The sequence below is a fragment of the Odocoileus virginianus genome, chromosome 13 (genome assembly GCF_023699985.2).
Source record: "Odocoileus virginianus isolate 20LAN1187 ecotype Illinois chromosome 13, Ovbor_1.2, whole genome shotgun sequence".
Taxonomy (NCBI): domain Eukaryota; kingdom Metazoa; phylum Chordata; class Mammalia; order Artiodactyla; family Cervidae; genus Odocoileus; species Odocoileus virginianus.
The window spans coordinates 20,665,900-20,802,378 of record NC_069686.1 but is presented as its reverse complement, the minus strand read 5'-3'; the positions used below and the strand labels follow the sequence as shown (position 1 = coordinate 20,802,378).

At 39.4% G+C, this 136,479-nt stretch overlaps 2 protein-coding genes and 1 long non-coding RNA gene across 8 annotated transcripts; 2 read left to right on the top strand and 1 right to left on the bottom strand.

The window, feature by feature from the left end:
- The first annotated feature begins 7,632 nt into the window (after positions 1 to 7,632).
- On the top strand, positions 7,633 to 13,990 carry G6PC2 (glucose-6-phosphatase catalytic subunit 2). The gene is made up of 5 exons (XM_020912618.2): positions 7,633 to 7,850; positions 8,421 to 8,530; positions 10,452 to 10,563; positions 12,560 to 12,675; positions 13,479 to 13,990. Exons 1-5 carry the CDS (start codon positions 7,633 to 7,635, stop codon positions 13,988 to 13,990), a joined length of 1,068 nt encoding a protein of 355 aa, XP_020768277.2.
- Positions 13,991 to 25,222: 11,232 nt separating this feature from the next.
- Positions 25,223 to 134,749, bottom strand: ABCB11 (ATP binding cassette subfamily B member 11). Of its 6 annotated transcripts, none has more exons than XM_070476083.1 (28): positions 134,635 to 134,749; positions 117,088 to 117,137; positions 115,605 to 115,626; positions 114,700 to 114,751; positions 113,689 to 113,927; positions 103,596 to 103,683; positions 102,202 to 102,335; positions 99,076 to 99,247; positions 95,318 to 95,442; positions 92,597 to 92,771; positions 84,892 to 85,005; positions 82,297 to 82,407; positions 70,481 to 70,606; positions 68,549 to 68,752; positions 66,527 to 66,697; positions 65,804 to 66,005; positions 64,511 to 64,586; positions 59,790 to 59,892; positions 51,903 to 52,067; positions 44,977 to 45,081; positions 44,728 to 44,889; positions 41,354 to 41,557; positions 39,371 to 39,612; positions 35,397 to 35,553; positions 34,065 to 34,262; positions 30,420 to 30,626; positions 28,504 to 28,650; positions 25,223 to 27,672 (listed from the first exon to the last, which is right to left on the bottom strand). In XM_070476083.1, the coding sequence occupies exons 5-28, from the start codon at positions 113,892 to 113,894 to the stop codon at positions 27,472 to 27,474; spliced, it is 3,795 nt and encodes a 1,264-aa protein (XP_070332184.1). In that variant the 5' UTR covers positions 113,895 to 113,927; positions 114,700 to 114,751; positions 115,605 to 115,626; positions 117,088 to 117,137; positions 134,635 to 134,749; the 3' UTR covers positions 25,223 to 27,471. The 6 variants fall into 6 exon arrangements, with proteins under 6 accessions (XP_070332184.1, XP_070332182.1, XP_070332180.1 ...); XM_070476081.1 differs by having other exon boundaries at positions 113,689 to 113,955; positions 134,635 to 134,732; XM_070476079.1 differs by lacking the exon at positions 115,605 to 115,626 and having other exon boundaries at positions 134,635 to 134,732.
- On the top strand, positions 94,454 to 101,711 carry LOC110149900 (uncharacterized). The gene is made up of 3 exons (XR_002317567.2): positions 94,454 to 95,488; positions 98,459 to 98,513; positions 99,033 to 101,711. It is a non-coding gene; the product is annotated as an uncharacterized lncRNA (long non-coding RNA).
- Positions 134,750 to 136,479: the final 1,730 nt, after the last annotated feature.

Here is a 136,479-nt window from a genome sequence, read left to right as displayed (position 1 = left end):
AACCTCCTCATCTCCCTCCTGCAATGACCCACACATGGTAAGTTCTGGGGAGCATCTCCACCCCAAGCAACTGGTGGAAGATGGAAAACTGAGGAAGACTAAGGAAATGCTTGAAAAGAGATTTCCCATAGGAACAAAATCATAAACACATGTAAGTGCTGTAAAGCTGGAAGCAAATACTTTTCAGGTATAATGGGTCAAGTAAGCCTTGTTTTCCTTCTCATCATTTGTCCAATTTGAAATTTTTTTTGCAAGAACTGGTTTTAAAATTCAATTAAATTTTATAATTATGTAAACTATTTACATGATTTCAAATTCAAATCTAAAAAATAAGAGTATTTAAAGAAATCAAGAATCAGTTCTAATGAGATGGATGAAACTGGAGCCCATTATACAGAGTGAAGTAAGCCAGAAAGATCAAGACCAATACAGTATACTAACACATATATATGGAATTTAGAAAGATGGTAACGATAACCCTATATGCAAAACAGAAAAAGAGACACAGATGTACAGAACAGACTTTTGGACTCTGTGGGAGAAGGCGAGGGAGGGATGTTTTGAGAGAACAGCATCGAAACATGTATATTATCAAAGGTGAAACAGATCACCAGCCCAGGTTGGATGCATGAGACAAGTGCTCCGGGCTGGTGCACTGGGAAGACCCAGAGGGATCGGGTGGAGAGGGGGGCGGGAGGGGGGATCAGGATGGGGAATACATGTAAATCCATGGCTGATTCATGTCAATGTATGACAAAAACCACTACAATATTGTAAAGTAATTAGCCTCCAACTAATAAAAATAAATGGAAAAAAAAAAGAAATCAAGTGTTTCCCACTCCCTATACTGTATTCCCTTCATTTCTTTATAGATAAACTTAAAACATTTTAAACTGCTTATTTTCCTATTATCTTTAAGAATAAGCAGATGCATACATATATTGCTTTTTTCGTAGATAAACATTATCTATAAGTTTCTTTACCTTAAAGAAGCTTTCTTAATCTAGCCACTTTATAATATCATCTCTGGAAGAAAAAGTATTTGAGTTTAGATTAACTGCCTCTTTATAAGTTAGCAGTCACATCAAGTTTGTTTAAATAACCTATTCATTTAAGAAACGTTTGCATGCATGCTCAGCCACTCAATTGTGTCTCTTTGCAACCCTATGGACTGGAGCCCACTAGTTTCCTCTGTCCATGGGATTTTCCAGGCAAGAATACTGAGGTGCGTTGCCCTTTCCTCCTCAAAGGGATCTTCCTGAGTCAGGGATCGAATCTTCATCTCCTTCATCTCCTGAATCGGCAGGCAGGTTCTTTACCACTGAGTCACCTGAGAAGCCCCAAGAAATATTTACTAAATAACAATAATAGACCTAGGGTTAGTTCCAGATTTTGTGGGCTTTAAAACTCCTGTAATATTGGATCCTCTCTTTGAGAAAAAGAATAAAAAATTGGTATTATTACAACTTGCATCATCACTCAGCAATAAACTGCCATGGCGGGACCCATGCAAGCTTCTCTAACATCATGGAAAATCAGATCCTGCATGGGTTTGTGCTAGGGACTATACTGGTGGTTCATACACACAGAAAACATGATCCCTTATTTTATGGAACTTGTACTGTGGTGCAGGAGAGAGAGATTAAACACAGACACTCAAGATGAATATACAATCACAAGTTGTAATCATGTCTTTGTTAATGGGCTGAATTGCACCCCCAACCCCCTCTCTGAATTTATATGTTGAAGTCCTAAACCACTGTACTAGCAAATGTGATTGTTTTGGAACTAGGGCCTTTAAAGTGGTAACTAAGTTAAAATGAGGACATTAGAGTTGGGCATTAATACAATGTGACTCATGTCCTTACAAAAAGAGATTAAGACACAGTTTCACAGCAGGACCACCATGTGAGGACACAAGGAGAAGATGCCACCTGCAAGCCTAGGATGGAGGCCACTGAAGAAACCAACCCTGCTGGCACCTTTATCTTGGACATGTGGGCTCCAGTTTCTGTTATCTAAACCTCACAGTCTGGTACTGCATATACTGGCCCTCAGTTCAATTCAGTTCAGTCGCTCAGTCATGTCTAACTCTTTGTGACCCCATGAATCACAGCACGCCAGGCCTCCCTGTCCATCACCAACTCTCAGAGTTTACTCAAACCCATGTCCATCGAGTCGGTGATGCCATCCAGCCACCTCATCCTCTGTCTCCCCCTTCTCCTCCTGCTCCCAATCCCTCCCAGCATCAGGGTCTTTTCCAATGAGTCAACTCTTCTCATCAGGTGGCCAAAGTATTGGAGTTTCAGCTTCAGCATCAGTCCTTCCAATGAGCACTCAAGACTGATCTCCTTTAGGATGGACTGGTTGGATTTCCTTGCAGTCCAAGGGACTCTCAAGAGTCTTCTCCAACACCACAGTTCAAAAGCATCAATTCTTTGGTGCTCAGCTTTCTTCACAGTCCAACTCTTACATCCATACATGACCACTGGAAAACCATAGTCTTGACTAGACAGACCTTTGTTGGCAAAGTATTATCTCTGCTTTTTAATATGCTATCTAAGTTGGTCATAACTTTCCTTCCAAGGAGTAAGCGCCTTTTAATTTCATGGCTGCAATCACCATCTGCAGTGATTTTGGAGCCCCCAAAAATAAAGTCTGACACTGTTTCCACTGTTTCCCTATCTATCTCCCATGAAGTGATGGGACCAGATGCCATGATCTTAGTTTTCTGAATGTTGAGCTTTAAGCCAACTTTTTCACTCTCCTCTTTCACTTTCATCAAGAGGCCCTTTAGTTCTTCTTCACTCTCTGCCATGAGGGTGGTGTCATCTGCATATCTGAGGTTATTGATATTTCTCCCGACAATCTTGATTCCAGCTTGTGCTTCTTCCAGCCCAGCGTTTCTCATGATGTACTCTGCATATAAGTTAAATAAGCAGGATGACAATATACAGACTTGACATACTCCTTTCCCTAGCAGAGGAATAAAATCCCTAAAAGAAAAGAGTGTTGGAGACAAAGCACTATTACAGGAATGGTGAGGGAGCTGATTGGAGGAGGCAATGCCGAGAACGTATATACAAGCTAAAATAGGGAAAGATGAAAAATGATAAACTATGGGAAAGAAACAGATTTAGCAGTTCCCGTTAAGAGGCAAAAGATATCAAGGTGCTTTGCTGTGGTTAATTATCCCACAGTCTACAGAAGCAGAGAGTCCTCTGGAGACAGTCTTTCTAAATTATCCACCTAAGATGAAAAGCTAATGTGCCACCAGCTTCCTCACAGTTCACAGACACTGAAGTACTGAATGAGTAAGAAGTTAAATTTTTAATTGTAAGACAAAATGTATTTGATATCATTCACATTATAATTTAGGGAAGTTTCTGAAGAAAGAATATGATAAAATATATGGCTCAAACACATCTTAGAAAAAGAATAAAGCAAAGTAATGTCTTTCTTCATGGTTCATTAAAGAGATTATGGAAATTATAGAACCTGATTTTGCAAAAACAAAAAGGCCAAGAGTACAGACTCTGATTAGTTAAGGCTGATGCCTCACAGAGTCATGATATACCTGAATAAATTGATTTGTCCTTGGCAAGCAAGCATATATCCCCATTTTAACTCAATTAATAATAAGAATTATAGGGACTTCCCTGGTGGTCCAGTGGCTAGAACTTTGCACTCTCAATGCAGGGGGCCCAGGTTCCATCCATGGTCAAGGAACTAGATCCCACATGCTGTAACTAAGTTTGCAACTAAGAATTTCACATATCACAACTAATGATCCTCCAAACTGCAACAAAGATAGAAGATCCCAAGTACCGCAACTGAGACCCAGCGCAGACAAATAAATAAATATTAATAAATAAGAATTATAGACTCAGAATCACAGGGAGTCCCTTATTTCCTGGTGGGATGCTGCATAAATTACTCCTGGCATATGCTTATTCAATTTGTCTTGTGAAAGACAGGGTATACAAATGGACAATAGCCAGACCAAATATAACAACAAACTCTGATCCACAGCACCTGAAGCAAAATGCCCAGGGTGCTCAGAACTTGGTCAATGACTGCCAGTTTTCTTGCCCCTGCTTTCAACTCAGGACCAACCAGAGACAGCCAAATGGTTTCCCAAACCAATCACCTAAGATGCTCTACTTCTAGAAGCTTATCTCCAGATTACACACGCCACCAACCACCTTTTATCAGAGCAACCCTGAGGCCTCCCTTCCTTTTTTTTTTATATAGTGTTTCCAATCCTCTGTCCACTTTTGTGTTTTTGTCAGATGCATGAGATGGTGGCTGGCCCTTGCTATAGCAAGCAGAATAAATAATTTACGTTTGCTCTCATCTGAGTAAATTTAATTTATTTGGTGGTGCTAGTCTTAAAGGACCTGCCTGGCAATGCAGGAGACATAAGAGATACGGGTCAGAAAGATCCCCTGGAGATGGAAATGGCAACCCACTCCAGAATTCTTGCCTGGAGAATCCCATGGACAGTGGAGCCTGGCAGGCTGTGGTCCACAGGGTCACAAAGAGTCAGACACGACTGAAGCAACTTAGCACAGCACAATTTATTTCCATACATGACTATTCCCAGAGAAGAAAACATATGCTGGGTCCCAAGGCCATCAGCAGCAGATGGGCATCAGAGCTCTGCATAAGCTCTGGAGGGACCCGTATTTGTGCCACTTTATATTTCCTCCAGGGAAGTTGTCAGCAACTGGGAAGTTAACAGTAGTCCCTGCATACCCACAACAACTGTGTCCTTGTTGTCAAATGATGGGATGAGCCATCCAACAATTCCAAGTGGTGACTGTATCTGTGAAGTCCTCTTAGTGATCAAGCAGCTGAACAGATGTGGTTCAGTGTCAACCAATCATGATACAGGGAAACTGGAGGTCTGGGTGGTTGAAAACATTTGAAACAAGCTGGTTATAGCATTAGCTATTATTCATTTTGCAGCTGTTTAAAAATCTCATCAATATTGGCCTTAAGCAACCAAGACAAGGCTTAGATTGAGAAAAATCATTGCTCTGGAAACAAAATTTCATTTCCAAGCAGGCCTCCCATACTAAAAAATAACCTGGGCAGTTACTTGTTCATTTCCTCATCCCTAAAATAAAGATCTCTGTGAAGTTAAAATTGGATAATAAGATGGAGTGGTTTTTTTTTTTTTGTCTTTTTTTAAAATTAATTTGGGTATGCCAGGTGTTAGTTGCATCATGTGGGATCTAGTTCACTGACCAGAGACTGAACCCAGGCCCCCTGCATCAGGAGTGCAGAGTCTTAGTCACTGGACCACCAGCAAAGTCCCAAGATGGAGTATTTTTAAAGGTAAATAACTGGCAGACCATAAATGCAAGACATTCTAAAGCACAACTGAGCTTTCAGCACAATTAATTTTATCCTAAACATCCCTCAGATCAGATTAGCACAGTAGTGGGAGAATGAGAGTGAATATAATTCATAGTCTGTAGTCTGCCCAAGGGGAGAGCAAAACCTGGGGAGAGCCAGTGCTGGCTGACTGCTTCCTGGCTCTTCTCCCACCGCAGTAAGAATAATAAAAGAGACTGTGAGGTTCTCACCATGGACAGAGATTAAAATTCATTTCCTGGAAGACATTTAAAGACCCTTTCTGAAAAACGATCTGATGCCATTTGCCTACTTAGTGACTGTCAGACCCAAGTTCTTATCCATAGAAGCCAGGCTGTATTTTAAGTTCTTTTTGGGAGAGAAGCACAGAAACCTCAGTGAGCAAATTTGCCACCACTATGCCCTATTTTATGACAAGTGCACTTCAGTTACCTCCATTGCTTCACCTCTTCTGGAGATTAGGGTTTTCTTTCATTCTAGAGATAGAGTCTCCAAAGACTTGACAACAAGATACATCACTTAGTGCAAAAATCGAATGTAATGGGAAATCCAATTAAGCCCAATAGTTGACATATTAAATGTCAGTGAAGCTTCTTTCAAGTAGACTTTTGGCAGAGGGAGGGGTTTAAGGCCAAAAGGAGAACAAGCTATGCTATGAATTGCTTTATATCAATGATTTTCAACCCTAACTGTACATTGCAATCATTTGGAAAGTATTTTTAAAATGCTAATGCCTAACTTCCATAACCAGAAATTCCATTTATCTGGGAAAGGCATGGCATTTTTTAAAAAGCACCCCAAAAGACTGGTCAGTCAAAACATTTCCTTCAAGAGAAGCAAAGAGTCTGGGGAGGTACCTGTAGACACTGGATCCGCATAATAAGGTGCCATTAAATGATGGAGCCAGCCCTGTGGCCACGGCTGAGTTTTCTAAATTTATTGGCATACTGAGTGCTTATTTAACTTATATGCAGAGTACATCATGCGAAATGCTGGGCTGGATGAAACACAAGCTGAAATCAAGATTGCCAGGAGAGATATCAATTACCTCAGATATGCAGGGCTTCCCCGACAGCTCAGTTGGTAAAGAATCCACCTGCAGTGCAGGAGACCTGGGTTTGATCCCTGGGTTGGGAAGATCCCCTGGAGAAAGGAAAGGCTAACTACTCCAGTATTCTGGCCTGGAGAATTCCATGGACTATATAGTCCATGGGGTTGTAAAGAGTCGGACACGACTGAGCAACTTTCACTTTCACTTTTCAGATATGCAGATGACACCTCCCTTATGGCAGAAAAGTGAAGAGGAACTAAAGAGCCTCTTCATGAAGGCAAAAGAGGGGAGTGAAAAAACTGGCTTAAAACTCAGCATTCAAAAAACTAAAGTTATGGCATCCAGTTCCGTCACTTCATGGCAAATAGATGGGGAAACAATGGAAACAGTGACAGACTTTATTTTCTTGGGCTTTTTCACATGAGCAACTCTCCCACGCTCTCAATTGTTTTCACTAGCCAATAAAAATATGCCTCATTCCTAACAGTTCTACCATCTAGTAGACCTACTACTCAGTAATCTCCATATCTGCTTTCTGAACTCACAGTTGAAAAGTAACACATTTCCTTGCAGATTTCATATACTCCATGTATTTTCTTCTCTATTCCACATCTCTCATATTATTCTCTTTGCTAATAAGGAAATGTCAAAATATTTTTATTTAAATGCAATCAGAAAATACTGTCACACCATATAAATTTTTCATGCCTAGATACTTACTCATCCGTTTTCCTGAAAGACCCAATATAATAGTCAAAGAGCCACAGTCTATTTTAAATTAAAATGCATTGCTTTAAGGGCTATTTGACATGCAGTAATTATTTACATAGTCTTCTAGTGAAGCACAGAAATTGCTAATGTCTCTTCCCTGGAAGGAAATGAACTGTGCAAAAATTTCAAGCAAACATGATCCAACTGTTCACACAAAAGACAGACTGCGTAAGAAATGCATTGTGTCTCTACCCAAATTTCCCCTCAACTTGCCACAGATCAGCATGTACTTCACCTCTTTGGCATCAATTAAAATCATAAAGCAGATGAACTTTTCAGCAGAGGAGGATAGACATGCCCTCTCCACAGATGGTCAGTATCACATGTCACAGTAAAAAAAAACGCCAAGAGCGTATCGTATAAAAATGGTAGAACTCAGAGCGCTTCAGCTCCACTCACTCTATGTTTAGAACTGCCTCTCTTTCAAGATGGATTTCCTTCATAGGAATGGAGTGCTCGTTATTCAGCATTTGCAGAAGGACTACCGAGCTTACTACAGTTTTCTAAATTTTATGTCCAATGTTGGAGATCCCCGGAATATCTTTTCTATTTATTTTCCACTTTGGTTTCAACTTAATCAGACAGTTGGAACTAAGATGATATGGGTAGCAGTCATTGGGGATTGGTTCAATCTTATTTTTAAATGGTAAGCCTTCTGTTTTGTTTCATTCTTCATAAAGCTTCTAAAATTTGTAGCTTTGGCTTAGTGATCACATTTCAGATGTGTGTAGTTTTACTTGGAAAATCTTTCCAACATACTGGTTAACTAGAAACACCTATTTGTAAACAGAACTTACAAAAGAGCATAGAAGTCTATACTTTATCTGACTTCGAAGTAAATTCCAAAAGCCTATAACATATATGGTGTGATTAACCAAGAAGTGGGTTAAACAAATTGCACCATAATGAACAGATTAATAATTCCAAGGACCACTTTGGTATTTTCAGTCTAAATATCCAAAGCACTGAAAGACTTCCCTTGCAAGGAAAAAAGTCCCTGTTTTTATTGGAAACTAGGATGTCCAAACTCCATATGACTCATCCTCTATAATGAGAGACAGACCAGAACTCAAGTTCTTTCAAAGTCTCTCAATAATGAGCTTTCCTCATCAACAGTCTGCTTGAGTCATTTTAATAGGGGAGAATAGTTAGTCTCCAATTAAGTAATAACTGTGTGTTTAAACATATATGCATATTTATATTTCTTTAAATACAGGATATTATTTGGTCATCGGCCTTACTGGTGGGTCCAAGAAACTCAGATCTACCCAAATCACTCAAGTCCATGCCTTGAACAGTTCCCTACTACATGTGAAACAGGTCCAGGTAAGCTATTAAAGCAGCCTCAGGTTACTAAAGATATTCCAACAGATAGCCATTGTACGTAATTATAACCTAATAACTGCACAGTATCATAGAGGGTTTTAAAGAAAACTGCATGCGTGAGGATGCTAAAAGTTCATAAACAAAAATTGCTAGTGAAAAGGGTAAAACTTTTATGAGTAGGAAAATTTCATTTTTTAAAAATTTGTAAAAGGATAAGTTAAGAGAATATTCCCCAAATGATTTTATTCTTGGCATTTTTTTTTTTTTTTGGAAGAAGTTCATGGTTTGATATAGAAACAAACTAAATTCAATTAACTAGAACAAATTTTTAAAAAACTATATTAAAATACCAGAAATGCTGATTTATCTGATGCTGTGCAACTTTCAATGTTATTATAGATCTTCTGAGAATCACATAAATGAGACAATAGACAGGGTTTCTGTAAGAAAGGTAAGGACTTCCTGGTATTACTATTGCCTGCCGAAATTCTCTCTAATCTTAGAGTTATTTCTTTCCACTTTGTTTTTTCTCTTGTATATATATAAGTAGACTTCTTGGTCCACTCCCTCATAAGTAAGATTTTGTATGAGTATAAAATCTTTACTATGAGAGTTGAGTTTAAGATTATAAAAAGTTTTAAATATATATACATAAGGTAAATTGCATATTATTTTAATTTGTAAGATTGTGTTATATTGTACCTCCACGCAATTTGTTACATAGCCTAAAATTCTTGGCATTTGATATCCTGAGACTAACCTTGAATACAGTGAATGTGTAAGTTCCTAATAAGTTCTTGGAATATCTTTTTTTTTTTTTTGCTACAAAAAAAGTAGGCATCCATCTGTTATAGTACTTATCACACTATACTATTATTAGTTATTTAAAATCTAACTCCTCCAATAGACTGTGCATTCCATCATGTCAGGGGTGGTATGTATTTTATCTTTGTTAAAACAATGCAGGATGGATGGATGGATAGCATTTGGGACAATTGAAATGCTACTTTGGTTTATCCCAGAACTTCCCAGCACATGCTCCGTCTTATGAGACATTTTCTGGAAAAGAAAAAAAGAAATACTATATTTTACATTCACTCCTTGAAGTTTTCCAACTCATGAAACATATAAAAAGCCGTGAAAATTTCTGTTTAAAAAATTGATTTGAAAGAAACAGATGCATAAGTAGTAGATTTGTCTTTATTTAACTTGGTGTTTTTCAAAAAGAGACTGATGTTTAAGCTCAATGCATCTCCACTTGGTAAAAACTCAAGGAGTACATCAAAATAAAGTGATTTTTTTAAAAAAAGATCTAGCAACATGGGAAAGACATTCTGGGAGTAGAAAGGCTTCCTGTCTGCAGATTTATTCTGCCAGGATTGATGCCACTTTGTAGCTTCCCTTTTCCATTTAATGACAAAGGCTCCTAGTGCAGCAACCAGTCACAAGATGGGCATAGGGGTAGCTAGTACATAGCAGTCAGTTGGTAAATGAGACATAGCAGTGATAGCTTTAAGATGTTTGACTTTTCAGCCCAAGGAAAATAAGCTGATTCAAGATTCAATCCAAGTATTTCAATTTTATCATCAGTTGAAAACAATTAGATATGAAGACTGACTAAGGATGTGGCAGATTTTTTGATGCAACAGCCTGAGTTCTGAATTAGACTTGAACATTTTGATTTCTGGACTTCAATGAACTTGAGTAACCCGGGGAAATTTTTTGAAATAGTATTTGACTCAATTTTGACTCAATTTTCTTTATTTCTACCCATTACTAAGTGTTACAAATAGCCTATGTCCTATGGCTTTTTCCGGAGTTATTTGCAATATTCATGGCTAATATGCTATTCTATTGTCCATTTCCGATAGTTGTACTCTACTTACCACCTTCCAAATGCATTGCCACTGTCTTGTTGCAGGAAGTCCGTCTGGCCATGCAATGGGTTCATCATGTGTCTGGTATGTCATGGTGACAGCGGCCCTGAGCCATACCATCAGTCAGATGGATAAGTCTCTTATCACTCTGCACAGGTCAGCTTTGCTCCAATCTCTGTAGCACTGGAACGTGACAGTTTTAAACACAGAAAGTCTTTTTACAAATTCAGTTTAGTGTATTTTTAATTATTGAAATGTGCTTATTCAATTCTATCATAGCCAGTATAGCAAAATGAATAGAAGATTAATATTTTGCTTTAAGATAATATCCTAATTAACTCACAGTGATTACCACATTACAGGGTTGGAAATGTTTAATTGATTAATGACTTTTTAAATGTGCCTTTGGGGTTTCCATAATACTATACTCACTTTGGTAGTTCATAAATAAGTCATCTAAAATTATATAAGGAAGTATTTTTGCATGCATATTCCCTTAGTTTAAGGTTAAACAGAAATTTTTGAGAAGCCTCATTCCCCTAGAATGCATTGGTTACTTTAGTATAATTATGCTTTCTTTGACTAACTAATGATTTTGACATAAATAACATATATTCTAGCTTTAAATATTATGCAATCTTTTAATCTAAAACATCCAGAAGCAAACTTAAATTCTAATGTTAGTAGATTTAATGTTAGTAGATTCATAACATTCTGAAAGGCCTAGACCTTTAAATTATTCAAAATTTTTATACTTTTCCCTTCTTTTCTTTCCTGATATACTTTAACTATCATTAAAACAACTTTGAGCATCACTTTAATCATAAATTATTAGGCAGTCTGAAATAAGGTTCTTCAGTTAATTGCATAAAAGATACTATAAGATACACCATTACATGGAAGTTCTTTATAATAAAGAATTTCCAAGGTTCTTCTCATACTCCACTTTTTAGAGTAATACTGGGTAATATACAAAACAAATAACCAAAGGAATTTGGGCATCTTTAAAGTTTATCCTAATGAGACTGTGACCTGTATGCCTTAAGGTATTCATTATCCAATCCAAAACAACAATGGTAAAAACGTGTTGTAATTTTTTAACATTAGCATTTTCTATCCATAGACAATTTTTCAAAGTAGGAATATAGATAAGCCTTGCCTTTTTTCTGTAGTTAATTTTCTCCTCCAGTTCTCAAACCTGGAAAATTGTTTCTTCTAAAAAAGAAATTCTCGACTCTTCTTTAATTCTTATAACTGCATCATTTCGTTGATCCATCAAAATGTACTGAGTGCCCACAACTTATCTAAATATTACCACACCCTTATTGATTCTTCTTCTATATGGATAACCCCTGCTTACTTTCTCTTTGAATGTCTTGTTTCTCTCTATTCCTTAACTTTTCAATATCCAAAAGTTAGTCCAATTATCAGGGACAAATCATTCAGAACCATCAAGGATTCCTAGAACTCATTATTGCTAATATTTTTTATTAAAATGATGAACAGTGCTTGGACTTAAATATTTTTATAAGATTTCTGCATACTACAGCTTCTAATTCAACATATATAACCCATAGGTCACTTTCTGTTTCTTATTTTCTACGTGTCAAAAACCAAGGAACCAGGACTCTTGAGAGCTTGAGAGTCTTGAAATTAAACCCAGTGAAAACTTGCCCTTGTTGGAATGCCTGTATGCTTTTCATCAGATTGGCAGCTGCCTCTTCTGTGAGTTTTCTTCAAGCAAAGAGATGTTGAGAGAGGAAAGAGGAAGCACATATGACAGGGAGTAAAAATATATATAATTTATTCTAGATCACTGTAGATATTAATAATTCCCCTAAACTTGAATTTCCCTTCATTAGAATAATTATCAGGATGCCAAGTTGGTTTCTTTTTACAGCATTTATTAAAATTTCACAATATAGCCTAGCACTTGTTCAGTTGAATGCATCGATAAATATAGAAACATCTGTTAAAACATTTGAAATCCTATGGAGTGCAAAAAAAATGGAAAGACCCTCTAGAATTATGATATTACATCACAGCTAGAAGATACCTCTATCAAAGATCATCTGGTTTCAACCCCCCGCCCATTTTTATTAGTGATACAATTTCTTTGCTTTTTATGCTTGTCTCTATTTTTCCATCGTAGACTGACTTGGTCATTTCTTTGGAGTCTTTTTTGGTTGATTCAAATCAGTGTCTGCATCTCCAGAGTATTCATAGCAACACATTTTCCTCATCAAGTTATTCTTGGAGTAATTGGTGGTAAATATGATCACTTACCTTTTGTTGTATCATTGAAAGCGTTAGTGTCCTTTATGTTGTCAGATTCTCCCTGCTAATTGGCTCCCCAAACTCGGGTAATTCTATCAAGCCACTGATATTTACTGCTGCCCTAGGAGCTTAAGTGGTTCTTCATATCTCTCAAATCCTCCATACAGACAATGGCACATTCTCACTCAAAAGTGTAAGCGCATAACCTCTTAGCGACACGGTTGGGCTTCTCTAAGGTGTGATTAGTGCTGAGTCCAACTCCCGGACCACCACGAAGGACAGTGTGCTTGTGTCTTGGTTTGGGAGACTTAATGATGGCCTTCCAACCTGCGCACCATGCCACTCTCTTGGAAGCACCTGCAGTGATTATCACCTAACTGTGGGCCTCATTCAGCAGTTGCTTTGCATTTCTACCAGCATTCACAATGATCGAGTTTCCGCTCTTCAACTCCACATATCTTTCAAAGGCTCTCTACATTAACTGGCTGTGGCAATTGAAATATTAATTGCAAGCACCTAGATCAGTGCTTTGCCTATAAAGTGGGTTGTTACGCAGTGCCCTGGACTCCTGAAAGATCCCCCCCTGTGCTAATGTGGATGGGTAAAAGACCATGGGAAAAGTGAGGTTTCAGTTACTGCCTTTAAAAAACAGGCTTTGGAAAATGGATAGAACCTAGGTTTCTACAGCCCTTTATCACTGAAAACTATGGCTAAATTCTTTAATTCGGAGAGGAATGATTCCTGAGAATCTCAAAGGCACACAGTTCTGTTCACTGTCGCTTTCCAATCCCCAGGCGTCCTGGTAGCGGCGGTCTTTGAATACACTCCAGGTATCCAAGCAGCCAGCCTGAGCGCATACCTGAAGACCAATCTGTTCCTCTTCCTGTTTGCCCTTGGCTTTTACCTGCTTCTCAGACTTCTTGACATCGACCTGCTGTGGTCCGTGCCCGTAGCCAAGAAATGGTGCGCCAACCCCGACTGGATCCACATTGACACCACGCCTTTTGCCGGACTTGTGAGAAACCTCGGGGTCCTCTTCGGCTTGGGCTTTGCGATTCACTCAGAGATGTTCCTCAAAAGCTGTAGAGGAGAAAACGGCTGCAGGCTGAGCTTCCGGCTGCTCTGTGCCCTGGCCTCGTTGACCACCCTGCAGCTCTACCATTTCATCAAGATCCCCACTGACACCGAGTATTTGTTTTATGTGCTGTCTTTCTGTAAAAGTGCGTCCATCCCACTGACTGTGGTTGCCCTGATTCCCTACTGTATTCATATGCTAATGAAACCAAGTGCCAAAAAGCTTAATTAGAATTGTGTGGAGGGTTAGTCCCTGTGGCCCCAGGATGACGCTACCCCATCCTCACAGAGGACCAACAGGGCAGAGAGAAACTGGAGGCTGCCAGTTGGAGGTCACAAATGGCAGCCATAAGACCCAGTCCATTCACATATATGTTTAGTTTGGCCTTCAGAGTTGCCTGTGTTCCTCGCTCCTTTAGAGTGTATGTTAGTCAACCATTCCTGTTTGACTTTTTGTGGCCCCCAGGGATGGTAGCCTGCTAGGCTCCTCTGTCCGGTGGAATTCTTCAGGCAAGAGTACTGGAGTGGGTAGCCATTCCCTTCTCCAGGGGATCTTCCCCACCTAGGGTTTGAACCCTGGAACTCCTGCATTGCAGGCAGATTCTTTACCCCTGGGCCCCCAGAGAAGCCCTAATTTTAGATTAGTTGCCAATATTTCAAAACTAGGATACTTGACATAAAAGTTTGAATTTCTGTATTTTCCTGAATAATCTGACTGGATGGTAACACAGGGCCTGCATTCCCACCTGGAGACAATCCACTGTAGCCGCTGTCACCAGTAGGAGACATGCACTCCGCATGCTGCCGCTGTTTTCCGTACCTCACAGAACCACCAGTATCAGAAAACTTTATCATCTGAAAGTCAGGGTGCTTCTGGCTCCTGTGGGCATTTTAATGGCAGTCAGATCTGATCAGTGTTTAGATAAGGAAATGGAGGTTTATTCAGGTGAAAAAACTCACTGTTATCACACCACCATCAGAACATTAGAACCCAATCTTCTGACACGTTATTTACATGACACTGTATTTTGTTTCTTCAAGAGGGAGAAATTGATAGAGATGAATGCTTTTACATAGGTTCTATGATGGTTGCCATGTAAGTCAGTAATTTTTCCAGAAATGACCTTAAAATGTCATATCCTGTTTAACTTATACCAAGTATGCTGGGTACAGATGGGGCCAGCAGTAGCTCTAGCTTTGGTTACATATCCACAGGGGAGGAAATAGGTTGCGTTACTTTCTGGACCTGAATCTCTTCTTAACTCTTGGTCTCTGTTTTATGGTGGTGCTTTCCAACATTTTAATAAACTCTTCTGAAGACTCTCTGCTTAGAACATTATTTACTCCACCCCAAAGGTTTATCTCTTCATTATGTCATCCTTATATGTTATTTGTAGGAGCTAATCTTTCAAAACCAGGGAAATCGAGTGCCTTCCTGTAGGTCATGCTCTAACCCAGGAAAATTATGAAATGCTTATATTTATTAGTTGAATTCTGCGTATATTAAACTGTGATGAAAATATACAGCTTTACTTTAGAAAGTTATTATTGATGGAATGCTAACATACTAAAAGTTTTTCAGTAAATTTCTTTCCCCTTTATTGGACCTAGTAACTCTAAACTTTAAGTTGATAACTATTTCATTTCAATCAAGTACATTCTGAGTCAGATTTTGCTACATATTGTAGTGACCTGTGATCTACCACAATGCTTTATGTAACTTTTCTGAAGAATACCAATATATGAATTATTTTAGATATTATATTAAATAATCCATAAATATGTATGAAAACACCAGTTCTAGCAAGTGCTATTTGACAAAATATTAGTTGACACTAACAAAACCTCTCAAAATCAAAGTAATTATTTGTTCCTTTCTAAGTGTACTTACTAAGTATAAGCTGTTACTTTTACAAAACACAATTTGTAATAGCTTTTGTTAAAAAAGGTAACCGAACTTGGTTTCCGAGGTTGAGTGATTACTAAGCAAGAAAGCGAGGATGATGAATGATTATGTTAAGAAGGAAATTTGCCTCATGTCAGTGGGGCCTTTGGGTGAAAGAGAGTAGGATGATACTGAAGATGTTGCCCCTTGTTCACTAGTTCAATCCCTCCCACCGCACCCCGCTCTTGGTCAGTAGAAAGTCACACCAATCCTTTAGTCCTTTATGAAGCATAGGTTCAATCCCTGGGTCAGTAAGATTCCCTGGAGAAAGAATTGGCAACCAACTCCAGTATTCTTGCCTGGAGAATCTCATGGACAGAGGAGCCGGGCAGACTGCAGTCCATGGGTAGCACAGAGTCAGACGTGACTGAAGTGACTAAGCACATATGCCTCATTACATACGCCACTGCACTTGTCAGAGATCTCATTCCTGTCTGAGAGCCCTTTATCAAAGTTTCGTTTGAAATTAGTAATGTTTGTTTTGAAGAATCACCCATCCCAACACAGCATCAGCCTGCTGTCACCAAGGCCTGAGGAAAGTGGGGTACTGATACCCAGTGGGAATCTGCTACAATGTTTGACTGCACCATAAATCCCTTCTTGATTCTCACAGAGAAGTTCTCTTCAGCCACCACATTGCAAGTCCTGTGTGTGGGGTGATGCATGATCCTCAGAAGGGGAATAGGATGAGGTATGGGCTCATTTTCTATAATTAATCCCCAACAACTCAAACCCCATCTGCCATAAAGTCCTAAAGTCCCCATGTGATGAAATTCCCCTCTTTGCTCTAGTTGAAGTCTCCTGGAGGGATTCATATGGTGGTGAGCTGCTTTTGCAAATTGAAACTGCTTAGACAGCTAGAGGAAGAGCTTCTCACTGCCTTGGAGAAAATGCCTGCCTTTAATATTGATGGAAATGACTCTACTGGTTCCAAATTATTTGCCAAAAGTAAGGGAAATTGAGTTCATTTGACTTACTGTAACTTAACCATATATTCAAAATGTCTACATAGCTACATATTCAGAAGAAAATTGTCAATATGAGTTTTCAAGATGAGAAATCTAGACAGGGGACTTGAGAAACTGTCCAATCAAGCATACATTTGAAAGGAATGCAAATTAATTTATTATTGCTGAAACTAGCTACCAAGAAGAGTGTTGAATCTCTTTCCTTTGACAACCTATTTAAAGGATGTCTGCCTCTTATGGTTAAGTTGGTGCATTCTCTATGCCTATTTCAGTGTAACAGAAGGATGATTTTAAAAATTCTTATAAGGTGCCCTTGAAGCTCAAAGTTGTACCTCTCAATGCTTTATATTTATTCACACCTTGTAAATAAATTTGGTGCATACAAAAAAAAACATAAAAAACCAAACGTTGGTATAAGAGAAAGTCAAAAGACTTGTTTTTTAAGACACTATTTGTTTCTTAAGGATATGAAGCCTGTATATTCCATATTCCAGCACTTCAATTGAATTTTATACAGTAATGGAAATGTTCTATGTCTGTGCTGTCCATTGTGGTGGCCACTAGCCATGTATGGCTATTAAAATGCATTTCATTACTTTCTTGAAATACAGCTAACACATCTGAGGAATTGCATTTTAAAATTTTATTTATTTTTAGTTAAAGTTAAATAGTTGTGTACATCTGTGCCTACTGAATTTGATAACACAGATCAAATCACATAGTGCTTTTCCCTGAAAAATAATAATTGTTTTTTCTTTTTAATTTCTTTTTTAATTGAAGGATAGCTGCTTTACAGAATTTTGTTGTTTTCTGTCAAAGCTCAACATGAATCAGCCATAGGTATGCATATATAGAGAGCCCCTGTTTGAGTTTCCTGAGCCACACAGCAAATTCCCATTGGCTATCTATTTTATATGTGGTGATATAAGTTTCCATGTTACTCTCCCCATACATCTCACCCTCTCCTCCCCTCTCCCCATGTCCATAAGTCTATTCTCTATGTCTGTTTGTCCATTGCTGCCCTGAAAATAAGTTCTTCAGCACCATTCTTCTAGATTCCATATATATGTGTTAGAATATGATATTTATCTTTCTCTTTCTGACTCACTTCATTCTGTATAATAGGTTCTAGGTTCATCCACCTCATCAGAACTGACTAAAAGGCATTCCTTTTTTTGGCCGAGTAATATTTCCCTGTGTATATGTACCACCACTTCTTTATACATTCATCTGTCGATGGACATCTAGGTTGCTTCCATGTTCTAGTTATTGTAAATAGTGCTGCAATGAACAATGGGATACATGTGTCTTTTTCAGCCCTGGTTTCCTCAGGGTATATGGCTAGGAGTGGGATTGCTGGGTCATATGGTGGTTTTATTCCTAGTTTTTTAAGGAATCTCCATACCATCTTCCATAGTGGCTGTCTCAATTTACATTCCCACCAACAGTTCAAGAGCATTCCCTTTTCTCCACACCCTCTCCAGCATTTATCGTCTGTAGACTTTTTGATGAGGGCCATTCTGACCGGTGTGAGGTGATCTCTCATTGTGGTTTTGATTTGCATTTCTCTAATAATGAGCGATGTTGAGCATCTCTACACATTTAAAAGGAAATTTTAAAAAGCTAATAGTACATTGCTGTGATTTTGAGGGAAATCCTCTGCAGATCTGGGAGTCTCTCTGTGGAGCTCTCTTGTCTTACTCTGTCCTATGGACTGGAACCACCTTGGTCTCCCAGGACTCTTAGCTGTTTCCTCAGACCAGAGAGTCTGGATTTTTCCTCCCTCTTTGCCCCAGAAACCCTTAAAGGGTCACAAAACTGAGTGGAGCTTTATCCAATATTCCTATGGATGGATGACTTCCTGACCAAGTTTTCCTGCTTGGCTGGTCTGTCATACCTATACTCTGGATACCAGTACTTCTGAAGATATTCAGAAACTGTTTAAAAAGAATCGCTGATGTCTAGTTGCACCTGAGGATTTGGCCCTCGTTGACTGACTGTCCAAGCCTCTCTGGAAATTGCAAACAGCCTCCTGGAAAAATGGACCTCAAAGTTTCCAAGGAACTAAGGTAGTGTGCCTAATTTTTCCTTCCCCTTACCTTTAATGCTTTCTGAGGCTGATTCCATACTGAAGGTAAAGCAGTGGTACTTATTTTTTTGAATCTTCATTTTGTTTTTCTTTTAAAAAATGCTAATGGCAAGAAAGGTCTGTAAGAAGCAATATTTCAGAAACTTCTGCCAAATGACAGCAACTCATTAGAAAACTAGGAAATATAAGTGCTTCCTTTAAGCTCTGCAGAGGACAAATGCAATTTATGTCAAATCTCAGGCTGATTTGGTGTGGAGTACTAATTACTGTCTTTGCTATTCTTTGATGGTGATCACAGTGATGACCCGGAAGAAATCACATCTTGTTTCTTTGGGCAGCACAGATGTGATTGCACTCAAAAGAGGAAGGAAATTCAAAGATTGAGGTTATAAAGGTTAATGTAAGACTGATTAATTATTTTCTGTTTGAATTTTTAAATGTCTTCGAATTTTTCTTTGAAGATTTTGCCACAAGATTTCTGAACTTGTCTTCAGCTCAAAACCTGTGATTATTTTCCCCGAAGACCACTATGCTCTAAGGAAGCTGCTGGGGACCAGACTGGGTAAGGAGGGAAGGGTGGCAGCTGTGTTCCCGCCTAGCGGGGTTTGCGGCACAGACCAGGGGCTGCCCCCAGGAGCGATCACGGCCACCCACCTCGGCCCATCTCCAGCGCTGGTGCAAGTGGGAGCAGCAGCCTCTGCCCTGGGACAGTCTGGGCACTCTTCAGGAGGAGCAGGCTCATGTGTGTCTGGGAAAGAAACCCAGATCTGGTTAAGATGAAGAGCTTCCTTTCTCCTCTCGCTAGCCCCTGCCTTTTGTATCAAGTGGGCCAATCACACCCCAACTTCTGGCCAAGCACTTGACTTCACCCTGGATTTGGTCTGCATCTTAGGAACAATACCGGCCAGACTGTGATGTCTCCTCACATACCCTGCCATTGACGGAAGAGGTTTTCTAAAGGTGGACATTGCATTCATCCATCACTGCCTTTCTTAGACACCGCCCTTGCCCTCAAGCTCAACAACTGTGCATTGAAAGCATCTGATCCTTGAGATCTCCTTTTCTTCAGAATCATTACGAACTCTGCCTTTTTATAATTTCTTTTTGAGTGAAAGAAATCATAGAGGCCTTGCTGCCTTTGTATTTGAAGACTGCATTGACTTAACAAGGGGGAAGTAAATATTCCTGTCTGAGTTTGTGAAATTTTTGTGTGAGTCTAATTCTTTTAGCATTGAGATGTTGATGCCCTGCTCATGCTGGCCAGTCAAAAAGCGGTACCACATGTCCCTGTTCAGATCCCCAAAGGTGTCGGAACTCAAGGGGGCAGGTGTTAGCAGATTCACAGACAGATAGATGTACGAAAGACTTTGTGGAGCTTGGCAGCAAGTACCATGGATTGAGTCCTTTGACTGGGGTCTAACATGTCTCTGTGTTTAACTCCTGGGATGCTGGGAGTCCTTTTAATATTGGTGGATTCAGTTGACCAGTTTCTCAAATGAGAGACTTAAAATGGACTTAGAATGAAAGGTTCCTTCTAGCTCTGAAATTCTGCAACTCTGAGGATCTCATTCCATAAAACTGGAAGAAGAGCCAATTACATTAAATGTCGTGTGGGCAGTCGCTCAGTCGTGTCTGACTTTTTGTGGCCCCACGGTAGTCCATCAGTCTCCTCTGTCTGTGGAATTTTCCAGCCAAGAGTACTGGAGTAGGTTGCCCTTTCCTGCTTCAGGACATCTTCCCAATCCAGGGATCACTCACATCTCCTGCATTACAGGCAGATTCTTTACCACTGAGCCACCTGGGAAGCCCTCACATTAAATTTTACTTACTTGCAATGAACAAGGCTGTAAATTTGAAAGTGTGCTCCATTTTATAATATGATACTTTAATAAACAGGTTTAGATTTATATAATACATTTTGGTCTTTAAAACATCCTATTCCAATTAGAATCTGAATTACATCACTATGAAAAGAGATGCACAGAGATGTGAAATAATGTAACTGATGTTTGAGGCCAAAAATAGTCAAATGAAAATATTCACAGACTTCCTACTTGCTTATCTTGCATAAGAAAGACAGTATTAGTCTCTTAGTCGTGTCTGACTCTTTGTGACCCCATGGACTGCAACCTACCAGGCTCCTCTTGTCCGTGGAATTCTCTAGGCATGAATACTGGAATGGGTAGCCATTCCCTTCTCCAGGGGATCTTCCCAACCCAGGGATCAAACCAAGGTCTCCTTCATTGTAGGCAGATTTTTTTTTTTTTTTTTTTTTTACCATCTGAGCCACCAGGAAAGCCCCTCTCTCTCTGTATCAACCTACCTAGTGGGGTAGGATGGGGAGGGAGATGGGAAGGAGGGCCAAAATGGAGGGGATATATGTACACCTATGGCTGATTCATGTTGAGGTTTGACAGGAAACAACAAAATTCTGCAAAGAAATTATCCTTCAATAAAAAATACATTAATTAACAAAAAAGAAAAAAAAAAAGAAAGAAAGCCCCTATCTTTTTTTTTTTTTTTTTAATTTTTATTAGTTGGAGGCTAATTACTTTACATCATTACAGTAGTTTTTGTTATACATTGATATGAATTAGCCCTGGATTTACATGTATTCCCCATCCCAGTCCCCCCTCCCACCTCCCTCTCCACCCGATCCCTCTGGGTCTTCCCAGTGCACCAGGCCCAAGCACTTGTCTCATGTACCCAACCTGAGCTGGTTATCCGTTTCACCCTAGATAATATACATGTTTCAATGCTGTTCTCCTGAAACATCCCACCCTCTCCTTCTCCCAGAGTCCACAAGTCTGTTCCATACATTTTGAGTCTCTTTTTCTGTTTTGCATATAGGGTTATCGTTACCATCTTTCTAAAGTCCATATATATGTGTTAGTATATTGTAATGGTCTTTATCTTTCTGGCTTACTTCACTCTGTATAATGGGCTCCAGTTTCACCCATCTCATTAGAACTGATTCAAATGAATTCTTTTTAATGGCTGAGTAGTATTCCATGGTGTATATGTACCACAGCTTCCTCATCCATTCGTCTGCTGATGGGCATCTGGGTTGCTTCCATGTCCTGGCTATTATAAACAGTGCTGCGATGAACATTGGGGTGCACGTGTCTCTTTCAGATCTGGTTTCCTTGGTGTGTATGCCCAGAAGTGGGATTGCTGGGTCATATGGCAGTTCTATTTCCAGGAAAGCCCCTATCTTACAAAAGGGATTCTGTAATAAGTCACCAGCTCCCTTTACCTTTCCTTAATATCTTAAAGAGGATCTTCTTCTTGCTGGGAGAAATACTAGTGGTATATGTATAGTAACAGGCTGACTGAGAAGAAGGGGAAGGACAAGAAAAGTTTCTTTGCGTGAAGAAGGCTTGGAGGTACTTAACCAACTCTGCTATATGAGGAAAGTGATTAGAACTTTGAAACAGCATTTTAGTAAGTTTGTTGTGAACTAATTACAGATCTCTCAGAGACATAAGGGGCTTCCCAGGTAACTCAGCTGGTGAAGAATCCACATGTAATGCAGGAGACCCTGGTTTGATTCCTGGGTCAGAAAGTTTCCCTGAAGAAGGGATAGGCTGCCCACTCCAGTATTCTTGGGATTCCCTGGTGGCTCAGATGGTAAAGAATCCAGCCTGCAATGCAGGAGGCCTGGGTTCGATCCCTGGGTTGGAAAGATCCCCTGGAGGAGGGCATGGCAACCCACCCCAGTATTTTTGCCTGGAGAATCCCCATGGACAGAGGAGCCTGGTAGGCTACAGTCCATAGGGTCACAAAGAGTCAGATGGCTGAGCGACTAAGCACAGCACAGCACAAACACATAATGTTTACTTAATAATTCTTTACGGCTATTGAAATGTACTTATTGACTACAACTCAACTCTAACATCGAATTATATGATGCCAAGACTTTTGAGGATGGCCATGCTAAATTAAATTAGAGGTTCAGTTCCACATAGCTTCAAAAATCTTCTCAGGCTCAAACAGGGCCCCTTCTGTCTTTTTTTTCCCCTAACTTCTCCACCCTCCCCCAACACCTGACAAACACTTATTAAATTCCATTTGGTGACAGAGATACAAGGTTGATTCAATATAGGCCTTTCCTGGGGGAGTTTTCCCAGGGGGTCCAGGCTCTGGATAGCCTGGTGTATCTCCAGCCTGTGGGCTTGAAAGAATTGGGTTGAGACTGTCTCCAGCTACAAAGTAGCTGGTGACTTGATTTCCCATCTATTCTAGTCCATTCTGTTTCAAATTCATCCTCTTCTTGAATCACTTTCTTTTCAAGTCTGGCTATATCCCACCCGTGGAAGCCAGGCCATTCCCAGTCTGGCACCAATTTTATATTAATAATATGAGAGGATGAGAAAGCTTAGTCACAAAGAACCAAGTGTTTAAGTAAATGTCTCCTTTGCTTAAAGCAAAATGAAGCAGGGTACGTGAAATGTTTCTAGAAAACAACTAGAATGAGCTGCAAAGGACATCCATCCACTGACATTTCCTTCTCATAGCAGTGACATTAGCAAAAAGACATATTAATTCTTTCTTTCACTTAATGTTTGTGGAACACCTCTGGATTTAAAGGTCATATTTTGAGGTCATCTGTGAATACATCAATATTTCAACATTGCTTTGTTATCTTTAAATGTATGTTTCAACATTTTTTATTCTATCTACTGAGTATGTTCATCTATAATTAACAGCAACAATTACAACTACAACAAACCACTTCAGTGCTTAAACAAGTGAGAGGTGTTTTGTCTGTGTTTAACAGGATGGCTGGGGATAAGCAGTCCAGGCTGCAATAGCTGCTCAACGAGGTCCAAGGATCAGGCTCAGGCTGGCCTCCTGCTCTGCCATCCACAGTGTACGGCTTCTGTCCAAGTGGCCACAGCATGGTCACTGTGCATCCAGGAAAGAAGGAAGGGGGAGAGCAAATGTGGTTTCTTCAACCCAGGCTTTATTCCAGAAGGAAAAGCCTCCACAGAGACTTGTGCCTGTATTTAGTTGACCACAGTAGTCACATGGCCTCCTCTAGCTGCAAGAGTCTGGGAAGGTAAGTATTTTGCTTTCTGACCTCTGAAACAGAAGCATGCAAGGGGAAAGGGTGTAGGACTGGGTGTCAACTTAACTCCTTATGTATATAACAATGAATGCAACTTAGAGCTGCCTTCCTCCTCTGCAACCTATGAAATGGTTTCACAATAACAAGAATTATGAAGGCAAAGTGGCTTCTAAATTATGAAATGCTTTGTGAATGTTATTACAGGGTATATTTAAATGATCCATTGAATTTTCAACTTCTAAGGAATTTTATGAAAACACTGTTCATCTGTTAGTTTGATTCCATACTTGGTCTATCAGAAATATATACTCTCATACCTATGCCTGATTCATGTTGATGTTTGGCAGAAATCAACAAAATTCCATAAAGCAATAATCCTTCAATTAAAAAATAAATTTTATAAGAAGAAAAAAAAAGAAATATACACTCTCAACCAATAAGATAGTACAATTTTCTTTCTTGCCTATTCTTAATTATTATAGATACTCATTTTGGATCACCTTGAGTGAACATTTCCCTTTCTATTCCCAGCTGTTCTGTTGTCTTCACATTTATCTCTTTGTATCTGAGTAGGAGCTATACCTGTATTATAGGAAGAAAGAAATTGCCAACTCACTGTCTGGCTGTGTATTCTTCTTCCTTTTTCTTTTTTGTTCTTCTTCCTTTTTCTACTGCACATTCTATCTTAGTGCTGGTTTATTGAGTTTAGTAGCTGCATCCAGACAGCTACATGCCAGTCATGTGTACCCTGATTACTCATTATGAGCCTTAGGATCCCATACAACTCACTAATGAGCACATTATAATGCTGGCCAGTGCTAATTAGATGATAATCATGTGCATTGCTTTATTTACAGTCTATCCATTTAAATTAATTGGGTATTTCACTGAACACAGTGTGAAAGAAATTGGAATTGGATTTCAGTTAATTTCACCTGCCATCTCTTATAGGCAGGTGAGATTGTTCACTTGACCTGGAAATTTATAGCAATACAAGTGGACATAATACTTATTTTATAATAGTACACACGTATATGTAAATTTATCTCAAAACGTGTTTGGAAAGAGCAGCCAAATTTGCAATTTTTTATCTCCACTAATATCCTTATTGATCTGATTGCAGAGAGATTCTACATGCATAAGACATATTAATAAATCCAACTCATTAGTTGGAAATATAATGTGGGATCCTAAAACAGACTGATGAGAATATTCTGATATTTTCTTCAGATAGGAAACTTACCTTTAATGCGTTAAAAAATATGTGGTGAACTATACCTAATTATGATCCTATGTATTTTCCTCTTTAAGGACATAACATCCAAATATTACTGGATTTACATTTTTAAATGAACGTACGATTGCCAAAAATTGTATGCATGACTGCATCATTAAATTCAAAATGCCTTTTTATTGAAATAATTTCCCAAGAGCACAGGTAGAATAGAGCTAGAGTAACAACATGAAAAAGTGCTTCTAGATAAAAAGTTGGAGGCCAACTCTTCTATTTTTTTCTCAAATATTAACATTTCTGGTTTATAGGCACCTGCTTCCATACAATTTTGAAACTCATAAACGGTAGAATTTCTTTAGGCATCTCTCATTCTTGAGAATAGTTTGCTGGGAATAAAATTCCAGAACAAAAATAATTTTTCCCTCAGAATTCTCAAGGCAAATCTTTAGGTCTTCTGACTTTCAGTGTCACAGTCAAGAGGTCCTATGTCATTATGCTTCTTTATTATATGTTCCCCTTCTCTTGGAAGCTTTTAGTATCTTTTCCTTTGCCTCAGCCTTCCAAAATTGCATAATGGTGTGCCCAGGTAAGATCTTTGTTTATTTATTATATTTGACATGTTGTGAACTCTTTCAAGTTGAAAATTCATATCCTTCAACTATAAGACATATTCTTGGACTATTTAATCATGTTTCCCCGCAGTTTTCTCTGAACTTTCTTTCCAGAGCTGCTGTTAGCTAATTATTGCATCTCCTGGATTGTTCCTCTATGTCTTTTTCTACTTCTCAGGTCTTTTTGTCCTACCCTCAGAGAAATTTTCCCAACTTTATCTTCTAATCCTTGTATTTTTTTCTTCCATAAAGTTTTATTCACTGGGGTTATGGAAAGAGTTTGAACACAGCAGAACCCATCCTGAAAACATTAGAAATTACAGAAAGACTTAAGATAGTGTCGGTCACAACAGATTAAGCAAGTCTTTCCATCACTGAGAAACAATAATGTAAAATTGTAGAAACCACATCTTCATGAGTGGTACAGGATACATGACAAAAATGAAGACACTGGCAATCCCTGACATTGTAAAATAAACTTGCAACTTTATTTACTTCTGTATTTTTGAAGTTGTAATTCAAGTGTTTTCCCAAATCATTTCAAACCATCTCCAGTCAAGCTCTTTCCTCTCATCAATAACTTCCAAGTATCTTATTTCAAAAATAATTTAATCATCCATTCTATTCCAGGAAACTGGCAGCCTCCCAGCACATAGCTTATGTTCTTCCTCTGAAACAAAAACTTAAAACAAATGGATGTTGGTCTTTTTTCTTCAGTGTTACAGGATAAGCACATGCTTCCTACAAAGCATAATTCCTTCTGGAAGATATCTTTATTCTGCAATTTACTTATCACTGCCACTTGTCACAAGGAGAATGCTGCCCTCTACCCTCTCCGTTTCTAACTTCACAACGATCAGTGCTTCTGTCCTAACTAGTTAACCTGTTAAACCACCTGCGTGGTTATTCACCAGGAAACACTGGACCAGAGACATAAATAATATACCACGATATGATAGCTCAGGCTTAATTTGCAGAATTTCATTTGTTGGCCATGGGAAGAAAACACTTACACAAGGTAAAATCCACTGTTTTCACTTCATGCTGGGATTTGGAGAAACAAAGGACAGTAACCAACGTGAACGGGGTGAAGAGGAGGACAGGACCCAGGATAGAGCCCCCTGCTCCAGCCGTACAGCAGAATCTAGTCCAGTAAATGAGGACTTCACAACCCCCGCACTACACCTTGAATCTATAAATCAACATCCCTGACTGGTAACCCTTCTTTAATACCTGTCCTTTTCTGCCCCTTTCAGTCTGAGAGTGCCCAAAGTATAAGTCCTGCTTTCTCTCCTCATCCTTAGAGATGGATGAATCTGCTTTCACATGCAAGAAAACTTAAATCAAAAAACAGCCAGTCTTCCGTCCTTCTGTTCTTCTCCATGTGCCCTTGGTCCAGCTCAGTAGATATTTGTCAAGTGCCTAGTCTAGACCAGGCTCTGTGTACCGCAAGTGTTCAAAATGCAAGGGATGGTTCTCTACCCCTGGGGAATTCCAAGTCTTATTTCCTCCACATCACGATGTCTCGCTAATTCCCATGGAGTAACTGGGACCGGTGAAAGCACTGGATGATGGCTGCTTGACATTGGATTCTTACTGCCAATGACCCTGGTTTCTTTCATTTTCTATATACAGACATTTAAAACTAAATTATTATTGAAGGTAAACTAGCTCAGGTCCAATGTATATCTGTAAAAGTAAAATATCATTATTTCTACTTAAAGGAAAAAAAAAAACAGTCCATGGCACTCCTGTAATTGGTATACCATCTGTGCATAGAATCTCACAAGTGAGGTCAGCTGATGGGGGCTCCTGTGGTAACAAGTTTGTAATAGGCCCCTTTCTGAGCCATCAGTTCTTCGTGGGTCCCCTTTTCAACCACTATCCCCTGTGACATGACAGCAATGATATCTGAGTTCCGGATGGTGGACAAACGATGGGCAATGACAATGCAGGTTCGACCTTCTCTGGCTTTGTCCAGGGCGACTTGCACCGTCTACAAAGAGAAGATGGAAAGTTGGTACAAAGACATATATTTGTTCCCTAGTCCACTATTGCCTGAGTTCTGCTTCACACCACCTGAGTAACATCACTATATTCAGGGCTTGATATGAGAGAGAGGTTTAAAGAAATACTTGCTGAATGCAACGCATCAATGACTTAAATTGCAGTCTATAGGCTGAAAAATTTCACTGAACCTGTAATGAACCAAACTATGAGACCATGAAGTAATTTTACGATACTCAATGGGCTAGTTTACTATTAATGAAATGAAACCAGGGAAACAATGTAAGGTACTAGGTAGGTGGTCATTCCCTACCATTCTTCACTGAGGACAATTTAGCTGTCTCCAAAACGGAATCCTAATTTTTAAGGAGTTAATTATAAATGGTAAATTTCATATTTGTGTTTTGCCCAATTGCATTTACTTTCATGCAAAATGCACGTCAGAAACCACCTCTTACTTTGTTTTGTATGCTTCCCATCTGTTCTGTCACAGAACTTTAGAACTATAAAATATGAAATGCCTAACAGATGGCCAGGATTATTTTATTTTACTTAAGATAGCTAATCATTTGCCCTTGAAAAAAATGTCACCTAACCTAAACAATTTTAAAAACAATTCTTATCTTAAAGTTAAATTTTTTTTTAATTTGAAGCAATTTTAAATTCTTTTTCTAAACTAATGTCTTTTGGTTCTGCAAAGGAGTAGCCATTTCTACTGTTAATGAATCAGAAAATTAACAACACTACCATTTTATAAGGACAAATATTACAGCAAGAGACTCATTTACAATGGTCTAAGGCTTAGAAAATCAACACCTACCTTTTCACTTTCTGTGTCTAAGGCAGAAGTAGCTTCATCTAGTAGCAAGATTTTCGGATCCCGTATGATGGCCCGAGCAATAGCAATGCGCTGTTTCTCTCCTCGAGAGAGTTGAGACCCCTGGGACCCAACATTAGTTTCATATTTCTGGAAAACATATGGTAAATTTGAGAACCAGAAGCATGCTCCTGCGCTTTATGGAGCCCCCATCAATGACTCCTCAGGATTTAAACAATTTGTTGTTTTGTGAAATTGTGAATCCTTTCTATAAAGGACTTCAACTCCATCTAGGATCTAAAAAAAATATGACATTTGTGACCTTTCATGCTGGAAAACAAGGGGACTTTGTATCCTTTTCTCTGTATTTATTTTTTAATCTCTTTCTCCTTGTGTATGAGATCCTCCCTGATGTAAGATTCCCTGATTTCCAATCTCCTGTCTGGAATATCTTTCCAAGACAGAATGGTCCTAGGATGTCAGGACCTTTGGGAGATCTTCTCATCCATTCCCTTGTTGAGGTGGCATTGTTCTGGAATGCAAGCCTTGCTTTGAATTTCACTCTTGCTGTATACTAGCTCTGTGATCATGAACAAATTATTTAAATTTCTGTGAGCTGCAAACTCACCTGAAAATGCAGATATTGATAACTAGTTCACATATTTGTCATTTTTATGAAATTATGGAAGAGAATCCCTTGCTGAATGCTTGCGTAAAAAAAGTTATATTCACAGAGTATTTACTGATTCACAGAGCATCAGGTATGGTACTAACTACTCTAGCCAGATTATCATTTAATGTTCACAGAAATAATTTTCTCCCTATCACCTATTTTTCAGTTTCTTTTTTGAAAAATTTTCAGTTTCCATGTTTTCATTTTCTTTGTGATTGAACACCAAGAAAGACCATTGTTGAATGGAAAAATTTAGGGTCAATGTTACACTGCATTCAGACTTGGCTCTGGGAAAGTGAGGCTTACTCCAAACCAAGTGCAACTTACTCTACATGTATAGTAGTTGCTGCCAAGTAATGGAATGACAATGACAGTAATAACAGAAGCAGCTTTCTTTGTGTGGCTGTTTTATATACTCTTTCATTCTAAGTTATCTTTTACCTTTTTGTAGAATGACTGTCTCAGAAAAGAAAAGTAGTTATCCCAAAGTTACAGAAATAACTTTCCACTAGAAAGTGACATCACTTGGATTCAAATCAACGTCTGCTCCAAATCTCAGGATTTTTTTTTTTCATTATGCTAAGCTGATACTCAGGGCTTCCCTAGTGGTTCAGACTGTAAACAATCTTCCTGCAATGCAGGAGATCTGGGTTTGATCCCTGGGTGAGAAAGATCCCCTGGAGAAGGGAACAGCCACCCACTCCAGTATTCTTGCCTGAAGAATCCCATGAACAGAGCCTGGAAGTCTACAGTCCATGGAGTCGCAAAGAGCTGGACACAACCAAGTGACTGAGCACACACACGTAAGCTGCTGCTCAATGTGGTATTACTTTTTGTACAACAAGTTCTATAACATACCTTGCATTGGATAATATAATACTGTTCAAAACTAAAGACTAGGGACTTTCCTGGCAATTCAGTGTTAAGACTTCACTTTCCAATACAGAGATTGTGGGTTCGGTCAAGGTCAAACAACCAGAACTCAAACAACAGAGGCAATATTGTAACAAATTCAATGAAGACTTTAAAAATGGTCCACATCAAAAAAAATTTTATAAAGCCCTAAATATTATGTTGATGAAGGACATTTATTTTGCATAAAAGGCTGAGACAATCCCAGGGCACTGGGGAATAAGATGTGGTGCCTTTGACCTTCTCCTTGAGCCACAGTCATAATGCCTTTCTGGTCATTCTACCTCTCTCCCTCCCTGTCTCCCATCAGGAATGACTCAGACTGGGTACCTACCTCTGGGAGGGACATGACAAAGTCATGCAGCTGAGCCTGCTTCGCAGCTTCTATAACCTTTTCCATGGGGATTTCTTTGGTGTTGTCTCCATACTTGATGTTGTCCATTATGCTACAGGCAAACAACACGGGTTCCTGGGAAACGATTCCAATGTTTGAGCGGAGGAACTGGACGTTTACATTTTTGCTGTCATGCCCATCTATCATCTGCCAACAGAGGTGACAACCAGGGCACTGAATTTTAGAATTCCAGCAGTGAGGAAAGTTCATATCCTAGAGTTAATGTTATGCAAGATGCATGCTTTGCTCAAGAGACAACAAACTCAGGATTCTTGGAAATAAATTATGCTGCCTTTGACCTCTGGAGGTGGTGTCTGCCAGAAGCAGTGTCAAAGTTGTGATCAGACGTGGTTTTGTTTGTTTGCTTCCCAAACTCTAGCTCTGCAGGTGGTATTAAACAAGAAAGGCACTCAAGACAGACCTAGTTTAAAATACAAAAACTTCCCTTATCTTCTGGTGTAGCACATCCTCTCCAAGTACACATAATTGCTCAATTTTGAGACTCCATGGGTTATGAAGTGGGGTTTCCTATGTAAAGCTATTGGACAATATAAGAATCAAACCTGTTGATTTCAATGATACTAACCTCTGAATGATTAAAGATAATGAAGAAGTAAGTAAGAAAGGAGTACATTTATTCACTTGGTCAACCAACAGACATATACAGAATAATCTGCTACAAAGGCACCATGCTAGGTAGTCTTTGGTATGACATAGGAAAAAAAGTCTCTATTTTCTAGGAACTCATGATATATTTTAATGATTGAATAGCATCATGGACTCAATGGACATGAACTTGGGCAAACTCCAGGAGATAATGAGGGGCAGGGAGGCCTGGTGAGCTGCAGTTCATGTGGTTGCAAAGAGTAGGACACAACCTAGTGACTGAACATCAATGACAACAACATGATTTATTTAGGCAGTTGAGTACAGGAATTCAAACATCTACCATTTGAGCCCTTTCACTTAAAAGACCTAGAACAGTAAAAGGACAGTATGTCTAACATACTACTATAAAGTATTTAGCCCCATGATTTCAGAAAAAGATTACATTAAGTGGTATGAATATACAATATTTTAGATAATTTTTTGGCAGCATAAAACACAAACACTACTAGAAAAAGTATATGGCATTCCTCAACAATTAACCCTTGCTCCCCTTCCTTTATACATTTTCCATAGTACTTATACACTGCAAAGCACTAATAATTAAGTACTGGAACTGTTTGCTAATTGTTGTCTATGTGTGAGTATTGCAAGCTCCCAGAAGACAGAAGACATGCTTCATGCTCCTTAGAATTTCCCACAGGAACTAATCTGGGCACATCACAGGCACCCAATTAAACGCTAAAAACGTTGAATGCCTGCATTTGTTAGCTTCCTTAAAAGCAAAGAGGATTTTTTAAAATTGCATTAAAGGTGTTATTTTTCTAATTGAAATATGTCTGTAATAACATTTTACAATGATATAATAAAATAAATTGTGTCTATAAAATGCAAGGAAACATTTTTCTCATGGGCATTGCTTTCTACCTGTGGCAAGAACATTCACTGAGTACATTCAGAGAAATATGCTTAATATACATGTTAATATTAAAGAAGTTGAACATGAAGGATTCGAATTCCTGCATGTCATGTAGTTCACAGTCTACCCAGGTGATGGTCATGAAAGATCTGACATTTGGTTAAATTGGATCCTCTCCTTTGCAGAGATCAGACCCCCAGTGCCATGTACTTTCTAGAGTCATCAACCACCAAATAATTTCAAACAAATAAAATCCCTATACCTAAAATTAATAAGAGAAGTGATTATAATCTTCAGATAATCAACTGTTACTCCTTATTTTCATAATTTCCTGGATTTTACCATCATTGGTTTGCTTGTTTCCCTGTTTTGCTTTATGCAAAGGAGACTTTAGTTACCTCTTTCAAATTTCCCTCAGCATTTCTTCTCATCATGCTATCTATCCTCATTGCAAAGACAATTACATTATTTAGGGATATCAAAAAGTCTTTTTTCAAACTATGTGGATTAAATCAGACCCACACCTCTGAATCATTTCTTAGAAAACTACTTACAGATGCACTCCAACAAAATAAGAGGGGAAGCTAAAGAGGAAAACACATGAACTAGGAAATAATGGATCTAATCCAAAAGATACTGTGGGAAACTCATAGATTGACAATTGTTTAACATATATAGGATGTAATTAGTCCAGGTTGTGGCAGAAAGAAAGGAAAGAACCAGGTTCCTCAGAGTAAGTGTCAGTATAGAACATGGGAAGAACCTAAAGATTTTATAAAGGCAGAGAATACAAGAAAAAAAGAAATTCTTTCAGAAAAGCAAGAAAGGAAACTGTGATGCTAATGTACCTCACTACTTAGCTATGTGATGAACAATATTTCCATAGCCATAATAAAAGTTAATATATTTTCAACTTTTAGAATCAGCCTAGAGGAAAAGCATGAAAGACAGTAAATAGTAAAATAAAAAGCAAGCATTTTATATTCTTGATAAAATAAAAGTGTAGCTATTAGGGATTGAGTGGCAAAAAAGAGGGCAGGGAGGAAGAAGTAAAAATAGAGGTAGAATTGCTAATCTCATCTTAGAAAATGAGAATTCAAGAGATGTTATCTACAGGTGATGGAAAAGCAACAGAACTGTATTAATTAACTTTACAAAAACAGGAGCTTTTAAAAGTAATATAACCATATTTGGAGGAGGTGGTCAAAGGAGGGGAAAGGAGGAGGGTAAGCTTAATTTCCATCTCTTGTGAATAAATCAACAGAGAGTCTAAATTTGTTAAATCATGAAATAGCAACACGTGCATATTATTTAGGGACACTGAGGTAATTGTTGGGAGATCTAAAAACATCAAGTGATTAAAAATAGTTGCCTTTGAGCAGAAAAAGGGGGATGGGGTGGAAATGGTGGAATAAAGGTTGATTTTGTTTTGTTTTGCTGTGTTTTTTACAAATATTTCTTATTTTACTTTGTAATCCTCTGCATATATTATTTGGAAAGATGGAAAGGAAAAAGAAAAGAAGAGAAAGAAATTCTGTGGAAAATAAGCAACAAAGCAAGCCACCAATTTTTCAAATATCTTTACCAAAGATTTAAGGCACATGACTACCAATTTGAGACCCTTTAATATTTAGACTTTAGCTTCTTGAACCAGGATTGTCTCAGATTTTTCATATTAAATTCCATTTCTTACTCATTTATCATTATGTTTCTCATCACCCCCACTTTTTCTGTTCCCAGTCATTAGTTTCCTGATTAGTCTGCACTTTCTGCCCCATTTACAGGTAAGTGAATGCTTCTATTAAGTGCACTCATCTCCAGCTTTGCAGTTTTCTTTGCCTATCTGGTCAGGAGACCATCTGGAACTGGGAAGAATGAATCTAACATTAGAAATTGTGAGGTAGAATCAGGTCAAGCAGCAAATGACCGGACCTGGAGAATACTGCCCAAGGCAAGCACTTCAGAATGAGTCTGGTAAGGCACAACCTTGAAGACCCCCTTTTAGAAGGTAGAGATTCTCTGCAGAAAGCTAAATTCTCAAATGCATTTGCATTGCTTACCACCTTCCCTTGGTCAGGGTCATAGAAACGTTCCAACAGCTGAATGCTGGTGCTTTTACCACATCCACTGCTCCCAACAAATGCCAGGGTTTTCCCTGGACCAACAGACACTGAAAGACCATTCAGAACTTGTACATCTGGTCGGGAAGGATATGTAAATTTACAGTCAACAAAGTCAATCTGTCCCCGGAAGTTGTCCTGTAAATGGAAAGATCAGAATTATATATTCTCCTACTAGAATCTAGACTGTTGACAATGCACCTAAGTCTGAGTTTTAAATCCTTTCTTAAGATACCTTCAACACCAAACTGCCAAAATGCAAAGTATAAGGACAGCAACTTAATGAAACAGCATTCTATTCCCTACTTTAACAGATGTAGAATAAAGGGAGGATGGGGCATTAAATTTAAAGATATTTGATCAGGAGATCAAATATTCCCCACTCTAACCTAAAGGGATTTCCTTGTAAGTCTTTGACATTCTGCATGGAAGAGAAGAGATGATTACATTACAGAAGCCAGTAACTATGCAAACTCCTACAGTTCTGTTCCCCCAAAGATTTAAAATAATAACTTAACACTTGAAATGACCTCCACAGAAAGTTACTTGAACCCTGAATTGCAAAGGTGAAAACCTCCAGTTGTTCTATCTGACATGTGATCTCTAGAAATGGATAGACATTTAATAAACCACACAGAGACTTGCCTTTTACTGAGCTGAAGGAGAAATTGGGCATTTGACCAATTTTAAGATTTCTGAATTTAGTTAACTTTATCGCGGTTTAGGTTGTTTTGCTCTCTTGAACATATTGGAATATTAAAAATCAAGTAAGGAAGATCTAAAAAGACACCTATAGGGACTATTAATTAGAAAAATTGATATTTCATTGAGATCAAATGGATTTTCTGAGTGTCCACATGAAGGCTTGTGGAACCCAGATAAACATGAAATAAGTCAGTACTACTGGACAGGAGAAACTGGTTTTTCTACATTCCATAGCAGAACATCAGTAAAATCATGGTGATTGCACAAGTCTCAAAGACTTATAGCTTCATTCATTCTGGAACTAAGTGTGTTTTATAGTAACTGTGTATTATAAACAAGTATTCACTGGATAGAATTGCCTTATTCAAATGTCAGCTTTATGAATAATTTTGATGCTAATATACTTCATTCCTTTACATTGATAAATCTACTATCTGCTCATTCTAAGTGCATATGAATGCACCCATATACTGCAGAATTTCGAAGCTAAGTGGTCTTAAATAACCAGCCCCAATGGCTGTTCAGGAGACACACACTGCACTCCTTACCCCCACCTCCAGTACTTACCCATCTTTCACCTGCACTGCTGTAGACCTTGATTGCGGGTCGTCGGTCCAGCAGTTGGAAAAAGCGAGCAGCTGAGATTTTAGCTTTGGCATAACTTGGTGTGTAAGAGGAGGCTCTCCCAAGAGCTGTCGCACTCAGGACAACTGAAGAGATCACTCTGCAATCAGACAGACACCCAGCTAGGAAGGGCGCACTGTGGTTGGTGTGGTGGCCTAAGAGGCCAGAGTTCGGGGGGGCCTAGTCTTGGAAAGGACTGAGCAGCCTTGAACAGGTCTCTTTAGACTTATCTGGGAATGGGAAGTTGGGGAGATGAACACTGTTTAAGTTGTGTTCTAACAAGAAAGGGCGAGGTGAGGATGGCACAAATGGGGTTCAAACCTCCAAACCCAGCTTCAAGTAGAGCAGCCTTTAAAAAAAAATTGAGAAAAGGAGTTCTTGGGGAAATAAAGAGAGTGGTTGAAAGATCACCAGATTGCTTTGGACTTTTTTATTGGGGCTGGTGAAAAAGTTCATTGGAACTTCTTCAAAGTTGTTATGGAAAAACCCAAATGAACTTTATGGTCAATCCAATACAATGTGAACATTCTATGAATTTATGATCAGTGTGTGAAAGACAATGATTGGTGATATAAGCATCAATTCTGTACCAAGCAGGCATGTAATTCATGCTTCAGACTGCATGAGAAAGATGTGATCGCCTGAATCCTTCTACTCATCCCAGCTTATGCACATTGTGTGTGCTTGTGCTGAGCTGCTTAGTCGCTCAGTTGTGCCCAATTCTTTGTATGTTTTACTGCTGAGTTTATAAGCAGAAATGGTTTTAGGGCAGACCTGCAAACCCAAACATTTCCAGGATCCCAGTCTAAAGCTTAAAGCAATGACAAGCACCTGGAATAAAACAGGAAGTGATGGAAGGTCATCTTTCAGTTTTTAAAGAGAAGCCAGAAATCGGGAGTTTTCTATAATCTCTGATTTTTACATGTTGGCAAATAATTCTTCAAAAATCTTATCTAAACTAAATAAGTCAACAGTTTGTGATTTCCAATTTGGGGTTAGTAGCTCTAAATATGCAAAAATTTAGAAAAGAGACTTTCTAGCGGGTAGGGGGTGTTGTGGGGCAGAAGAAAAATTTTCCTTTATTTCTAGGAGAAGATAGAAGGCAAGAGGACAGAACTGGTTCATGACTTGAAAACAGACTTTAACTAGGGCTGATTTTCCTAATGTTCTCCAGGGTTTTCTCAGACCATCTCCCCCTCATCTTTCCAAGGTCCTCCACCCCATCACACCACACTCATATGCATGTACACCCAGTTCCTTGGTACCCTGACACCCTCAAGCTCTGGAAATGTGAGAAACTGGACTCAAAGCTAATCTTCTTAGAAGAGCTTATAGAAGAGCTATAAGAAAGGAACATGATTCCTCTGACTGGGTCTTTGCTATCTCCACCTAGGAAGAGTCAGCTGGAGACTTGCCTTCTTAAGCAAGAAGTAGCGTTCAAATAAAGTAGATCTATGAACCATCTTATTTTAGACTTCTAGGTTTTCTCAGCATTAACCAATATGGTAGATTGTGAAAATGCTTAATTAATCTTATTACGCTTACTCCTTGGAAGGAAAGTTATGACCAACCTAGACAGCATATTACAAAGCAGAGACGTTACTTTGTCAACAAAGGTCCACCTAGTCAAGGCTATGGTTTTTCCAGCGGTCATGTATGAATGTAAGAGTTGGACTATAAAGAAAGTTGAGCACCAAAGAATTAATGCTTTTGAACTGTGGTGTTGGAGAAGACCCTTGAGAGTCCCTTGGACTGCAAGGAGATCCAACCAGTCCATCCTAAAGGAAATCAGTCCTGATTGTTCATTGGAAGGACTGATGTTGAAGCTGAAACTCCAACACTTTGGTCACCTGATGCGAAGAGCTGAGTCATTTGAAAAAGACCCTGATGCTGGGAAAGATTGAGGGCAGGAGAAGGGGATGACAGAGAATGAAATGGTTGGATGGCATCATCAACTCGATGGACATGGGTTTGGGTGGGCTCCAGGAGTTGGTGATGGACAGGGAGGCCTGGCGTGCTGTGGTTCATGGGGTCACAAAGAGTCAGACATGACTGAGTAACTGAACTGAACTGAACTGAACTCGATACATCCCTGTGCAATATGACTTTTTACTCCTCTGTGATATTGGGACTTATAGTAAGAAATACATATTTGGTCTTCTGTCAGTTTCTGGCTTGGAGCTCCTAAAACTGTGGATTTTCCCAAATTTTGAGAGGATCAATGTGTTTTGTGTTATGTTAAGGAACTGGCTTTTCTAAAAAGTCTGGATAACCTAAGGAGGGGCTTCCCAGGTGGCACAGTGGAAAAGAATCCACCTGCCAATGCAGGAGGTGCAAAAGATGTGGGCAAGAGATTCAGGTTCGATCCCTGGGTTGGGAAAATCCCCTGGAGTAGGAAATGGCAATACATTCCAGTGTTCTTTCCATGTAAATTCCATGGACAGAGGCATGTGACAGGATACAGCCCATGGGGTCCCAAAGAGTCAGACATGACTGAGCGACTAAGCGTGCACACACAACCTAAGGATGGGGCCTGGTTGCCAGGAGAGTCAACCATGTGATTAGAGAGATGGAACTTCAGTCGCTTCTCAGACCTCAGGGAAAGGAAGAGGCTGGATATTGACTTTGATTGATGGTCAATGATTTAATTAATCAGGTCTCACAAGATGGAGCCTCCATAAAAATCCCAATGACAGAGTTCATAGAGCCCCTGGTTTGGAGAACATGTGGAGATTTGGGGAGAGTGGCATTCCTGGAGAGAGCAGGAAAGCTCCAAGCCCTTCCCACACAGCACAGCCTCTGGGTCTCTCCCATCTGGCTGGTTCTGAGCTGTGCTATGCTGTATGCGCTCAGTCATGTCCAACTCTTTGTGGCCCTGTGAGCTGTAGCCTGCCAGACTCCTCTGTCCATGGAATTTTCCAGGCAACTCCCAACTGGAGTTGGGTGCCATTTCCTCCTCCAGTGGATCTTCCCACCTAGGTATTGAACCCACATCTCTTGCATCTTCCTGCATTGGCAGGCAGATTCTTTATAACTACACCACCTGGGAAGCCCAATGAACTGGTAAAGTGAAAGTGAAGTCGCTCAGTTGTATCCGACTCTTTGCGACCCTGTGGACGGTAGCCCACCAGGCTCCACCGTTCATGGGATTCTCCAGGCAAGAATACTGGAGGGGGTTGCCATTTCCTTCTCGAGGAAGTAAAATGTTCCTCTGAGTTCTATGAAACACTTTAGCATATAAATCAAAGCTGAAGACAATGTCATGGGGACCTTGAGTCTCTGGCTGGTTGGTGAGAAGCACAGGTGATGACCTAGACTTGCACTGGTATGGAGGATTGAGGGAGAGGCAGTCCTGTAGGACTGAGTCCTTAACCTGTGAGAGGATACAATGCTACCTCCAGGTAAATAGTGTCAGTATAAACTGAACTTCAGGGCATCCATCCAGTGTCAGTGCTGTGTGATAGCAGTGTGGGCATAAAGCAGAAACATTTATCAGATCCTCTCATCAAAAGATCGGTTACATTCCTCTTTTCTTTGAATCTGGGCTTTGTCGTATATGACTTTCTTTGGCTAAAGAGATATTAGAAAATGTGAGGCATGCAGAGACTTGGCAAGCATGTGCACGTTGGGGCTGGCAATTTCCTGTTGAACTTGTAATTCCAAGAGCACAAAACAAAGAAAACAGGCTGCTAACAGGCCACATGGAGACAGAAGGCCACTCGGAAGCATAACTGAATCAGCGCAGTCCAGAACTATCTGCAACCCTGAAAACCAACAGAATCTTTAAGGAATGATAAATTTCAGCTGTTTAAGATGCCAAGTTTGGGAAGCTTTAAATGGCAGCCACTAACAAATCAGACCAGACTATTCTTCCCTAGAATGTTGATCTTTTATGATTTTAGCCAGATATTCCTCACCTGAACACATAACTGAAATGGAGCCCTTCATTGGGAATTAAGTAACCTCCATATCTGTAGGAAGCAGAATTAGCAACAAACACGATGCACTGGGAAAAACCAAAGCAGAGTCCGTAAATATTCGCTTTTCGGAGGGCTGTCTTGTATGGCTTCTTCAGTTCTGCCTCAAACGCTTCTATAAACTGCCTCTCCTTTCCAATCCCAGCCACAGTACGGATATTACTGAGGGCTTCGTTTGTAATCTGAAGAAGGAAAAAGAGCATTAGAAATAAAAGAGCAGAGGTAACTACTTTCATGACATTTTCAGTGGTTACATGGATTAGATCTAGTGCAAATGGCAGAAGGCGATACATATCACATCTTCTGGGAACACAAAGAAGTTGCTGGAAATCAACTTGACTAGACCCTGAGACGTCCTATCAGTTCAAGTTCTACTCACTACTAACATGGGTCCGTATAGTCAAGGCTATGGTTTTTCCAGTAGTCATGTATGGATGTGAGAGTTGGACTATAAAGAAAGCTGAGTACTGAAGAATTGATGCTTTTGAACTGTGGTGCTGGAGAAGACTCTTGAGAGTCCCTTGGACTGCAAGGAGATCCAATCAGTCCATCCTAAAGCAGATCAGTCCTGGGTGTTCATTGGAAGGACTGATGTTGAAGCAGAAACTCCAACACTTGGCCATCTGATGCGAAGAGCTGATTCATTTGAAAAGACCCTGATGCTGCGAAAGATTGAGAGCAGAAGGGGATGACAGAGGGTGAGATGGTTGGATGGCATCACCGACTCAATGGACATGGGTTTGGGTAGACTGCAGCAGTTGGTGATGGATAAGGAGGCCTGGCATGCTGCGGTTCACGGGTCGCAAAGAGTCAGACATGACTGAGTGACTGAACTGAACTGAATTGAACATGGCTTCATTGCCTCTAATTGTTGAGGAAGAGAGGAGAGGGAGAAAATTGGTACAGAAGGCTCTCTTTATGAATTCATTTGAAACGTCCAAAACGTTTAGATGTGTCCGAGATGTTTAGATGTTCTTTAGATGTGTCCGAGACAGAAGATTTTTTTCATAATATAAATTAAAAATACTAGATTCTATTTCTTAAAAATTATTCTGACAAAATATTATATAAGAAAAATTAAGTATAAAGCTTATTTTTTAGTCTATACTATGAATTTGTATTTGTTTCAATCCCTACTCTAGGGTAAATAATTACTATTTCTGAATTAGGGTCCTATCCTAAAAAAGGTACAAAAGTGGGCTACTTTCTACCATTGGCATACAAAATCCTTTTGGCTTCTGCCTACTTGGCTATGTTAACTTTTACTCTTCAAAGAGACAAACCTTAGTTGATAGTAAATTTATTAAAAGGGGAGGGTGTATATATGTGTGTGTGGATGATTTATTGTCCCTGATAAACGTCTATGCCATCATCTCTTCACTTATCTCTGATAACCAGATTTAATTAGAACAGTCTTAAAAGTGCATAGCTGCAGCCTAAATGTCTTCAAGATCTAAACTGTATGTATCTCATGGTTCTCTTTGGGAAAGATATTTGCCACAAATCTAGCAGACATTGAAGTGTGAAAGTTAAAAGTGTGTGCCAAAAAGATGGTTAATTCCTTTCTATGTTGGTAGTATGACCTGGAGAAACCATTAAGCTAAAAAAAGAAGAAAAAAAAAGAACAGACAATAAATGTAACTATCCACTCCTGCAAAGGAGGATACTATGCCAAATTGGGATGTGAAAAAGATAACTGTCTAGGAGTAAACTGAACATGTGACCTCTGTGTTTGCCCCATTATTTCTCCACATCTGCTCAACCTCAGCATCAGAGGCATATATGAAAAAGGCTAATGGGAAGTTTGTAACCATGAATGATTGCAGGCTGACAGCTTTCTTAGGCTTGTTTGCACTACTCCTTCTTAGCAGTTTGATAGCCACTCAGCCATAAGCAGCCTGAAAAGTGGGTGTGGGAGATTACCTGTCCCGCAATCTCCAGAGACTCCTTGTCATGAGTGGCAAATCCCATCAACATTCTGGTCTGTATGGCTCCCGATAAAGCCAAGAAAGGGAAGAAGCACACGATGACCAGGCTTAGCTTCCAGCTAAAGAGGAAGGCAATGATCATGGCCACAGCGATGTTAGTGAAGGCATTTACCATCATCCCGATCTGAGAGCCGGTAGCCTGCAAGCCAAATGCAATCAATCTCAGATATGCAGTCTCTGACTAAACATCATGAGAAGGTTGTTTTATAGCAAAAAGATAGCTTAAATTATTATGATAAAATCATAATATACAATATATATATAAAACATAATGTTTATCATGTTAGCCGTTTCTAAAAGTATAAGCCAGTGGTATTAAATACCTTCACAATGCCATGCAACCATCACCATATTTATTCCCAAAGCTTTTTCATCATCCCTAACAAAAACTCTATACCCAATCAATATTAACACCCCTTCCTCCCTCTCCCCAGCTCCTGCTAACCTCTATTCTATTTTCTGTCTTTGTGACTTTGTCAGTTCAAGGTACCACATACAAGTGAAACCATACAACATTTATCCCTCTATGTCTAGCTGATTTCACTAAGCATAATGTTTCCAAGGTTCATCCATGTTAAAGCAGGTATCAGAATTTTATTTATTTTAAAGCTGAACAATATTCCATAGTGAGTATATACCATATTTTGTTTATTCATTGATGTTGATAAACACTTGAGTTGCTTTCAGCTTTTGGCCATAATGAACAATGGTGACATGAACATGGGTATACAAGTATTTGTTTGTGTCCCTGCTTTCAATTCTTTAGGGTTTATATAACTAGGAATGAAATCACTGATCATATAGTAGTTCTGTATTTAAAAAAGGGAGACTCTTCTACATAATGAGACCCCCGTAGAGCATTTGAACCCTAGATTAATAAAAGTATTACATCTTATTCACAGCTTCTTGGGAGCTCATCTATTGACTAATCTCATTTCATGGATTTCAGAGCTAGAGCAGTCAGTGAGAGATTAATTCTAGTGATAATGAATAACCTATAAAACTCCTTGAAGATTGAAGGTTGCAAAAACAGTAAAAATGAGCTTATGGCTTATTTATTTAGTCTAACGTCAAGAATAAGGTGAACTAGACACTAGAAAACTCAGATGATAAAAGTAAAATTGGTATAAACTCTTTAAGCAGCAAGATAATGCATATTAAAACCTTTCAAAATGATTATACATTTTGATCCAATGATTATATTTTAAGAACCAAAAAATAATCAAGAATATGCCAAGCCTGATGTAAAATGATATAAATTACTTACAAGGAGGAGACCTAAATGGGAAATTCTTTAAGAAATTGCGATATATAAAAATAATGAACTATATAGTCATTAAAAATATATCATAGAAGAATATATAAGGGCAAAAATATGCTCACATCAGGTTTCTTGACAGAAAAAAAGAAAGATTACAAAATAATATGCAGAGTGCAACCCAAAGACTGTGAGAAACACATTTCCACAGAAAAAAACCTATGTAAACATGTGTTAGTCGTTCAGTCATGTCCAACTCTTTGCAATCCCATGGACTGTAGCCTGCCAGTCTCCTCTGTCCATGGAAATTTCCAAGCGAGAATACTGCAGTGGGTAACCATCCCCTTCTCCAGGGAATCTTCCTGACCCAGGGATCAAACCTGGGTCTCCTGCATTTCAGGCAGATTCTTTATTGTCTGAGCCACAGGGAAGCCCCAGAGAAAAAGCCTAGAATGATCAATGTGAAAAATTTACAGGGACTTTCCTCGCAGTAAAAGGATTCTATATTCCTTTGAAATTCTCCATGTCATAGTCCATATCGTTGGTTGAACTGGTAGGAGTTGAGATATACATACAATAAGGCACCAGGAATCCAGCAAGATTTTTCTTCCAGGAAGAGCCTCACAGACAAACCATGACTTTTTCTCCTCTTTGCCTTTTTATCACGGAAAGTGAGTAGATGTGTTGGGAGGCAAGCTGAGCTCTCATCACTTTAATCCAAATGCTTGATTTTATAAGGGTGTAGCCTCACCTTGTACATATGGGTAAGTGTCCTGAACAAAGCAACAGATTCTGGGGTTTAGAAACCACAGCTTAGTCTCTATTATTCAGATACACAGACTTTGGAATGTGTCAAGATTCTAGATAGCAATCATTTCCATCTTTCCCTTGGTTTCCTGGGCTGCTCAGAACAACTTCTCTTTTCCTAAGACTAATTTATAACCCCGGACACCTGTGGAAGAAGGCTTTCATCCACATGCCCCCTGGAGGACGCTATTAAGTCCCATGGAATAATAATCTGAGAAAGGAGACTTGGAAAAGTTCCCAATTACTAAACTTGCAGGAAATCCGAAACCCGACAGATTTTGATTCATACTGTAACACTGATTCTCGGCACTGCCGAGGAGACAGTTTGCTTTCACTGCTGTTTGTCAGCTTTGGAAATGAGAGAAAATGTGGCTCTGGGATACCCTAGTCCCATGAGTTCCCATTTCATAGGAAATACCTACGTAATTCTAAAAGAACCTCTTGATGAAAGTGAAAGAGGAGAGTGAAAAAGCTGTCTTAAAACTCAACATTCAAAAAACTAAAATCATGGCATCCAGTCCCATCACTTCATGGCAAATAGATGGGGAAATGATGGAAACAGTGACAGACTTTATTTTCTTGGGCTCCAAAATCACTGCAGATGGTGACTACAGTCATGAAATTAAAAGACGCTTGCTCCTTGGAAGAAAAGCTATGACAAATCTAGACAGTGTATTAAAAAAACAGAGACATTACTTTGCCAGCAAAGGTTCATATAGTCAAAGCTATGGTTTTTCCAGTAGTCATATATGAATGTGAGAGTTGGACTATATAGAAGGCTGAGCACCAAAGAACTGATGCTTTTGAACTCTGGTGTTGAAGAATACTCTTAAGAGTCCCTTGGACTGCAAGAAGATCAAACCAGTCAATCCTAAGGGAAATCAATCCTGAATATTCATTGGAAGGACTGATGCTGAAGCTGAAACTCCAATACTTTGGCCATTTGATCCAAACAGCTGACTCATTAGAAAAGACCCTATGCTGGGAAAGACTGAAGGTGGGAGGAGAAGGGGACCACAGAGGACGAGATGGTTGAATGGCATTACCAACTCAATGGACATGAGTTTGAGCAAGGTCTGGGAGATGGTGAAGGACAGGGAAGTCTGGTGTGCTGCTGCCCATGGGGTCACAACGAGTTCAGACATGACTGAGTGACTGAACAACAACGTGTGTAATTATCAGAATACGCAAAGGAAAGAAAGTCTACTTCAGTTGCTGCATCCCTGGTTTCCCCCATGGCTTACCCCTTGAACTTGGGAAGCATCTGTAGCAAGCCGTGTTGTCAGGGCTCCGGGGCTATTTCTGAGGTCATCGAACCAGCCGATGTCTTGCCCTAACATTGCTCTGAAACCCAATTTACGTAGCCTTTTTGTCAGAAGTTCCCCGGATTTGGCAAAAGCATATCCCTAAAACATAAAGGAATCTTTAGTGATATTTTAACTTGAAATGGCAGAAAATAGCTAAATTGCTTACTGAAAAATAAAATTCCTTACCTGCAGAAACTGAGTGCAAAGAGAGAGACAGCCTACTGCTACAAAGAGCAGGCACACACCATGGATCTGTGATCTTTGTTCTTCTTTATCAGGAATTGAAAAAGTCTTTGCAAGACAGTAAGCAAGGAGGTCACTTTATTATTACAAACAACAGCAAAAGAAATAAATTCAAATATGTTTAAAAGGAATTTATCTTAGGCATTGGGTTAAAAACAAGTTCACTATAAACATACTAGTATTAAACCAAAGTTAACTACGAATATGTGTACTTTATCTGTGAAGAAGGAAGGCTGGTGAATGGAAACCAGTAGTTACGATTTAAAGAATTTTTACCTTGCTTCTTTGCCTGCTGTAGGCAATTTTATTGACTTTTCTTTGATACAGATGAAAAATATGATGAGATGCTTCAAATTCTTTACATAATAAGGTAAGGGGAAAAGGAAAGAAGTGGGGAAGTTACTTGAGAATCTAAGAATATTATTCTCTCCTAGTATTAGTTTTATAGTATATATATATATATATATATATACACACAAATAATGGCATCATTAAAAAAGCAGCTGGCATATACACAAAAGCAACTAGCTATCAAGGCATTGACTGGGACTGGCTTAGGACAGAAAAGTCTTCATCCATCAGAGGCTGAAGTTGCTGCTTCTAAATCATCAGAAGTTGAAAACATTCCCCTCAAATAAAACTATGGAAATTATGAGTGGGTTTTTTTTTCAGGCTATAATAAGTGGCAAACTTAGAGGAACGTGTTCAAGTAACTGACAACAGCCCAAGCTGTTGCAACAAGAAAATGTAAAGAACAGCTGCATACTCTTAATAACATCACCTTACAGTAGGTTTTAGGTACAACAAAACCTTCTTAATTCAGACTATGTGACGGAGCTGCGAGAGTTCAGAAAGACTATTCATTAGAGAACCGCACAATAAATCTCTATTGATTGCTCTGCATTAGTTTGAATAATTACAACAACGTCAGCAAGCAGTTGCTCAAAAGAAACCATTTATTCAATAAATATTCGAATGACTGCTGTATGCCAAACAAATCTCCTGAAAGCAATGTTTACTTCTCTATTAACAAGTCCTTTTTTGTAAAACAGAAGTAACCCATTGAAATCATCACAAATTTTGAAGTGGGAGGAGGTGTTCTAAATTAATGAGGTGTATTGTTTTCAGGACAGAGTTTCTGGGGCCTTTATAGCTCTTAGTAATAAAAGATATATTCATTCCTAATGAATGAAGTGGGTTCAGAAGATGTCATAGTCATTCATCCCAGTATGGAATAACTCATGTAAGTTAATTTTACAGTTTATAAATAAAAGGACTTATATTTAAGTTTGGTTTTAAAAAAAAAATTATAAAAATCCCCCCAAACCCCAAACTGTGATGCCATAATTCTCATTCCTCCATATGGTTCTCTATTGTAATCATGGACTATAGCACTACAGATTAACCAGTTTAACTTTTATTTTACACATGGGAAACTAAAGCCCACGAGCTCAAGTCCTCTGTCTAGGCTCGTTTAGCTGGTGGTCATTGCTCTGTTCTGTTCTGTTCAGTAGCTCAGTCGTGTCTGACTCTTTGCAACCACATGGACTGCAGCACGCCAGGCTTCCCTGACCATCACCAACTCCTGGAGTTTGCTCAAACTCATGTCCATTGAGTCAGTGATGCCACCCAACCATCTCATCCTTTGTCGTCACCATCTCCTCCCACCTTCAATCTTTCCCAGCATCAGGGTCTTTTCAAATGAGTCAGCCGTTTGCATCTGGTGGCCAAAGTATTGGAGTTTCAGCTGCAGCATCAGTCCTTTCAAAGAATATTTAGGACTGATCTCCTTTAGGATGGACTGGTTGGATCTCCTTGCTGTCCAAGAGACTCTCAAGAGTCTTCTCCAGCACCACAGTTCAAAAGCATCAACTCTTCAGCACTCAGCCTTCTTTATAGTCCAACTCTCATATCCATACATAACTACTGGAAAAACCATAGCTTTGACTAGATGGACCTTTGTGGGCAAAGTAATGTCTCTGCTTTTTAATATGCTATCTAGGTTGGTCATAACTTTACTTCCAAGGAGCAAGTGTCTTTTAATTTCATGGCTGTAGTCACCATCTGCAGTAATTTTGGAGCCCCCAAAAATAAAGTCTCTCACTGTTTACATCGTTTCCCCATCTATTTGCCATGAAGTGATGGGACCAGATGCCATGATTTTAGATTCTTGAATGTTGAGTTTTAAGCCAGCTTTTCACTCTCCTCTTTCACTTTCATCAAGAGGCTCTTTAGTTCCTCTTTGCTTTCTGCCATAAGGGTGGTGTGATCTGCATATCTGAGGTTACTGACACTTCTCCTGGCAATCTGGATTCCAGCTTGTGCTTCATCCAGTCCAACATTTCACATGATTTACTTTGCATATTAAGTTAAATAAGCAGGGTGACAACATACAGCCTTGACATACTCCTTTCCTAATTTGGAACCAGTCTGCTGTTCCATATCCATTTCTAACTGTTCCTTCTTGACCTGCATACAGATTTCTCAGAAGGCAGGTCAGGTGGTCTGGTATTCCCATCTCTGTAAGAATTTTCCACAGTTTGTTGTGATCCACACAGTCAAAGGCTTTGGCATCGTTAACAAAGCAGAAATAGATGCTTTTCTGGAACTCTCCTGCTTTTCTGATGATCCAACGGATGTTGGCAATTTGATTTTTGGTTTCTCTGCCTTTTCTAAATCCAACTTGAACATCTGGAAGTTCACGGTTCTGTTGTAGCCTGGCTTGCAGAATTTTGAGCATAACTTTGCTAGCATGTGAGATGAGTGCCATTATGTGGTAGCTTGAACACTCTTTGGAATTGGACTGAAAACTGACCTTTTCCAGTCCTGTGGCCACTGCTGAGTTTTCCAAATTTGCTGGCATATTGAGTGCAGTATTTTCACAGCATCATCTTTTAAGATTTGAAATAGCTCAACTGGAATTTCATCACCTCCACTAGCTTTGTAGTGATGATTCCTAAGACCCACTTGACTTCACATTCTAGGATGTCTGACTCTTGGTGAGTAATCACACCATCGTGGTTATCTGGGTCATGAAGACCTTTTTTGTATAGTTCTTCTGTGTATTCCTGCCACCTCTTCTTAATATCTTCTGCTTCTGTTAGGTCCATACCATTTCTGCCCTTTATTGTGCCCATCTTTACATGAAATGTTCCCTTGGTATCTCTAATTTTCTTGAAGAGATCTCTAGTCTTTCCCATTCTGTTGTTTTCCTCTATTTCTTTTCATTGATCACTGAGGAAGACTTTCTTATCTCTCCTTGCTATTCTTTGGAACTCTGCATTCAGATGGATATATCTTTCCTTTACTCCTTTGCCTTTCACTTCTTTTCTTTTCTCAGCTATTTGTAAGGTCTCCTCAGATAACAATTTTGTCTTTTTGCATTTCTTTATCTTGGGGATAGTCTTGATCACTACCTCCTGTACAATGTTACGAACCTCCATCCATAATTCTTCAAGGCACTCTGAAGGAAATGCCTATTTTCCAGATTCCAGTGCAATGGTTTTTTTTTTCTGGGCACAACCCTGTTGGTTCTGGGTTAATACCCATCTTCTCAGTATTAAAAAGAAGAATGTTTGTCTAATATTAAATTTCAAGATTGGGCATCATCTATCTGTAATCTTTACCCCTAAACTCTGCTGCATGAGTCCTTTGTACATTCTTACTGAAATGCACCCCAAAGGGCTGCCCATCCATAGGTTTCTCTGTTTTTAGACCAGCTATAGTTTGCGCACACATCTACACCATCTTGTAAAGGTGAGTTTAGGGAGAAAATGAAATTTCATTAGATTCTTGCTATTTACTAGATACAAATGAATTACTTAATCTACTTTAATTTAAATGAGGATTTCCTTAAAATTGGAATTCTTAAAACAGCCCGGTGAGGTAGATTTTCTTGTCCCATAATACAGATAAAGAAACTAAGACTCATCAAAAAGAAGCCACTTGCCTAAACACACACAAACAGTATGGAGCAGAGAACGCAGCAAATCCAAGGCTGGCTGATTCCAACATTCATGCTTTTCCCCAGCACGGGTGTGTGCTGCATGCTAAGTCGCTTCAGTTGTGTCTGACCCTTTGTGACCTTATGGAACCTGCCAGGTTCCTCTGTCCATGGGATTCTCTAGGCAAGAATACTGGGGTGGGTTGCCATGCCCTTCTCCAGGGGATCTTCCCAACCCAGGGATCAAACCCACATCTCTTACATCTCCTACATTGGTAGGGAGATTCTTTAACATTAGCGCTATCTGGGAATCCCTTTCCCCAGCGTGCTACATCCAAACTACTGTTCCAGGTCAAGCAGACCCAGTGAAAGTGAACAAGAGAAAGTAAGCCTTACGTGTACATTGAGGCTTCACTAGATTAGCAACCAGGCTCCTAATGCCCAATTTTTTGCTGTGTCCTTGTTCCAAACTATGGTCTCAATACCAAATGTGAATATCATGCCCTTTAGAAATGTCAGAATGACAATAGCACAATTAAGACCAGACTATTATCTGACTCATGATTATACCCTATGAGATGAAAGCATCATGAACCCACTGATGAATCTGTGATAATTACGCTAAGAGACAAAAACAACCTTCTTTATCAAAGAAAAATAGTAAAGCTTTATTCTCTTAGCAAACTTAACCCTGTAAGAACATCAATGATGAACAGATTTTGGATTTCATCCTGCTACTCTGATCCTTTGGTCCTTAGGTTAAAACTTAAATTGCTTAGGCTAGGATTTTCTGGTTGTGACCAGAAGAGCCACAGAGAATATTCTCACCATCAGTAACCAAGTGGGTGCTGTTGGAGGGCAGGTGTTATAATTTGAATCATCACATTTTTTCTGACTTGGCCACTCGATAGCCCACAGGAGCTGGAAGGTATCTTACAGAGCCTCTTTGTCAATCCTTCCTTTTATAGTTAAGGAAACTGAGATATCACGAAAGAAGTAGCATGGTGTGACTCCAGGGCAGTAAAGAAGTCTCCTGGTGGGTAATCCAGGACTCTTCCCAAAGCAGTGCATATACAGGGTTTGAGGCTGAGTGAACGCATTCCTTACTCTGCATTCATGAGAAAAAGAGATGATCAGCAAAGGAGCTGAATCCTGGCTTTAATTTAAAAGCAAACATCTAGGGCCTTGGGTCTTAACAGATTCAGCGCCATCCCCTACACCCTCTGCATCTGCATCACTGCTTAGTGAATGCATTTCCAGGGCCTCTCCCTAGTAGAATGTTAGCTTTCTGAGAGCAGGGAGGGCTCTGGTTTTCTTATTCCTCACTGTACTCTTAATACCAGTAACAATACCTGGGAAACAGTAAGTGATCAATAACTATTTTGTGAATGTGAGTGGATTTTTCATTTCAACATCTGTCTTCCTCATAGACTGGAAACTCCATTAGGGAAGGCACCCTCACTAACATGCCAGTCCCTAGTCGAGGGGAGATAATCAACAAGTATCTGTTAAGTGAATAAAAGGACATTGCTATTATATTTAGGATACTGTACTTCCTAGATATTAAGGAATATAAATTAATTATCAAGATGTTTTCAGCATAAGCAGAAATTTCCTTTACCAGAGCTGGTCTCTGCGTTTCCTATTTCCTAGCTTTTTGATAATTTCCTCACTTACCACAAGGGGGCAGTGTGAAGACTGAAGCAAGGGCCGGGGTGCTCCCTATAGGATTGATTTGATTCGGTTTGTGGACTCTGCTGGTCTTTCTATATAACTCATGCCTGCTGGGGCAATTTTCTGGTCAGGATCTCTGCCAGACAGACCATAAAAGTGAAAGAAAAGTAGAGGGGGAAACTGAAACGTGGGACTTTTACACATCCTTTAGGCTAGGCTTCAGAAAAGCTGGTTCTAGGGCTGGTCCCACCACCTTCTGTGACCCTGTGTCGCCTTAAACAAGTTCATAAGTTCTCCCAGCTTCTAGGTTTTCCTCCTTGCTGATCTCATAGGAATCGTGTGTGTGTGAATTTCAACTAAGAAAATATGACAACATTTTGAGAACTGACTTCGCAATGATAAGATTTTATTGGAACTCAGCTCTGCGGTCACATTGCCTGGATTTGAATCCCAGATCCACCACTTACGCCTCTAAGCACTTTAGTTTGCTCCTTTGTCAAATAGGGACAATAAGAATACCTACCACAGCTGGTTATTAGGAAAGTTTAGTGAACTATTATATATAAAGTTCTCAGGGCCTAATTAATGTTTGTAATTATTATCATCAAATTATTATTTTATAGCAATAATATCAGATGGAGAATATTAAAACTCCTAGGAGATGAAAAACTGAAATAAGCTTATTCTTTATACATGCCTTATTTTACTTCTCTCTTCCTTTTCCTGTTTTCTTCCCCAACTTCCCATTTCAATGGTGCAATGAACAGAAGAGCAGAAGAGCAGAGTATTATACAACATGCATGAACACTTGCTATTACAAATCAAACTTTGTACCTCAGCTGATCAGCAAGATCGAAATGGCCCCCCAAATCCTTTTATATCATTCAATGAACTTGCTTTGCATTCTTACTTGGTTTGCATATGGGTAAACTGCCCTCTTTGACACTAAGTTTGCAGCCATAGTGTCTTTTTCTTTTTTTTAACAGACACAATGACTGTCAGAGTGTGCTGCCAGCCCAAATGAGAGTCTCAGCTTTGTCTTCTCACCTCCTGTTTGATGGAGACTTGAGACATTTTTAATTCTTTAGAGATGAGAGGGGGAAAAAACAACTAAAAGAACAACAACAAAAAAACTTAAAAAAAAAAGTTCAATACCTTACAACAAGGAACTAACCTAGCAAAAGTGACAATATCCACTGATAGACAAACAAAAGGCAGGAGGAGAATAAAGCTGGTCCAGCTGCTTGCTTACCCCAAGAATCTGGCTGAACAAAAAGGCATACATGGGTGTGACTGTCCCATTGACAGCCGCACCCACAGACCCTACCAGCATGTAGGGCCATTCTCGAGCATTGAGTTTCAGAATCCTCCTCACTGGGGCTGGTTCAATTTCTTCTTCCATAGGAATGTTCTTGTCCTTGAGGGGAGAGGAGGTTACATTAATCATTTAAGTGTTTACATATACTCTTTTTTTTTTTTATTAGTTGGAGGCTAATTACTTTACAGTATTGTAGTGGGTTTTGTCATACATTGACATGAATCAGCCATGTATCTACATGTATTTCCCATCCCGATCCCCCCTCCCACCTCCCTCTCCACCCGATCCCTCTGGGTCTTCCCAGTGCACCAGGCCCGAGCACTTGTCTCATGCATCCAGCCTGGGCTAGTGATCTGTTTCATCCTAGATAATATACATGTTTCGATGCTGTTCTCTTGAAACATCCCACCCTCGCCTTCTCCCACAGAGTCCAAAAGTCTGTTCTGTACATCTGTGTCTCTTTTTCTGTTTTGCATATAGGGTTATCGTTACCATCTTTCTAAATTCCATATATATGTGTTAGTATACTGTAGTGGTCTTTATCTTTCTGGCTTACTTCACTCTGTATAATGGGCTCCAGTTTCATCCATCTCATTAGAACTGATTCAAATGAATTCTTTTTAATGGCTGAGTAATATTCCATGGTGTATATGTACCACAGCTTCCTTACATATACTCTTTTATTACACAGTTGACCCTTTGGCATTCACAGATTTGAGTCATGGTTTGATCGGTTATGCATGACCTCAAAGATCTATAAGACAGGGTGATACGATATTTTGTGAGAGATGGTTCTAAACTGCTTGCCACCATGCTATGACTTGGGGGTCCCTGGTAGCTCAGTGGTAAAGAATCTGCCTGCCAGTGCAACAGACCCAGGAGACACAGGTTCAACACCTGGGCTGAGAAGAACCCCTGGAGTAGGGAATGGCAACCCACTCCAGTATTCTTGCTGGGCTAGTCCCATGGACAGAGGAGCCTGGTGGGCTGTTACAGTCCATGGGGTCACAGAAGAGTCAAGACATGATTTAGGGACTAAACAACATGCTATGACTTGGGTGGGATTGATTTTAGAGTGTCTGCTCATCTGAAGGTGAGCTGGTAGTTCTCTTTTCACAATTGCATAGGTATTAACACTTGGGGAGTAGTAAATAAGGTGGATCTATAAGAAAAATAACTCCCAGTTTAAAAACATGTTTGTGCTATAGTGAGTAAGTTGAGTGCTATGTTGCTTCAGTTGTGTCCGACTCTTTGCAACCCTTTGTGCTATGGTGAGTGGTATTTACATATTCGAGGATTTGTGAAATTTTCAAGATACGTCCTTCATAAATGTCAAAGTCTAGTGACTGCCTCAAGCCCTAAGGCAGGCCAGTGGATCTAAACAATGCAAAATAATTTTTAAAATGTATTAACTGGTGACAATGGTTATCAATTGCATATTTCTGTGAAGGTTTTCTTTAATTAGTGCCCAGAAGTAAATGGTAATCAATTTGGATTTCTAAATTCTGCATGTTCTTTACAAGGAGTACAAATTATTTTAAAATTTCCCCATTCCAATTTCTTTAATTGCCATTAAAGTGTCAGAGCTAGCAAATTTTTAGACTCTTGAAGGCAAAAATTATATTCAGAACTTCATCATTTTTACCATCATTTTTCCTTGTTAATGGTATTCTTCAGTGCTTGGTCGTTAGGCCCATTCTTCAATAATTTGCTAAATTTATTGTCCACTTTGTTTGAGAAAAGACTTTAGGTGGCTTATAAAGATCTGTATTGATTTTTTTTTTTACTTTTTCTATTAAAATATACTAAAAATGTCTACAGCAAATTGAATAAAAAACTGTTAGTGTTCTATTTCATTAACACACAGTTATTTGCCCCTTCAGGAGCTGACCATCAGGAACAGATAACAGTAAGGAACTTCAGATACTATCCTTTTGCTTCCAAAGTCAAAGATTTCATTACCAATTCAATTGAAATAAAAGCCTGGTGTCCATATTCTAGTTGCAAGCCAAATAGGGTGGAGGGAGAGCTTGCTTGGATCTGTCAATGCCTCCATTTCAGGTTCTCTCTTGGTCGGCCCTCAATAGTTGCTACTCACTCATGCAGCAAATCCTTCAATGATTTCATCTCTGATGTCTTACTCGACTCTAGGAAATCAATGCAGAGAGGAAGAAAGGTGCCTGTGAAAGCGTGAGGGAAACGGGCATGTGGAAAGAACGTGGTTCTTGGATGAGCCCCACGTGGCCACTAGTGGAATATATCATGGAGCACTTCAGCTCTCTGGGGCTCAGTTGCCTCCTCCTCCTCAAAAGGGAAGAGCTAGACAAAGTTCTCTGTGGCTCTCTCGTGTTTCTGCACATCTTGTGAACAGAGGCACTGACCACCTTTGTTGAGGCTGTTTTCTCAAGCAAATAGCCTTGGAGGAGAGGGGTAGGGTTTCCATACTAAGAAAAGGGCTTATTGCCCATTATAAAAACACCAGGTTTCTCAAGCCCAGGTTTCCTCTTCCCCTTCATTGGCTGGAATCGCCTGCTTCTCTCTCATCAGCTGAGAAGTGGGGGCAGGCTGGGGGATCAGTGGAAATGTGTGCGCTGGCTCCTGCTTGTGCTTTGAGTAAAAAGTCTTTCAGCTCTGACACAGCTCTTATGTACCCTCCAGCATCCATAAAATCGTGTCAAGCTAACTTGATAGCTTCTTGGAATGTTTGCTACGACCACTGCATTCTCTTGGCAAAACTCTGGTAGCCTTTGCCCTTATGGATGTGAGAGTTGGGCCACAAAGAAGGCTAAGCACTGAAAAATTGATGCTTTCGAACTGTGGTGTTGGAGAAGACTCTTGAAAGTCCCTCAGACAGCAAGGAGATCAAACCAGTCAATCCTAAAGGAAATCAACTCTGAATAGTCATTGGAAGGACTAATGTTGAAGCTGAAACTCCAATACTTTGGCCACCGGATGCGAAGAGCTGACTCATTTGAAAAGACCCTGATGCTGGGAAAGATTGAAGGCAGGAGGAGAAGGGGGTGACAGAGGATGAGATGGTTGGATGGCATCACTGACTCAGTGGACATGAGTTTGAGTAAACTCCAGGAGTTGGTGATGGACAGGGAGGCCTGGCGTGCTGCAGTCCATGGGGCTGCAAAGAGTTGGACACGACTGAGCAACTGAACTGAACTAAAAGTAGTATAAGAACAAGAGAAAATGCAAGTCATTATGTAAAGAAATGTTTTTTTCCTCTGGGATTTTGCAAAGCTAAAGACAAATTAACTCAACTAAAAAAAGATAAAAAGCTAAAAATATGTATTAAAGCAAAAGTCGCTCAGTCGTGTCTGACTCTTTGCAACCCCATGGACTATACAGTCAATGGAATTCTCCAGGCCAGAAGACTGGAGTGGGTAGCCTTCCCCTTCTCCAGGGGATCTTCCCAACCCAGGGATCGAACCCAGGTCTCCCTCACTGCAGGCGGATTCTTTACCAGCTGAGCCACAAGGGAAGCCCAAGAATACTGGAGTGGGTAGCCTATCCCTTCTCCAGCAGATCTTCCCAACCCACAAATCAAACTGAGGTCTCCTGTATTGCAGGTGGATTCTTTACCAGCTGAACTATCAGGGAAGCCCCAAACCATATGTGTGTGTGTGTATATATATATAATACTATAATTAATATATTATATATTAATTAATATAATATAATAAATATAAATATGTGTATATATATATAAAAGATCAGTATATATACATAGATATAATAAATTCACAGCAAACCAGTAACTCACAGAGAGACAAAATAATAAAAGTTTATATACGCTTCCTCACTGCAATTCCTGCCTCTATTGTGTCAATGGTAAGTTGCATAGTGCTCACTTATTTATCATACTTAAAGAAGTATCCTGCCAGCAGCTCCAGTGAAGGAAGAAGAACAGTGCTCTTGCTCATCTTTGCATCCCTAAGACAATATCTGGCACTTGTTAGGTGTGCAATCAATACTTATTGGATGAAAGAATGAATGAAGCTTTTACACTCATGGTGCATAAATGTAAAAAGACATTTATTTAAAAAATACTGATCACACTTTCAAGGTAGATAATTCAATGCTAAACAAAGGGCTTTCCCCAGCTTCCTTCCATCCATATCCTGTGTAGCTCAGGTGAAAATATAACTTCCTACTTAAATCTCATGTCCAGATTTCTATATTTTGTTACATCGAATTCTTCATGCCAACTCATAGGCGGTCTCCTGCCTTGGTGACAACTTTAAGATATGATGATAGGAAATGGTAAATATGACCAAGAAGCAGGTACCTTCCAAATGATTAAACACTAGTAGTCGTTTTTACAGATCTTCTGTCCTATCTCCTATGTGTGTGTGTGAGCAGCCACTCAGTCGTGTCCGACTCTTTGCAACCCAATGGACCTTGCCCACCAGGCTCCTCTGTCCATGAGATTTTCCAGGCAAGAATTCTTGAGTGGGTTGTCATTTCCTTCTCCTGGGGATCTTCCCAACCCAGGGACTGAACTCACATCTCCTGCATTGGCAGGTGGATTCTTTACCACTGAGCTACCTGGGAAACCCTGTCCTATCTCCTAACCAATGCCTAAACCCTACTATAAGTTAGCTGTGATGAAGTGATGGGTTTTTAATATTTGACCTTGACACAATCTCATACATATTCTACCTTTAAGTTCCTCTGAAAAGGTGCCTAGATATCAGAGACTGGAAGCTTTAGCCTGCAGTTTTCCCCTAATCCTAGTCTCAATTTTATTAGCATTATAACTGTGATCTGATTTATGAAAGCCAAGAGTATAGCTTGGAGACCAAGAGAAAACAGGCTATATATAGTCTTAGTTCTGTCACCAGCTAACCATGAAACGTTGGGTCAGACAGCCCACTTACACTTTGGAAGCACAAACTTGAAACCATCTCCTCCTCTAAGCTTTCAGAGTCAAAACGCGAAGAGACCACAAGGTGGAGATAATGCCTTTATATAAGTAAAACTTTTTGCCTTGCCACACAAAATAGAACATCCCCCAAACAACAGGTCAGGTTAGAGCCTCTTCATCAAAATATGAAAAAATTTTTTTTACCAGTGCTTGATCTTAAAGAATTTAGTTAACTATCAAAATACTTTAAAATTTACTTGGGATTAGAATAACCTAAATATCTAAAATATTTTAAAATTTACTCTGATTAGGAAGTCCTTATATTAAATTCCATCAATGCTGATTCCACTGTTTCCTTTTTTAAAATATTTAATTTTTAAATCAAAAAAGTTCTAAGATAATTATCATACAAATGAACAGTATTAATATAAGCACAAGGCCTGTTTCATTTCTACCTTTAGCAGAATCGCATTGGCTCTGTCACTTTTTTTTCCTTTTCCTCCCTAACTAAAGAAAGAAATCAAAGTGTTCTCTTTTTAAAATTACACTCTCTCTGCTCAGATGCTCAGTCACGTCCAGTTCTTTGAGACCCCATGGACTGTAGCCCACCAGGCTCCTCTGTCCATGGATTTTCTAGGCAGAATATTGCAGTGGGTTGCCATTCCCTTCTCCAAGGGATCGTTCCCCCACCTAGGAACTGAACCTGGGTCTCCATTGCAGGCAGATTCTTGGTTTCCATTTAATTGAGTTATTTATTATATTCTAATCGGCAATGCTGATGAGTAGAATACTTAGGGAGTAGTTCTGTTTTCTCTGGAACTACTCTCTGTATTTTATTTAGATTTCCTTTTATTTAAATAACTCCCTTCTGAGTTTTCCCTGCATCAGAAGTCTGGGAACCTGATCTTCAGATCTTCAGGAAATCTGATTGCTCTCTGCAACAGTGCTGAGTCATCTACCAGCTTCAACAATAACAAAATTGGATTTTCTGTTCCTTCCTAACTCTCTTGTTTTTATTGTCAAACATTTTCCCAGAAACTAGGGGAAAAAATAAAAATGCAAAAAATTGAATACAGTTGGTGCTGTTACATTTGAAATGCCACTGTAGTGTTTGGTTCTTTCTTCCTTGAATCTTATTAAACTCCTTGTATAATGCATCTTGTACTTACGGGTGGCAGCACCATAGACATAAATGAAGAAACTATTTCTAGAATGAGAAGAGGTGCTGAGTCCTTAATGGCAAGATGCAGTAAGCAACCACGCTTGCTAAACATTTTCTCTCCTTGGATCCACCCTGCTGTTCCTGAGACAAAGTGTTCCTCTATGAAGTTTATTTAAACCAGCTGTATTAGATACTGAGAACACTATCTATTCAGAGTCGAATACCACTTAGCGACTGAACAACAACAATAACAACATTAGATAATTAAGAATGCTATTTATTATTAATATCTTAAAACCAAAAGAGAGCCTTAATAATCCTTCCATCATAGTCATAAAATCGTACGTAGTACTTTATTACAAATTTGGCATTGCGAATCAGTGTTTATAATTACTCCCCCAAAGGATTCTCATACTGAAATGTTTTAAAGATAATTTGAAATTACATCATACATAATGGATGTGCTTGTAATTAAAATATTCTCTGACTCATTTTCTTTGATAAATCTTGTGGTTTGGACTTTATTTTACTATAAAAAGTTAATTTTTCATCCTAGTTTTAAAAATCACTTGATGTCCTACCATGTGCAGCTCTGTAACTAAACAGAAAGATGAAAGAGTCTGTAGATTATGAGCAGGTTGGAACAGGACTCAGCTGGTTCTAGGTGTACATGTGTCAAATAAACAGAAATGTTTGCTAGGTCTCATGGTAAAGGATAAAGGAGTTTCCAGGCAAAGCAAGATGCCCACATTGATACAAACACAAATAACAGTCACTAACTTTAAGAAGCTTGTAATTTAGTAGCAGGATAAGAAAACATGATCTGAAATAAGACTCAATAAGAAAATTGCCATGAAAAGACTGAAATGAAGAGTAATGGGGGATTGCAAATGAGAGGATCAGGGCTGAAGAATAAAGTTCAGTGATTAAGAAAGGCTCTGAGTAGGAAGGATGGTCACCTTATGTGAAAGTTAGACTGTGCCCACCACAGAAGTGGATATCCTGATGAACAAAGTTGACTATTGCTATACGTGTTGATTCTTCTCGTATCTATTTCATTTTTATGTTGCTTGGAATAGTGTTAAAATTAATAGTGTTAATTTTAAATATACCCTAAAACAATTATTATAAAATTGTATTAAGTAAACAAATGTCCATAAAACCTAATCAGTCCCCATTAATTTAAAATTTGCAATAACTTGTATCTAACACTTTATTATAATCATTTAAGAAGGAGATTTAAAGTTTTACAAAGAAAGGTTTTCGTATAGTCTTAAGAACTTGAAAGGGATTCCTACATAATCAAATAGTCTGCTAAGTACATGTAATTATGTTTATTAGAATGGTTCACAAAAGAATTATCAGTGATGGGATGGGGAGGGAGGTGGGAGCGGGGTTCAGGATGGGGAACACATGTACACCCGTGGCGGATTCATGTCAACATATGGCAAAACCAATACAATATTATAAAGTAATTAGCCTCCAATTAAAATAAATAAATTTATATTAAAAAAGAGAATTATCAGGGAACTTTTAATGGTTCAGCTTAGTTACCATGTGTTCTTAAAATATTTTATTATTTATGCATCTCTGAAAATATTATGTAAAGTATTATATAAAATTTAGAGTTTCATTCAGGTCTTAATGGAGCCTCCCATTTAGTTTGACTTAGAGAAACATTACTAGATAAAGGCCTTGAAAACTCATATTCTAAGCTTAAAGGGCATATGATAGTCCCCAGGAGAGACTTCTTCCATCCCCCCATGAGCCACTGGTATCTGACCTTTCTGTCTTGTTCATGAGTAGACTTATGATCTACAAGTGCTAATGACGATTCATGTCCCAGGTAAGAAAGCTGAGACTTGGACCGTTGTCGGATGGACGCTCTGTAAGTAAAAAGAAAGATGAATTAGTCTGTGGATTGTTGGAACAGGACTCAACTGGTTCCAAGTTTACATCACCTGTGTCAAATGAACAGAACTGTTTTACACGGTAACTGGATACGGGAGCTTCCTGAGTGGGTTTGATAGAACTATCAGTCTGGTTGCTATGGTGCCAAGCTAAACCCTGATTCAGAGTACACACACAGAGGCAGGAAGAGAAGAGGCCAAAGTTGTTTCACTAGTCCACCACCAAAAAAGCATCCAAGACTCAAATCTATCCCAAACCCACATGGTTCTGCTATTGCTATAACGGCAATGGCCCATCACTATTACCTCCCTTAGGAGTGTACGATAAGTTTTGATATCTCTCTCTCTCCCTGATGTTTGCTTTAGCATAATTCTACCTGGACACAAATAGACTAGTAGGAGGAAACAGGGACCCTAGTGGAAATTTCTCCAGGCTATGTACTGCCTTTAGGAATGGATTTAATTAACAAATATATTATTGAAATATAATTTAGCTTGATGTGTTCACTGATTCATTCAACAGAAGAAGATTGTGCGCCTACAACGTACAAATCAATGTTAGGTGCTGTGAGGGGACACAAAGACTGGACAATTACAGTCTTCTCCCCTAAGGCGCTTAAAGTTTTATAGAAGAACCATGCATGTAACCAACCCTAATATAAGGAAGAATTGATAAGTGCTATAAAGCAGGTTTAAATAAACAGTATGGAAATTTAAAGGATAAAAGAACATATGTCAGGTGCTACCATGACAGGCTTCATGGAGAAGGTGGCTAAGGTAGGCTGTGGGTATCTGTAGGCTAGAGGAAAGAGCATTGCTGATTGACAGAACAGTATAAAGACAAGTATGGAGATAAGGTTACTAGTTACAGAAACTTAGTATAGGGCAGATATAGGAAGTGATTCGAGCTGTTTTGTTTTCCCCTGAGGTTTCCGGGAAGGAGACTTCTACTTTCTTCTAGGTTAAATTTGAAAGTATGTGACACTGGAATCTGTTGGCAATTATGTCAAGAAAAGAAGCTTCCTAAAAAACAAATACTGAAAAAAAGTAGAGCTGAGAAGGGAAGAAAAAGAAACTGTATGTATCTTGACCAAGTCATTGAAGCCCCAGCCTTGCCTGAAGCCAAAGCCCTTTTGAACTATTTAGTGATGTTTTTATTCTTTCTCTTTAAAGGTTAAACCAGGTTGGCTGAGGTTTTTTAGCCATTTGCAAATAGACTGCTAAGTGATAAAGGTAATCCTGAAGACTTGAAAGGATGGAAGTTACAATCTCAAAGCACTTGGTCTGAAGAAACACAGTGTAAAGAAGGAGATTGTAGTGATGAGGAGATCTGTGTCAGCTGTGGTAGAGCGATCCACATGGTGTTATTCATAAGTCTCCTGTCATCTGTTTTCAGGTTAGGCTAGACAAAAACAAACACCAAGGTGGCGCCTGCCTATTGCAGATGCTCATCTATCCTTCCTGAGAAGGCAGCAATGCATCAACTTCATGACCCTCACTTATCCCACGTTCATTTGACGGCATCTTTTCCCTTCGTCACCAGGTTCAACAGGTGCATTTATGTCAAGTCCTCCCTCTTGCTCTTGCTCAAACTCTCATTGTGATCAGGCATGAAACCACACCCCACTCTGACTTCCTGCTACCAAACTGGCTTCTGCGACACCCCAAGCCCATCCCATTTGGCCTGAAACTCTGCAGCAATAGAGTCATTTCTTTCAGTTAGGTAACTGAGGTCAAGAGCTCAACTCCCAAAGGTGTGAGGGATAGGTCTGTGTCAGCTAGAGAGAGCTGAGTGCAAGAGAGGGCTGAGACTGAAGTTTAGGGGCCTGAAAAAGAAACTCAGAGCGCTGCCAGACAAGGAAGAGTATGTGGAGAAGAAGAGGGCCCCAGAACATAGTTGACCACCTCCCAGTTCTGAGCAGGGAAGACACCAATCCTTACTCCCTCAAATGTCTACTACTTTAATCTTATGTTTCTTAAATCTCTCGTTCTCTCGTTCCCTGTTGCCCATTCATCCAGCATTCTACCAGTCTAGCATAAGCTGCCCGAAGGAGACCACGAACAGTAAGGGTGTGAGGCAGGGGCCTGACCTGCCGCTCTGGTCTTCCACAAACAGCAGCATGAGGATTCTGTCACTCCCCTTTTCAGAAACCTACAACAGCTCCCCCTCCCTTCCTCAGAAGCTGTGTACCACTTCTCATCCGAAACAAAAACAGCTAATTTGGGAATATATGCTCTCTCTCAACATGATCATTTAGGAAATTATTGTCATCCATGGAAATTGTTCTTGAATCTAAAATATATTACTAAAGAGAGACTTAGGCATCAGAGGGAGGAAATAAGATACAAATTAACATTTCAATTAGCCCTCTTAAAACACAATCTGTCAGCATACACAATAAGATATTTTTAACAGACCTTCTTACTCAAACCTATAAATCTTTCTCTGTAGGAGGTTAATAGCTACTTTTGGTGTACAGGTTGTATTTCTGGGCTTCTCTCCTTAGTCACCAAAATGTAGAATTTGTAAGAGCTAATAGCCAAATAAGAAATGTTCATATTAAAACTGTTATCTGGGCCTAATAGTAAACTGTAAGTAAACTACTTAGAATGGGAAAAATTCTTTTCATTTGAAAAATTAAGAAAATATTTATTTTCTTTTGACCTCACCATGAGATACATTGCCTCTTTGCAAGCTTTAATTTAGTGGTCAAAAGAGATGCCTAGTCATTTTCTGGGTTTAAGAAGTTAGTTGATACCTTCAGACCATGATTCTGATGACCTTTATAATCTTTTTCTTCCACTCAGAAAAAAACATGGTGAAATAATTAATGCCAGATGTCTTTAAAAATTACCTAACAATTTAGGCAATTTTTATAGCTTTTACATTTGAACTATTGCTTTATTACTTTCCAAATTGAAAAAATTCAATGAAACTAGCATTTCTTGAAATTTTCTGAATAGACCTGTCCTTAAAAGGAAAAATAACACCCCTAAGCATAAAACCCAGTGAACTAGTCTTTGAATATTAAAAGTAAATAAATCTATGTTTGAATTACTTGGAGTTATTTCTAGAATATTATATTTTAAGCCTCTTTAACCATTTTTCAATAAACAATTAGCTATCTTGAATAAGCAAGTCATAAATTGAGCCTTTGTTTAGAGCACAGTCTTGAATCAAATATCCTAGAAATGATAAAGGGTCACGGTAGAGAAATGTCAGTCTATTGCCTACAAATAGTCTCTGAACTTAAGAAAAAAAGATCTTGAATAACATTTTCACAAATACACACAAATACTCCTGGGTAGAATTTTTCTTAATATACAGACCTTTAACATTAAAGGGACTATTTTTTTAAACTTTTAAACCATAATGAAAGATTAAATTTATAAACTTGCTATAGCATGATCCAAAAATATGCTTTGGAAATCAATACCCACAGAATGATGCCCCCCCCCACAAAAGTTCATGTTTAGGAAAATATGCTTTGAGTGTTAGATGACACATCTCATATTTCATCTAGTTAAAGAATGATTTGACCTTGGATGGGGAACTCTGGGAGCAGAAATATTTGTAATTCAATTGCAGCTCAGTAGGTTAAAGAATGGAGCTGAAGACATGAATCTGACTTCCATTTAAGAGAGTGCTTCACTGTTTATAATTGCCAGGACATGGAAGCAACTTAGATGCCCATCAGCAGATGAATGGATAAGGAAGCTGTGGTACATATACACCATGAAATATTACTCAGCCATTAAAAAGAATTCATTTGAATCAGTTCTAATGAGACGGATGAAACTGGAGCCCATTATACAGAGTGAAGCAAGCCAGAAAGATAAAGACCAATACAGTATACTAACACATATATATGGAATTTTAAAAGATGGTAATGATAACCCTATATGCAAAACAGAAAAAGAGACACAGATGTATAGAACAGACTTTTGGACTCGGTGGGAGAAGGTGAAGGTGGGATGTTCTGAGAGAATAGCATTGAAACAAGTATACTATCAAGGGTGAAACAGATCACTAGCCCAGGTTGGATGCATGAGACAAGTGCTCGGGGCTGGTGCACTGGGAAGACCCAGAGGGATGGGATGGGGAGGGAGGTGGGAGGGGGGATCGGGATGGGGAACACATGTAAATCCATGGCTGATTCATGTCAATGTATGGCAAAAACCACTACAATATTGTAAAGTAATTAGCCTCCAACTAATAAAAATAAATGAGAAAAAAAAAAAAAAAGACAGTGCTTCATACCACAGTTAATTCTGGGAGACAAGTCTAAACACAGATTTTTTAAAAATCCCCTTTCTAAGCTCAATAAACAACATTTTAACTACAGAGCATCTTTATCATGACCCCCTACCCTCAGTAAAATGAGAAGCCAAATTTAAGAAAGCTCTATGGATTGGAGACAGAAATGTCAACATGGCAACCAACGATTCACTTGCATGTTCATATAACACAAGACCTGGGGCTGTATTTAAGGGCCTTCCAAGTGTACCTGAGATATTGCCAGAAGATCTTAGCTGCAGAGGGTTGCTGAAAACATCTGAAAACTTTAAAATCTGCCCCGTTGCCTGAGCTTACCTTAAGCTAGCCTGGTAGCTCCCTCTGCTAAAGGTCTGTTTTCTCTCAAGTAAGGCATCTTCGGTTTCATCTTTTCCTATTCAATACAACACGAGTGATCCCTTAGTGTATGCAATAAGCAGAATCAGAGCAAAATCAGATTATTTACTATATTTGCATAGCATATTGTTACCATATCTGATCTCAAACAACCTGTTAACTTTATTGCAATAACTAAAAGCTAACACTTGTCCAGCACATTCTAACAATAAAAAAATTAAAAATACTCATCAAGTTTGAATCTTTTGAATCAAATGATAGCCTATGTGATATTACCACAGAAATAGATACCTATAGCTATAGCTGATATGAATGACCAAAAAATCTTGTGAGAAACCCACTGAAAAGAAAAGTGAAAGCATTAGTTGCTCAATTGTGTCCAACTCTTTTTGACGCCATGGACTGTAGCCATGGAATTCTCCAGCAAGAATTCTGGAGTGGGTTGCCATTTCCTTCTTCAGGGGATCTTCCCAACCCAGGGATCAAACCCAGGACTCTTGCATTGCAGGCAGATTCTTTACTGTCTGAGCTACCAGGGGAGCCTGAGAAATCCACTAGAGGTGGCAAAAAAAAAAGAAAATAAATAGTAGATGAACCAACTTTAAAAAAAAAATCTTTTCAGAATAAATCACATGTTCAATGTATACAGTCATTTTACCCGATAGTGTTAACAAATCCAGATTTGATATGGGAGAGAAAGTTTGTAATGGATGCTTAACATAGGTTTAGGTAAACCACCAAATCCTGAGGTTAAGACTCCTGCTTCCACTGCAGGGGGCATGGGTTCTTGTCAGAGAATTGGATCCCACATGCCACATGATGCGGCCAAAAAAAAAAAAAAGAAAATTCAGATTGAAAAGGAGAAAGTACATTAGGACCTGAAGTATCTACCTACATTAAAGAAAATATGCATAAAACTTTTTAGTCCTTGTTTAATTCACTCAACCAACAAGAAGAGAGCTCATACTGAGTGCAGGACATTCTAGGAAGACTCTCTTATTTGCAAAGTATGAGGGGAAAAAAGGGGATGGAGTTGAAGTTTCTTCCACAGGAGACCTGGGTTTTAGCCCTATGACTTGATCAATAACTAAACCTCCTGAACATCTGTTCTTTCCTTTATTATCTATGTAATGTCCCCCAGGGCTTTAAGGAGAACAACTAAGACACTATATATTGAAATGCATAGAAATCCAAAAACATCATATATGCTAATTATTTAACACAATGTATAAGCATAACTGAAAAGGCACTTGCCTTTTATGTCTTTTTCATTAAAGGCTTGGTCTCCTTGACTTTGCAAAGTTATTAGAGTGAAGTAAACGCCTTTCCTTTCTAACAGTTCTTCATGGGTGCCTCTTTCCACTGCTGTACCGTGTTCAAAACCAATAATGACATCTGCAGCTCTAATTGTAGATAGGCGGTGAGCGACAGAAATGATTGTGTGCCCATGCTGAACCTGTGAGGATGTACGGTGCACTGAGTCAGACTGTAAGACAAAGCTGACGGTGACGTTTGGACTGTCTCAGAATCCACAAGTAAGGCAGAGGCTCGCTCCCCAAGAAGATTCGTAAATAGGCTAAACAGACATTAGAAAATGCCAGCATACTTTCTTAGTGGCTAGTAAACACATCACACGTTGCTCCAGTTGCTGCTATTAATCAACATCTTAAAACCAAAATGTAAAGTTTTAAAATTACATCTTGTGAGTTAGACTTAACAAGACTTAAAATTTTGCATGTGCAGCCTTTAGAAGCAAATCATATGTCTTCTGTTCAACTGTGAGGAACATTGTGGTGAGCCAATATTTTCCAAAGAGATACAATGACCCACAAAAAAAAAAAAAAAAGAGATACAATGACCCCTGTAGTCCGTCTCTCTCTGTCTCTCTTTCTCTTTGTCCTCTCTTCACAGAAGCCTTTGCTACAACACAAGGATTTCCACACGGACTTATAAAAGGAACTCAGACTTTCAACAAACCTTACTCAGTGCCTCTTGCACCATGGCTTCACTCTCATTGTCCAGTGCCGAGGTGGCCATGTCCAAAAGCAGGATCTTTGGGTTTCGGACAAGGGCTCTGGCAATGGCTATTCTTTGTTTCTGGCCACCACTCATCTGGCCTCCTCCTTCTCCAACAAGAGTGTCAAATTGCTAGGAAGAAAGCCACATCAGTGATGAAGAGCAAGAATCTGATGGATCCTGACAGTGATCCATTCATTACAAAAGTCCTTTCTAGCTTCCTCCTCAAGCATGAGTTTTCACACATCCATCTTTCACTTAAAAAAAAACAAAACAAAAACCCTTTCCTGAAACAGGTTATTATTTAATCAATATTTGTGTGTAAAATAAAGATATTGATTTATTCTTTCATTCTGGATGATAAAAATGTTTCTTTTTAGCTCAACTTCAAGTAAAATGTTTCCACCACAATAAAAGTTAATCAACATCCTGAAAATCCATTTTAGAGGATTAAAGCATATGTCAATTCCTTGTCTCTATCTTTTAGTTGAACACAGAAAAACACAACACTAAAGTTGTCTATATATTATGAATGAAAGATCAAAGTAGCTTTATAATCACTACCATGAACAGCAAACAGTTACTATCTTGCATGCCCAGGATTACACTGGAATCTCACAAGGGAGTGATGTGGTCAGTCTCTTATCTCACTTATATTAGCAACATGAGTTGAACATCTACCATGCAGAAAGCGTGGATCTGAACTCTTTACACATATCATCTCATTTAGTCCTGACTGATGTGCCATGAGGCAGGTACTACTATTTTCCTTAACGGATGGATAAAGTAATGCTGCAGTCTGAGGGGGTAACTTGCCCAAGTTCATGAATCTTACAAGTGCAGAAGCTGGGATTTGTCCAGAGGCGGTCTGATTCTGAATCTTTGTATTGTTTAACTACTAGACTATATCATACACACATCTGCGATCCTATCCATACAGGCATTTTGGAAGGCTGAGAAGGATGTATTCTAGAGCACAGACTGTGGAACCAGACTACTTTGGATGAGAACCTTGCCTTAAGCAAGTGATTTGACCTCTTGGAACCTCAATTCTCCTTCTGTAGATGGGGATAATAATATAGCTGCCTGACAGGATGATTGGGAGAATTAAATGAACTAATAGATGTGAAGTGCTTAGAAAAGTGCCTGATATGTAGTAAGCACTGCTGCTGCTGCTGAGTCGCATCAGTTGTGTCTGACTCTTGCGACCCCATAGATGGCAGCCCACCAGAGCTCCCCTGTCCCTAGGATTCTCCAGGTAAGAACACTGGAGTGGGTTGTCATTTCCTCCTCCAGTGCATGAAAGTGAAAAGTGAAAGTGAAGTCGCTCAGTCGTGTCTGACTCAGAGACCCCATGCACCGCAGCCTACCAGGCTCCTCCGTCCATGGGATTTCCCAGGCAAGAGTACTAGAGTGGGTTGCCATTGCCTTCTCCGGTAGTAAGCACTATATTTGTGTTAAATAGTAATAATAATTCTTCTTTGATTTAGCAGACCATTGGCCAAGAAATCCATACAAGTATAACACTGAGTTGATTTTGTCATTGCTATAATATAAAATGAAGATAAATGAGGAAATTTTGAATATGTGAGACATAGTACTGAAGACACAGTATTAGCAGCCCAAACACAAGAAAATTTGAGAACAGTAACAACTGCAGACATCAAAAGAGAATTGTGAAAGTTACCACTACATGACATATTTATCATCTGCTTAGACAAATGTTTAAATAGATGGAATAAGGAAATTGTAGGTATGTTAAAGCAAGCTTCTAAAAGAGGGTGCTGCAGTTTGGTAGATTTTAATGTATTAACCACACATATTTTCAGACAAAGAGGGGAACTCAAAATACATTTCCAGGCACAAAATGAAAACATGACATTGATAATTTAGAATTCAAATGAAAAGCAATGCATATTACTATGTAATTTTTTTCCCTCTATGAATTCTGGGTTTCCCTCTGGAATGAGAGGCTAGGGGTACCTGTGGCAGGTCCATGATGAAGTTGTAGGCATTGGCTTCCTTGGCTGCTCGGACTATATCTTCCATTGTTGCATCTGTTCTGCCATAGCGAATGTTCTCTGCAATGGTGGTGGAAAACAGAACAGGCTCTTGCTCCACTATCCCAATCTGAGATCTGAGCCACTGGATGTTAAGAGAGCGAATGTCATGGCCATCCAAGGTCACCTAGAGAACAAAAACCACAACATCACTTCTCTTGGAATCCTTCAAGATTCTGAATACTACTACTGTGCTGTACTTGATCCATGAGGAGAAAAAATGAGACCTACAAGATTGTATAAAATAGTCCCTCTTATAATGTGGTTGTTAATATAAGGATGACAATATAAGTTGAAATCAAGTATAGCTGTAGGACAATTCATTGTAGAAACACAACTGATATACAGGTCACTTAGTTTAGCTCAATTGGCCCAAGAATAGAAAAAGCTTTAATTTCTCAATAAAGAGTACAGTCAGTTATTCATCATACTTTAAATATTTCTATCTTTTGACTTGAAGCCAAAATGAACTTCAAAAGATACAAAGAAAATGACCAATGGTCTCTATCTTGCATATATGTGTGTGTGTTAGAATAAAATATTACTTTCTAGCCTGATTCATCAAATGACACTCAAGTGTTCAAATACAATTGAAACTATAAATGGGATAAATAAATAAACATTACTATTAGCAAAAATATAAACATTTTATATAAAAAACATGATTTCTATATATTCAGAGTATAATTATAGTGGTGTGTAGCAAAGAATACCCAATCAGAGAATAAAGTGTCTGTGAAAAAAGAAAACCTTATTACATTTGCCATGTCACTCTGACAGTACCTGCATTATATAGAGCTCATTGCATGGAAAAAGTCATTTAATATACAGTGTAATGATTCTATCTCAAGGCATCAAGGAGATGTTAACAAGAATGATTATGAGGCAGAGTGAAAAGAGCATAGTCTTTGACATCCAATAGATCTGGGTTCAAATCTGGGGCAACTCTCAATTTCTCTGCTTCCTCATTTGTAAAATGGGAATATTTATCTTTGGAAGTTCTGTGAAAATAAGTAATGATCTCTATAAAGTACTTGACATACAATATGTGATAAATAGCAATTATTAATTTTTTTTAGTTTCAGTCTATATTTACAGTCAGACAAACACAAGGAGAAAGAGACTAAGTAGTTTGAAAAAATAATGTAATTATTTTTAGACCTATTTTTTACTCTGAGATGTAACAATCAAGAACTGTTCTCTCTTAATTCTGGCCATGTAAGCTTTCTTATACTTAGTGTTTGGAGAACTTTAAGGAATAATAACAATTTTGTTATAATACAAAGAAAGAAATGGAAATTTTCCCTCACTGAAAAGGCAGCAATACCATTTTGAATGTATCTGTACATTCAGTTACATCACTGAGCAGATGGACTGATTATTCATTGAACACAACTACTATGGAGAGAATTAGTCCATTTGGTTTATTAAAAAAAAATCATTAAGTCAGACTTTGATCCGTGGTCAGGGAAGATCCCACCTGCGGCAGGTTACAGCCAAAAAACAAAACCAAACAAATCATTAACTGAACTATGCAGATGTCAAAGTGCTGTCAGTGTTTGCTAGGTGTTTGTATTTGACAAATATATCACCCTTTTCAACCTACTATCCCCAAGTGGCTCACTGATAAAGAATCTGTCTGCCAACGCAGGACAGGCAGAAGACACAGGTTCCATCCCTGGGTCAGAAAGATCCTCTGGAGTAGGAAATGGCACCCCACTCCAATATTCTTGCCTGGAAAATTCCATGGACAGAGGAGCCTGGTGGGCTAGTCCATGGGGTTGCAAAGAGTTGGGCATGACTGAGCATCCATGCACACATTCCCATGTATAAGAAGTTTCTGGAAGATACACACCATGCCTTCAGTGGGGTCATAGAACCGCTGAATGAGCTGCAGCGCTGTGCTTTTCCCAGCTCCACTGGATCCCACCACAGCTGTCACTTCCCCTGGTTTAATGACTGTGCTAAGTTTATTTAAAATCTGCAGAGCAAAGAAAAGAACAATGTTCAGGTTGTCATCAGTTAGGCTACAAGTTAGAACACTTTGTTAGGACACTGTGTATGTGTCCTACTCATGCCCTCATAGCAACATCCATTGATTTCTATTAATAACCAGAAAAATTAGTAAACAGTGCTAGGATGTGTTTTTAGCATTTAGCATATTACTTAGTCATAAATTAATAGCCATAGCCAACAAATAAAATGATGTGTGGTAACACTGTTGAAGTAAATAAGCCAGGCCCACCTCGAAAACTATGTTCCAAAATCTAATTTAAAATTTTCTGACATGCCAGGATACCTCAAGGAGACTGCCCCAATTACCCTTAGGGGAGAAAGTCACTTAGCAGTAGAAGACTTTGTTAAAGCAAACTACTGGCATTGAGAATAGAAGATAAAACAGAAATGAAATAAATGTATTTCAGTTCAACTGGTATTTGTTGAACAGCTGTCTTTGAACAGATATTATAAAGTAAATTTTTAGCCATTTATTTAAAAATGTTTACTAAGTACTACCTTATTATTTATATTTCACAAGGCACTTTTACATTTAATGTTTATATATGTATGTGTGTTATAATCAAGAATATACTTCAGAAATATCAGAATATACATGTACCTATATTATATACATATATAAGTATGTATGTATAATGTATATTTGTATGTGTATATATGTAAATTTACTTATGTTACAACTATGTAGTATTAGAATTAAGTTGCATTTCCATGACCTCTGTGGGGATAATAGAAATATTAAGGAAGGGTAGCTAACTATGGAAAACAGTCAAAGTTTCCTCAAAATATTAAAAATGGAACTGCCAAATGATCCAGAAATTTCACTCTGTATATTTATCAGAAAAAAACAGAAACATTAATTTAAAAAGATACGTGCAGGGGAGGAGCCAAGATGGCGGAGGAATAGGACGGGGAGACCACTTTCTCCCCTACAAATTCATTGAAAGAACAATTGAACGCAGAGCAAACTTCACAAAACAACTTCTGATCGCTAGCTGAGGTCATCAGGCGCCCAGAAAAGCAGCCCATTGTCTTCGAAAGGAGGTAGGACAAAATATAAAAGAAAAAAGAGAGACAAAAGAGCTAAGGATGGAGATCTGTCCCGGGAAGGGAGTCTTAATAGAGGAAGTTTCCAATCACCAGGAAACCCTCGCACTGGCGGGTCTGGGGGAAGTTTTTGAATCTCGGAGGGCAACCTAACTGGGAGGGGAACAATAAACAAAACCCACAGATTACGTGCCTAAAAGCAACTCCCAGCAGAAAAGTACCCCAGACACCTGCATCCGCCACCAGCAAGTGGGGGCGGAACGGAGAGGAGCAGGTGGCATTGCTTAGGGTAAGGACCGGCCCGAAGGCCCTGAGAGCAATTGGAGGGAGCTTTTGTGAGTTACCAACTTAAACTGTGGGATAGCAAGAGAGAGAAAATTAACCTGCCCGAACACACTGCCAGCTGTTTGCAGAACAAAGGGTATGAGCAAGTCCAGAGAAGAGCTCGCAGGCAGGCTGCGGACCGGCCCAGCCCCGCCGGAGGCTGGAGGCGGGGGGGGGGGGGGGTAGAGGAAAGGGGCAGGCTCGGCCCCAAGGACCGAATCCCCTACGGCACTGCAAACAGGCCTCCAGTTTCTAACCAAAGACTTCCTGAGATTCCAAATGGTCGACATCCGCTGGGAGGGTCGCGGCGAGACACAGGGCGCACGCACCCGACCGGCGCAGGCAGGGACTGGGGCTGGGGACGGGGATGGGAGAAGGCGCACGCATCCGACTGGCGCGGGCGGAAACTGAGGCTGGGACCACGGAGGAGAGAAGGCGCGCCGCACGAGGGGAGAAGGCGCGCCGCACCCGGGGAGAGTGCGCCTGTCAAGCTCCTGGCTGCCTGAGCCGCTCGGGCGGGGAAGGCACAAAACGCAGGCGCAGCCGAGTCCGCGCTTTTGTGGAACACCTGAGGGCTGGAACTGCGCACAGCACAGGGCACGCTCCATATAGAATAGCCTGAGCAGCATAGAGGGGAAAGCAGCACCAGCCCCTCCCCGCAGCCCAACGGAACTAGCAACCTGAATAAGAGTCCACCTCCACCCGCCTGTGTCAGGGCGGAAATTAGGCACTGAAGAGACTGGCAAGCAGAAGCCAAATAAACAAAGGGAACCGCTTCAGAAGGGACCGGTGCAACAGATTAAAATTCCTGTAGATAACACCGACTACACCAGAAGGGGCCTGTAGATATCGAGAAGTGTAAGCTGGAACAAGGAGCTATCTGAAACTGAACCAAACCCACACTGATCGCAACAGCTCCAGAGAAATTCCTAGATATATTTTTACCTTTTTTTCTTTTTTCTCTTTTATTTTCTTTTAAAATTCCCTATTACTCCCCCATTACTCCTTAACTTTCATTTTCATAGATTTTTATGAATTTTTTAATTAGGAAAAATTTTTTTCTTGTTTTTTTTTTCTTTTTTATCTTCTTTTTTCTATTTTTCTTTTTCTCTTACTTCCTTTTAAAGTCGTCTATTACTCCTCTACTACTCCTTAATTTTCATTTTCATTACACTATAACCTTGCAAAAAAAAGAGAGAGAAGCCCTATTTTTAAACTGAACTTCATATATATTTTTAAATTTTTTGTGTTTTGGTTTTTGTTTTTAATATTGTATTTTTAAGAGTCTAACCTCTACTCTAGATTTTTAATCTTTGTTTTTCAGTATATGATATAAATTGTGGACATTTAAGAATCCAATATTCAGTTCCCATTTTTATTCAGGAGTGTGTTCATTACTCTCTCCCACTTTTGACTCTCCGTTTTCTACCTCAGAACACCTCTATTTCCTCCCTCCCCCTTCTCTTCCCAATCCAATTCTGTAAATCTCTGTGGGTGTCTGGGCTACGGAGAACACTTTGGGAACAGATAACTGCGTAGATCTGTCTCTCTCCTCTTGAGTCCCCCTTTTTCTCCTCCTGCTCATCTCTATCTCCCTCCTCCCTCTCCTCTTCTTCATGTAACTCTGTGAACCTCTCTGGGTGTCCCTCATGGGGGAGAATCTTTTCACCATTAACCTAGAAGTTTTATTATCAGTGCTGTATAGTTGGAGAAGTCTTGAGACTACTGGAAGAATAAAACTGAAATCCAGAGGCAGGACACTTAAGCCCAAAACCTGAGAACACCAGAAAACTCCTGACTACACGGAATATTAAGAAATAAGAGACCGTCCAAAAGCCTCCATACCTACACTGATACCAACCACCACCCAAGAGCCAGTAAAGTTTCAGAGCGAGACATACCATGCAAATTCTTTAACAATGCAGGAACATAGACCTGAGTGTCAACATACAGGCTGCCCAAGGTCACACCTAACACATAGACCCATCTCAAAACCCATTACTGGGCACTCCATTGCATTCCAGAGAGAAGAAATCTAGTTCCACACACCAGAACACCGACGCAAGCTTCCCTAACCAGGAAACCTTGACAAACCAATCGTCCAACCCCACCACTGGGTAAAACCTCCACAATAAAAAGCAGCCACAGACCACCAGAATACAGAAAGCCCACTCCAGACACAGCAATCTAAACAAGATGAAAAGGCAGAGAAATACCCAACAGGTAAAGGAACATGAAAAATGCCCACCAAGTCAAACAAAAGAGGAGGAGATAGGGAATCTACCTGAAAAAGAATTTAGAATAATGATAATAAAAATGATCCAAAATCTTGAAAACAAAATGGAGTTACAAATAAATAGCCTGGAGACAAAGATTGAAAAGATGCAAGAAATGTTTAATAAAGACCTCGAAGAAATAAAAAAGTCAATTAAAAATGAATAATGCAATAAATGAGATCAAAAACACTCTGGAGGGAACCAAGAGTAGAATAACGGAGACAGAAGATAGGATAAGTGAGATAGAAGATAAAATGGTGGAAATAAATGAAGCAGAGAGGAAAAAAGAAAAAAGAATCAAAAGAAATGAGGACAACCTCAGGGACCTCTGGGGCAATGTGAAACGCCCCAACATTCGAATCATAGGAGTCCCAGAAGAAGAAGACAAAAAGAAAGGCCATGAGAAGTTACTCGAGGAGATAATAGCTGAAAACTTCCCTAAAATGGGGAAGGAAACAGCCACCCAAGTCCAAGAAAACCAGAGAGTCCCAAACAGGATAAACCCAAGGCGAAACACCCCAAGACACATATTAATCAAATTAACAAAGATCAAACACAAAGAACAAATATTAAAAGCAGCAAGGGAGAAACAACAAATAACACACAAAGGGATTCCCATAAGGATAACAGCTGATCTATCAATAGAAACCCTCCAGGCCAGAAGGGAATGGCAGGACATACTTAAAGTAATGAAAGAGAATAACCTACAACCTAGATTACTGTACCCAGCAAGGATCTCATTCAGATATGAAGGAGAATTCAAAAGTTTTACAGACAAGCAAAAGCTGAGAGAATTCAGCACCACCAAACCAGCTCTTCAACAAATGCTAAAGGATCTTCTCTAGACAGGAAATGCAAAAAGGTTGTATAAACGTGAACCCCAAACAACAAAGTAAATGGCAACGGGACCATACCTATCAATAATTACCTTAAATGTAAATGGGTTGAATGCCCCAACCAAAAGACAAAGACTGGCTGAATGGATACAAAACAAGACCCCTATATATGCTGTCTACAAGAGACCCACCTCAAAACAAGAGACACATACAGAGTAAAAGTGAAGGGCTGGAAAAAAATATTTCACGCAAACGGAGAACAAAAGAAAGCAGGAGTCGCAATACTCATATCAGATAAAATAGACTTTCAAATAAAGGATGTGAAAAGAGACAAAGAAGGACACTACATAATGATCAAAGGATCAATCCAAGAAGAAGATATAACAATTATAAATATATATGCCCCCAACATAGGAGCACCACAATATGTAAGGCAAACGCTAATGAGTATGAAAGAGGAAATTAATAGTAACACAATAATAGTGGGAGACTTTAATACCCCATTCACAACAAACAGAAAATTAACAAGGAAACACAAACTTTAAAGGACACAATGGACCAGCTAGACCTAATTGATATCTATAGGACATTTCACCCCAAAACAATCAACTTCACCTTTTTCTCAAGTGCACACGGAACCTTCTCCAGAATAGATCACATCCTGGGCCATAAATCTAGTCTTGGTAAACTAAAAAAAATTGAAATCATTCCAGTCATCTTTTCTGACCACAGTGCAGTAAGATTAGATCTCAATTACAGGGAAAAAAATTGTTAAAAATTCAAACATATGGAGGCTAAATAACATGCTTCTGAATAACCAACAAATCATAGAAGAAATCAAAAAAGAAATCAAAATATGCATAGAAATGAATGAAAATGAAAACACAACAACCCAAAACCTATGGGACACTGTAAAAGGAGTGCTAAGGGGAAGATTCATAGCATTACAGGCTTACCTCAAGAAACAAGAAAAAAGTCAAATAAATAACCTAACTCTACACCTAAAGCAATTAGAGAAGGAAGAAATGAAGAACCCCAGGGTTAGTAGAAGGAAAGAAATCTTAAAAATTAGGGCAGAAATAAATGCAAAAGAAACCAAAGAGACCATAGCAAAAATCAACAAAGCTAAAAGCTGTTTTTTTGAAAAAATAAACAAAATTGACAAACCATTAGCAAGACTCATTAAGAAACAAAGGGAGAAGAACCAAATTAACAAAATTAGAAATGAAAATGGAGAGATCACAACAGACAACACTGAAATACAAAGGATCATAAGAGACTACTACCAGCAGCTCTATGCCAATAAAATGGACAACTTGGAAGAAATGGACAAATTCTTAGAAAAGTATAACTTTCCAAAACTGAACCAGGAAGAAATAGAAGATCTTAACAGAGCCATCACAAGCAAGGAAATCGAAACTGTAATCAGAAATCTTCCAGCAATAACTTTCCAAAACTGAACCAGGAAGAAATAGAAGATCTTAACAGAGCCATCACAAGCAAGGAAATCGAAACGGTAATCAGAAATCTTCCAGCAAACAAAAGCCCAGGACAGGATGGCTTCACAGTTGAAAGCTGAAAGCTAAATTTTTCTACCAAAAATTTAGAGAAGAGCTAACACCTATCTTACTCAAACTCTTCCAGAAAATTGCAGAAGAAGGGAAACTTCCAAACTCATTCTATGAGGCCACCATCACCCTAATTCCAAAACCAGACAAAGATGCCACAAAAAAAGAAAACTACAGGCCAATATCACTGATGAACATAGATGCAAAAATCCTTAACAAAATTCTAGCAAACAGAATCCAACAACATATTAAAAAAATCATACACCATGACCAAGTGGGCTTTATCCTAGGAATGCACGGATTCTTTAATATCCGCAAATCAATCAGTGTAATACACCACATTAACAAATTGAAAGATAAAAACCATATGATTATCTCAAAAGATGCAGAGAAAGCCTTTGACAAAATTCAACACCCATTTATAATTAAAACTCTCCAGAAAGCAGGAATAGAAGGAACATACCTCAACATAATAAAAGCTATATATGACAAACCCACAGCAAGCATCACCCTCAATGGTGAAAAATTGAAAGCATTTCCCCTGAAATCAGGAACAAGACAAGGATGCCCACTCTCACCACTACTATTCAACATAGTTTTGGAAGTTTTGGCCACAGCAATCAGAGTGAAAGCATTTCCCCTGAAATCAGGAACAAGACAAGGGTGCCCACTCTCACTACTACTATTCAACATAGTTTTGGAAGTTTTGGCCACAGCAATCAGAGCAGAAAAAGAAGTAAAAGGAATCCAGATAGGAAAAGAAGAAGTGAAATTCTCACTGTTTGCAGATGACATGATCCTCTACATAGAAAACCCTAAAGACTCTACCAGAAAATTACTAGAGCTAATCAACGAAGATAGTAAAGTTTCAGGATATAAAATTAACACACAGAAATCCCTTGCATTCCTATACACTAACAATGAGAAAACAGAAAGAGAAATTAAGGAAACAATACCATTCACCATTGCAACAAAAGGAATAAAATACTTAGGAGTATATCTACCTAAAGAAACAAAAGACCTATACATAGAAAACTATAAAACACTGATGAAAGAAATCAAAGAGGACACAAACAGATGGAGAAACACCGTGTTTATGGATTGGAAGAATCAATATTGTCAAAATGGCTATACTACCCAAAGCAATCTATAGATTCAATTCAATCCCTATCAAGCTACCAACAGTATTTTTCACAGAACTAGAACAAATAATTTCACAATTTGTATGGAAATACAAAAAAAAACCTTGAATAGTCAAAGTAATCTTGAGAAAGAAGAATGGAACTGGAGGAATCAACCTGCCTGACTTCAGACTCTACTACAAAGCCACAGTCATCAAGACAGTATGGTACTGGCACAAAGACAGAAATATAGATCAATGGAACAGAATAGAAAGCCCAGAGATAAATCCACGAACCTATGGACACCTTATCTTCGACAAAGGAGGCAAGAATATACAATGGAAAAAAGACAACCTGTTTAACAAGTGGTGCTGGGAAAACTGGTCAACCACCTGTAAAAGAATGAAACTAGAACACTTTCTAACACCATACACAAAAATAAACTCAAAATGGATTAAAGATCTAAATGTAAGACCAGAAACTATCAAACTCCTAGAGGAGAACATAGGCAAAACACTCTCCGACATAAATCACAGCAGGATCCTCTATGACCCACATCCCAGAATTTTAGAAACAAAAGCAAAAATAAACAAATGGGACCTAATGAAACTGAAAAGCTTTTGCACAACAAAGGAAACTATAAGCAAGGTGAAAAGACAGCCCTCAGATTGGGAGAAAATAATAGCAAATGAAGCAACAGACAAAGGATTAATCTCAAAAATATACAAGCAACTCCTGAAGCTCAACTCCAGAAAAATAAATGACCCAATCAAAAAATGGGCCAAAGAACTAAACAGACATTTCTCCAGAGAAGACATACAGATGGCTGACAAACACATGAAAAGATGCTCAACATCACTCACTATCAGAGAAATACAAATCAAAACTACAATGAGGTACCATTACACGCCAGTCAGGATGGCTGCTATCCAAAAGTCTACAAGCAATAAATGCTGGAGAGGGTGTGGAGAAAAGGGAAGCCCTCTTACACTGTTGGTGGGAAAGCAAACTAGTACAGCCACTATGGAGAACAGTGTGGAGATTTCTTAGAAAACTGGAAATAGAACTGCCATATGACCCAGCAATCCCACTTCTGGGCATACACACTGAGGAAACCAGATCTGAAAGAGACACGTGCACCCCAATGTTCATTGCAGCACTGTTTATAATAGCCAGGACATGGAAGCAACCTAGATGCCCATCAGCAGACGAATGGATAAGGAAGCTGTGGTACATATACACCATGGAATATTACTCAGCCATTAAAAAGAATTCATTTGAATCAGTTCTAAAGAGATGGATGAAACTGGAGCCCATTATACAGAGTGAAGTAAGCCAGAAAGATAAAGAACATTACAGCATACTAACACATATATATGGAATTTAGAAAGATGGTAATGATAACCGCATATGCAAAACAGAAAAAGAGACACAGATGTACAGAACAGACTTTTGGACTCTGTGGGAGAAGGCGAGGGTGGGATGTTCAGAGAGAACAGAATGTATATTATCTATAGTGAAACAGATCACCAGCCCAGGTGGGATGCATGAGACAAGGACTCGGGGCTGGTGCACTGGGAAGACCCAGAGGAATCGGGTGGAGAGAGAGGTGGGAGGGGGGATCGGGATGGGGAATACATGTAACTCCATGGCTGATTCATGTCAATGTATGACAAAACCCACTGCAATGTTGTGAAGTAATTAGCCTCCAACTAATAAAAATAAATGAAAAAAAAAAGATACATGCATACCAGTGTTCATTGCAGTATTATTTACAATAGCCAAGATATGGAAGCAATCTAAATAGATCAATAGATGAGTAAGTAAAATGTGGTATGTATATATATATATATGTCTTCTTTTTTTTTTGTGGCTATAGTGAAATGAAAATGAAAGTTAAGGAATAATAGAGGAGTATTAGAGGACTCTAAAAGGAAATAGGAGAGAAAAACAAGAAAAAGAGAAAAAAAAAAAAAGAAAAGAAAAGAAAAAAAAAATTTTTTTTTTCCCCCAAATAAAAAAATCGTAAAAATATATGAAAATGAAAGTTGAGGAGTAATGGGGGAGTAATAGGGAATTATAAAAGAAAATGAAAGAGAAAAAATAAAAAATTTTTAAAAAAAAAAAAGGGAAAGAAAAAAAAATTTTTTTTTAAATTAAAAAAGAAAAATGTACATATATATCTAGGAATTTCTCTGAGGTTGTTGCGGTCAGCGTAGGTTCAGTTCAATTTCAGATAGCTCCTCTTTCCAGCTTACACTTCTCGATATCTGTAGGCCCCTTCCCGTGTAGCCGATGTTACCTTCAGGGATTTTAATCTGTTGCACCGGTCCTTTCTGAAGCGGTTCCCTTTGTTTATTTGGCTTCTGTTTGCTGTCTCTTTGGTGTCTAATTTCCGCCCTGACACAGGCGGGCGGAGGTGATCTCTTATTTAGGTTCTCTAGTTCAGTTCAGTCCTGCTACAGGGAGGGCGGGGCGCTGCAGACAGATACAGCTCTGTGTGGATAGCGCTCACCGTGTTCCGGCCACACTGGGTTTGCCCCGCTCACGGGTGTCTGTGCTTTCCCCGTCTACACTGCTCAGGCTCCCGGCTGCTCTATATGGAGCGGGCCCTGCGTTGAGTGTGGTTCCAGTTTTCGGGTACTCCACAAAAGCGCAGATTCGGTTGCTCCTGCGTTTTGTGCCTTCCCCGGCCTGAGCGGTTCAGGCAGCCAGAGGCTTGGGCGCACTCTCCCGGGTGCAGTACGCCTTATCCCTCCGCGGCGAGCGGCCCAGGCAGCCAGAGGTTTGGGCGCCCTCTCTCCCCGGGTACGGCGCGCTTTTTCCCTCCGCGGCCCCAGCACGTACCGCCAGTCGGGTCTCAGGAAGTCTTTAGCTAGAACCCGGAGGCCTGTTTGCAGTGTGGGAGGGGGTGGCTTCTCAGGGGCTGCGTTTGCCCTTTTCCCCTCCCCCCTGCCTCCTACCTCCAGCGGGGATGGGCCGGCTCTTCTCTGGAGATTCTCAGTCCCTTTGTTTTGCGAACAGCCGGCAGTGTGTTCGGGCCGGTTAGTTTTGTCCCTTGCTATCCCACAGTTTAAAAAAAAAGCTCCCTCCGATTGCTCTCAGGGTCTTCGGGCCGGACCTCACCCCAAGCAATGCCGCCCGCTCCTCTCCGTTCCGCCCCGCTTGTTGCTGGCGGGTACGGGCGTCTGGGGTACTTTTCTGCTGGGAGTTGCTTTTAGGCACGTAATCTGTGGGCCTTGTTTAATTTTTCCTCCCAGTTACAGTGCCGAAAACTTCCCCCAGTCCTATATATATGTCTTCTATACTCATTTATCTATTGATGAATATATATATATGTATATATATACATATGTATACACACATAAAGGAATTTACTAAGATGTAAAAAATTAAATGTTGCTGTTTGTGACAACATGGATGAATCTAGAAAGCATTATGCTAAGTGAAATATCAGACAGAGAAGGACAGATACTGTATGATCTCACATGTATGTAGAATCTAAAAATTAAAATAAGCGAACAAGCAAAACAAAATGAAAACCGACTCAGAGATACAGAGAACAAATGAGTGATTGCCAGAGGGGAAAATATGTGAAGGGGTTAAGGAGGTAGAAGCCTGAAGTTATAAAATAAATAAGGCACGTGGACATAATATACAGCATATGGAATACGGTCAATAATATTGTAATGATTTTGGATAGGGGCATATGATAACTAAACCTACCACAGCGATCATTTCATAATGCATGCAAATATCTAATTGCTATTTAGCACACCTGAAAGTAGTACAATATTGTGCATTAACTATTTTTCAATTAAAAGTAAATAAATGAAAAGAAAGGGTGGCTAAAGATACTCTGTTAAAAATGAGGAATAAGTCTCCTCTCCTTCCAAAGCCAGTTCTTTTAGAGAAGTAGATTCTAAGTTTCCTGTAGGGTAAATTGCCTTTAAAGACACTTGCTCAGTAGGTGTGGGAATAGTGTAAATTTTCTTCACCTTGTGCCCAGAACAGTTGAATAGTACAAGACAGTGATTATAAGATTACAAAATACCTTTCCTCTAAGGACTGATCTAATGAACCTTGCAAACATGGATATGAAGTAAAAAATTTCAGATAGCAGCTTTCCTTTGCCACTTCATACCCCACCCAGGCAGTGTTCTACCTTCTGCAGCCTCTATGCCTTGCAGTTTGTTTAGCTTGCGCTCACAGTGACAGGACCTGCCGCTCATTTCAACAGAGTGTCACTCAGCTAACTTAACCGGAATGTGCTACCAAACTGTTCCTACCAAAGAGACTTGTATATTATTATTATTAGCACAAGGAATGTGGTTAGTGGCCTAAGGAACAAGACCTGAGGACACTTCCAGAGAAACATGGCTCTGTGCTCCTGGAAAATGAGTCATGCTTCAGAGAAACAAATAATCTGTGGCTCTGGAAATGAATCATCAAAGAAGAAAATTGGAAAAAGACTGGCACGTACCTTCACCTCTGGTCTGGAAGGATAGTGGAAGGTCACATTATGGAATTCAATTTCACCCTTAATTCGATCCAGCTTGTAACCATCTTCTGACATGCAGTCAATGAGGGGTTTCTGAAATGGAATGTAAAAGGGATAGAGCAATAGCATGTGTAACATGCATTTACTGTCCATCTCAGTTTAAATTTACTCATAACACAGAACAGCAATCAGGCTAAACATTGCCAAAGATAAGCTGCTTCTACATGAAATTGTATTAGTAATGATGTTCACTAACACTTATTGGGAAATTAATGTTGAGATTACTACTGTGTAATTACTATTGCTATATAATTGTATTAAAATATATATTATATATATATGTAGATTTATATATAACCAAACTTACATAAATAATTAATGTATAATTAATCATAATTAAAACTGTCAATGATCACATAATTTGTGTAAAACATTATCACATTAATTTAATTTGATTAGTATTTATTTTATATTACTGTGATATATTTTATATAGTGAAAATATCACAATATATATATGGTATTAATCTGTAATTAATATATTAGTATATAATATATTGATATTATTATGGAGTATTATAATATTGAGATACCCAAGAAGACAAACTACAGGTGTTTTAACGTTTTTTTCTTTTATGTGATCATCACCATAACCTAACTTGACAGATGATACACATTTGTTCATTGAGGAAGTAGAGGAGTCTCAAGTGGTCAAGGTCCAATAGCACCCTACATTTGACTATTGTAGATGATGATTGACACTAACTGAATGTCCTCAAGTGATGTCTTCAAATGCCACCAACTTTTAATTGACATGCTGAATTTCACCTCCATGGCTGTTAGTAGTGAGCCTAATTCAGAACTTAACCATGGTGGATAATCAGATCAGAGTGATGGTTATCTCCTGCTACCAGAACACTCAGGGTCAACTTCTTCCTTCTCTTACCCTAGTGAGAGAAATTCATCATCCTACCTCTTTTGGGGGCTACAATGTCATCTATTTCCTTCTTTATTCTCTAGTAAAAATAATAATTTTTAAATGCCTTAATTTTTTGTAATAGTTTCAAGGAACTTTTAGACACATCTTATTTGAGCATACAACAATGCCAAGAATGAGGTAGAATTTGGATAGCTCTACCTGGTTTTCAACTATCTTTCTATAGCCCAATAAATGAAACCCCAGAATATAAAACAGATAAAGTGATGGACAGTTTCCTCAGGCAGGTTCTGTATCTCACCAGCACTTACAATGTAGGGACCCACAATGTACGTGTGGATTTCCAGGGCTTCTGACTCAGTCCTTGGCATCTTCTCAGAGAAGATGCTCTTGGAATTTGACCTTTCTATCCATCCTAAAGGAGATCAGTCCTGCGTGTTCACTGGATGGACTGATGCTGAAGCTGAAACTCCAATACTTTGGCCACCTCATGCGAAGAGTTGACTCATTGGAAAACACCCTGATGCTGGGAGGGATTGGGGGCAGGAGGAGAAGGGGACGACAGAGGATGAGATGGCTGGATGGCATCACTGACTCGATGGACATGAGTTTGGGTAGACTCCGGGAGTTGGTGATGGACAGGGAGGCCTGGCGTGCTGTGATTCATGGGGTCGCAAAGAGTTGGACACAACTGAGCAACTGAACTGAACTGAACTATTCTTGACGTCCAGTGTGCTCCAGTAGATTAATCAGGAAAATCTTAGCTAGGCTACCAGGGTCAAAGCCTGTAGACTTTCTGTCACATTTAGAAGTTAATCTAATCTTATGAACTGGGTCTTAAAGACCCAGTATGATCCGGCTGCTTCCCATCTCTCCAGCTTCTCTCTTGCTCACTCTGTTCAGTCACACTGACTTTGTTTTAGTTCCTTGCACTCACCAAGCCCTTTCCCAACCTGGAGGTCTCTCCCATGAATATGCTCCCTGCTCTTACCTCCCAGGCATCACTCCTCTCCCAAGTACTTTTTTGCATGGCTGACTCACCTGCTTTGGTTCTCAGTTCATAACTGGTGTCACTGTCACTCAATATAAAGTCTCCTTCCGCTACCCCAACCGCTATCGCAATGACCTGTTTTATTTCCATTACTGTACTTGCTGCTGCTTAGTTCCTCAGTTGCATCCAACTCTTTGCAACCACATGGACTGTAGCCCGCCAGGCTCCTCTGTCCATGAGGATTCTCCAGGCAAGAATACTGGAGTGGGTTGCCATGCCCTGCTCCAAGGGATCTTCCCAACCCAGGATCGAACCAGGTCTCCAGAATTGCAGGCAGATTCTTTACCATCTGAGGCGCCATTGCACTTATCACTGTCTAATATTATCCTATCTTTGGATATGTCTACTTCGTTAATGCCTATTTCCCATATGATATGAGAGGAAGGGCCTTATTTGCTGTATTTCACTCTTGCACTCACTCCCATCTCAGACTGTGGTCTGGCTCATGACAGTACTTATTAAGTATTGTTGAATTAAGGGCATTGTGATAGTTCCTCATACTTTTAAACACTGAGGATAAATTCCTCATGAGTTCATTTCTCGCCCCACCCTCAACTTGCTAATGGCCGTTACTTTTGGCTTTTACATACCCGGTCTATTGTCTCAAAGATGCTGGCGGCTGCAGCACGCCCAGCTGCAAAGGCTTCCAAACAGGAAGAGGCATTGCCAAGATTTAAAGCTCCTACTATGACACTGAGGAAAATCTGAAATAAAAAGAGATAAACATAGTTTTTATCAGTTTGTAAATAGTGTTCATTGTCATTTGGGCTATCCATGTGAACTCAAAAATTTCTCAGAAATATTCTTCTATGGGAGTTTTATTTATTTTTTTTAATGTCTGTGAGCAGACCACCTTGGTCTTTGTTGGTCAGAGACATGCAGTCCTTATCACATGGTCCTCTCTATAGGACAGCTCACAACACAGCTTTTTAAAAATTTTATTTATTTTAATTAATTAGTTTTTTTTGCACTGGGTCTTCATTGCTGCATGCGGGCCTTCTCTAGATGTGTCGAGGATGGGGGCTGCTCTTCAATTTAATGTACAGGCTTCTCATTGCAGTAGTTTCTCTTGTTGTGGAGCATAGGCTTCAGCTGTGGGGGCTTCAGTAGTTGCAGCTCTTGGGCTCTAGAGCATGGGCTCGTAGTTGTGGTGCATGGGCTTAGCTGCTCCTCAACATGTGGAGTCTTTCTGGACCAGGGATTGAACTAATGTCCCCTACATTGGCAGGCAGATTCCTGTTCACTGCACCACCAGGCAAGTTCCTTCTGTGGGAGTTTGAAAGCTAAATAACTCTTTGGAAACACTTGGGATAGCTTTTGTTCTGTAAAGTATCTCCAATTTTTCTACTGTTATGATTTAAAAGATTACATTATTTTTGATTGCACATCACTATTCTACAAAGAATAACATGTTTTTAGGTCAGTAAGAGGTGTAAGGCAGCATATAGACACTGAGTGGGTTAGAGTCATGACACAAGAATTTGATTCATTATATAAACAGCCTTACAATGGTTTTCTGGTGAAAGGGTTACTGAAACAATAAAGACACTATTATTAGCTTGACTGTCCTAGAGTTTGTTACATGCAATACTGCTGCTTCTGCTATATTCCTGCTAAGTGAAGTGAAGTTGCTCAGTTGTGTCCGACTCTTTGCGACCCCATGGACTGTAGCCTACCAGGCTCCTCAGTCCATGGAATTTTCCAGGCAAGAGTACTGGAGTGGGTTGCCATTTCCTTCTCCAGGGGATTCTTCCCAACCCAGGGATCAAACCCGGGTCTCCCGCACTGTAGGCAGACGCTTTACTGCCTGAGCCACCAGGGAAGCCCCATATTCCTGCTACTAGAGAACTAATTTTTAGGATAACTACTGCTATACCTGGCTTCCCAGGTGACGCTAGTGGTGAAAAAAAAAACCACCTGCCAATGCAGGTAGATGTAAGAGAAGAGGGTTTGATCCCTGGGTTGGGAAGATCCCATTGAGGAGGGCTTGACAACCCACCCTAGTATTCTTGCCTGGAAAATCCTGTGGACAGAGGATCCTGGCATGCTGCAGTCCATAGGGTCGCAAAGGTTGGACACAACTGAAGCTACTTAGCACTCACGCATGCACAGTTATACTACTACCACCAGTAATAACAACAACAATAATAAGGTATGTTTCTAAGTTCTTTACTTGTATTATTTCATTTAATCCTTACAATGATAGAGAAAACAGAGGTGTATAGAGATAGCCTAACTACGTAATGTCTCAATGTATATTAACTGGTAGAGCACTATTTGAATACAGGGCTTCCCTGATGGTTCAGTTGGTTAAGAATCTGCCTGCAATGCAGGAGACCCTGGTTCGATTCCTGGGTTGGGAAGATCCCCTGGAGAAGGGAAAGGCTACCCACTCCAGTATTCTGGCCTGGAGAATTCCATGGACTGTATAGCCCATGGGGTCGCAAAAAGTCGGACATGACTGAGTGACTTTCACTTTCTCCATTCACATTTTGTCCAGCTGTCAGGCTCATCTGCTGCTATTGCACACAAGTGGAGTGGCCAGCTTCCTGCGTAGAGCTGGGGAAGCCATCCTTTGACGCATAAACCTGGCCATCTCGCTGAGTTAGAGGAAGGCTATCTGATCACAATCAGCTGTCCCTAGCCAACAGCACTGTTTTCATCAGTGCTATTTGTAAAGGAAGAGGCAATTCCTCAAGCTGGCGTCTAGGATGGGCACATGATTCTTTCTCTCTACCCTTTCAACCAAAGAATGCTTGGTTGTCACGTGACTCACATGGAGGCTGTTTCCTCGGTCACCATATATTGAGGATTGGAGCTATTTGCTGAGCTAAAATAAAGGTTGACTCCTGCTTGAATGTAGTCTTTTTCAGGTAATCAAGTGATCCTAGTCTGTGGTAGTTTCATGAGCTGGATTCTTCCCATAGATTATATCACATCGGAACAAAATACCCCAAATTCCTCCCCATTCTCTTTTTCCCTTATGGCTAGGCCATGGGGCTTCTCAAAGCCTGTTAGCCATCTCCTCCCTCTCTAATATCCTCTCTGTTCTATATATCATGATGCTGTGGGCCAGCTTCTTCTTGACTTCTCCCTGAATTCCCTAGGCTATGCATGGAGACAAACATTCTCTCTTCATCTGTCCTCCACCTGTCCATCTGTCCTTTTCCTTAATTATGGCAAGTATTCCTCCCATGGGCAGATTACTTAATCTCTCAAGCCCCGATTTCATTATTGATAACACGGGGAAAATGACTGCATATATGTCAAGGAGTTTTTACAGGGATTAAATGATAATGTGTGTAGAGATGATTAATCTAATGACAGCTATGAAAATAATAGTGATGATGGTGATGAAAGAAGTGAGATTCCACATAGGAAGTGATAAGATGAACAGACAGAACAGTACTTGTTCTTGGTTTAATTTTCCACATGTCCTAGTTCAAGAGTTGGTAAACATTTTCCATAAAGGACCTGTTAGTAAACATTTTAGGCTTTTCAGGCCATATGGACTGAAGCAGTTATTCAACTCAATTCCTCAACTATGTAGGACAAAAGCTTTCATAGACAGTAGGAAACAAGTGACTGTGGCTATGTTCCAATAAAATGTTATTTACAAAAACAGGCCACAGTCTGGATTTGATTTGCGGACCATTGTTTGCTGACCCCTGGTCTAGATTCTAGACCAATTCACTAGTGGCCTAAACTGAAGTTTGAAGTCAAAACCTTGATCAGCCTGGTTTTTGCACGCATTGCCTGAAATGAACGTCTCTCTTGGGGTTCTTAAGTGAAGAGTGAGTGAGACAGACAGAAAGTGAAAGTGTTAGTTGCTCAGTTGTGTCTGACTCTGCAACCCACCCTCCCACCCCCACCATCCACCACCAGGTTCCTCTGTCCATGGAACTCTCCAGATGAGAATACTGGAGCGGGTTGCCACTCCCTTCTCCAGGGGATCCTCCCAACCCAGGGATCCGATCTGGGTCTCCTGAATTGCAGGCACTAATACCATTGCAGGAGCTAGCACATCTCCTGGTAGACCATCATCTCTCATTCTAAATATCACACTCTTTAGCCCTGTAAACAGTAGTGTGGGAAGAAGGTGGGCAAAAGAAGCCTGTGAGGAACAGTGTATCTGAGGGTGCGCTATGCTGGAGAGGGGATCTGTGCACAGAAAACAAACTTGTGGTTACGAAAGGAGAGGGGAGTCGGGGAGGGATGAATTGGGAGTTTGGGACTAGTAGATGCAAACTATTATATATAGAAAGATAAACAATAAGGACCTACTGCATAGCACAGGGAACTATTGATGTATTCAATATCTTGTGGTAACCTATAATGGAAAAGAATCTGAAAAAGAATATATATATATATGTATATATGTATAACTGAATCACTTTCTTCTACACCTGAAACTAACACAACATGGTAAATCAACTGTACTTCAATTAAATAAATAAAATAAAATGGAATCTGTGACCCTTTGGAAGAGATTCAGAAACAGGAAAACAGTACTTAATGGGTCGGGTCCCAGAATCGCAGAAATCTGGGCTCAAATCCCATCCTCTGCTACTTGACATATAATTCTCACCTCGTGGCTCCAACTCATTTTCAAGTGCTGGCATAATGGCATCAGTTACAGAGTGAAATTGTGAATAGTACACATGGTAATTATACTAAATACTTCACTCAGTGCTTGACACCTTGTATACACTAAATAATGCTCCTCTCTATTACTGCTGTTACTTTTTCATTACTCAGTCCTGAAACTTAAAAGGGGCATGAAAGAGCAGACTTCAGCACCATTCAGTTCCTTTTTATCTTTTTTTGTAATAGATCACAGACTGTGGTTTTTGTCCATGTACAAGTGATACTAATTACAGCCATTTATGTGAACTACTTACCATTTAGGCCCAATTACCATGCAGCCAATAATGATTTTGTGCATCACAAAATGTGTTAGATTAACCTAATTGTTAATTAGTTTAGTGGATTAAAAACACTCAGCTCATGCAAACTCAGCCTTAATAGTTCGCAGCTCAGAGCATGGCCAATAAAGTGCATGCACATGCAAGAGAAAGAAAGAGAAAGAACCAGAAAGGGAATGCTTACCAATGATTATACTGTTAAAGAATGTCTCTCATCTTCCCAAAGAAAAATTTCTTAAGATATAAATGGTGGCTTACAAGGAGTAAGAGGTAAGGTTAGTAACTTATGATTAAACATTAGAGACATATTACATATCATGTCTGCACATAGTAAGTACTCAAGAAATATCAGTTGAGAAAAGGAATTCTTTATAGAAGGTATACAGTAGCCTATAATCCACTGGGCAGGAAACTTGAAGGTGAAAACTTGTTAAATGAGTTAAACAAGGTTGCCATTAGACTGAGGTAGCATTAATGCCTTAGCAGCTCATGTAAGCCACCAAAACCTAAGCCTGAATGCCTCAAGGCTAAGAAATCAAAAGCTAAGGACAAAGCTAATCATGAACAGCCAAAGAGGCTTTCCAAAATAAGGCAACTAGCTCCCGGAGTTAGGTAAAACTAATGTCCATTGAGCCGGTGATGCTATCTAATCACCTGGTGTACTGCAGTCCATGGGGTGGCAAAGAGTAGGACACAGCTTAGCAACTAAAACAACAACAAAATAAGGCAATTACTTAAGCTACAGCCAGCCCAATAATTTACTGGCTTTGCTTCTTCCTCTTCTCCTCTCTGTTTAAGTCTTTTCCCTAACTTCTATTAATAGAACCCCTCTAGCTACTCCTGGTTTGATGTGCCCAACTGGAATTATATTTTCTCAAATAAACCCCTAAAAATTTTAATATGCCTGAATTTATCTTTTAACAAAACCATAAAATTGGATCTTTTCTAGAGAGACTCACCAAGGATTTTTTTTTTTAATTCAATGGTTCCAACTAAAAATTTACCATTTTCTCATTATTCCCTCTGAAACTGTTATTTGTGAACACTTCTCTCCTCTAGTCAGTCAAGAAAGCATAAGAAGAATGTCTTTTCTCAATGAATGCCTTTCTGCAGAATGAGCAGATACAAGCTGCTGAGACTGAAATCAACTACAGGTATTTCTAGTTCGGTAAAGCTAGACGTTCTTGAGTCATTAGGTCAATAAAGAAAAAGACTTTACAGTCAGATTTTAGACCTGCAGTAGTTTCACTGGCTTTTCAAATGTGCAAAGCTGTATTAAAGTTATTAAGTAAGTGCTTAAATTAATAGTAACACTTTCCTTCTATGCTATCCCTTTAAGGTTTATAAAACATTTTAACGTGATTCATCATATTTAATTTTTTTAAACAAAGTTCAAGTGATGCCAACTGTTTATCTTTAAAAGAAAAAACTAAAATTTATAAAGTCATCATTAATGGCACTTCCATGGTAGTCCAGTGGCTAAGACTCCAAGCTCCCAATGCAGGCGGCCTGGGTTCAACCCCTGGTTAGGGAACTAGATCCCACATGCTGTAACTAAGAGTTCATGTGCCACAACTAAAGATCCCATGTGCCACAGCTAAGACCCAGTGCAGCTAAATAATAGATACATATATTTTTAAAAAGTCATTCTTAGTGTATTATTAGGTTCTTAATGAAATAAATAAAGTCAATGGCTTAGAATGATTATGGCCTGACCTCTAATAACCATTTCTATTTGCAAATAAAATTTCTATTCAACTTTCCCTAGATATGTATTTGTACAAAAGCAGTAGGTATCAAATTGCAGTCTTCTGGCTAGTAAATTTCTGTTATATGAGATTTTTGTATTTTGCATTATTTAATTTATGCCTGTCCTACAAGAACCTGGAACCAATTTGTTTTAAATCTTATATGAAACCACTTGCATGCCTTTTAAATTAATATACTTTATTGAATAATTAACAGGTCAAATGAAACATATATTTCTTGTTTTATCTCCCTGACCTCATAGAGCTTACTGTGTGAAGTTGGGAACGAACTGGAACAAATATAAGTAAATGCAAGTGTTTAGATGCATTCAAGGACTCTAAAGGAAAAGTTCATAAAGACATTAAAGATAAGATGACTGGACTTCCCTGGTGTTCTAGTGGTTAAGACTCCGAGCTCCCATTGCAAGGAACTTAAGTTCTGCCCCTGGTCAGGAAGCTAAGATTCCACATGCAACAGGGCACAGCCAAAAAATAATAATAAATAAAAGCCTTGAAAACTAAAGATCCCATACTGTCCAAGGGACTGTAGCCTGCCAGGCTCCTCTGTCTTTGGCATTTCCCAGACAAGAATACTGGAGTGGGTTGCCAGTTCCTTCTCCAGGTGATCTTCATGACCTAGGGATCAAACCCAGGTCTCCTGCATTGGCAGGCAGATTCTTTACCACAGAGCCATCATGGAAGCCCCAAGAAAAGGCTAGCACTTAAAAAAAACAAAAAGATTGGATGACCATGGAACACCTGAATGGGGAAGTGCCATCCAGTTAAGAATTTGAACAAGGACAGGAGCTATAAAGGTGGCAGGGAGGGAAGATTTGGCGATAGCAAGCAAGAGGAAGAGCTTTCCCTGACCCCAGCTACACCTGGTTACCCTGCTCTTCACAGTTGAGGGCTCTGTCCTCTGTAGTGTATAAAAGCATTGTCATTACACAGTGATGTGATTATTTAGTTACTGCTAACCTGCCCCCACTAAACTGTAAATTCGATCAAGGCAAAGATCACACCTCTTTTGCTCACTATTGAATCCTCTGCACTTTGTATGAATCTGGCATATAGTAGATGCTCAATAATTAATTCTTGAAAGAACAACTGAAAAGATATTGGAAATTAAAGTAGCCAAGGCATTAGCTATAGCTTTGCTACATTGCAAATGAGAAATAAAATATACCTGTATTACCTGTTCAGTTGAGGGTATTATTGGCTTCATATTTTAATAACTCATTTTATTTCGCAACTATGTCCAGCACATATCTCATGCTATTATTAAGCTCAACCACATAAACTGTTAATTTTTAGCTGAGAGATCCCCTGACTTTCCATTTTCATGGCATATTATCTTTTGGACTCAGAAAAATCATTGTTTTACAGCTATAAAATCTTCCATTGATTGAAAAGCATTAAATCGTGAACCTTATCAACTCAAGTGCTCAACATCCCTCTACTATAAAAGTCATAAGTATTGCTTGTATCTGCTGATGGACTCCATCAAATCACTGAGGCTGTCCTCTCTCAGATACTAATGGAATAAACAAAGTGCCTTCTCTGTGGACTTTTCCAAGATACAGGCAGGAAATGTTCTGTCTAGGTCATCAAGATGGAAGTACCTGAACAAGAGCTCCTGGTGTATATTCTTCATCATCCAGGACAAGTTTGGAGCCATACCAGAAGGCCAGCGCGTAACACAAGAAGATCAGACACCACATGAATCCAGTAAAGAATCCCATCACTATCCCTTTTCTAATTCCCCAGCGCTGGGCAAACACAAGATTTTTCTCATACCTGTGAAGAGAAAACATTTGGGTCTATTTTAGCAACAGCAGCTTAAGGTAAAATGTTTAAAACAGGCCACAATGCAGTGGTTTTAATCAATGATAATAAAATCACTCCAAACACAGAGCAGCTGTAGGGAAAGAAAACAACAATCACATCTGTATAGTTTCTTAGAATTTGTTTCAAGCTGACATTGACAATGTATTGATAGATGTTGCCTAAGAAAGTCTCAGAGTTGATGACTTCTTAGATGAGTATGATGGGGCGTTTTGCCCCCAGGAGAAAAGAATTTTCAAGGAAAAGATTTAGACATGAGAGATCCAGTACTGTTGTTGCTGGCCAAAATCGTCACTTTATCTGCCAACGAGCTGAATAAGAAAATACAGAGACAGAGCTTGGAGGACATGGGAAGCTGCCTTTAATACTCAACCGGCAGAGAGACAAACATAGTGGGCTCAAGCCTCAAGAACTGTGACCCCCTCCATGAGGAGTCTAGGGGCTTATATGAGATGAGGGCTTGCAGTCAGGAGCCAGCGGTGAGAAACAAAGGTGTTAGGATCTTGTTCAGAAACATATGCTAGCGTCAATAACCCAGTAATTGAGTTTGGCAGTTTCGTGGCTCAGTGGCCTTCTTCCTGATATGTAAAAAGAAGAGCTACAAAGGGAAGAGGTGGTTGCAAAGGTAAGCAAAGGATAATAGGTGTGATGTGCAACTCTTGCAGAGTAAGGGGGCAGAAAAGCAAACTTAGTTATAGATACGCAGAGTTAGCAACAGTTAAAGTAAAAAAAAAACTAGGAATGTTCAGGTCTTCTCACTGTTCTCTTTATCTTCTTGTCCTCAGGAAAGAAAAAGAAAAGAACCCATTCCTTTACTTTTCACTGCAACACTATTTGAGTTTGAATTCTTTTTTTTTTTTTCATCCTAGGTTTTAGTTTATTTCAAATGTTTGAGTACAATGACCAGCACACACCAAAGAACAATCAGGGACGTAAGGAAGGAAGGCAGCGTGAGCAACATGTGACAAGGACTTCGGATGCCGGTATCATCCGACACAGGCTACAGGGCGGCTGTGCTGACTCAACGACGTGACGTCTTTTAAAGACGGTAGTTTTTGAAGTTCTCTATTATTGCTGGCACTAAACCTGGAAGAATTTTGCCGTTTGTCTTTCTTCACTGTGGGCTGAGGGGCTGGCACTTTTATTTTACTAGATACTGCAGACGGGGCAGCAATAAGGCTGTTTTTCCTGCTGGGAATCTCTGAGTCTATTATGTCTTGTCCCTCTTTTGAACTTTTCCCACTTTTCCCTGGTTTGGGTGATTCTTTCTCCTTCTTGTTTTTATTCGGCATGGCTGGTGCGGACCGCCGCCGCCTCCCCCGCCGCCTGCCCCGGCCCCGGCTGCCGCCGGCGCCCCGGGGATTGAGTCGTTCGCTAGCTCGCGGTTCCCCTTTCCCAGGCTCCCAGAGGCTGCGGCGGCGGCGGCGGCGGAGGCAGCCTGAATTCTTTTATTAAGTCATATGGTATGAAAGATAATACCTCTCATGGTGGAGGAAATGGGCTATTGAAATTTTTTATGAGAAATGAGATAACCTTATTTTTCCACAACCAAAAGAAGCAAGAGAGAAAAAAGAAAACAGGATAATTAGATATTGTAAATCCTATTTTATTTTTCATTTGGTGAATTTGGTAGCAACTGATAATGTGATCATGCTAGATCTACAACATATGAAATAAGAGTTTAATTAAGTTGGTGGCTATTTTATAGAATCAGTACCTAGAACCTGATAAACACTCAATAAATACTAAATAAATGGAAAAATAAACAAAGTCAAAGTTTTAACAGTTGTGTTGTTTTGCCATTTAGGTTTTGATATTCATTAACAATTATTATCTCCTAGAATGATGGTCTATAATATATCAATGTCAAATTTTTTTTGATTGAATGGAAATCTTGGACTTCAAATGAGCATACAGTAGCTAAGTAAAACACATTGAATAAAGAGCTATTCAATAAAAATGTGCAGAATTGCATTTTAAATCTTGTAGGCTTTTTCTTAATGGCAGAAGACAGTGGTTTAGACTGGCATGAAGTGTGTGTGGGGTGTATACACATACATCATCAGAGTTTGACGTAAGTATCCAAACTAAAACGACTTTTTAAAAACTACCAACTACATCATCTTCAAAAACACAGAGCTAAAGGTTTGGGAGTCTTTTGTAAGTGTTTTCACCAATCTTATTACTTTGCTTAGCTATTTCTTGAACAAAAGCTCCCTCTGGGCACCATAGCAAGGTGAATCTGCCACTTTATACAAAATGGGGGAAGATTCAGGGTAGTGTGCAGATCAACAAACTCCAAGGAAATGTCAGACATTTCAATTAACTAGCTTTTTTTCTTTTTATTTCTTACTCCCTTTTTATTTTATTTTTTGGCTTTGCTGCAAGTCATGGGATCTTAGTTCCCTGACCAGGGATAGATAGAACGCACAGCCCCAGCATTGGAAGTTCGGAGTTTTAACCACTGATTCACCAGGGAAGTCCCTCAATTAACTAACCTTTCAACCTCTTTTTTCTCACCACCAAAAGCAGCCACTGTTCGGATAGATGATATGACTTCATCAGCAACTGAGCCAGCTTTGGCATAGGCCCTTAATTCATAGTCGGTAAATCTGGACACACTCTGAAATCCAAAAGAAGAAAATAAAATGTGAAGACCAGATAATTAGGTAAGTCACCTTGTCCCTCAGTGGTTCTTTTAGCATGTGATATGGCTTAAGACAAAACTGGATTCCCACTGAAACAGTGTTTAACAAAGAAAGAATTTGGTCCAAGTTTGAGCCATGTTAAGCCTCATCTGGGCTTTCCTGGTGGCTCAGTCAGTAAAGAATCTGCCTGCAATGCAGACCACCTGCAATGCATGAGACCACCAACAATGCCAGAGACCACCTGCAGTGCAGGAGACTCGGGTTCGATCCCTGTATTGGGAAGATCCTCTGGAGAAGGAAATGGCAACCCATCCCCATATTCTTGCCTGGTAAATCCCAGGAATAGAGGAGCCTGGCAGACTATAGTCCACCACGTCACGAAAGAGTCAGATAAAGCTTAGCAACTAAACCAGTACCACCACCAAGCCTCGTTCACGGATGTTTGTTGACATATCAAAATAATTCCATTAAAAGTCAGCTTCAAAAAACCTCTCACAGATTAAGTCCCAAATAGAGCATTTTGTGGGACCACAGCATTTCAGTCATCATATTAATGATGTTTTCAAGTCAAATTGTCACGTTTCATTACTATTGACCAAAGGCCATGTTACAGTTTACGAATACCAGATACAAAGACCGCCGCCCATGCAGGCATCATATTGGTTAGAATATAGAATAAGAAAGAGGTTCTGAGCAGCCAGACACATGATATGATATGCAGAGGTAATTCCAAAGGAGAAAACTTCAGATAAATATTACACCACTTTGACTCTACCGTAGGGGTTCATCTAACTAGGTTTGCTTTTCACAAAAGGAAAGAAAAAGACTTAATATTAAACAAGTTACTTCTTCTAAAATTGGACTTGAATTGAGTCCTAGTTAGAATCGGTTGAAGAATTCCCTGACACAGGTTAAGAAACAAGAAGGGGAGAAAGCAAATGTTGTGAAAGAGTAACTGACTCAGAAATCTAAAAAATATATATAGTACCCAGACCAAGGGAGTTTTTATTCCAAGTTTTTGCAAACTTTTAGCAACGAAACTCTTATCAAACAAAATCTTAGAATTTTAGCATACAAGTAGTTTTTATTCCAGTATATTTATTTCACAAGATTGAAAAGGCAACAATAAAGGAAAGTGAGAATATTTTTGTCAACATTAAAATTTGAATTTGGTTAGTATGGATGCCATTGCAGTTTTTACCACAATCCTCTTCTAATGTACTTCTGAAATATATAGAGGTAGCATGTTGTTGTTGTTTAGTTGCTAAGTTGTGTCCATCTCTTTTGAGACCCCATGGACTGTAGCCTGCCATGGGATTTTCCAGGCAAGAAAAATGGATTGGGTTGCCATTTCCTTCTCCAAGGGATTTTCCCAACACGGGTATTGAACCTGTGTCTCCTGCATTGGTGGGCGGATTCTTTAACACTGAGCCACCAGAGAAGCTGATAGGTAACATAGTAATGAGAAAATTAAGTAGGTGCAAATGTTATCAGTTTTTATTGTAAAATGAAAAGTGAAAATGTTAGTCACTCAGTTGTGTCCAACTCTTTGTGACCCCATGGCCTGTAGCCTGCCAGCCTCCTCTGTCCATGGAATTTTCCAGGCAAGAATACTGGAGTGGGTGGACATTCACTTCTACAGGAGGCCTGCCCAACGCAGGGATCAAACCCTGGTCTCCTGCACTGCAGGCAGATTCTTTACCATCTGAGCCACCAGGAAATCACATTAAAGAATCTCTTAATACCCCAGCTAAACTGATATAGGAGCTTAAAAGATGCATATTGGCAATATCATGTTTTCTACAGTAAATATAAAAGTCAGAAGAGGCATATAAGACCCACAATCATTTCTAATATGTCATATATTGCCCCCTTCACCTTTTCCTGTTCTGCTTTTGAATTGAGCTTTGTAAAATTGCTCACATCATTTTACACAAACTTGCACAGACCTGAATTCAAGAAGAAACCAGTGTAGAACTACAACATTCCAAATTGGTGACATATTTACAAGAAGTTGAAATATGGTCACTGAGATGACAAGAGAAACTGTGCTTTGAGCCTATTTGAGACCAAGTAAGCCAGGCTATGTTATTGGTCTCCAACATGTTAAAATGTGACACATGAGCCATTTGAGGGTGATTATTAATCTATGGTGGGTTTGAAGTAAGAGATTAAATACATTTAGAGGGGAAAAATGCTGAATCAAATGTTTGCAGAGTCCCCAACAACCCTCTGGAAAAGTTGAGGCTTTCCTGGAGTGCCACTGGAAAGCATTTGATAGGAAAAACTGTTGTAAAGCTTGCATGATTCAGTAGATTGAGAAAAAAATAAAAGCTAATATATGTTTAGCAATTAATTCTGTGCCTGCTGCTGTGCTAAGTGCATAACATGGATAATGCCTTGAGTCATCACAATGACTTTGTGGGGTATTAACTTTATTTTAACAAGGAGGAAACTGACATTTCACAGATTAAACATATTTTTCTTGAGCCAAGTGATAGAGCCAGGTGGTGACCTAGTTAAGTAGAGTGAGCTCTTTACTATTGTCACTCTGTATTACCTGAGATGTGTTTGAGTAATATAGCCAGTGGAGGGTAGAGAATATTTTGCTAGAAAATATAGTCATGATGATTGGTACCTGTTGCTCAGTGATGTGAATATGTGTGCGGTTTTTCAAACTCTATTCTCGTTTACAGCAAATTATTAGTGTGCCAGATCCCATGATGTGTTATCTCATATGACTGCTCTGAAAGTAAAATGAAATAATTTCTCAATCTTTGGGAGTGTTTTTTGGGGGGTGACCCCAAGTTCCTACTCCTACACTTTTTCCTGACTTGTATACCTGGGGAATGGAAACTGACTGGGATACTTCTCTGAATGGGTTAGATACCTCTCTGAAACTGATCACATGGGATGGAGAACACAGTGTGATTGCAGAAATCTCTTGTATGTGCTTGTTACTGATCCAGGTATATTTGCTGGCTCTTTCAGAGGGAAGCATCTAAACTTGGGAGACCACGGAAGCCATATGTACACTAGACAGTGGGTAGGTGTTTGGAATCAGGCTTCCTTGAGTTCGAATCCTGTTCTGTCTCTTGCTGGCTGTGCAGTTCTGTAAAAGTCCCTTTACCTCTCTGAGCCTCCATTTCTTGTATTTAAAATGGCATTAATACTTTATAAGATTGTTGTAAAATTATAGATCATGTCCATGAAGCTCCTAATAATGCCTGGCAAAATACTAAATGTCCAGTTAATACAGTTATTCTTGGAGGAGACCATGGCAGCCTACTCCAGTATTCTTGTCTGGAGAATCCACATGGACAGAGAAGCCTGGCAGACTTCAGTCCATGGGGTCACAAAGAGTCAGACATGACTGAGTGTCTAAGCACATTTCTAATCTTACTAATATAATAATATGTATGTTATTAAAACAGTCACCTTTAATAATGAAATGTTATTTGATACTGAGTAATAATCACAAAATAAATCAATATAGTGGTAATGATGTTAACTAAACACACTCAGGAGAAGGGAAACAAGTTTCACATTTTTGGCTGTTTCTCAGTGCAAAGGTTTTCCCATGGAAAGAAGTGAGAAGACATTCTTACCAGACCAATGATGGCTGCTCCAATCCCAATGAGAGGGCTGACAGAGATAATAACCAAGGTCAGTTTCCAACCCTGGTAAAATCCCATCAGGAACCCAAAGATGCTCGTGGTCATGCGCTGAATGAAAATACCCATTTGGTCAGCAATGGCATCATTGATCTTATTAATATCACTAGAAACAAAAGAGGCTTTGATCACTAAAACTGAATTTGATCAATTCAAATATCTTGCCCAGAAAGTTTAACCTTTTTTTTCTAAATGTTCCCATTTCTGTATCCCACTGCCCTTGGGAAACTTAGTAGCTTCTCATGTCTTGGAAAATTTGCTGTAGTGTGGAAGGTCGTTAAGCCTCTCTCCTCATAGCGAAGAGAGTTTGCCTTTAATCCAATTTTCCCAACTGATGTTCACTCAACATAGGCAAAGGCTTTTGGAAACCATCTTATTTGTTTCTTTTTCTTTCTCAATATTCAAAAAACTAAGATCATGGCACCCGGTCCTATGACTTCATGGCAAATAGATGGGGAAACAATGGAAACAGTGAGAGACTTTATTTTCTTGAGCTCCAAAATCACTGCAGATGGTGACTGCAGCCATGAAATTAAAAGACACTTGCTTCTTGGAAAAAAAGTTATGACCAACCTAGACAGCATATTAAAAAGCATAGACATTGCTTTGCTAACAAAGCTATGGTTTTTCCAGTAGTCATGTATGGATGTGAGAGCAGGACTTATAAAGAAAGCTGAGCACCGAAGAAGTGATGCTTTTGAACTGTGGTGTTGGAAAAGACTCTTGAGAGTCCCTTGGACTGCAAGGAGATCCAATCAGTTCATCCTAAAGAAAATCAGTCCTGAATATTCATTGGAAGGACTAATGCTAAAGCTGAAACTCCAGTATTTTGGCCACCTGATGCAAAGAACTGACTCATTGGAAAAGACCCTGATGCTGGGAAAGATTGAAGGCAGGAGAAGGGGACAACAGAGGATGAGGTGGTTGGATGGTATCACCAACTCGATGGACATGAGTTTGAGCAAGCTCTGGGAGTTGGTGATGGACAGGGGGGCCTGGTGTGCTACAGTCCATGGGGCTGCAAAGAGCTGGACATGACTGAGCGACTGAACTGAACTGAACTGAAAGCTAACATCCTGGTCTGACATGAAGAACCCTTCTTTCCTTTATATATGCTAAATCTTTTCAGTCTCAAAGTTCTACTCACTTACCACCTATTTCATAAAAATTTACATAATCTTCCAGGAAGAAGTATTATCTTCTTCCTGGTGTTTCCATAGCAATGTGATCAATCTCTGTGTGTATGCTTAGTGGTTTAGTCATAACTGACTCTTTGCAACCCACTGAACTGTATAGCCCGCCAGGTTCCTCTGTCCATGGGATTTTTCAGGCAAGAAATACTAGAATGGATTGCCATTTACTCCTGCAGGGGATCTTCCTGACCCAGGGATTTAACCTGTGTCTCCTGCATTGCAGGCAGATTCTTTACCTGATGAGCCATCAGGGAAGCCTCCAATTAATCTGTATACATGTTTTCCTGTATGTGTATGTAATTATTGCTTCCTGCTTATAGGTAGTATAGGAGAGTGGTTAACAGTCCTGACTCTGGCGCCAGACTCTGAATTTAAACACAAGCTCTTCTCGGGCAAGTTACTTAATCTTTCTGTGTCTCAGTTTCCTCATCTATAAAATGTGAATAATAACAGAACCTACCTCAATAGGTAGCAATGAGGATTAGTTAATATATGTCAAGTATGTAGAACAGTGCCTAGCATACTGTAAGTGATCAATATATATTAGCTCTTATTATTTGCTATGTAAGCTCCTTGAGATCAGGAGTTCTGTGGTATACCTTAATGCCTTGCACAGGGTAAGTGCTCCAGAGTATTGGTTGACAATAATTACAGTAAATTCATATTCCAGCAAACTTTCCATAATCTCTTGTCCAGATGGAGCAAACAAGGGTCAGGACTTAATAGCAAAAGGATCTAAGATACTACATGGAGATTAGACAATTGTATTCTAACAAGGATAAGTATCTATTCAAAGTCAAAATAAGTAAAGGCAGAATCAGTGCTGGAGACTAGGGATCCCGATATTCAGTCTGCTTTTATTGTCACTACACTGCTAACTGTCTTTCACGGGACCTCAAATTTCAATAAGATTCAACAGTTCTCATTACTCAGGGCTTGGATCATTCAAAAATTACACGGGATTGAGGGGTACTATTAATGACTCAAACTAATATTTAGGTATGGGCTTTGTGGGTGGCTTAGTGGTAAAAAAAATTCACTTGCCAATACAGGAGATGCAGGTTCAATCCCTGGATCAGGAAGATCCCCTGGAGAAGGGCTTGGTAACCCACTCCAGTACTTTACCTGGGAAATCCCATGGACAGAGGAGCCTGGCGAGCTGCAGTCCACGGGGGTCACACAGAGTAGGACATGACTTAGTGACTAAACTACAACAAAGTGTTTAGCAATAAGCTGGATTTAAATCCGGTTTTCAGGTTTTGGTTTTTTTTTTTTTTCCAGTTTTCAGTTTAAATCTTTCTCAAACTATTTAGAATTTTTGCTTTTGTTTTTATGTGCAGAAATTACATCAACAGACAAAACAAGATATTAATCATTCATTCTGATTGCATTGTTTTCCTTATGGGGACATAGATTGTGACATCCCTCAGTTTCTCCTTTCAAGGCCAGATGACCCTACTTCTTTTAAACTGTCTTCCGTAGTACTTCATTTCTAATATTTTAATCCAGGACCTACAAACAAAACTGTCATATCCCAGCTTTCAATTTTTAATAGTCATATTTGATAAACCATTATCTATGAAAAAGTCATGCTACCTATAAAAGCCCAACTTAGACAAAATGCAGCAAAAAGAACTGAAAATGTTTCTCCAATTGTCATTAATTTAGAAACAAAAGTTTCATTAGAGAAAAATCACACATCCATTAAAATATCCTACCAGGGATTTACCTGGCAGTCCAGTGGTTAAGACTCCATGCTTCCACTTTGTGGTACACAGGTTCAATCCCTGGTCAGGGAACTAGATCTCACATGTCCTGTGGTACAGGCCAAAAAAAGAAAAAGAAAAAAATCCTACCAGCCACTTACTCAGAAAATCTTGTATTCAGCTCTCCCACTGAATTGCAGTCAAACCATCCAATTTCCATCCTCATTATGCTCCTAAAGTAAAATTTTCTCATTTTCTGTATCTGACGAGCTGCAGCAATTACCCAAAAGCATATCTGGAAATGGAGCAAGGAGTGTTTAGCATTGTGATAAAAACAGGCATTAATTCCTTCTCTTTTCATTAGAAAATACTTTCACTAGAACAGCTCAAAAAAAGGGGAAAGTAATTCACAACATGCCTCTTGTTCAGAATGAAAATGTAAGCTCTGACATCTGCAGCTGAGAGTCGAGACAGGTGGAACCCTGTGAACAGGGAAGCCAGAGCCTTGAGTTTGAATCCAGCTTGACCACTTCCAGAGTTAACCTTATTAACCATCACTCTCCTCATGTGTAAAAAAAGGCTCATCACACCAAAAGTAAATAATTGCTCTTAAATCACTACTTCTGCATGCCACTTCCAAGTAAAGTTTTCTCCTGAGAGGCCTGCCAATAAGCATGCATGCCGAGTTTTCAACCCTGGAAGAGGACATGGTAATCCACTCCAGTGCTCTTGCCTGGAGAATCCCATGGACAGAGGAGCCTGGTGGGCTATGGTTCAAAGGGTCACAAAGAGTCAGACATGACTGAAATGACTTAATATGAATGCCTGCAGTTTTCAAGCTCTTGGACAATGATTTTCAGAAAAATGTAAGACAAAAATTAGGACATAAGCAGGGAATCTTGCCTACAGTTTCCCTCCCAAGCAAAAGAAGCCTGTCATTAAAGCTTTAGTGCCAGGATAGTGGGGAGAGGTGGGGGGGGGGGGGAGGATTAACTCATTCTCTTTATAACTAAAACTAACTTCCTGGAATTCATAAGTGAATGGAGAGTAGGGGGAATTTATTATTTTCTCTACATGAAAAGGCAAAAGATAAAATGTTTTTCTTCCTTAGTAAGAGTTAAATAACACCAAGCCCTCCCATAACTGAAATCTAGAATATGGGTTTGGTTTACAGAATTTGGGTTGGAATTCAAGAGAAAAAAGAAAGTCAACCTTGCTTTCCTCCAATTCCCCACATCCGCTTTCCACAGGGACTCAGTCTCCCTGTATGAAAACATCCTCCACTATTTCTGAGTTTAGAAGAGAGAGTGAAGCAGGGAGGGCAGGGGAGGACAAGACACAGAAGCTGAATGTCTGTTCTCTACCTCTCTACGCAAGTGCCCATATCCTCCTCCCCAGCTGAGAGGAAAAATTCTTTCCCATCCTCTTCATCCCCCTGAAATAAAACTGTAGCCCTTGGGGATTCTGAATAACTTTAAAGAACACATTTTGCATTTCATTGTCATGTCTTTGAACCCAGATGTTGATCTATAAATAAAAGGCAGGTGTCACTAACTTGAAAATATCCTGTGACAAGCACTCCAACAGCGACGCCAGCATAGTAACTGGCAAAGTTGACCATTTCAGCTTCAATGTCCATAAACCTTCAAAAGAGGGGAAAAAATGGTAAGACTCACAGGTAGGATCTAGCTACCAAAGACTGGCTTTGTGCATACAGAGGGTTTTAAAATACACATATTATATATTTAAAATATACACATTGTATGTTACATACATATTGCAAATAAAATGAATAAAGCACTTTATCTGTGTAGAATTACAATCAATCCAAATCCTCAAACAGACCTCACGGTACCCATCATAGCAAACATGCCTACCTCCTTCGTGTTTACCGGTAGAGATGTGAGGGTTGCGTAGTAATTAATAGGCAGCTGTGGGAAGATAGGGGACCCTAGATGGCAGCCTAGAGCTCTGTCACTGAGGCCCCTTTCACTCGTGGTCATTACTAGTGAAAGCACAGTCACAGCTGGAGAAGGATTTCAAAAAGCCAGACCAGTGTCTGCAAAGGCACTGGTAAAGAGATATGTGCTGTAAATCAGCACACAGGAGCCGTGGATTCAATCCCTTGGTTAGGAAGATCCCTTGGAGAAGGAAATGGCAACCCCTTCCAGTATTCCTGCCTGGAAAATTTCATGGTCAAAAGAGCCTGGTGGGCCCACGTCTCCTGCATTGGCACACAGATTCTTTACCGTTGAGCCACATCATCCCATAGGGAGAGAAAAACAATTTCTTCTCCAAGTCTTTCTGCTGACCACAGCCCAGAAAGCTTTGCTCTCTAGGACAATCTCTAAGGGTGAAGTCAAAGAACTTGGGAGGAGGCAAGAAAGCTATACAGCATTTTCCCATCACAGCTATCACATTGTGACACAGGGTTTGGAATTGGCAGGAGCAGGAAGGGGAGAAAAAAAATGATTCTGAAATTGTTTTTGGGAAATAAGTTTTGTCACTGGAAAATTAACACATTGGTTGATGATACATCTGAGCCATGGAGACAAACTAGATATGCATTTCTTTAGAGAATCAGAAAGTAGCATCTTTAGCCTAGATGTTCTTATTCTACCAGCTTTCTGCTATCTATCAGCCTTCCTTTTTGACCCAAGTTTGAATTGTTTTCTCCCTCTACTGAATTCAGACAAAGTATTTAATTATAGTTTATTTAATTCACAACAAACTACTATTCCATGGCAGATTTTGTTGCCATTTTGCACTATTATTCAATATTTTTATTGGATATATTTATTTTGAGTATATTCATGTTTCTCTTGCTAGTAAACTGCAAGTGACTTGAGAGAAAAGACTGCTTGCTTTCACTGCTGAGGCCTGTTATAATACCTTACACTAGTAGGTACTCAATTGTTTCTAGATTTTTCTTTCACTTGAAAAATACTTAAAAGGAAGGAAACAACTGCCTTAGTCTTTCTGACAGTCTCCAAATCAGCTAATATGTCTGTGTTTACCACATTCCTAATTTTTCATGATGATTTAAGGGGACCCCAAGAGTGAACAAGATCTAGAAAATCATAAACTTATATATAAGTATCCACAATCAGAGGCCTTTTCAAAAACTAAATACCTACAAAGATACAGTATATAATGTAGTATTATGAGTATTATGTGTATTGTCACCCTGCTTATTTAACTTATATGCTTATTTAACTTATATGCTTTTAACTTATATAAGTTAAAAGCAAATATTTAACTTATTTGCATAAATAAGCAAATAAATATGCTTATTTAACATATATGCATATGAGTACATCATGAGAAATGCTGGGCTGGAAGAAGAACAAGCTGGAATCAATATTGTCGGGAGAAATATCAATAACCTCACATATGCAGATGACACCACCCCTATGGCAGAAAGTGAAGAAGAACTAAAGGGCCTCTTGATGAAAGTGAAAGAAGAGAGTGAAAAAGTTGGCTTAAAGCTTAACATTCAGAAAAATAAGATCATGGCATCCAGTCCCATCACTTCATGGCAAATAGATGGGGAAACAGTGGAAACAGTGGCTGACTTCATTTTTCTGGGCTCCAAAATCACTGCAGATGGTGATTGCAGCCATGAAATTAAAAGACACTTACTCCTGGGAAGGAAAGTTATGACCAACCTAGATAGCATATTAAAAAGCAGAGACACCACTTTGTCAACAAAGGTCCATCTAGTCAAGGCTATGGTTTTTGCAGTAGTCATGTATGGATGTGAGAGTTGGACTATAAAGAAAGCTGAGTGCCAAAGAACTGATGCTTTTGAACTGTGGTGTTGGAAAAGACTCTTGAGAATCCCTTGGACTGCAAGGAGATCCAACCAGTCCATCCTAAAGGAAATCAGTCCTGGGTGCTCATTGGAAGGACTGATGTTGAAGCTGAAACTCCAATACTTGGGCCACCTGATACAAAGAGCTGACTCATTTGAAAAGACCCTGATGCTGGGAAAGATTGAGGGCAGGAGGAGAAGGGGATGACAGAGGATGAGGTGGTTGGATGGCATCACTGACTCAATGGACATGGGTTTGGGTGGACTCTGGGAGTTGGAGATGGATAGGGAGGCCTGGTGTACTGTAGTTCATGGGGTCACAAAGAGTCGGACACGACTTAGCGACTGAATGGAACTGATGAGTAAAGATTTCTAATGTATAAATGAGTGCATGCTCTTAGTTTTCTGTTTGTGAAATAAAATTTGTGTGTCCCCCAAACAGAAAACTATGAGAATTTGTCAAAAAGTTTTACTTATATTCCCTCGGATGCATTTATTCTACAGACTATGTAAGCAGAAGTGAGAGAGTGCCTGTCATGAAAAATGCAGCTGCCAGTCATGGACGAAGGTTGCTGAGCATTGACCCAGCTGTGGGATTTACTGGAGCAAAGTTCAGGAGAATTGCATCACTGTTGGGGGGTGTGGATAGGAACATGTGTGGTTTGTGGTTCTTCTCACTCGTGAGGCACCCCAGAGATGAATCATTAACTCAGTTTTATTTATTCTGGGAAGAGTCATTAGAGTTTTAAAGACTATTTTGGAATATTTCTGGAACAACAGGGCAAGCCTATCAGAAAAACTGTTAGGAAGGAAAACAGGAGATTGACTTGGATCCTTTGACTGCAGATCAGACTCTTTGTCATCTGCATGGTGGAAAACTTATCATGACTATAAAATCCTAGAAAGTATTCTATAAAGTTTATAGGTGATTTGAGTGTCTTACTTTTTAACAGCAAAATTGACATATGCCTACTTGAGTAAATTAAGATTGCCCTGACACATTTGTCAAAGAGAGAAGAGGGGAGAAAAATATCAATTAGAAGGAAAAGGTAAAATAGATGATATGAGGATTCTTGAGGATTTTACGATGATATGAGGATTCTTGCCTTGCTTTTTATGAAAAATGAGATAAATAAAATTGAATCACTCAATGACCCTGATGCTGGGAAAGACTGAGGGCAGAAGGAGAAGAGGGTAATAGAGGATGAGATGGTTGGATAGCATCACTGACCCAATAGATATGAGTTTGAGCAAACTCCAGGAAATAGTGAAAGACAGGGAAGCCTGGTGTACTGTAGTCCATGGGGTCACAAAAAATCGGACACGACTTAGCAACTGAAAAACAGCAATGTATACCAAGGTTTCAGATGTACTACAGCCTTAGGTTTCTCATTGAAGATACCTAGGAGATCTTTATGACAAGATGCATTGACTCACCAGAAGCTCTCCTTTCACTAGGGTTTTTACGAACTGTAGGGGTTCATAGGGGTTCTTATGAACCGTAGACTCAGTAGCACTGACACCTTAGAGCAGGTCCCCAACCTCTGGGCCGCATATGGATACCTCCCATTAGCTCAGTGGCAGCATTAGGTTAGAAACAAAGTGTACATTTATTGTACTTGAATCATCTTGAAACCATCCTCCCCACACCTAATCCATGGGGAAAAAATGTCTTCCACAAGATCAGTCCCTGGTGCCAAGAAGGTTGAGGACTGTTGCATTAGAGTGAATATCAGTGGCAACCCAACTGGTAGAAATGCATGCACATCTTACTTCCAAAATATCAAAGGGTCCGTATTCCTCAATGCGTGGGACATTGACCTATGGACAAATGATTTATTACTAGGTAAAACTGCTTTATAGAATACCCTCACACTATGCTAGCACATTGCCAGAATGGCTAATGCAATTGTGAGATATATTACAGAGAGATTATGCATGCCCTTTATCTAGTTTTCTCCCAGTGGTAACATCTTGCAAAACTATCGGACATTATCACAACCAGGATGTTGACTTCGATACAATGAGGAGCAGAATATTTTCTTCATTCAAAGGTTCCTTATGTCAGCCTTTGATATCTACACATATTTCCATCTTTCTCACATTTCTGGAGACCAGAAGTCTGAAATTCAGTCTCACAAGATTGAAATTAAGGTGCTGGTGGGGATGCACTTCCTCCAAAGGCTCTAGAGGAGAATCTGTTTCTTCCTCTTCCAGCTTCAGGTAGCTACAGGGGTTCCTGAGCTTGGGACCTCACTTCAGTCCCTTACAGGCACCTTTTGTCTGTTTTTCTCTCTAAAGTCAGATCTCCTTCTGCCTCTTTTTAGTAACTGTCTCTTTAAAAAATACTCGTGATTGTAGTTAGGGCTCACCTGGGTAATCCAGTATAATCTCCCCAATCCCAAGATATTTTAGTTAATTATATCTGCATAGACTCTTTTTCCCATACAAGGTAACATTCACAGAAATATCGTAGATATCTTTGGAGGCCATTATTCAGCCAACTGGAGCTATAGTCAACACTTCCCAGGTGGCTCAGCGGTAAAGAATCCACCTACCGATGCAAGGAGGTGCAGGAGATTCAGATTCAACCCCTGGGTCAGGAAGATCCCCTGAAGGAGGAAATGGCAACCCACTCCGGTATCCTTGCCTGGAAATCTCAGCTCATAGGGTGGCAAAGAGTCAGACACAACTGAGCACGCATGCATGCATGGAGCTACAGTCAAGACATAGATAATAACAAGTGTTGGTGAAAATGTGAAGAAACTTGAACCCTCACACCTGTTAAGTGTTAGTCACCCAGTCATGTCTGGCTGTTTGTGACCCCATGGACTGTAGCCCACCAGGCTCCTCTGTCCATGGGATTCTCCACACAAGAATACTGGAGTGGGTTGCCATTTCCTTCTCCAGGGGATCTTCCCAACCCAGGAATTGAACCCAGGTCTCCTGCATTACAGGCAAATTCTTTACTGTCTGAGCCACTCAGGAAGCTCATAAAAAGGTACAGCCACTTTGAAAAACAGTCTGGAAATTCTGCAAGTGGTTAAACATATAATTAACATCTGACCCAGTAAATCCCCTTCCGAGGTATCTACTCAAGAGAAATGAAAACATATGTCCATAGGAAACCATGTACACAAATGTTCGTGGCAGCATTTGTAATAGCTGAAAAGAGGAAACAACTCAAATGTCCATCAACTGATGAATGGATAAACCCACACATTATATCCACATAATAAATGTATTATATTCATACAATGAAATGTTATTCAGCAATTAAAATAAATGAAGTATTAATTTACGCTAATAATACCATATGGATGAACCTTGGAAACATTAGGCTAAGTTAAAGAAGCTGGTCACAAAGGCCCACATATTGTATCAATCTATTTACATGAAATGTCCAGAATAAGCAAATCTACAGAGATGGAAAGTAGATTAGTGGTTGTCTAGGGCTGAGGGGAGGATGGGGAACTGGGGAGTGAAATTTAGGTGATAGTAAAATAACAAAAATGTTCTAAAATTGGCTCTGTGAATATACTAAAAGCCACTGAGCTGGATTCTTTAAGTGGGTGAATTTTATGGTATTTAAGTGGGTGAATTTTATGATATATGAATTAAATCCTGATAAAACTGTTTTTCAAAGTACCTGGTCTTCAGTGTCTAACTTCAAAATAGTACTTGAGTGCATAAGATAAATGTATATTGCTAAGAAAATAGACTGAAATCCAGGAGGAAGTACAGACTTAGATTTCTGCATCAACACATCCATGTCGAGTAGGTAAGGACAAACTTCCCAATGGCTGTGGGTCGGCCTCCAAGGAGCCCCTTATTATTTTTGCCTCCTGGTATTCACACTCTTGTGTAGTCGTCTCCCAAATTACACCAGAGTTGGTCTGTGTGACCAACAGAAAATAGCAGAAATGATGGTATGTCACTTCCACAATTAAGTTATAAGGCTTTGTAGCTTCCATTTGAATTTTTACACTTTAATTGGATTTTTTTTTTTAAAAAGTAAACTGCATTGTGATTTTTTTTTCTTCTTTCATTCTGTTACCTTATTATTTGACTACTCTGAGCAAATAAATTCTGAGAAGCTAGTCAGAAAGCCTAATGTTCTGCCATCCTTCTCAGTCTTATTCACTCAGCCATTTGGAAGGCTCCAGCCTAAAATTCCATCAAATGGACAATAACTGATATGTTGAAATCAATATAATGAAAGAGAAAAACCAGCTCCTACATTGTACATGCATTTTTATGTTTGTCAGGAAGCATTTAACAAGAGGCTTCCTGTGTGCTGTTTTGGATCTGCCAGGAACCCTCTGGCCCTTATTGGTTCCTGAATATTCAGGAATTAAGAGGAGAGGCACGCCTTTCCCAGGGCTGAGGAATCCAGGCATTTCTTCCTTTTTATGAGCCAAATGGTAAAGGGTGATCGTTTGCAACTCTCTCTCTTTGATAGGGATCATCTTATGTTTTGTAAGTCTGGAATTTTAATCTTTGTCTTTGCTGAGAATAACCACCTGGTAAGACAGTATATATGCCCACACCATGTTGATTAAAACACCTTTGCTCCATCAGAGCTCTGGTCCCCGTGTCTTTCTTTCTTTCTTTCTCTCTCTCTATTTCTGGCTGATTCCTTGGCGCGCGGAGGCCCGCTGAGCTCACTTTCTGGCCCGGGCTTCTAAGCCCCTCTCGAGAAGGCGCACTGCGCCTTCACCCATTCGAGAGGCGCCCGGTGCCTCCGCGCAGCAGCGCCGCCCTGAGAATAGGACTCTATTGGCTTTCCGCGTAAACCAGGGGATAGCAGCCTCTTTCTCTCTTACTCTCGGAACCACTAGGTTCCGGTCCATTAAAGGACCAACAAGCGCTATCAGCCTCTTTCTCTCTCTTACTTTCTTACCGTCGACTCCGGACCACCAGGTTCCGGTCCATTAAAGGACCAGCATACGTTGATAAGATCATTGAGTTGCTTGTAAAGCCCAAGACTAGCACACTGATTATAGTAGGTGGAGACATTGTACTTTTAATGTTGTACTTTCTACAAGAAAGAAATCTATGAAAGAGTTGGGTAATTTTGGAGGCACATTCACTACTTAACTGGTAAGAAAACATCCCCTGCCTCTCTTCTGTCCCACCCAAGTTCATTTTCACAATGATCTTATCACGTGCAAGCTAAACAAACATTTATTCAGAATACTGCTCGTTAGCAGTATTCTTGTTAGTGACCATCATAACTCACATTTAAGATATTTAGCTCTTCAGTGTGAGCTCCTGGTAAAGGCCTAAGAAAGGTGTGGTCTACACGGTTTCAAATAGCCATATGAAAAAAAATTTTTAAAAAAGGACAGATATCTATCTATATGCTTGGTATCATGTGAATTCAGCCAAAGCCAAGGAATTTCTGAAAGCCCTTTTTTGCTTTGAATGATTTGCTCACCTTCAAGTATATGATCCAGTAAGAATCAATAAAGTGTGAATAATGGGTATGTGCTAAGTTGCCCAAGTTGTGTCCGACTCTTTGCGACCCAATGGACTGTAGCCCATCAGGTTCTTCTATCCATGACCTTTTCTTCAGGCAAGAACACTGGAGTGGGTTGCCATTCCCTCCTCCAGAAGATCTTCCTGACCCAGGGATTGAACCCACATCTCTTATGTCTCCTTTGGCATAAGAGACAGGTGGGTTCTTTACTACTAGTGCCACCTGGGAAGCCCAGTGAGTAATGGGTAGCCATCCTTTCTATCGGATGCCAGTGATGCAGACATTAGGGGCATATTCATTCTTCAGTTTATCTAATAGATATTTATGAGCACTTGTTATCTTGAATATGTCTCAAATACTGGTCCCTCTAACATTTATTTCCAATTTTCAAGGCATTATAGGATATACTTTCAGGATCTTTCACTTGAAGAGTTTATTTTCATGAGTGTTATTAATTTATTGTTTTCCAGTCATTCAGTTGTGTCTGACTCTTTGCGACCCCATGGACTGCAGCATGTCAGGTTTCCCTCTCCTTCACTATCTCCCAAAGTTTGCTCAAACTCACGTCTGTTGAGTTGATGATGCCATCCAACTATCTCATCCTTCATCACCCTCTTCTCTTCCTGCCCTCAATATTTCCCAGTATCAGGGTCTTTTCCAATGAGTCAATTCTTCTCATAGGATGGCCAAAGTTTTGGAGTTTCAGCTTCAACATCAGTCCTTCCAATGAATATTCAGGGTTGGTTTCCTTTAGGATTGACTGATGTTATTAACAATTGGGGTCTTTTTACATATGTAAGTCTGAATGGATTTTTTTTCCAAAAGGGTAAGTGATTAGTTCACATTTTGTAGTCATATCACTCTGTTAATATCAGTTCAAGTCTTCTGTTCTCCAACATAAATGAAAGAAAATAAAAGATTGTCATTGTGAATTCCCTGGGCGTCCAGTGGTTAGGACTCTGCAGTTATACTTCAGAGGACTCAGGTTCAATCCCTGGTTGGGGAACTAAGATCTTGCAAGCCACATGGCACAAGTGAAAATATTTTACAGGCTGTCATTGAAGACAGTCTCTCTTTTGTACAAATTGTTATGTTACTTCCAAATTTAGAAGAGAAATATACACATTTATATGTTAGAAATTTATTTCTTATGAGTAGGCTTATTTTTTAAGGATAATTCTGTACATTGTATGTTGTCCTGTACTTTTCTGTCAAGTGCTAACCAGTTTATAACTACATACTTATCTGCATGGTCAATGATTTCATGATGGTCTCCCCAATTAGACGTGAGCTCCACAAAGATAAGGATGATTACTCATAAGATACCACTGTAGCCTTTATGCTTACACATTTTCCTCATACATAATTGGTGTCCCAAAAATTTTGGTTGAATGAGTAGATGAATGAAAGATGCTAGCAACAAATATTATGGAAGAACATCAGTAATTTAGAAGGACTTGTCATAATCTGGAATCAAGCCTATAGAAAAATTTTTAAATGGTGGAGAAAAATATGAATCACTTGAGGGAGCCATTCTAAGCGTCTCTCTAGCCAGGATGTGCCCTGCTCTTGATTCTTGAACCCGAGTGAGTTTATATGTGAAAATGATCTTGTTCTGGCCCTGAGGCAGCATGAGGCAGGCTGCAAAGTCCATGCTATGACAGTGAGTCAACCCTGTGTATACTACAGACTCACTGATTACGTGGCAGCCTGTCGGGCTTATCACAGACAGAACAGGAGCACAGTGAGCTCTGGCTAATTCTGCGTGGCTGTCTTCTGTTCATAGCACCGCGTCACTCTTTCATAGCAACTCAACTGCTAATTGAGGCCAGTGACCCCTACTCCAAGTCCAAGAGTGCAGGAATGATGAAATTCCCATTGTAGAGAGAAGACTGGCGGTCAAGTGGGTCATCAGCCACAGCCACAGAAGCTGAGGGACAAAAGAGAAGAGAGGAAGGAAGGAAAGAGGGAAGGAGGAAAGAAAGAGGGAGGAAGGGAAAAGGAAGTCTCAGATATGAGAAATGACAAGGACTCAAGTAAAATTTACGAGTCACCTTCCAACGATATTAAATATCCATAGTGTCATCCTCAAGCCTACGGTCTACAAAGTGTGAAATTTGGGTACTTAATGAGCAATTTCCAATTCTGTATTTTGTTGCTGTTGTTGGGATTTTAAAACCCACTGGAATAAGAACTTCAGGGCAGAGTAATTTATAGAAATATGTGTAAATTTATGTTTCTGTTCACTCCATGCTAGATACCACTCCAGGTCCTTCCATAAGGTTCTCTTTACACATTTTGAATTACAATTTAAGATATGAGCAAAAAAAGGAAAAACAAATAGCAGCCTACCCGCAGCGTGTCCCATTTGTCATATTCTGGTTGAGGGAGTCATTGGTCCACACTATGGTGTTATTCACACATGCTCTTCCAGGGATACTGAGTTCTTGTAATTCCATGTCATACTCAATAAAAACATCTGTCATTGTGCCAAAAATGAGTAGCACGCCTGGATAGGCTACTCCATGGAGAAGTGCACATAAACTTCCCACAGACATCAGGCAAATGTCAGTCTTTGAAGAAAACCGAAACTTGAAAAACAAAGGATTCAGAGATCATCTATGGGTGAAAAGCAGGAGAGGTAGGAGGACTATTTAATTTTAGTTACTAGATTCTGATAAATAGTAGTCAACACCAAGTCTTAAGGGAATCATTTTAATTGAAATGGAGAGTTCTCACTAACACTGAAATCAATTATTTAAGTCATTAAACTCCTACATTGTTAACTTATGTTCTTTCTTTCCTAGCCCCTTGATTCATTCTCTTTACCTCAAGAGCCGACTTTATTTCTTAGCTTTTCATCCCCAACTTAAGGGGGGAAACAATCACTGACCCTGATGCTATTGCCATGAAGATTCTCCTTATGGCTTATTCAGCAATAGTAGAAATTGGCTCCCAGAAATGATATTGATAATGAAGAGCATCTGCTTGTGCCCAGAAATGTCTCACTTTTTGCAAATTTGAAGAAAATACCTACACTATGGAACTTCTAAAGGCATCATAAGAATAAATATGCATAACATGATTACTGTGACAATTTTCCTTACTAAAATGATCATTAGGGACTTAGAGATTATCTTCTAGAACACTTTTCTGATCTACAAGATAGAATTTGTATGTTTAATCAGCAGTAGATTTCTAATTACTAATCCACATGTTGTCACATAGGCAAAGTTTAGTACTGAAAAAGTGATCACTATAGTTAATCACCTGCCAATATGACTAAAAAATTAACATTTTCCCCATGATCTGAACAACTCACAGTTGCAAAACCTATGCCATTAATCCGCATAGTTTTATTACCAATCGAAAGAAGCCAACTTGACTGCTACCACCTTTCTTCTCATCTTGTAACCTGAGGAGAGAAACATGGGGATTTACAGACCATCCTTTCTAAAACAATGAGAAATTCTCCCTAAATTGTGATTTCACGAGTCATTCTTTAGTAAGAATGAAAGCTCCCACTGGCTGCGAAATTCTACTTCACTCTGCCTGAGCCGCCTGGCCTTTCTGCTGACTTTCATCTGCACCAAATCTGTTCCCACCTCTGGGTATTTGCACTTGCTATTTCCTCTCACCAAAGTGTTCTTTCTTCAGATAACAGAGTGGAGAACTCCCTCACCTCCTTCATACCTTCTCTCAAAAGTTGCCTTTTCAATGGGCCATCCACGGTCAAAATCTTTAAAATTTCAACTCTCCCCCCACATCATTTCAAATCTCCATTTCCATGTTTACTGTTTTTTCTTAGAAAGGGGATGATAAATGATCATTATCTACCATGCTATGTATTTTATTTATCTATGGTGTTTACTATGTCTCCCTCACTAAAGGAGAGAATTCTTAAAGGCATGTTAAGTTCCTCAAGACAGAGATTTTAACCTATTTTTTTTCTTTTCTATATCCTCAGAAAACTCCTCTGCGACCATGAAATCTTACATGTCCAACTTTTCCTCTGCTTGTTTAAGTCAGAAATTCTGTGGGGTTCTTGGACATATAGGGGATATTTGAACCTAATCCAGAAGGAATATTCCCAAAGATTTTTGAAATCAAATTATAGTAATGTTTTAAAGAGAAAAAGAATGGATTATATATACCATTTTGTAGGCAGTGCAATGTATATGAAAATATTGTTTCTGCTTTGTGCCTTTTATGTGAATATTAGGGGAATTCTTTGGAAAATGTGTTGCATTGTTGAAGCAGTGACTTACTTTGCTTTTTTATCATTGTTATCTGTCAGGATAAAAACAATACATAAAGCAGTTAATAATAATGACAAAATGAAACATAATCATTAACAATTTTTCTCTGGAAAAACATTTCTATGATTATTTTATTCATGGAACAATACAAAATAACCATTTGCTTTTTCACCTTTCTCTCTCTCCCTCCACATTATAGAAGAAAACACTCTTTCACACATAGGACTGCTGCCTTGACTAGATTTTCTCCAGAAAATGAGATCTTTTTATCTTCTGAATGCTAACTAAAGACCAAAATTTGTAAATTAGTTACAGAAAAATCTGATTTTTTTGAACTACCAAATAAAATGAATACTTATTTATTGTTTGGTTTTTTAGAAACATCAGAATTTATCTACTTAAAATACAGACCATAAATCAACCAGACAATAAGATGTCGTTAACACCCCTGTGCCTTAGAAGCCATGGAATTGAGCCACATATTACTTTCCCCAGCACAGGTCAGAGCAGATGGAAGGGAAGAGGTGAAAGTGGGGGTTCAGGGTCACGGGTATAGGGAAGCCATAGTGAAAGGAACCCAGGATTTTAATGTCAATCATCATCATGGGACGGCACATCCTGGTTCCCCTGGCATTTTTATTTCATTTCATTCAGAGTAAAGAGGCATTATAGTGTAGATAAAGGTTAACCTCTCACATTTGGGAATCAGAACTGGGTTAGGATTACAGCTCCTTTAATCTTTAATCATGCAATCTTTGTCAAGCTTAAGACAATGTATCTAAGTCTCAGTTTCCTTTTCTATAAAATGTAAAATCATAGGACTTTTGAAAATAATAATAGCAAATAATCATCTGCCCTTAGCACACTGTAGGTACTTGTGCTATGGATCCCCATCCACTTTACCTCACACTGGCCAGCAGTGTCTTTGTACCATTCCTCTCAGAGAGCAATGCTCACTAAATGCATATTACTATAATCAGTTATAACAATATATGAACAAAGGTAATAATAATGAAAGTATTGAAAGTGTTAGTCACTCAGCCATGTCTGACTTTTTGCAACCCCATGGACTGTAGCCCACCAGACTCCTCTGTCCATGGAATTCTCCGGCAAGAATACTGGATTGGGTAGCAATCCCCTTCTCCAGGGGATCTTCTTGACCCAGGAATCAACCCAGATTTCCTGCATTGCAGGCAGATTCTTTACCATCTGAGCCAGCGCTAAAACAGCCCAAGTCTATCCAGGGAAAAAATATTTATAGTGAGATGCTTTTACTCTCCCAGGATTTATGCATTCTTACCTAGCACTCTCAGCAGTTATATTACATGGATTCTCGAGAGAAATACCCAGGTTGTGCAAGAAGAATATGAGGTAATTGTTCTACTTATTGTTGCTGAATTTTCTGTGCTCCTTGAATATCTTCACTAGTTTTTTCCACTTTTGTTTTCACCTTATTTTGTATAAGAAACAGTAAGATAAAAAGACCACTTACATGAGCTGTCTGACTCAAAACCATGATTGTCCTCTCCAAATTTCTTCACACTGCGAAGAATCACCGAGTCAGACATAACAATTGCAGTTCACAGCAAAAAAAAAAAAAAAAAAAAAAAACCCTAGAAAATAAAAGAGAAGAGTGATTGCAGAGGAAGACAAGATGGCGAAGGGGTAGCCAGATGTGCAGTACATCGGTCCGTGGATACATCAGGAATACACCTTCAGATGCAGAAGGTCTTGCAGAACACCATCTAAGAGCAGACAGGAGTCCCTGACCACTGGAAAGGAATATATAGATCCAAAACTCAGCAGGACAAAGGAAGGAAGGGGAAAAGAAGAGAATGAGCAGGACTGGACCTGCACCTGGGGTTAGGGGAACTGAAGCAGGGGTCAGATCCCCAAACGGAGGCAATTGTTTGAGACACAGGGGAAGTATTTGAGGCCGTTGGACAGTGAAGCAGCTGATCCGTGACTGTCTGAGTGGAGTGAGAACCAGACAATCCTTGCTGCAGCCCCATGTACCCTGGTCAGGGGCCCAAGTCTCTGAAACACACAGTGGCTGGGAGCTGGAGCATAGGGACGGGAGAGCAATCCCAGGGTGAGGGTTGCTGTTGACTGTTGGGAGACAGCCCAACAGGGCGTGACGGAGGAGGTCGTGGTGGAGAGTGCCTTTGGAGCAGTGCTGGGTAGCCACTGAAGCCAAGCGATCCTGCTGAGTCATGTGCAGGGGCGCGGAGCCGTCACTGTGGCTTCTCTCCCTCACACACTAGTGCTGGCAGCTGACCGAGAGAGAAAGACTCCAGAGAGGGTCACCCTTTGAGTGTCTGAGGCACAGAGCAACAGAGAAGGACCCCAGCCAGTGGAGACCTTGGAGTGCCTGCTGCGCCAAACAGCGGAGAAGAACCAGCCAGAGAGGCCTTTTAATGCCAGCTGCCAGAGGCTAGAAGAAGACTGTAATAGTGCCCTAGCTCCTGCGCCTGAGGCCACCAGCATCTCTGCACACTTGGCACCACCAAGGTCCCTGTGACCCAAGCAACTGTGCCACCTCCACACCCGGCCCTCACTAAGGCAGACCTAAGTCTGCCAGGGCTGCCTCAGGAGCAAACTCCTGTGGATGACCCACATGCAGAGGTGGGGATAAAACCACAATTGAACTCCAAGGGTAGTGTGGCTGAGGAAGCGGATCAAAAACCTTTCCACCAGCTATACAAGGTGCAGATTAAAACCACATGATCAATTAGGAAGACTGTGTCTATGGAATATACAAAAGGACAATGAGAGCTATCACACACACACAAAAACACACTAGCTCTGGTAGCTGTGGATATTGCAGGCAAGAATAGGGCCAGATTAGTCTGAGCTGTTCCCACAGCAGGTCCAGACATCAGCCCAGTATTGGAGGGCATCCTAGAGAGGCAGAGGTGGATTGTGACTCACAGTGAAGGAAAGGACACTGGCAGCTGAGATCCAAGAAAAGCATTTATTATTATTCATATATTTTAATTTGTTCTGTAGTTGATCCTAGTTTTTTTTATCTTCGTTGTTTTTCTTTGTTGCTATGGTTGTTTATTTTATTATTGCTATTAGCTCTAAGTTTTTGAGAACATTTTTTAACTCACACTTTTGATTTCATTTATATACTTCTACCTCTTTGTTGGTTTTTTGTGATTCTGTGGGGCTTTTTTCTTGTTTAAATTTTGTTTGTTTGTTTGTTTTTCTTACTGTTCTTTTCCTGCTATAGTTATTCTTTAATATATGTAAATCTTTTATTTCTTTTCTATTTTTTCCTTTTCTTCCTTTTCTTTCTTTATTTCACCATGTTTGTTAGTCTGTTTTGTTTTCTTTGCTTATTCTCCAGTTGACACACTGCTTTTGTCTTGTTTACCAATTTGTGTTTTAGTTAGTTTTGTTTTTAATTGGTTGGTATCAGTTTTGGTTTCCTTTGCTTGCCAAGTCACTCTTGTACTTTCTTGTCTTTGGACTATTTTGGGTTTTGTGTGTGTGTGTATGTGTGTTCCTTTGTTTTTGTTATTATTTGCTTGATTTTGTATTTACCTTTTGTCTGGGGCTCCTCTTTTGTTTCTTATTTTGTTTTGCTATTTTTGTGTTTTTGTTTTAATCCCCTTTAATGCCATAACAAATGGCTTGTGGAGCGTTAGTTCCCCAGGCAAAGATTGGGCCTGAGCCCTTGGAGTGGAAGCTCTGAATCCAGGGCAGTGGACTTCCAGAGACCTACTAACACCAGGGAGTATTGATTATTGAGAACTCCCATGAAGACCTCCACCTGATTCTAAGACCTGGAATCACCCAACTGACAGCAGCACCCAGTGCAAGATGCCTCAGCCAGCCAACAAGTAAGACAGAATACAGACCCAACCACTAGTGGAGAGGCTTGCCACAGACACCCCAAAACCTACCACCGCACACAATCCTGTCCATCAAACTCACCTCCTCCTACCAGAATGCAGACACAAGTCCCTCCCAACACAAAGCCTACACAACCACTGGACCAACCTCACCCACTGAGGGCAGTAACCAGAAGGAAGAAGGTATATGACCCTAAAGCCTGGGGAAAGAAGACTTCAGACAAAGTAAGTTAGAAAAAAATGAAAAGATAGAGAAATATTACACAAATGAAGGAACAAGGTAAAAATTCACCATACCAAATAAATGAAGAGGAAATATGCAAACTACATGAAAAAGAATTCAAAGTAATGATAGTAAAGATGATCCAAAACCTCAAAAACAGAATGGAGAAAATGCAAGGGTCAATTAACACATTTAACAAAGATCTAGAAGAAATTAAGAATAAACAGAATCAAACAATACAATTACTGAAATTAAAAATACTCTAGAAGAAATCAGTAGCAGAATAACTGAGGCAGAAAAACAGATAAATGAGCTGGAAGATAGAATAGTGGAAATAACTGAAGAACAGAATAAAAGGAGAATGAGAAGAATTAAGGATGGTCTCAGAGACCTCTGGGACAATATTAAAGGTACTCACATTTGAATTATAGGGGTCCTAGAAGAAGATGAGAAAAACAAAGGGTCTGAGAAAATTTTTGAAAAGATTATAGTTGAAAACTTCCCTAATATGGGAAAAGAAATAGTCAATTGATCCAAGAAGCACAGAGTCCCATAGAGGATAAACCCAAGGAGAAACATGCCGAGACACATACTAATCAAGCTAACAAAGATTAAACACAGAAAAAGAGTAGTAAAAACAGCAAGGGAAAAGCAGCAAGTAACACACAAAAGGAACCCCATAAGATTAACAATTGATCTTTCAGCATACACTCTGAAGACCAGAGGAAATGGCAGGATGTATTTAAAGTACTGAAAGGGGAAAATATACAACCAAGATTACTCTACCTGGCAAGGATCTCATTCAAAGTTGATGGAAAATTCAAAAGTTTTACAGACAAACAAAAGTTGAGAGAATATAGGCCCCCAAACCAGTTTACAACTATGTTAAAGAGACCTATGGGCAGGAAACACAAGAGAAGGAAAAGACCTACAAAAACAATTTTGAAGAATGCCAATAGGACAGTATATATCCATAATTACTTTAAATGCAAAGGGATTAAATGCTCCAACCAAAACACACAGACAGGCTAAATGGATACAAAAACAAGACCCACATATATTCTGTCTACAAGAGACCCACTTCAGACCCAGAGGCACACACAGACTGAAAGTGAGGAGATGAAAAAAGATATTCCATGCAAATGGAAATCAAAGGAAAGCCAGAGTAGCAATTTTCATATCAGACAAAATAGACCTTAAAATAAAGAAAATTAAAAGAAATAATGAAGGTCACTACATAATGATCAAGGGGTCAATCCAAGAAGAAGACATAACAATTGTTAAGTATTTATGCACTCAACATAGGAGCACCACAATACATAAAGCAAACATTAACAGACATAAAAGGGGAAATTGACAGTAACACAATAGTAGTAGGGGACTTGACATTCCACTTGCACCAATGGACAGATCATCAAAACAGAAAATTAATAAGGAAACAAGGTGTTAAATGACACATTAGACCAGGTGGGACCTAATTGACCTCTTCAGGACATTTCATCTAAATGCAGAACAACACACTTTCTTCTCAAGTGCACATGGAATATTCTCAAGCATAGACCACATCTTGGGTCATAAATCAAGCCTCAGTAAATTTAAGAAAATTGAAATTGTATCAAGCATCTTTTATGACCACAATGCTATGAAACTAGATATCAGTTACAAGGAAAAAAACTGTAAAAAAGCATAAATCCTTGGAGATTACACAATACATTTCTAAATAATGAACAGGTTACTGAAGAAATTAAAAGGGAAATAAAAAAATTCCTAGAAACGAATGCAATGAAAGCATGATGACTCAAAACCTATGGGATGCAGCAAAAGCTGTTCTAAGAGAGAAGCTTATAGCAATACAATCCTACCTTAAGAAACAAGAAAAATATCAAATAGACAACCTAATTTTACACCTAAAACAACTTGGAAAGAACAAAACCCCTCAAGGTTAATAGAGGGAAATAAATCATAAAGTTCAGAGTAGAAATAAATGAAAAAGAAAGAAAGGAAACAATAGTAAAGACTAATAAAACTGAAAGTTGGTTCTTTGAGAAGATAAACAAAATTGACAAACTATTAGCCAGACTCAACAAGGAAAAAGGGGAGAAGAATCAAATCAACAAAATTAGAGATGGAAAAGGAGAAGTTATGATAGACAATGTAGACATACAAAGGATCATAAGAGACTATTATGAGCAACTTTATATGCCAATACAATGGACAACCTGGAAGAAATGGACAGATTCTTTTTTTTTTTGGTTGTGTTTATTTTACTGTTTCAACTAGAATGGACACTCTGCTAATGCATTTCAAACACCTTGAACAGTTTCTGTGCAAGGTAGGCTTCTAAAAAATATTTGTGGATTTAGTGAATTAATAAAATTAGTTATCTTGGTTACAGGTCATCTTCTTTCTTGTGTGGGTTCTTTGAAATATTTGCCATGTATCCCTTTATCACTTAATTCTTATTCCCCAGGGTGCCCTCAGAAGCCTTCAGTTGAAACTTCAGGCATGATGGTTGTGGACACAAGAAAGTCTGCTGGTCAGCTGTTCCAAGCCCCATGGGGTCAGCAGGGCCCTATGATGGTGACAGTGAAGCTGGAGGAAGACCACCCCAGGATTCTTAGAAAAGGTCAACCTTCCAAAACTGAGCCAGGAAGAAATAGAAACTATGAATAAGCCAACTATAAACACTGAAATCAAAACTGATTAAACAAAAATCTCTGAAAAAACAAAAGTACAGGGCCAATTGACTCCACAGGTGAATTCTATCAGACATTTAGAGACAAGCTAATGCCTATCCTTCTCAAACTCTTCCAAAAAATTGCAGAGGAAAGAACACTTTCAAACTCATTCTACAAGGCCACTATCACCCTGATACCAAAACCAGATAAAGACATCACACAAAAAATAAAATTATATGCCAATATCACTGATGAACATAGATGCAAAAATCCTCAAAAAAATTCTAGCAAACAGAATTCAACAGCGTATTAAAAAGGTCATACACCATTAACAAGTTGGGTTTATTCCAGGGATACAAGACTTCTTCAATATACACAAATCAATCATTGTGATACACTGTATTAACAAACTGAAAGATAAAAATTATATGATAATCATGATAATCTCAATAGATGAATAAAAAGCTTTTGAATAAATTCAGCACCCATTTATGATAAAAACTCAACCAAAAATGGGCATAGAAAAAACCTACCTCAGCATAACAAAGGCCATATATGATAAACCCAGTGCAAACATTATTCTCAATGGTGAAAAGCTGAAAGCATTTCCTCTAAGATCAGGCGTAAGACAAGGGTGCTCTCTCTCACCACTATTATTCAACACAGTTTTCAAAGACTTAGCCATGGCAATCAGAGAAAGATTATAAAGAAATAAAAGAAATCCAGATTGGAAAAGAAGAAGTAAAACTCTCACTGTTTGCAGAAGACATGATACTATACATACAAACCCTAAAAATACTATCAGAAAATTACTAGAGCTAATTAGTCAATTTAGTAAAGTTGCAGGATACAAAATCAATATACAGAAATCACTTGCATTCCTATACACTAACAATGAAAAATCAGGAAGAGAAATTAAGAAATCAATCTCATTTACCCTTGCAAAAAAAAAAAAGAATAAAATACCTAGGAATAAACCTACCTAAGGAGACAAAAGAACTGTATACAGAAAACTATAAGACACTGATGAAAACAGTCAAAGACAGCATAAACAGATGGAGAGATAGTCCGTGTTCCTGGGTTGGAAGAACAAGTATTGTGAAAATGACTATACTACTAAAAGCAATCTACAGATTCAGTGCTGCTGCTGCTGCTAAGTCACTTCAGTCGTGTCCGACTCTGTGCGACCCCATAGACAGCAGCCCACCAGGCTCCCCCGTCCCTGGGATTCTCCAGGCAAGAATATTGGAGTACAGATTCAGTGCAATCCCTGTCAAATCACCAATGGCATTTTTCACAGAACTAGAACAAGAAATTTCACAGTTTGTATGGAAATACAAAAGACCCTGAGTAGCCAAAGCAATCTTGAGAAAGAAGAATGAAACTGGAGGAATCAACCTGCCTGTTTCAGACTATACTACAAAGCTACAGTCATTAAGACTGTATGGTACTTTCACAAAAGCAGAAATATAGAGCACTGGAATAAGGTAGAAAGCCCAGAGATAAACCCATACATCTATGGATACCTTATCTTTGACAAAGGAGGCAAGAATATACAATGGAGAAAAGATGGTCTCTTCAATAAGTGCTTCTGGGAAAACTGGACAGCTACATGTTAAAGAATGAAATTAAAACACTTCCTAACACCAGACACAAAGCTGAACTCAAAATGGATTAAAGATCTAAATGTAAGACCAGAAACTCTTAGAGAAAAACATAGGCAGAACAGTCTATGCCATAAATCACAGCAAGATCCTCTATGACTCGCTTTCCAGAGTAATGGAAAAAAAACAAAAAATAAACAAATGAGACCTAATTAAACTTAAGAACTTTTGTACCGCAAAGGAAACTATAAAGATGGTGAAAAGACAACCCTCAGAATGGGAGAAAATAATAGCAAATGAAACAACTGACAAAGGATTAATTTCCAAAATATACAAGCAGCTCATGCAACTCAATACCAGAAAAACAAACAACCCAATCAAAAAAGGGGCAGAAGACCTAAACAGATATTTCAATGAAGAAGACATACAGATGGCTAATAAACATATGGAAAGATGCTCAACATCACTCATTATTAGAGAAATGCAAATCAAAACTATAACAAGATATCACCTGATACCAGTCAGAATGGCCATCATCCAAAAATCTATAAACAATAAATGCTGGAGTGTGGGAAAAAGGGAACTCTCTTGCACTGTTGAAGGGAATGTAAATTGATACAGCTACTATGGAGAACAGTATGGAGATTCCTTTTAAAAACTAGGAATAAAACTACCATATGACCCGACAGTCCCACTACTGGAAGACCAGTACCCTGAGAAATATACCCTGAGAAAACCACAACTGAAAAAGACACATGTATCCCAATATTCATTGCAGCACTCTTTACAATAGCTAGAACAAGGAAGCAACCTAGATGTTCATCAACAGAAGAATGGAATAAAGAAGCTGTAGTACATATATACAATGAAATATTACTCAGCCATAAAAAGGAATGCATTTGAGTCAGTTCTAAAAAGATGAACCTAGAGTCTACTATACAGAGTGAAGTAAGTCAGAAAGAGAAAAAAAAATATCATATATTAATGCATATATATGAAATCTAGAAAGATGGTCCTGATGAACTTACTTGCATGGCAGCGATGGAGACACAGACATAGAGAACAGACTTGTGCACATAGCAGTGGGGGAAGGCGGGGGTGGGACAAATGGAGAGAGTAGCATGGAAGCATATACATTACCACACGTAAAATAAATAGCCAGTGTGAATTTGCTGTATGGCTCAGGGAGCTCAAACCAGTGCTCTGTAAAAACCTAGAGGGCCGCGATCAAGTGGAGATGGGAGGGAACTTCAAGAGGGAGGGGACATATGTATACCTGTGGCTGATTCATGTTGATGGATGGCAGAAACCAACACAATACTGTAAAGCAATTATCCTTTAATTAAAAATAAATTTTTTTAAAAAAATCATTGCAACTATTAGTTATTTTCTCATCTTTAATCAATGTAGCCAAACAGAAGAACAATTCGGTTCAAGAAATTTCCTTAACTAACAATCTCAGACAAAAACAGACTTTTTAGTTAGTTGATAATCCCATGAAAGAGTCTAATTATTAGGAAATAATAATCCCAAGCCATTGACTATGGGTTTCTCTGGTTGAAAGGTAGATAGATGTTTTTTATTTGTTCTTTCTTCTCATCTGTACTTGCTTGTTTATTTGATTGATTTTTCAAGTGAGTAAAACTAAAAACCAGTAGATGGGCACAACCCACTGGTGACATTCTTGGGTCAGTGAAGCTGGCCAATGACAGCCAAACACTGTCAAATACTGTGGGTAGGCTTCAGTGCTCCTTTGTAAATGTAGCCACTAGATGCAGAATATGGCAAGTTCAGCGTGGACCAGGGAATCTGCTACCTAATTCATTTTGTAACACAAGTATAACCTTGATATCAAAACAAGCAAAAATGTTATAAGGAAAAAAAAACAGGATTATAATTACTTTTGAAAATAGATTTTATTTTTTTTTTCTTTATTTTTTTTTTTTTATTAGTTGGAGGCTAATTACTTTACATCATTACAGTAGTTTTTGTTATACATTGAAATGAATTAGCCATGGATTAACATGTATTCCCCATCCCAGTCCCCCCTCCCACCTCCCTCTCCACCCGATCCCTCTGGGTCTTCCCAGTGCACTAGGCCCGAGCACTTGTCTCATGTACCCAACCTGGGCTTGAAAATAGATTTTAAAATACTAAATATGTTCAGTATAATTTAGCAGTTTATGAAAAAAATATAGTGAGAAATGTTGATACCAGGAATGCAATGATAGAAACATTTGATGTAAACATTTGATCTAAACATGTAAACATTTGATGTAAACATTTTGATCTATCATTTTGATAGATGAAAAAGATATTTAATCAGAATTAATATCCTTTCCTGAAATCTAAAAGCTCATAAAATTAGAAGAAAAATCATTATATTGTAATCCAATGGATAAATTTGGATACAGATCAATGACAAGTACTAAAAAAGCTCACTGAAATACTGGCAAAGATTAAATATCCAATAGTACAAAGCATTGTGAAGCTATAAACACATTCCATTAAGTTGTGAGATCTCTGTAAGCTTCTCTTAACCATGACAATTTCTTATAATTCTCTTGTTTTTGATGATCTTGACAGTTTTGAGACGTACTGAAGAGTTGTTTTGTAGACTGTTCCTTAAATTGGGATTTATCTGCTGTTTTTCTCATGATTAGACAAGGATTGTGTGTTTTGGAGAGGAAGATCACGGAGGCAAAGTATCCTCATTATATCATATCAAAAGTATTATCAAGTTAATAGTACCTTTCAGCATGATTTATAAAAAAAAATTAAAAATAAACTCAATATTAAGAAGTAGAGTGAGAAACATTAATTATGTAGTTTATCAGGTCAGTAAAAAAAAATACTAAAAAATATACCTAATTCAAAATTCCTTTATCCAACAACACAATGTCTTTACTACAGCAATAATACATTCAGTCTGCAATGTTTGCTGGTCACACCATTTTTGAAATTTTGACCAAAAACTTTTTCAAGAGGCTAAGATACTCTTTGATAAGGGGACAATGATAAAACTTTAACAATGGTTATAAGATTTCATTTCCTAATTTTAAAATAAGACTTTTATGAAAAAATCCAGTCTCCAATTTTTTTTCCTGGCTTCATTTAGAAAGATTTCTTTCCAATGGTGTGCAAATATTTGGCAGTGTTTAGAGGCCATTTGTTTAGAGGCCATTGGCGGAGAAGGCAATGGCACCCCACTCCAACACTCTCGCCTGGAAAATCCCATGGACGGAGGAGCCTGGTGGGCTGCAGTCCATGGGGTCGCGAAGAGTCAGACATGACTGAGCGACTTCACTTTCACTTTTCACTTTTATGCATTGGAGAAGGAAATGGCAACCCAGTCCAGTGTTCTTGCCTGGAGAATCCCAGGGATGGGGCCGCACAGAGTCGGACACGACTGAAGTGACTTAGCAGCAGCAGCAGAGGCCGTTGGTGTAGTGTCTTGTCTGTGAATTTTGGAGTTTCACAGATTCTGTTACCGCCTACAGCTTCACTCTGTGTTGTTGGATATGCTTTTTAACCTTTCTCTGGGCCCTGACTTCACCTTTTAAGTCAAGCAATGATAGTGATGGTGGTAAAATTCACCTTGCAGGACAGGTATGAAAATGACAGGAACCTGAGTCTGTACATCAGCTGTCCCAAAAGGAGAAGGCAGAGAAAACTCCCTTTGCCCTTCAGGCTTGGCAACCAAGTTCCCCCACCCCATCACCACCTGCCCTCCTCAGATCATCTGTTAAGCAGAAGCTAATAAACCAATCTAGTCTCTCACTCTCCCTCTCTCTTTCCCCAGCTATTCTATACATTAGGGTTCATATGAGGTCTGCTTGCCTTTTACTTCCTTCTGAATATAGTGATTTTTGTGATCTCCATTTTACAGTCTGAAGATTTAATGTACAGCACAGTAGTGGCAGTCAACAATACTGTACTGTACGCTTCAAAATTGCTAGGGGACTAGATTTTAAATGTTCTCACCACAAAACAAATAATAATAATTACGTGATGTAATAAAGTTACTGGCTAAAAGTATAGTGGTAATCATATTGTAATAAATATAAATGTGTCAAATCAACATGTTACTATATATATACCTTAAACTGACATAATATTATATGCCAACATATATGTTATATGGGAGAAGGCAATGGCAACCCACTCCAGTACTCTTGCCTGGAAAATCCCATGGATGGAGGAGCCTGGTAGGCTACAGTCCATGGGGTCATGAAGAGTCGGACACGACTGAGCAACTTCTCTTTCACTTCTCATTTTCATGCACTGGAGAAGGAAATGGCAACCCACTCCAGTATTCTTGCCTGGAGAATCCCAGGGATGGGAGCCTGGTGGGCTGCTGTGTATGGGGTCGCGCAGAGTCAGACATGACTGACGTGACTTAGCAGCAGCAGGAGCATATGTTATATGTCAGCCTTAATTTTTTAAGGCTGAGGAAGGGTGAATTTGCCCATTTGCTTTAACTGAGACATCCAACTTTTCCTGCTCTCCAACATTTGCTCTCCTGGTGTTTGAGCCTTCAGATTCCAACTGAGACTTATGCCAACAGCTCCCTTGGTTCTTAGACCTTTAGATTTGAACTGGAACTATACCCCCGACTTCGCTGGGCCTGCATCTTGCAGATGACAGATCAAGAACTCCTCAGCCTCTGTAGTCATGTGACTCAATCCTTCACAATAAATCTTTTTCTATGTATCTATATATAATCCTACTGTTTCTGTTACCTTAGAGCACATTGAGTAATACAGTGAGTATTCTATGGAATTGTTTCTTTTTTTGGTCCTGATGCTTTCGTTTTTTAATGTTTTGTGTGTGTGTGTGTGTGTGTGTGTGTGGTAAAAAGTCACATAATATAAAACATACTATTTTAACCATAATTAACTGTACAGTTCAGAGGCAGTAAGTACATTTATAGTTTTGTGCAACTCTCAACATCATCCATCCCCAGAAACTTTGTCCCCATTAAACACTAACTCCCCCTCAGCAAAAGAACAAATAAAGATGTGGTACACCCATACAATGGAATATTATTCTGACATAAAAAGGAACAAAGTATGCCATATTCAGAGACATGGATGGAATTGCCATACAGAGTGAAATAAGTCAAAAAGAGAAAAACAAATATTGTATGTTAATATATATATATGTGGAATCTAGAGAAATAGTACAGATGAACCTGCTTGCAAAGCAGAGGTGGAGAACATGGGATGTTGCAAAGCACATGTGGAGAACACGGGATGTGCATACCAAGGGATGAGTGGGGACATTGAGGTTGCCATATATACACTACTCGTATGGAAGACAAGGCTAATGAGAACAATGTATAGCACAGAGGAAAAAACAAAGAAGGTACAACTTGTTCGTGTGACATACATAGTTAACCTTTAAAAGCATTCCAATATACATTATGTACAGAGATCGTTTACTTCTAATAAGGGAATGACACAGTTTAGCTCTGAGTTCCAGGCCAGCTACCAAATATCTGTAGCTGTTTTTCTGTTTGTTTTCTTTCTAAGCATTCAGTGCATCACTCTGAGCTTTGGTAGTCCACTCTAAGGCGCTGTATTTTAAAAGACACACACTCTCCAGTGCTACAAGACATGCCTCAGTTGCTCAGTCAGAAATGAGAGCTAGTTCCTTCTCTGCAGCCAGCTCTGAAATGGCCATGATGGCTTTTAAAAGCCACTGTGTTGAAACTATTAATTACTTGCATGCATCTACAAAGACAGTGGCAGTTTTCTAACACTACTTTTGGGAAGAAGTGCAAGGAGATATCAAAATGACTAAAAAGAATAAATGAAGGCTTTGCCCCTGGTATTTTCCAGAAAAAAAAAAAAAGGAACAATGTTTCCAAAATTAGATATTAGATGAATGGTCTCATATCACTGTAAGTGTACTCTGTCTCATATCACTGTAAGTGTACTCTGATGTATCATTAGACCATGTTTTTTCCCACTGATTAATTCCCTTTTTATTTGATTAAATTCTGGGAATCTCCTATAGCTGATGCTGGAGAACATCTCTGCTAGTCTGTGAACCCTGGAAAGAGCAGGAACCTAGATTTCAGTGACAAACACATTTGTTATACAGGGTAATGAGAATATTCCTCCTCCTCACATGATTTAAGATTTATGATTTAAGAGTACAAGCTGATGTCAAGTCATCTAATTGTACTCTCTCAGCTATTATCTATAGCATCTAAGCTAACAATTGGTTCTTGAGCTTCCTGAAGTGTGGGAAAGGTACTTGGGTATCATACATTACAGGAAGCTTTAATTAGGGTTTCTTAATTTGTAATAACAAAATTGTACTTTAACTCACACCAAAGAACTCAGAGTTAAAAGGTACCAAGATATTTCCTTTTCATGCCACCTATGTTTTTTTTTTTAAAGATTTTTTTTTTCTTTTGATGTGGGCCATCTTTAAAGTCTTTATTGAATTTGTTACAATACAGCTTCTCTTACTTAAATTTTGGTTTTTTGGCCACTAGGTATGGAGGAATCTTAGCTCCCTGACAGGATCAAACCTGTACGCCTTGCACCAGAAGGCAAAGTTTTAACCACTGGGCCACCAGGGAGGTCCCTTTCTCCACCTTCTTATGTAGTAAATTATCCTCATCTCTGAAAAATCTCTTTGAAAACAGACTGAGTATTTAATGTCTTCCAGAAAAAAATATGGTCTTCTGATAAACTTAAGAGACTCTAGATGCTAAAAGTGGGAAATCAATATTTCTAAGCACTGGTCAGCAGATTTGGGGAACCTAATCATGGAATCCTCCAACAATTCTGAATTGCTCATGCCAATGCCAATTTCCCCCTCTGCCAAATGGCATGTGGTCTATGACTCATATACTACAATGTGCTTCTGTTTAACTATTCAGGGTTGAAGTTTCTTTTTCTTTGATAAAATGTGTAATCTTATCAACCCAGAAATTCACATTAGAGAACTGTCTCCTGATCTTTATTGGTAGACATAGAGTTAGTTGCTCAGTCAAGTCTGACTCTTTGCAATCCCATGGACTATAGCCTGCCTGGCCTCTATGCTCATGGGATTCTCCAGGAAAGAATACTGGAGAGGGCGTCCATTCCTCTTTCCAGGGGATCTTCCCAACCCAGCGATCAAACCCAGGTCTCCTGCCCTGCAGGAGGATTCTCTACTGCCTGAGCCACAAGGGAAACCCTTTGTTATGCACATCAAGGATTTTTCTACCTTAGAACTTTAGCAACAACATTCTGGAAGACCACTGCCAGGGAGGAGAGAGAGTAAGCAGACAGAAGCACCTGGATGGGTCACCCGAGAGAACCTGGGACATTGACAGACCTCAGAGAGAGGGCTAAGGGGGCAGTGGACCCAGGGGTTGAGGCTGTCAAAACTGGAGGAGATCCAAGTTTCCATAGGCCATGCCAGGAGCTAATCAAAGATCCTAAGTGTCCAACGAGGCTGCTGGTGTGACTTCAAGGCACCAGTCTGGAGCAACAGATAAGTGGGCTGACCTTCACTGAAGACTGGGTCAACACTGGCTATTGACAGTGTAGGAAAAATGGGGAAGAAAGGAAGGAAGGAAAGAAGGGAAGGAGGGAGGAAAGAAGGCAAGAGAGAAGGGGAGAAAGAAAGGGAGGGAGCAAGGAAGGAAGGAGGGAGGGAGGAAAGAGAAACGTCAAGGTAAAAACAGTTTTCCTGGGAGCTGGAATCCTTTAAGGCTGAAGGATATGACAATAATAGAGGCCTTCAATCCACTGTCTGTTTTTATACATAAAGTTTTATTGAAACTTGGTCATGACCATTTGTTTTTGCTTTGTCCTTGGCTGCTTTGGGGTTACAATGGCAGATCAGAGCTCCTGTGACAGAGATGATTCCCACCTTCCCACCAATGCCCAAAATATTCACTGTCTAGCCCTTCACAGATATATTTGCAGATCCCTGCATTATTAGGTCAGTTCAGAACAGCCTGAAACCTGGGGAGAAACCTTTGAGAACCTGATTTAACCAACATAAAAATCTAACAGCACAGGCCCTCCAACCTGCCTGTCCTCATGGAACTCACATTGTGCAAGGAAGACAGATGACACGTGAGAAATAAGCCCAATGACAGGGAGTAAAGAAAAAGTGTGGGCATCTCCAAGACCCTCAAGCAGGGCCCTGTCCCCACCTGGAGAGCTGGGGAAGGCTCTGCAACTAGTGCTTTCAAGATGACACCTTGAACATGGGGCAAGTTAGCCAAGGAAACAGGATAAGAGGAGTGTTCCAGGCTCATACAAAGGCCTGGACTTGAGAGACAATACACAAGGACCCAAGGGTGTCCAGTGAGTCTGAAGGACGGTGGATGGAACAGCTTTGGAGAATGTGGCTGCCTCTTCCCTCAGGACATCATAATCCTTAATAATGCTGAGGACTTAGGTCTTTAATAAGGACTTTTAGGCAAAGAAAGAATATAATCACATTTATACTTTCAAAAAAACCCACAACACTCTGATAAATCTATACTCAAGAAGGATAGAAATCCCCCAGACCCGGCAGAGATGCCCCCTCATTTACCAAGGCCAACCTGGCCTGAGGTGACCAAAGGAAACAAGCTGTGCGATGGGACAGCCAAGTTAACAGGGCCCGGCTCTTGTCAATTCAGGACATGGCTTTTTGACTCTACGACTCTGCTTGACTTCGAATTTTCTTCAGGGAGATTTGTTCTGCGTTCATTTTCTTCAGAATGCTATTTTTAAAACACGTTGGTCTTGCCTAGACTGAGTTCAGGAGGAAAAAGCAAAGGTTTTTCCACATTTAGGCCTCAGTGATTAGGAAGATCTAAACACACTTGCAGCCGCTGGAGAGCTGAGGTGTGGGGTGATGGGGAGTGAAGAGATGTGAGACGAGGCTTCCTTCCCCCCAGATCCCAGTATGAATATTGGCCTTGGCTTTTCTCCTATAAAGTCCTCCCTTCTGTAAGACCACTCAAGGCCACTGGCAACACGCTATCCCCTCCCCTGAGCTGCTCAGAGACCAGAGCTGCTCCTGCTCCTGGTGAATTTTCAAGTCCCTTTTGAAGCCACAGATTCCAATTTTTTTAAAGAGTCCTTGAAATGTTTTTCACTGCTGACATGTAGTGATTTAGGAAGGGCACCCTTTGTTATTATCAAACCCAGCCAATGATTTCTTTCTCCCAAGGATCATTAGAGGGGGAAAGAAATACTGATTTATACTAAAAAGCAAGAAAAATAGAAAAATACTGCCTTGCGGATAAAAAGGTTGTGGGGTGACAGTGTGTGTCAATAAAGTAAAGATACTGTCCAGGGATAATGAAACTGAGGCCCTTCAGCCCTGGAGGCTACAGCCCATGGAGAAGGGAAAGAAATACACAGTGATTCTTGAGGTGCACATGGGTACCCATGCTTCATGGAGTCACAGTTCAGATGGAGAACTAATGAACTGCTCTTGAGGAAAATAGGATTTAACGCCAAAGTTCCTCCCAGCACTTCAACTCTACATGCATAGTTCTTTCACCTTCATAAAGCAACATAACCCTAATACTTGATTACCAAAATGGGACTTGGCATTTTCTAGCAATTTCAAGGTCTAAAACCACAAAGCGGGCAATGTTTTCTCCCTATATTGCTTCCAAGTCCACTTCCAGAATTCATCAGCAAATATTTGTCACCCTCACTCTTCGTAGTAGGATACACAAATTATTCAAGGGCTTATAATTGAGTGGGGTGGGGAGGGGAGTATAATCCCCTAGGCAGGGAGATGGAAGCTTAAAACAGATAACAACAGGAGTGTTACAGGGCAGAGTATAAGTCTGGAGTTTGGGGAGTAGGGGTGGGGTGGATGCACACAGAAAGAACTTCTATTAAGCATAAGCCTGTAAATAAGTCAATACATTAAAAGCTTAATAATAACCACTATCAGTTTCCAATATTAAAAGTTCTAAGGACAATCATTATAATTTGCTTCTAAAATGTCTAGAAGGCTCTTCCCCCCCTCAAAATATTTAGAAATGCCTCACTTCATACTCAGTCTTAAAGTAAATGATACTTGATCAATGTATTCAAATCATCAGCAACACGTGATTTCTACTGGCCCAGGAAACTGAAAAATGGAAATTAGATTTTAGAATCCAACTTTTCCACTTCTAGCCATGAATCCAGAGCTCAGTATCTAAATTATTGAAAACTAGGAGAATGGAGTTGGTATAGTTCTGTACTAAAGCAGCAGCAGCTTTCTGGGGTAAGATTTTTGCAGTGGCCAGGGCAAAACAGAACTGCACTTTCATAAAGGCAAGTTTAAAAATTTTGCTAGCATTTATACTTTGGGCAGATTATTCAATCTGTTCACCCATTTGCACCATATGTTCCCATACACCACCCCCCAAAACACACACACACACACACACACACACACACACACACACATTCTCAAGAGAATTGATGCATTAAAAAGCATTACTATAAATGAGATAGAAAACAATAGTCATCTGTATTATATATATTATGAAATCATTAATGTATTCTGCAAGTTCCTATCCAAGCCTTGTAGCACTGTTATTGTATAACAAGCTGCCAGCCTTTATGAGTCAGAAACACAACATGCCACAAAGTAATACTTAAAGGAAATGGACTTGCAGAACATAGTCTGCAAATCCTTTAGACCATATAAGTCACTTACCTGGGAACATGAACTTGAAGACACCAGAAGGAACAATGGACTCCACAGTAGAGAGTCAAAAGGTTTTCCAACCTGTTCCAACTCCAGTTTTCCTCATTTAAAGCACTGAACAGAATTCAAGCTTTTTTGAGAACACTATCTATTTGCTTAAGGGTGAATGCCCCGAAGGCCAGACTGAGCAGAGTTCAGTGACACCTGAGGAAAAGTGGAACACATTCAAAATAATAACTGCAAACACAACGCTCTTGGGAAGCTCTCTGACAGTGTCAGCTGGCTTTGGACTGTGTTGACTTGGCTTGGAAGGAAGGGAGCTGGAGTGCCCAGGGAGAGCACTGTGATTCTGGCTGTGTCCAACTCTTCTCTTATAGACCATTATTTTTGAGAAGTTACTTAAAAACATAACAAGGCAGAAAAAAAAAAAAACCTTCAAACTTTTCCACCTGAGTTGGAAAGATCACTCTTGGAAAATCCTTGTGCAGGGCTCTGATATTACTGTCCGCCAACCCCAGAGTTTCATGGAAACAGATAATCTCAAAGAACACCTGAAACAGACTTTTGCTCAACTGAGTGCTCAGATGACCCTTGCACCCTGTCTGAACAGTCAATAACCTCAGGTTGTACCTTCCAAATGAAGCCCCGTGTAAGGCTTTCTTTTTTTAAGTTTTAAATGAATGGAAAACCAAGCCAAATCAATACATATAGCTTCTCCAACAGCTTTGTGCTGCCACCCATATCTGTTCCTCTCCCTTCTTGTTGGTCCTTCCATCTTCTCAAAGGCTCTTATGTCTTCTCTCTCCCTCTCCTGAGCAAACGCTTTCCTAAACACGTCTCACTATGACCTTCAGCAATGAATAGTAACAGCCAACGTTAGTCATCCCCTTATTGAGTGCCTGGCTTGGTTTAAGAGTTTAAGAGTACCACCTTATTTGGACTTCTCCACAATCATAGGAGTTAGGTGCTGTCATCACCATCCCCATTTCTGAAACTCAGAGAAGTGAATAATCCACACAAGTTCTTATAACCAGTGGGTTCAGAAGCTATGCTCCTCACCCTTCTAAGCTAACCCTCTTCCACCCCATTTCACTCTGAAATGCTGTGGACCAACCAGTGCTTCTCAGTTCGCAGAAACTAAGATCAAATTAAATGATAATATAAAAATTTTTAAATTACAAATTTTTCTGCCATAAGGCTTCCTTTGAAATTCAGTTTCCACTACTCTTTGTCTCTACTGGATTCTATACATAAGACAGTTTGTGATTTAGCTCCAAATTTTGTGGGTTATTATATTTAGGTGTTAAAATCTCAATATATCAAGGTCAGCAAAGATGAGAAAGATTTCTTGATGTTCCCCTATCTGAACTGGTTGGAAAATCCCAGGAGTGGGTTGACTTCTGAGGCAATGAAGATAGAATAATGTTGGGTGTGGCATCAGTTAGGACACAGGAAAAAAGACTTGACACAAAACCAAAACGGCAGCCCTGCTGTGGGATCATACTTTTGATTGGGAGAAGATTCTCAGCAGAATTTTGCTAGCTTTGTTTTGGTGAAATTGTCGACAATAGCCAAAGGATGAAAATGCTAAGGAGAAAACTGGGCAGAGCTTCTCACTGGTCCTACTGTCCTAAACTTCCCTTTGTGGGGAAGTCCTTCCCTGGAGGAAGATAAAGATAAAGTTTTAGAGTGGGAAACAAGATTGCAGATACTTTATTCAAGCCCCTCATCCTGTAGATGAGAAGTAAGGACAGGACAGTGACCTGTCCAGGGCCTCTGGGGGGGCTAATGGTGTCTTCCTTTGCTCCTTCAACTCTAGCCCCTTGATGGAGTCAGCCTGGGCAGAGTGAATGC

Coding starts and splice junctions, on each gene's coding strand:
- G6PC2 (XM_020912618.2), top strand. CDS start 7,633: ATGGATTTCCTTCATAGGAATGGAGTGCTCGTTATTCAGCATTTGCAG. Junction 8,531..10,451: donor TACATGTGAAACAGGTCCAG/GTAAGCTATTAA, acceptor GTCTTGTTGCAG/GAAGTCCGTCTGGCCATGCA. Junction 10,564..12,559: donor TCTCTTATCACTCTGCACAG/GTCAGCTTTGCT, acceptor TTTCCATCGTAG/ACTGACTTGGTCATTTCTTT.
- ABCB11 (XM_070476078.1), bottom strand. CDS start 117,163: ATGTCTGACTCGGTGATTCTTCGCAGTGTGAAGAAATTTGGAGAGGAC. Junction 114,752..115,604: donor AACAATGATAAAAAAGCAAA/GTAAGTCACTGC, acceptor TTCTCTCCTCAG/GTTACAAGATGAGAAGAAAG. Junction 103,684..113,688: donor ACAAATGGGACACGCTGCGG/GTAGGCTGCTAT, acceptor CCTCTTTTGAAG/GTTTATGGACATTGAAGCTG.